Source organism: Anser anser, assembly GCF_964211835.1.
Source record: "Anser anser genome assembly, chromosome: Z".
Lineage (NCBI taxonomy): Eukaryota > Metazoa > Chordata > Aves > Anseriformes > Anatidae > Anser > Anser anser.
Genome location: NC_139723.1, coordinates 29,584,157 through 29,725,725, shown reverse-complemented (window position 1 = coordinate 29,725,725; position 141,569 = coordinate 29,584,157). Strand labels below are relative to the sequence as shown.

The window sequence follows — 141,569 nt, the reverse complement described above, 5'->3', positions numbered from 1 at the left end:
GGCAACTGAAGGCCATGTATTGTCTGTGAAGCATCGGATAGGTTGTGAACCTGGTTTACCCAGTCAGTGGGGAAACAGGAGGGTCCCAGTCATCGAGTAATGAAGTATATAAACCTTACTGTGTGACTAGTAGGTGCTCTCTGCTTGTGGGCGCCCGCCATTACAATCGCGAATAAGATTACTACTTCACTGAGATCCTCGCCTGAGCCTAAGTTATTGGCCTACGGAGTGTTTCTCACAGGGCAGATGAGGGTGATAACTCTGAGGGTGAACTCTGGCCCATTCAGGCCAGAGTTGATACTTTCCAAGTCTGAATCAGGACCCAATTTACCGGGTGATGGTGGTGAATGCGGAATTCCAAAGGTGGGGTTTGAGCTAAAAACCCACGGGTCCTGAGAGATGACAAAGAAGAGGACACCCCAGAATACAGTTCTTAAGAAAACTCTCTTGTTCCGAATTGTGATATCTCATCCCTTCTGCCTAGATAGGGCAATCCGAACAGCATCTCATATGGTGAAATTCCTATATCCTTTCTTGGTGCTGTTTGAACCTGTAGGAGTAAGCATTTTACCCAAGGAAGTTGAGTTTCTAACACTAATTTAGTTAATTGCTTCTTTAATGTCTGGTTCATTCGCTTTACCTTCCCAGAAGAGGAGGGGTGCCAGGGGGTTTAAAAATCCCACTCAATCTCTAAGACCTGCATTAACACTTGAAGTACTTGTGAAGTGAAATGACTTCCTTGATCTGAATCAATGTTTTCAGCTATCCCATATCTAGGGACTATTTGCTCCAGTGATACCTTAGCCACTGTGTTCGCAGTGGCAGATACGGAGGGGAAAGCTTACACCCATCCAGTCACGTGGTCAATTAGGACAAACAAGTACTTAAGTCTCCCTGCTCTAGGTAACTTAGTAAAGTCTACCTGTATACTTTGGAAAGGTCGAATCCCTGGCTCCCGTCCCCCTCTAGGTGAGTTACGAATGACCTTTTTATTTGCCTTTTGACATATGGTACATCCTCTGCATATTTGCTTCACTAAAGTGTATATTCCTACACAGACATACTTTTTTTTAGCACAACATCACACATTGCTTGCACCTCCCAGTGACCCTCTTGAAGAGAAACATCATATTTGCCTCACTGGCGCTTTATTCAGCATTTCTCTCCCATCAGGGAGTATCCATTTTCCCTCAGACTTCGTGGTTCCTGATTCCTTAAAAAAAAAAATCTTTCTCTTAAAACCTTTTAGTTCTTTCTTAGTTTTCAACAATTCCCTGAATCCTCTCTGGATTTATTCTCCGTTTTCCCTCAGACATTAGGTGCCTTAAATACCTGATTTCTCTTTCTACATACTGTAATTTATTTTTCAATACGCCCAAGCTCTGCTTTCCGAGAAAGTTGAATAGCTTGTTAGTAGCTTCCTTCACAACTGTTTTCTCCTGTCCTGACAATAAATGATCATCCACATATTTGTAACAGTAATACCTCCTCGGGAGGTTGTAATTGGTCCAAAATCTGTTCTAGAACTTGCCCAAATAAATTGGTGGCCCTGTAAACCCCTGAGGTAAAACTGTCCATCTGTATTTTTGCTTCCGCCCCCATTTCAGGGTCTTTCCAGTCAGAGGTGAATATATCTTTGCTTTCAGGGCCTGAGAGCACTCCATTAATAACACTGTTATTCCAGTCTAACAATTTACTATTTGAATGCCCAATTTCATCATCAAATCCCTTCCCAACAAGTTAGTCCCTGCCTTAGGTACATACAATAATTGCCCAGAGATCATTTTATCCCCTAGTCTCAGCTTGGTATCCCCCAAAGGTGGCACTGTTATCCCAGCCCCTTCTACCCCCACCACTTTTTAGGGTTTCCTTAGTTAATTTAATCCCTGATAGTTTACAAGCCAGTGATGACCTAGCTGTCCCAGTGTATTGTGTTCGATGGCAAGGTTCGGGGGGGGGGGGGGGATCCAGAAGCCTCCCCATGTCAGATAAGGGACAATTTCATCCCACCCCAAAAGAGCCCACCGCTGCCCAGAGCCAAGCCATGAGCAACACAGTCTGTGCCTCTGTGAGAGCACATCCAAGAAAACAAACAAACAAACAAAAACCTGCTGCTCAACAGCAGGTGGGAGAGCGAGGAGCGAGAAACCTCCCCGCAGACACCAAAGTCAGCACAGAAGGAGGGGGAGGAGGTGCTCTAGGCGAGGGAGCTGAAGTCCCCTGCGGCCTGTGGAGAAGCCCCTGGTGGAGAAGGCTGCCCCCCCCTCCCCCCCCTCCTTCTCGGTACTTGGGAAACTGACCAAACACCACAGCAAATATACCAAAACTTCTAGATGGTTACTTAGATAATGCCTACATCCTCTTTCCCTGCTCATTCAACTTTCCCAACTCATTCAAAAAATAGCTCTGTCAAACATTACATACCACACCTTTAACACCTTCAATAACCCTTTTTAACACTTCTTGCTGTCTTTCTCCAGCCTGTACTTTCCCATTTTCCTTCTCTCCTCCTATTCTTTCCTTGTCTGCCATTTCTTAATCTCTCTTCCTCTTCTTTCCATCCTGGCCCTGACTCCTTCTGAAAATTTTCTTCCTCTTTCTCCAACCCTCTGCCTGACTACCTGCTACGCTGTCAATACCATTAGTTTCACTCTCTGCTTTTCCTTCTCATCTCCCCTACTGACACACACCTTCAGGGCCTCCCGCAGGAGGGCCCCACAGTGACTGTTCACTACATCCCCCCACCTTCTGGAGCTTTTTCTGTGTATCTTGCGAGTCTTTAATCACAAAATGAACTTTCAAGAGCTCTTGGGATACCGGGTCCTCGGGATTCATCCACGAGTACTTTCTCATTCTGACCCCAAGTCTCTTGTATGATTTCTGTGTTGCACACTATTATTATTCCAGCCAGGACTGGCAAGTGGGCACCCCTGCCCTGCCGGTATTACCCCCGGTCCTGGAGGATGAGCTCTTTCCCATTTTTGTATAGCAACTCTCCTCCTGATCATTCCCATTTCTTTCCCTGTAAACAACATATTTTTATACATAATTCCTCCCCCAAGAGTATAAGTTAGGTCCTAGGAACTGGTCTAATAGTTCAGCTAGCCTGTTGGGGTCCTCAATTAAAAACTTCATCTCCTGAAAACGCGTAACCTCTCTGCTGGTAAGGAAGGGGGGAAGTTCACTTAAGAGGAGACACAGTTAGTGTGAGTACTGTTAGTATCAGGGAAGGCAAAATTCTCAGTACCTCTTCTACCTTGTTCTAATTCTTGCAAGAGCCTAGAGTACGCTCTTCTCTAGGGACAGTGTTAATTGCAGTCCCTGTCTCCCCTCCTGGAGCGACTGCTGCTGCCACCGGTGCAATATTAGGATTATAGGGAGCATAACTTGGCTCCTCCTCCGAAAAAAAAGGAATCTTATTTTTTACACATAAATTTAAAGCCTGAATTTTCATCAGGCCCGTATTTTAGCCAAAATACTGCTGTTTCCTTAATTGGTTCTTTTGTCCAGACTAATACACAATATTTAACCTTTTCTTTTTTTTTTTCTTTTATCATCTCCTCTAATTCTGAGATTATTTTTCCAATTTCTTATAATTCTTCACGAAGAACTTTTGGTAGGCACTCCCCCCAGGGATATTTCCCTGTCCCCTGGAACTCATATTTCCCATTTTTCCTAGCCCTTGTCAGTGTGCTGCTACAGAAATTTCCCTCCTGCAGGGTACCACACACTAACGTTCCAATTCTGGAAAGTGGGGGTGTGCTGCCAAGCACTTCACTGTGCAAGAGGTACTGCACACCTATGAGTTTACCAGATTCCCTGGTGTACTTCCAAGGACTTCCCCGTGCAAGGGCTACCGTACACCAAATTTCCCTGGCGTATTCCCAAGCACTTCCCTGTGCAAGGGCTTACCGTACACCAAATTTCCCGAGACTCTTCTTTTCTCTCCCTTATCTCACGCTTCGTCCGTCTCCGGCCGTGCCCCTCGCGGAGCTACGGAACCGTGGATCAGGACTCCACACTCGCTTCGTACAAAAGTATGTCTCAATCACACGTCACACAGAGTCTCACCCGACCCCCAAGGCAATACTTAATATTTCTTACCTTGGTCTGTGCACAGAGTTACTGGATCAGTTCTCAAACCCGGAGTGCCTACCTTCTTCCCTTCCCCACTACTTCACGGATCCTGCCTCTTTAATCAGTCTCGAGCCCTCTGTCAGCTCTCTGCAGCACCGCCACTGTCGATGCACAGGACCGCTGAAATCGGCGGGACATGCCTTCCTGCTGCTACGGTCGTGGGGCTCCCCGGTAGGTGACTGGATCTCGGACGAGCCCCCAGATTGTGAGAAACACTCCGTAGCCAATAACTTAGGCTCAGGCGAGGATCTCAGTGAAGTAGTAATTTACTCGCAACTGCAATGGCAGGTGCCATACAAGCAGGAGCGCACCCTACTGGTTCCAAAACACAGTTTATATACTTTTTGGTGACGAGACCCTCCCGTTTCCCCACTGAGTGGCTAATCCAGGTTCACAATCTATTTGATGCTTAACAGACAATGCCTGGCCTTCAGTTGCTGACCTGTTAAATTTCAAATTTCTTTTGACTCTTTTACTGTTTGAAGTGGTAATGTTTCTTCACTTATCTGACTTAACACCATGATTTTCACCTAATTGTTCTAAGGAGTCTGGTTGTCTGCATTTTACAAGGTCACCTGCTAAGTTTTCTTATAACTGCAAGCATATCTCAATACCCCATTCCTTACCTTTAAACAATGTAACTCTGCAAAAACAACATTTTTATTTCCACAATGATGAGTCCTCTCTCCTTCCAAATTGCCCCATGTGCATGTACCACACCAAAGGCATATTTCTAATCTGTCCAAATGTTAATTCTTTTGCCTTTTGCCAGCTCAAGAGTTCTTACCAAGGCGATGATTTCAGCCTTTTGGGCTGATAACCATCCGCATATCCTGGGAGGTGAAGTCCTTGGCGGACGAAGGTGCTGCCATCTATATACCAATCCTCTGCATCTTCTAGGGGTGGTCGGCTTGTGGGAATAGAAATGTTGTTTTTGCAGTGTTACATTGTTTAGAAGGAAGGAATGTGGTATTGAGATATGCTTACAGTGATAAGAAAGCTCAGCAGGTGACCTCGTAAAATGCAGACAACCAGACTCCTTAGAGCAATCAGGTGAAAATCACTATGTTAAGTCAAGCCAGATAAGGGGAGACATTACCATCTCAAAAACAGACCGGCAACTGAAGGCCATGTATTGTCTATGAAGCATCAGATAGATTGTGAACCCGGACTACCCACTCGAGTGGGGAAACAGGGGAGGTTTCTGTCATCAAAAAGTATATAAACCATGTTTTGGAACTAGTAGGGGCGCTCTCCTGCTTGTGGGGCGCCCGCCATTGCAATCGCGAATAAATTACTACTTCACTGAGATCCTCGCCTGAGCCTAAGTTATTGGCTACGGAGTGTTTCTCACAGGGGCAGATGAGGGTGGTTGCACTTACGGTTCCTCCAGCTACTAGTGTAAGTTGGACATTTCTTCACCTTTATCACGCACATTTCCAAACTCATCAAAAAAGAAAAACATTCTTAGAGGAAAAACCTGTGAGAAAACATAATTCAGTCACCACTAAAGATACTAAAACAAAACTAAATTCTTCAAACCAAAGCAAGATAGTTGACAAACAAAAATTCTTATAAGTAGTGGAAGATGTGACTAATTGCCAAGTCAAACCCTCACCATTTCCTTAGTTTGACTAAGAAAGTGTCTTGAGTTTCCATTCCAGTCTTACTAACTCTGTACAAGCCTTCTGTTTAAACAGTCTAGTTAAATCAATACAGACGTATGACTAATTCCTCACTTACTCCCTAATCCCCACTTCAAACTCCATCGACTTCCTTACACAAAGCAGGAAGAACAAAGTTTAATAAAATGAAATTACTAATTCCTCTACTTCATGATAGTACACAGAAGTATATTAAATTGTGGTTTTTAGGTTAAAACAATCATCTGTCTATGGACAAAGGATAATCTTGTAGAAGTTACACTCCTGCAGCAGATCTTAGAGGGAAGGTTGTGGTGCTAAATCCATGATTATTCAGAAACAGTGTTTTATGTAAACTGCAAGTTTAGCAAGCATGTAATCAGAGTGAACATCAGTCTGGTATTTCCAGAGAGATTCTACATCCAGTGTGATGGAATGAAGCAGTACTTAAGGAATACCCACCTGGAGAATACTAAGGGAGTCCCTTGGCTGTGCAACCACCTACTTTGTGAAGAATAGATTTCTTCCTAGCACATAAACCAGTAAGATGTTTCTGAGCAAGTAAACAAACAAACAACAAACCTCTATTGACTATTGTGGTGGTTTTACCCAGCTGGGCAGCTGAACTCCACCACAACTGCTCTCTCACTAACCATCCTAAGAAGAGGGGGAGGAGAAAGTATGCTGGAAAGAAAAAGAAAAACCTCATAGGTTGAGATAAGGATAATTTAATTCCTTTAATTAAATGTTCCTTTGGACAGGAAGAGGGGGAAAAAAAAAGGCTGCATGGAAGCACAGAGAGCAGAAAAGAAATTACTCTCTACTTCCCATCAAGGAGCGATGTTTGGCCATATCCCAGGAAGCAGGGCCTCCACGAGTGTAATGGTTGTTTGGGAGGATGAATGTCTTCCTAACAAGAGCTCACCACCCTCCCCACCCCCACCCCCCCGCTACTTCCCTACCTTTTATTGCTAGGTGTGACACCACATGGCATGGAATTTCCCTTTGGTCAGTTTAGGTCAGCTGCTATGGCCATGTCCCCTCCCCATCTCTTGCCCACCCCCAGCCTGCTGGCTCTTGGGGGTGTTGGAGGGAGTCCTGATGTGGCACCAGCGCTGCTCAGCAGCAGACACAACACTGGTGTGATACCACTGCTGTTCTAGCTACGAGTGCAGAGCACAGCACTGTATGGGTTGCTGCAGGGAAAGGTGACTCACCCCCCCAGCCAGACCCAGCACAAATACACAATCCCATGACACAGTCAAGTAAAAGCAATTGAAGATGAACTTCGTTGAATTTAGCATCTTTTGGAAGGATACGTGGTTGATGTGTTTGGTGAGGCAAATGGAATTCCACAAAACAAATAAAAATGCTTTATATACCTTCTATTTTTATTATTGCATCTTTGCAGGATGATGTAACATCATAGAATCACAGAATCAGAGCATGGTTTGGGTTGGAAGGGACCTTAAAGACCAGTTCCAACCCCCCTGCCATGGGCAGGGACACTTCCCACCAGGCCAGGTTGCCCAAAGTCCCATCCAGCCTGGCCTTGAACACCTCCAGGGATGGGGCATCCATGGCTTCTCTGGGAAACCCGTTCCACTGCCTCATCACCTTCAGAGTAAAGAATTTCTTCCTTATATCTAATCTAAGCCTACCCTTGTTTAGTTTAAAGCCATTTCCCCTTTCCTTCCTGACAAAGAGTCCCTCCCCAGCTTTTCTGTAGGCCCTCTTTAGGTGCTGGAAGACTGCAATGAGGCCTCCCCAGAGCCCTAAGTACATTAAATGCAGTTCGGCCAGAGCAAACTGAACTCAAAAGGAAAGAGAAACCAATTTTTATTTCTAAATTAGATATCTAATCCTGATAGATTCACTCCCTTCCAAATATAGCTCAACAAAGTAAAAACAGTAAAAATTCACATATTTCTTTTATAACAAGATTTCATTGCACAATAGTTCTTTGCCTAACCCTGCAGTTACCCCATAGGCATTGCAATTGCTTACTTGGTCTTCTCCTTAACTTGTTTTTAGTGTTTACTTTTCTAACCTATCCTTAATGTTCCAACCTTGGATTTATTTACCTCCTTAGATATCAAGAGAATAAGGTATTTGCTTCGTAGGACAGTACTTTGATGCTTTCCAGGGCTAATGGCCAAAGTTCTCAAAGCACTTTTCATCAGTGATTTCTATATTTCTCAATCTTTCCATCTTCATTTAGAACTCTTAGCTTAATTTAGGTATTAGGTGAAAAAGAAGCCCAAAACCAGCTGAAGCCACCATATCAGACATAGTAAGGACATGCTTCTGTTAGGAAGTAATTCAGAGTGATCCCATGGTGTACTTTAGGCAGATTTACTCTGTTCCTCTGGACTAAGCATCCCCAAGGGCTATTTCAAAGCTCTCTGAATGATCTGTCATTATCTCTTACACTGTAGTCTCCATTAGGAAAGGGTAAATATTCATTGCCCATGTGGAAAGGAACTGCTCAGTTAGTTGTTTCTAACCAAAATCTCTTGATTGTGTTCTCTTTACAGAAACCACTTGGATAGCCAAGCCAAGTTTCATTGAAAATGGAAGTAGTGGAACTACTTCAAAACCGTGCTTCTACTTCTAAGCAGAACTGCACTGTAGGTGGGGACATAGCAAGAGGACATGGCCAAGGCAGGGTGGAATTGAAAACCAACTGTCCGAGCTACAGAAAGAAGTCGGCGATTCCCAGTTTGAGACTGTTCTTTGACTAGTAAGACAGCAGCCGGAACGCTTATGATTACTGCTGATGGATTCCCATGAATCAGCTAGTGATACAAGCTACGAGAACAACTGAAGCAATTTGAAGTTACGCTTCTCCCTGTTCTGCATTCAAATTTATGAAAGAAAGGAGAAGACAGGAGAGAAGAGAGCAGAGAGGAGGAGAAGACGGGAGGGAAGGGAAGGGAAGGGAAGGGAAGGGAAGGGAAGGGAAGGGAAGGGAAGGGAAGGGAAGGGAAGGGAAGGGAAGGGAAGGGAAGGGAAGGGAAGGGAAGGGAAGGGAAGGGAAGGGAAGGGAAGGGAAGGGAAGGGAAGGGAAGGGAAGGGAAGGGAAGGGAAGGGAAGGGAAGGGAAGGGAAGGGAAGGGAAGGGAAGGGAAGGGAAGGGAAGGGAAGGGAAGGGAAGGGAAGGGAAGGGAAGGGAAGGGAAGGGAAGGGAAGGGAAGGGAAGGGAAGGGAAGGGAAGGGAAGGGAAGGGAAGGGAAGGGAAGGGAAGGGAAGGGAAGGGAAGGGAAGGGAAGGGAAGGGAAGGGAAGGGAAGGGAAGGGAAGGGAAGGGAAGGGAAGGGAAGGGAAGGGAAGGGAAGGGAAGGGAAGGGAAGGGAAGGGAAGGGAAGGGAAGGGAGGGTTGGGTAGGGTACTGAAGGGACATGTAGGGGAGTGTAGGGGAGGAGAGTGTAGGGGAGGGGAGCGTAGGGGAGGGGATCATAGGGCAAGGGAGTGGAGGGGAGGGAGGGAATGGGAGGGGAGTGCTACCATAAATAAAATGGTCAAATAAATGACATTTTGGATCTGGAGCCAAATATTTATGTTGCCATTCATTCCACAACCTGATTTATCACTGCAATGTGCGTATTGCACAGTGCCATTAAAGGTTTGGCATGCACAGAGGGGGCTGAGTATTTTCAGAAATAACTTTCCTTAATAACTGAATCAAGACTTCTGCTGTAATGCAAAAGATCAGGTAATTGATTAACATAGGGATGGCAGCTGAGCAGGGGAAACAGCTTCAAAACTTCCAAACATTTCCTTTAAACAGAACTACAACTCCTTCTCTGCTCTCCAGTTATGAAAGTTTCTCTCACCTGCTTAGTAAGCAGAAGCAGTAAAATGGGATTTAGAGGATCCAGCTAGAGCAGAAGTGCCACTTAGAGGAAGCAATCAATTTATAGGTAGTGCAGTGTTTGAAGAGAGTTTAAGCGGCTTTCCAAGGAACATATACTAGTGCAAAGCAACCGATTTATCTGACTCTCCAATGAAAGAAAAGGAAGTGCAAAGCAGCAAATGCTTGAGAGAGGGAAAGAGAGATGCATCTCAACTGTCTGGGGGGAAGAAGGCAGTCAGCTCTTAACACATTATTTGCCATCTAATTTGTTTCTCAAAGATGTAACATTTAGTTAAGACAGTAGCAGTTTACTACCTGTGGTGCTGACAGAGGTTAAATAAAAGACACAAGGGCAGCAAAATCCCTCACTTGCTTCTCACACAAGGACAAAACTGTTATGGGAGAGAAATGCAGGTTACTTTCTCAAATCTCACAGCACTTTTTGACACCATTGGCTACGGGTTACCTCTTAAGTATTTGAAGATTTCAGTAGGGCTGACTGATTTAGATGTGGATAGGTTTAAATCACACTTGTCAATGTGCTATTAATGTTGAACCACAGCCATTTTTTCCCTAGACCTCTTAATATGCTAGGCAGTCCCAGGAAGCGTAAAACTTTGACCCGTGCTCTCCAGCATTTGCGTACTGCACTTTCTGTAGGTTCCTTATTCTCTAATCAGAATTCTGACAATCTCCTCAACAGCATACAGATAGAAAATCCACAGACCCAGATAAAACAGGCTCCCATCCGCTTGTATGATTGTCAGACATGCATTCTTTTATATTAACTGCTCTTGTCTTACTCCCTTCAGATGAAACATAAATAACTTCAGCTGACTTCTAAACTCTACAGACAGCTCTGGTGTTGCTGTGTGATGGAATATGATTTTTCCTTACAAGCCACCAATTATTTCCATGTCTTTTCTGGATCTTGGGATCTCTTTTGGGAGCTACATTACTCAGAGAAATACAAGAAGGCTGAGATCACCACTGCCTCAACATAATGCAAAGTTTAAGGCCTTTATGACAGCCAGTTTGCAAATGAATGCAGCCCCATCTTCTCAGCATTTTGAGACAGATGACTACCCAACACTGAACTGTCTCAAGTTTCCAGACTGCGACAGCTTTGTAGAAATAATAGAAAAATTTCATTACAATTGGCCTAACATGAAATTTTTTTTTAAAAAGTGTGGTAGAATATACTTGTAGGCTTCAAAACCAGTACATCATCATTTGAACACTCCTTCATCTACATGATATTCTCCAGAAATACCAAACTTTTAGTCCTGGTAGTTAGAGCTAATCAGTCATATTAGCTAATCAAATTCCCTGATCAGTCGCTTGAAGTCTGTTCTGAGCTCTACAGTATTGGTCAGCTACTGACTTGTGGCAGTCAGACTCTACCTGTAACCTCAGAATGGTTATAAAGCAGGTATGTTTATTCGGCGTGCGCACACACGCTGGCCGCAAGGGGGATAGCTCCACCTAACTTGCGCACCAACAGTTGCTGGCAGTGTGCTTCTGTTAGTGGCACAAATCCATCTTCTTTTCATTTCCCCGTAAGTCTCTTGCATAGTCATCAGGTCTCTGAAGAATCAGTCAGGTAGGTTCCCGTCTCTACTCGTATGGGTACTGGAGTCCTTGGGTAGTCGTTAACCAAGAGGTTGTTTTGTTGCATAATTCTCGAAAACCCCGTGAGGTGTCATCTTGAGCTACCTTATGTAGGTAGTCTTCAATATACGTATATAGGTCTTCTCAAATTCGTATATATATATATACAGAGAGAGATCATTCTCAATTCGTCCTGCCTCATTTACATACATACAGCAACTAATATTTATTCAAGTGCATACTTCTCCTTGGGAGGCAAATCAAAGGTCTAGTGCCTAAAACGTTCTTATTGATTTGTTCTAGTTGCTTGCCCAGAACTATAATATGTTGTTACAAATATTGGTTTCCTACTTGTGTTAGAGCTTCTTTGTACAGCATTTGGTAAGGCCTGCCATCCAATATCTCAAAAGGGGCTTAGTTTTACCAATACATATTGCTTTCTTGACAGATTTTACCAATCTGTTTTTTTATCAAATGGTTCGTGGTTTTTTCACTTGGCCACTTGCCTGTGGCCTGTACAGAGTGTGTTGTTGCCAATCGATCCCCAGCACTTTGCTGACTTGTTGGGTCAGTTTTGCAGTCAAGTGTGGTCCCCTGTCAGATGACATTACTGAGGGTACGCCAAAGCTCGGTATAATTGCATTCAACAATACTTTGGACACTTCTCTGGCTTTGTTAGTTCTGCATGGGAATGCTCCTGGCCATCTGGAAAAAGTGTCTGGTAGTACCAAGAGGCATCTAAACCCCGCTTTTCCTGAGAGTTCGAAAAAATTGATTTGCCACTGTTTCTCAGGAACATTTCCCTTCCCTATTGTTCCTGTCTGGGATTTGATTCCTGTCTGTGGTTTACTTTTATGCCTGTCAAACAATGGAATACAAACTAGGTCCTATCCATTTTCATACTTAAAAACTGTTATAATATTTCAGCTCCCCAGCATGCTTTCTTATGTTCTCCAATTACCATCCAATATCATACGGTATCACAATTCTCCCATCAGTTATTCGTGTTAAACCTGTAGGTAACACTTTCCGTTTACATCTTCAATTAATTGCTTATCAATCTTAGAATATTCTGCTTCATTTTCTAAGACTTTTGTTAATGCCTGCTTTTCTGTTCCTGCTACTAGTACTGAAATTTGACTCTCAGATGCCCGTTCTGCTTCCCCTTTGGCTTCCGCACCAATCTATTTCCTCTTTCAATATCAGCATCCCCTGTTTGATGTCCTTTACAGTGCAAAACGGCAACTGTAGCTCTTCTGCATGTTTAACTGAGGATGATAAGAGCCCTCTCTCCTTCCAAATTGCCCCATGTGCATGCACCACACCAAAGGCATATTTCTAATCTGTCCAAATGTTAATTCTTTTCCCTTTTGCCAGCTCAAGATCTCTTACCAAGGCGATGATTTCAGCCTTTTGGGCTGATGGTTGTTACCGCATATCCTGGGAGGTACCGCATATCCCTGGCGGACGAGGTGCTGCCATCTACGTACCAATCCTCTGCATCTTCTAGGGGTGGTCAGCTGCAGTATATCGTGTCCATGGTCTTGATGCAGTAAACTCTGTTCCTAAGGAAAGAGGCTGCGTTCACAGAATTAATGCCAAAAAAATTTAGGAAACTAATAGCCCATTCTACACATTCCTTTTCTTCTTGAGGAGCTATCAACAGGTCAATTACGTATTGCAAGTGTCCCCTTTCCCTGAAGGGCTTTTCCAAGCTTCAAGATTCCAGGCTAGTTGGTTTCTCAATATGGTGGGGCTATTCTTGAACCCCTGTGCTAACACAGTGCAAGTAAGCTGAGTTTTTCGTCCTCTATTAGGATTTTCTCATCCAAAGGCAAAGAGTTTCTGGTTTTCAGGTGCCACTGGCAGGCACAAAAAGGCATCCTTTAAATCTAGTACCGTGGACCAAACTTGACTCTTTTCTAATTTTGCCAAAAGGCTGTAGGGGTTGGCTACTACAGGGTATAAATCTTTTGTGATCCTATTGATGGTCCTTAAATTCTGAACTATACGGTAGGTTCCATCTGCCTTTCTAACCGGGCCTATATGGAGTATTATATTCTGACTCACATTCTACTAATAGTCCATACTTAAGCAAGTTATTGATTATTCCTTCCATTCCCCTTCTGTCTTTCACCTTTAGTGTGTATTGCTTTTAGCATACCTTCGGAGCATTTTCCTTTAAATCAACTTTTTTACAGGTACTACATTCTTTGCTCCCCCAGCTAGTCCTGTAGCCCAAACTCCCAGATACACTTGCTTCATAATTACACCCATCCAGGGAGTCCTATCTGGAGCTTTCTCTGGACTCGCCACGGATAGATAGACTTCAGAGCTTAAGATGTTACTTTGATTTCCATTTTCCCTTGTTCCAAAGAAACTTTTGCATCCAATTTTTCCAGCACGTCCCTTCCTAAGAAGGGCCTAAGCAAATTGGGTAAGTAGAAAAACGGATGGATTCCCATCATTTTTCCCCAAGTCCAATCTTAAGCACTGCAAAAAAAAAAAAAGGCCTTTTCCTTTTGGCCAGTTGCTCCTACTGCATTGACAGACCTAGCGCTTTTCCAGAATCAACTTTTGGATTAACACAAAGAAAGAAGCTCCCATATCCAACCTAAAAATCCATGCCTCTCTCTTCATTCCCTAGCTTTCTTTCAACCAGTGGATCTGCTAGGCTACATGCCCCAGGTCCCCAGCATTCCTGCTCTGACCGTTGCAAGTTTATCCTGCAACCTAAGACAATTTCTTTCTGATATCAGGGGACGACTGTCCTAGAAAGAGGCTAGCCAATTGCCTCTGTTTGTGTTCGAATACAGCTCTGTCAAATACTACATGCCACACCTTTAGCACCTTCAATAACCCTTCCAACACTTTTTTTTTTTAATCTTTCTCCAGCCTGTACTTTCACCAAAGGCTCAGTCAGGGGCCAACTTAATTCCATACCTTCTTCCCTCCAGGATGGTGAAACAACATAGCAGTATACAACATTTCATCCCATTCTCCTTCTCTCCTCAAAAACAGCACTAATTGCAAGATAGCATTATAGTCGATTCATCCATAAAGTGGCCATTTAGCTCCATCCTCAAGCTTGTATAGTGGCCACCCTTGACTGCAATATTTGATGAGAGTCCTCTTGCTTTTTGCGCCCCCACATCCGACAATATCCTTCCAATGTGCCAGTATGCACCCAAGGGGGCTTTTCTTTAAAACGGCTTTGTTCTGGGTATTGCCCATTTCCTTGATTTCCTATCCCGCCTTTTTTATCATTTCTATTCCTTATTAGTTACTGTCCCTTGTTTCAGTTTCCACCCAAACCTTTTATTGCACGTTTTTACCGCCTTCTCCCAATCTTCTTCCCAAACGTCCCACTTATTTCTGTTAAACCTGTAGGTAACACTTTCCATTTACATCTTCAATTAATTGCTTATCGATCTCAGAATCTTCTACTTCAGTTTCTAAGACACAATTGGGCTAGCTAAGACCTACGAATCACCATCCTTTACTTTGTTCCCCATCTCCCTGCAGAGCTCACTCTAACCTCCCTGTTGGAAGGAGAACGCTTTCTTACCTGAGAGGACTACTGTGTATGGCTGTCCTGTGTCTCCATTGATCAGACTCACAGGAAAGTAAACCAAATGACGATGAAGCAGATTTACCTCTGGACGTATCATAGTATGTATTGAAATGGGACCTGTAAGAACAAAGTGCATTCTCAAGCGAGTCCTTTCCCATTAATTTCCTTAGTCACTGGGAAACTCTTACAGAAAATTCAGGCAAACAATTTCCCTGCATGGAAACCTCATTTCATCTGTAAAACGAAGCATTTATCCCGGGATATTCGGTTTTTCCACATGGTATAAGCCTTCCTGCTCTCACTGCCCTCGGTTTTTCTTTTCTTCCTAAAGTTCATTTCTCTGGCAAAGCAATGCAATCCTTGAATTAAGACACCTGTGAAAAACTTAAGAAACCTCCTGGTCAATAACTTTCTTCAGGCAGCGTCAATGATATCACAGCAACCCAGACTTATTTAACTTTTTCTTTAAAATATCTACCACCGATTGTGTATCATTTTCATGCAGACCAATCCCCAGCTTGATCATCTAAATTGAATTTGTTGCATATTAAACAGATTTTTTTATTATTTTTATTACAGCAGATGAAAAAACGCTCACTCTAAATCTTGCTGGCTTTCCGTCACATCAGATTGACCAAGACACCCTGATTCCTTGTCTTTGTTTTCTGCAGAATTCTCCTGTCTCTTTTGGTTCAAGTTCAACTGGTAAAAAGCTTTTCACTGGTTAGTACACTTAGCTGGTATACATTTTTGTTGCTTAAGATAACTGTTTTCATATTTTTCAATAGAATGTTGCCGTGATCTATTTTGTAAAGTCTAGAAAACAGACCCCACTCCAAAAAAAAAAAAAAAAAAAAAAAAAAGAGAAAGAAAGATGCTTAGTCTTTTAAAATAAAATACTCATTCGTTTGGCTGGATGGAGGAAGTTATATTCTATCCATATAGACTGTACTCAGTAAAAGTTTATGTAAAGTTCTGCTGACAAATGGCAGAATCCAGCTTGACTGCTCTAGGAGAAACCCAGTTTATTTAGCTGCAGCTCTTCTTAGAACACTAAAGGCTGCATCTCTATTAGATGCTGGGATGGAGCAAGAATGTAGTTTTGCAATAAAACTCCAGTAATCACATTTACTCCATCCAGTTGCAGTTTCACAGAGGATTAGTGGTACTTGAATGAATGTTCTCTCTAAAGAAACAGAAATTAAAGATCTGTTTCAGGTGCAAGATCAATGTATTGCAACCCCGAAAGGGGATATAAAAACCCAAACTAATCACCTGTTCTTCCGATAGAGTTGAATCAAAGTTTGCAGGCATTTTTGTCCAATGGCTCCAAATGAATCTAGTCCAAAGCTCCTAGATGCTGGAACTACATGATGAATATGTAAGGCCTTTAGCCTTAGCTGCTTTGATCTACTGATCTTCTCCAATTGGACTATATTGCTTGTTGCTATACCTCCAAGGGAACACAACACAGTTTGGATAAATTCACAGTCTAGAAAGAGCTCCAGCAGGAACATGGGTCTCCCTTGCTACCATCATCACAGAAGGTGTGGCAGCCACAGGGCCACTTCATTCATTCACTCACAGAGCACCAATAACAAATACTCCTTGCTGTAATATTCGTTTGTTGCAAAACTACATTATTGCTCCATCTCCACATCTAATATAGATGCAGCCTTTGATGAATAGACTTTCTTTAGTGTTCCAGTAAAAGTCATTGCTTATTAAGTTTAACTGCCTTTGAAAAAATAATACTAGGAGGTCTGTACAATTGGCAGCACAGGGGTTGACCCATATATCATCCAGGGTCTGTCTGGAACAGTACGAGCTGGTAATAGTTTTGTTTCAGATGTGTTTCAGCTATGCCCATTGCCTAGCACAGAAGCAGGAGAAAATGCCTATTTACTGTTCTAGATGTCCAACACTCAATTTTAATTCTTCTTAAAGCTACGGGTCCCAGCAATCCAAACCAGATGCCCAGCCTCCCAATCTAATGCATGAGCAGAGGGGCTCTCTGAAACACCAGTATAGACTAGGTGAGAAATACCTTGAAAGCAGCTCTGTGGAGAAGGACTTGGGGGTACTGGTTGATGAGAAGCTCAACATGAGCCAGCAATATGCGCTTGCAACCCAGGAATCCAGCTGTATCCTGGGCTGCATCAAAAGCAGGGCAATGTGAAGAAAAAAAAGGAAAAAAAAAGGAAAAGGAAAAGGCCTTAACACTGTGCAAGGCCTTCTCAGCAATAACTAAAACATTGGTGTGAAGCCAGGATCGCTCTGATAGCATTCTTCATGATCCAGCACAACAGACTGCTCTCGCAAGATCAGGTTCATTTCTTCTGAACCAGTCCGTATTTTGGAGGCTCCCGTTTCCTCAAAAATCTCCAAATTCTAACAAAATACATCATTCATGCTTCTGTCAAGTACACAGGGATTTCTTCTGTTTTATCATGGACAGCGAGCTTAGGGAGACTGAAATCTATACCTCAGTAATGGTCTTTACAGCCACAAGGGAAGGTGGAGCTCAGAGACACTCAGCTGAGGAAACAGTTTTATCACTCGTGCAAGAATCAGTTGTATATTACCCGTATGTAAAAAAATAAAGAAGATGATATACGTATGCTGTTAAGACTTTTTTATTTTTAAACTTGCTAAAATGTAATTCAGGTGTAATGCAGTGTTGATTTTCTGTTATTCTATTCGAATGACGGTTTTTCCACCCTCAAAAATGAGATCAGAAATAGAGTGGCCAGCAGGACTAGGGAAGTGATTGTCCCTCTGTGCTCGGCTCTAGTGAGGGCCGCACCTTGAGTACTGTGTTCATCGAAGACATCGAGGTGCTGGAGCGTGTCCAGAGAAGGGCTCTGAAGCTTGTTAGGGGTTTAGAGAACAAGTCTTGTGAGGAGCGGCTGAGGGAGCTGGGGTTGGTTAGCCTGGAGAAAAGGAGGTTCAGCAGAGACTTTATTGTGCTCTACGGTAACCTTAAAGGAGGCTCCAGAGAGGTGGGGATCATTGCCTTCTCCCAAGCCCCAAGTGATAAGAGCAAAAAGCCTTAAGTTGCGCCAGGGGAGGTTTAGGATGGTTATTAGGAAAAATTTCTTCACCGAAAGGGTTGCTCTGGTGGGTTTACGTGGCAAGGTTTTGGTAGCAGGGGGCCATAGGGGTGGCTTCTGTAAGAAGAATCTAGAAGCTGCCCCACGTTAGATAAGGGCCAGCTGCTGACCAGAGCTGAGCCAATAAGCTATGTTGTTTGCACCTCTGTGAGAGCACATTTAAGAAAGGGGAAAAAAAATAACAAAAAAGACTGCTTCACAACAGCTGGGAGAGAGAGAGGAGTGAGAAACAGCCTTGCAGGCGCCAGGGTCAGTGAAGAAGAAGGGGGGAGAGGTGCTCCGGGCGCCGGAGCAGAAGTCCCCTGCAGCTTGTGGTGAGGACCATGGTGAACCAGGCTGTCCCCCTGCAGCCCATGGGTCCCACATGGAGCAGATCTCCACACTGCAACCCGTGGAGGAGCCCCCGGTGGAGCAGGTGGATGTGGCCTGGAGGAGGCTGCAGCCTGTGGAGGACCCCCGCAGGAGCAGGCCCCGGGCCGGAGCTGCAGCCCGTGGACAGGAGCCCACGCAGGAGCAGGGGGTCTGGCGGGAGCTGCCGCCCACCCTGGGGGGACCCGTGCTGGAGCAGTTTGCTCCTGGGGGACGGATGGACCCCGTGGTACTGAGCCATGTGGGAGCAGTTCTTGAAGAGCTGCTGCCTGTGGGCAGTGCCCTCAGGATCAGTTCGGGAAGGATGGCATCCCGTGGGAGGGACAAAATACTGGAAAATTTTTCAGAGAAACAAGGTGTTTAACAAGGAAGTATGTAGTTTCCTTTTAAGGCTTCCTGGGTAACTGTGGTTATTTCATATTCCCAACTCGGAGGAAGAGAATTGTTGATTTCACCTTCTTTTTTCTTACAGGGAAATAAAAGGTCAACAGCTCTAAAAGTAAGAGGAATGTATCAGAATCAAGCTCTTTTTGTCTGGAATCCTTTCTTAAGGAAAAGATTTATCACACGCCTTCCACAGACGTATGGTAGTAGAGAATAATTTTTGAACTAATCTAATTAAAGTGAATTGGGGGATAGCGGTACTTCTCTAATTGTTTCTGAGACATACACATCAGCAACAGAGAGTGTTTGGTTGTCATTGCAAGGGGCCTACGGTAACGACTTCCGAAACAGAACTGAATCATGTCACAGTGGCGCTTTGGAACAGCTGCCTCATTCGTGGCCACACAGCCCGTCCCAGCGCACGTCGCCCTCCCGCTACGCCATGGAGCTCCCCCGCCGCCTCAGCAGCCCCGCAGCGGATGCCCCATGGCAGAGCCGCGGCAGCCGACCCGCCCCCGAAGAGCACGGGCCCGCAGCCCTCTGCCCGCACCGCATCGGCGGGGGAGCGGCGCCGCCAACGCCAACAGCCGCCACCGCCACGGGGGCTTCCGGTGTGAGCGTGAAGTTGTGGCAAGAGGGATTTCCTACTCCTAATGTGACCCGGTGGACACCAACTTTCCTAGTAAATTGCTGATGTTGCTGAGGAGGCAGCAGTATCAAAGCCCTGTTGATGAAGATATAACAAGTCTGGGGAGGCTTTGGCATTTCTGTACAATGCTGCTCCCTGATTGTGACCCGACTCAGATTCTGAACGAGGCAAAGCAAGCTAGAGGAAAACTGTATGTCCTGGTATTTTTTTTTTTTATTTTTTTCTTCTTCACTTGTAAGAAAATCTAAATCTTTAAACCATTTGTTTGAAAACACGGTTCTATGGAAATGATTTTGGGTGTGCTCCTTAACCTTGTCTGGAACCTGTTTAACCTCGCTACTGTTATAGGAGACCTATGCTCAAATTTATGCTTACCATGATAAAGCGGTATTCTTTTGGTATTCTTTCCTTTGATGATCGCAGGTGAGGTTGAAAAGAGTTTTCAGTATGATTCTTCTTTTCCTTTGCAGCATCCAAAACTCCATATTATAGCTGATCTTCATCTCTGATCTGAAAAGCTTCACAGGCCAGAAGAGAATTGAGATGAGGAAGGAAATAGAGAATGCTGATGAATATTTCCAATTACCACCCGTAAGTTTTGTGAAAGGAGCAGGTGCATTTCTGTAGTGGTAGAAAGTTTAGTTGGAAACACTTCATAAGTCCGTCAAATACAATTCATTTTTCTCAGTTAGAGCAATCACGTTGTTTAGACTACTGATAAGGTATCTGTCTGTAGGCAGCTGCCAACCTGTACAGCTAATCAAATTAAGCTCTGAAAAAAAAAAAATAAAGTAAACATGCAGTTTATTGAGTCCAACTGTCTCATTTCAAATCTCATGGGTTTAAACAAGTTTTGGGTGACTCCAGGGCTGGGTTCCCAGGGAGACTTTCTTTAATTCCTGGCAGATCAGCCATAAGGACAATACAAGGCCCTGGTTAAAGACAATCTTTAGGCTGCTTCCAGATCAACAGTTTATTTGCTTATTCCACAACCTCATCTCCACTTGCTTAGAAGTTGTGAAAATTGCAAGTACGCTTAGTGTTTTTCATTCACGCTGTGTAAAATTATAAGAATTTTCACTGGCTATAAAAACAGAAATGACAAACAGACCCTCCTCTGGGTCTTCAGAATGCTCCTAAGATCACCCAGACTGGATAAGTAGAGATGCTCTAGTATAGATTGAATATAGATGCAGTATAGATGGTGGTAGAGATGCTCTAGCATATACGTGACACACTTTGACAGCATCTTTTCTCTGACAGCAACTTATGTCTTGGCTCTTCGCATCAAGCCAGAGCAGTTTCTTTGCCTCCGGAACCTGCAGACTGACCTCTCGTGTGTATCTGTGGTGGACTGAGGGTAATGTTTGTAACACACACTGATGCTGTATTGACTGTAACTTTCAGAAAAGAGAGCAAGAAGCTAACCTGCATAGCAGTTTCTTAGGTTTCTGTATGTATATATATATATGCATATATATTTAATTATTTATTTACTTATTTAAAGATATCTTTTGTTCTCCAAAATGAATCCTCTGACTGTTACTAATGTATGGGACATACCTTGACACTATAATGGTGTATAAATACTTTTCATCTCATCCTTGCTATTGTTACTGTATTTAAAAAATAATTGTGAATATAATTACGTGCTTTTATTCTTTTTTTAAAAAATATATATATATATATACACGTATTCTATTATAAAATCCTATAAAAAGGAGTGCCAACCAGAAGGGATAAACGTTCATTCTCCTTGACTTTCCATGTTCCATCTGGGACATAGAATGGTTTTTCGTCACTTAAGACAACTCACTGTCTTTTTGTGAACTTTTCGTGAACTTGTCTTTGTATTATTTCAACGAAGTGAATCAACAGGTATAACTCAAAGGTTATAATGCAATAGATGAAGAGAGCATTTGTATCAAGCCTTTTTTCTTTAGGAAAAGATGTCTCTGAAAAGCTATACTAAGACATAAAATAACACATATGACATAAAGTCGAGTTTGCAACAGGAAGAAGCTAAATACATTAAAGAACAGCTACACCTGCAGCTGCTGACAGAGAATGAAACGAGATCCACTGGGTCTCTCATGCTCTCAGTGCATCACACAAGAACATCCCAGCTGCAGCTGCTGCCCCAAAAGGCAGTGCTAGCTAAAAGGCTCCAATCGTTAAACATGCACAACGAACAGGATGTACACACACGTCTTTTTAAGAACAGCTGTTTTCCCCAAACCTGTTTGTGAAATTTATTTCATGACTGAAGGTAGAAAACTATATACGCTCATACACTGGTGTCATCTTCCAATTAAAACATATTTCAAACTAAGCTTTGGAAACTCACTTTTTTTATGTTAGGAACTGAGTAACAGTGGTTGTGCTTCTGTGACAGCAGCTACGTGCAACCTTTCACGCAGCTGAAAGAACAAAGCATCTATCTCAAAACAGCACTGAATTTTCATTTTTTTAGTCACCTCTTTGCTGTTTGTCTGTGTCTCCAGAGCTGCTCATTGGCTACCTCAGTGTTCCCCACCTAGCGCTGTCACGGTTGTAAGGACTGCTAGAAGGGTTTGGAGCTCACACGTCCGCTTCAAATGTTTCACCTCTGCCTAGGTGCCTTCCCCTAGAAGTAAAGGAAAATAACGAGGATATACTTTCAAAAATCTTGACTAGTGGAGAAACGCCAGCCCTATATCCAGATTCCTCGCATCTTGGACGTAAATTCTCACCGAGCGATGTGTATCCTTGTTAACGCTGCCACCTACTGGAAACCACACGTCTTAGCGTCCTCTCGGCAACTACTGCAGCAAATTCTTACGGAAGACAGTAAAAGCAAGACAGTTGAAATAAAAAGATCTCCAGATACCTTTAAAAAAAATAAATCAATTATCGGCCAGTTTTTCCCTGAAAAGGTGGTTTTCTATTAATAGCACTGAGACCAACATTTCCAGTATTTTTCTGGATTTTACAGCACCCTTGCCTCTACTTCCAGTCCCATGGGACTCTTCCAGTTTTTTCTATTCCCAGCAACTGAGGAGAGGGAAGAAAGGTTTTGAAGAGAAGGGAAGCCCTGCAGAGGAATTTGACTTTCTATCTTGGCCTGTTTGTTTTTATCCTCTAAGTAACTCTACTTGTTAAAAATTAAGAAATCCACAAATGGAAGACTGGTTTGTGTGCTTAACTCTGCCAGTAAAGGGGGAGTTGTGCTGCACTGTCCAATGTCTCAAATGAGACAAAAGAGCCAGCATTGCTCACAGAGTACCAAGTTAAAAGCCAAACAGAAAATGAAAAAGCAAAATGTAGACCAAAAGAAGCAGAACTCCCCTCAGCTCACAGATGAGGGGAGAAGCAGGCAGAGGTTGTGAGAATTAGGTTTTGAATCCCTAATGGTACTAATCAGCTGATTTCCTAGTAGTGCATAATTTGCTTAAAATAAGCCAGCCTTACCCAAAATACCCAGAGCTTTTTTCATTTATTAAATCAGTTTTATATATCTGAGGTTAATAGTAGTCTTTGGAGAAATTGATCTCAGCTTGTTTGTACAATCCTTTAATTTTCACAGAGCTCTCACTTTAAATATTTCAGAAAAGTTACTCAGTGATCAGGAAAAGCCAGGAATAACTTGAGGCCCCAAATCAGTGAGCAGTTACTGTCTTCCATACAACTGTATATTGCATTCTTGCTTCTCTCACTTGCTATTTCTACTTCACAGAGCAGTAGTGACTAAGTAACCTCTGACCTCGTCCAGTTGTTCCCTGTAACAAACCTTTTGCTTGCTCCCAGCAATGTCCATGCTGCTGTCTCTGCCACACAGCACTCCATCAGCTCAGACAGCAACACCCTTCAGCTGACATCTCAGCATTTACATGTTCAAGGTCGGCTAATCCAAAGGTAGCTTGTGCAAACTGTTTTGTCAGCAGAAAAAAAAGTATCTGCTCCTACAGAGCCATACCCAATTACAGCCTTAGAGCACAGGATTTCCTCTGCAAAGTCATTTTGCAGAGGCAGCCTCTGTTCCTCCCACAGCCATGGGGCTCAGGCTGGGGAACTCATCATGGCAGCCTCAGGATTTGGTGCAGCTGCTGTGAGAGTAAGTATGCATCCTATGTGCAGCACTGCCATACAAGAGCCACACTTAAAAAGCCTCACAGAAAGGAAATAAAGCAGACTTTGAACCACTCACAGGCAGGGGACTCCAAGTCCTTTGCTGTGGGTACCAACCAGCATCAGCTTCAAGGGTCACTGGTAAATTACTGTCCACTTGAAAAAAAGTGGTTGGGTGGAACAAGGAGTAAGAGTATAAAACCCAGAACACAAGCATGAGTAACTTGAGCAAAGATACCATCAAGTAAGAACTTAACAACTTTCATTACTTTAGACTCACGGTCATTAAATGTTTAGATGAATTTTGAATGCTGCTTATCTTTAAAACAGGGAAAAAAGGGATGCCGGAGAACATACCTGACAGACAGATGAAACAAACCCGAAAAGAGAATACTGCTACATGAAAAAATTATCAGACTACTCAGATAACTTGTTTCTAGTACTCATCTGCGTAAACATTCAACTGACTCTGTTTTCATACAGTAAGTATTAGAAAAGCTCACGAGGAATTTTTTTTAAACTCGCAACAGGTAGCACTGTTTCCTTTTCAGTCTTGTTATATTAAGTATCCCTCATTCGGCTTGTACAGTACATATTTAAAATGCTTCTAAGGCTCCTTGCTACTGACAGCTGTTCGGATCAATTAATCTTCTCCAGATAAATTCCTGTTCCCATCCATGCACTACATATATATATATTTGGAGTATGTATTTTTTACATTACCAGATATTGCAAGGCTCAGACATCTGAAATAGTATTTGACAGGTAGAAAGTAAATCTAGAAAGTGCATTTCATAAACTCTCAAATAACAACCAAAAATAGGATAATACAGTATTTCATATCTATAAAAAGACAAAAAAAAGAGCAAGCTAATTTTTGTGTTCAGTTTTCAGTCATCATAAACAGAATAATAAACACTACAATATGTCATTGACTTATTTAAACGGGTTGTTGAAGGAAGTTAACACTTTTGACAAAAGTAACTATACAAAGTTTTCAAAATTCATGTGCCACCTTTATTAGTATACTGACAATTGTGAAAGATGATTAGCAAGGAAGTTTACAAAGTCATAATGTCACTGACGTACATTTTGTAGCTGGTGATACAGACCTTCCAGAAACAAGACTAGCAAAAATAAATGGTTAACCAGGCTGAAAAAACATTTGCCTATCTAGTCTGCATAAGATTTTACATTTTTTTTTAAAAAAAGCTGCATATTTCTTTTGGAAAAAATATTTCCCCCCTCCACATGACTTGCTTATGTTGCTCCACTTTTAAAACTGGAAGCTAGCTTCAGACTCGCAGGTTGTGTGTGAAGATAGATTCATGGTTACAGATGCAAAGCAGGTACATGCATTCCACTTCCAAAATAAGCCAGCAGTTCAATTTGGCTTGACCTGTTTCTTTCTTTCCTGTATCTTTCACTTCAAAGTTGCAGTAGGGTAACGTGTACATCCATGTCTGTCATAACCACAACTATATGATGTTACAATTACTCCAGATGTGGGATCATTTCTTTTTCTTCCCTTTACCTTTCTTGCCTCCCTCTCCTTGCTGAAGACTTTGATCGCTACCTCCCATCTTCTGGGTTCTTGTTTTCAGTTTGGGAATGGTTTCTGCTGCATATAGCATCACTGATTTACCTAAAAATACAGAGAGAGATCACTGCATACACCTGCTGTGTTAACAGCATCCACATCATCTTCAGACAGAAACTTCAACCCCATTTCAGATTTCTATTAAACGCATTTCAGATTCAGATTTCTGTTAAACTCGATATAAAGCCTAGGAGTTCAGTTTCCTTCCATCTGTAGCTGGAAGTTTTGAAGGAACGTCTTTTTTTTTAATTTTATTTTTTATTTTTTAAGCACAGGAATCAGTCATGTCAGAAATTGGTATTACAGCAGACCAGAACTGGCACATCACCTGACAATACCCAAAGTATCCACATCCTTCCTGTTTCTCTCTCCCCTCAATTCTTAATGGCCTGAAATACTTGGTACAAAACGACTAGCAAACAGCTACAAGTATTTTTACAAAGACACTACCATTTTCCTACTGTAACATGGTTTGAATTTTTTTCCTTCTGATTAACAGTACTCTTCAGCTGCTCTCATTTTAGTATTCTTCTTGCTCTTTCCTTAAGATACATGCTTCTTCAGATACATATTTGCTTGCCTTTTACAACTTGATTCCTGGTCAAGAAAAATGCACAAGTCCAATTAACAAGAATAGCTCTTCAAGAATGACACGTAATTTACAGGGAGCTGCTTCATGACCTGCCCTTCATTGTTAGTTTTTGAAAACAGCCAGTAGAAAACTGAACTGTGCACTCAGTGTTGTGTTTTACCTATCTGGCACCTGTAATGACGCCTAATTGATGTACATAGCATAAGAAAAAGGGGTGGAATTGAGCCATTTTAATACCAAATCTTCTGTTTTGACTGTCAAGAAAAGGGTAAGCCAAAACTGGAAGGGTGATTAATTCACTATAGTTATCACACAACACTCCACAAACTTCTTTTTGATTCAAGCACTGAAGAAAGAGCACTATCAAAGACAACAGCATCTTTAAAAACTCCTCTCACTGTTCATACATGGACTTGATTTTGTTGATTTTCAGAGGTGAAGAGATTTAATATAACATTCTAAAATTTGTTAACAGTAGAACTAATTAAACAAGCTGATAACAAAACAAAGTCTTTCTATTCTAGTAACAGGTAAAGCGTCTAACCCAGATACTCTACTCACGTGTTGGAAACTGAGGTAAACATGGGTTGCCATCATCTTGTTTGAGCTGAATTCGTACTCTACCCCTGTACTGCACATCACGGTTCCACTCTCTGGGATACATCTTATTTTTCTGTCACAAAGGAGGAGAAACTTGCTTAGGTATGAAGTACTGGAGTCATTTTCTACAAAAATTGTCAGGCATCTGATCTGTCACAGCATACTGGAATTCTGAGCGGATCCATCCCAGACCTGTAGCTCTCCAGCCATGTCATCCCCCAAGTATTTTGCCAACAGTATTTTAAATTGATAAATTAATAATCACTTCAGAAAATGAAATGTGAAAAGTTACCTCACTACAAATGCAGACTCATTCCACTAGGAGAAAATAACCAACCAATTAAATACCAAGCAGGTATTGCAGTTAATAGCTTAAATGCTATTTGCACCACTAGCTATAATGTAACTCCAAAGGACCCTGAAAATTTTAAGTGGCAGCAGAATCCTATTCCTATCAGACACTCATTCCAACAGATAATGAACTCTCATTGCAAATTAAACTTTAAAAAGCATGTTTTTAGAGTTACACCTTGCAAAATTTCCTTCTACTCTTACTCTACAAAGAACTTTTAAGAAACTAAGATAATCTTTCCAGAATAGGTAACTAAGAATGATCTTTTTATAAGCTTAAAAAGTGACATTAACTCAGAGATTCAAGTTATTCTTGCCTTGCACACAGTTTTCAAACATTTCCTTCATTATTACTCAAAACCAATCAAATATCTTTATGGCTACTAACAAAAACTTCTCAGTTGCAACTTATCCTGCCTGCAACAAAAAACAAAATGATAGGAGACACACACCAAGGTAGCTTTTTTTGATTGGTTTGTTTTTTGTTTGGGGGAGGTTTGTTTGTTTGTTTCACATTACCTCTAATAGCACGTTGAATCCAACTGCTGCACACACATCTTGGATTTCTGTGGATGTGGGATTTTCAACAGCCTGTTGAAACAACATACTACTGTTACACATTTTTCAGTGATGAACTAACTACCTATACAGAAATAGTTAGTGGTTTCCCACTCTATACCTTTATAGCTAGAAAAAGCAGATGGGCAAAGAAATGACACTTCAAATAGTGACTAATCTACTGCCCTCCTACAGATTAGAAAACATCAAAAAGAACACATAAGGTATCAGTAAAACAAAGCAGATGAGACACAATTGTTTAGGACTTAGGAGAAGGTAATAGAATTGCCTGTGAAAAATAACTGAAACAACATTAATTATATTTATACAGAACCAAAAAAATATAAATTAATAAAGGCAAAATTACAGCAAGGATTGCAGGTAAACTTTTTTTTTCCTCTTTTAAGGCAAACTTTTTAGGCCTGGGGCAGCAGATTCATCCCATAAATAGATCTTTGGCAATGTATATGCTCAAGAATTATTTTCACTTTTTTAATTTTCACTTTTTTTTTTTAAACTATTATCAGGAGAAAGAAAAACAAAACACCACCAAAACTTCCTAAGCAGTGAGAAAAGCCATTAAAATTCCCAGCATTGCTTGTTAAAAATGCTATAAAGAGGGACATGATGAAAACTATTTCCATACAGATTGAAAGAGCAACTAACAAATCTACATGCCACAGCATGGCCTAAGCTCATAGATAAGCTCTGATCTTTGACAGACAGCAGCAAAGAGGGCAGAGCACAGAATATGGGCATGTTTTGACAAACCAGTCACCAAGCACGCAATCACTAACTAAGTATTATTTTCTGCATCACTCTCTTATTTGGCAAATCAATTTTGTAATAGATTGAGCGCGTTTGGTTTTCATTACTTCACCTTTTTGCCAAGGTTGCTGCTCACATGAAAATTGATGCATTAACCCTGCACTCCTCTACCAAATTAACACATTCACATTAGATTATTGTCAAACATACTGTAATTTCTAGTTATCAAGCTACTTGCCATGGGGGATAGGAAAGATCAGTAACTTTGAAATTTAGTTTCATTTTCTAGTTCTTTGCACACCACTACACAGCAAAACAAAACATCATATTTCCCTGCCACCCACAAAATTACTTTGTCTATAGGTATCCTTCTTCCTTCTGCTATTGTCTTTTTGTTGTTTAAATATGCTGGATAAATGCAGATAAATCTAGAAAAAAAAAGAGAGAAAACAGCAAGTTTTAATTAAGTAACATCAACTCCTAACACCGTTTATGCATTATTTTCCTAGTTAAAAAAAAAATGTTACTGCTAAAACATATGAAGTTTCCACAGCAATTTTAAACAACCACTTATTTTCCCTCACTTATTTTTAAGATGTTGCAAAACCCCATTTCAGTTACTCAGTACGCTGCCTGACCATTTGGCAGAAACCCCATTTGTGTGACACCACTTTTGGGGGCAGAGAGCGCACGCAGGGTGGGGATATTTGCTCTGAGAAGAAAAGGAGACTGAAAAAAAATGTTTTAACCCATTTCTTAAAACCCAGAAAGCTATGAGAAGAAAATATATCAGATATATTCCCTTTCACTGAGAATTAATGAAAGTTCCCTCAAAGGGTTGTAGTACCCTTGTTGATGATTATGTTATTGATAAAAGTGAGAATCACTTTTTTCTTACGTATTAGCAATTTGCCTATTCACGCAGCAATGCTAGCCAGGTTTAGGTAACTTATATTGATAAATTATGTAAGTGAAAAAACACATGCTTAAAGACTCGATTACGTTAAACTGAGATTTTTTGAGACATCCCATCATGTCAAGCACAGGGACAACACTGACAAAGCCCCAGTTACGCTCCCATCCGGCACAAAAAACCGCGGCTGAGGCCCACAAGGAGAGGCCGAAGAACGACCATGACGGGACGAGACCACAGAGGAGCGTGTCCCCGGACCACAGCACGCCATTTTTAACGGACGCGCTATAACGCCCCTCACGCTGCCCCACCGCAGGCCCCGGCCTCGCTCTGCCGCAGTCCCCCCACCCCCGTAGGGCTCTGGCCACGACGCGAGGGGCGGCGGCGGGGCGCAGGGTGCCAACCCACCCGCATTACCTCTCCTTGTCCGACAGCGACGCGGCGGCTGCGGCCATACTAACGGCCTGCTCTGCGCCGCTGCCCGCCCGGCACCGCCTCCTCACGCCGAGAAGTCCCGCCCCCACACGCCATCTCTGGAATGCGATTGGGCGCTGGTGCTGTCTCTTCAAGCGCGTTGTCCAATTAGAAGGCGAGACGTATACCCAACCCCAGGCGCTGAGGGCTCTGCGGTGGGAGGAGCCATCTCGGGGGATCCGGCCCAGAAAATGGCGGCCGCGCCTCGGGGCGGGGCGGGGCGGGGCGGGAGTGGGTGTGGCAGCAGCCGAGTAAAAATGGTGTAGGTGGAGCAGCACCTCTCCGATGAGGGTCTGAGAGAGCTGTTCCACAAATAACTGAACATTTATCCCTAGCTGTATTTTTCTGCTTTAACAGAACATACAGGTCTCCTAGATGAAGAGGAGGGTGCTGAGATATAGAATCACAGAATCATCTAGGTTGGAATAGACCTCCAAGATCACCTAGTCCAACCTCTGACCTAACGCTATCAAGTCCTCCACTAAACCGTATGACTAAGCTCAACATCTAAAAGTCTTTTAAAGACCTCCACAGGGATGGTGACTCAACCACTTCCCTGGGCAGCCCATTCCAATGCCTAACAACCCTTTCGGTAAAGAAGTTCTTCCTAATATCCAACCTAAACCTCCCCTGGCACAACTTTAGCCCATTCCCCATCATCCTGTCACCAGGCACGTGGGAGAATAGACCAACCCCATCTCGCTACAGCCTCCTTTAAGGTACCTGTAGAGTGTGATAAGGTCGCCCCCGAGCCTCCTCTTCTCCAGGCTGAACAATCCCAGCTCCCTCAGCCGCTCCTCGTAAGACTTGTTCTCCAGACCCCTCACCAGCTTCATTGCCCTTCTGGACACAATGCAAGACAGGTGTGTTTGCAGGGAAGATCTATTAATGATACTGTTCATAATACAGTTCATGAAAACTTGGAAGAGTTAAGAGTTACAAGGAAGCTGTAACATAATCGGGATGGCATTTGGCACCCATCAATGAGTTACTTGGTCTGTTCAGTCTTTTGGATGATGGACAGTTTTGTTGTCTTCTGTCTTTGCTCTCATTACGTCAGAAGTGAATAAGCTGTACAAAGTACTGCAGGAAAGAAATATGAGCAATGCAACTGTGTGGTCTCTGCAGTAGCAGCTTTCAAAAATCAGACTGCAGCTGTCCAGAAGAGAGGCAGCTCTTCACAAACATGACACAACAAGCTCAGCAGCTAAAAAAAAAAAAAAAAAAAGTTACGCAGAGTTGTGAAGGAACTTGTTGATCTAACATGCTAAAATTTAGCAAAGTGCTAAAGACAGATTTTCGGAGGGTGATCTCCTGGTTACAACTAACCTGGATAACACAGAGTTAAGTGTACCTCTCCAAGAGGTCATCTATTGAACGTAATTATCATCTTGTTAGCACTAGCTTGATAATGGATTCCCTGTGTTCTTGCTTTGTGTAGGGTTTTAAGTCTTTGTTGCCCACACACACACGTCTATTACATGGTTTTCCACTGAGATTTCCACCACCTATAAAGTGTGAGAGCTGCTGTTTCCTTCATAGTTGCTGCCCAGGTTGTCAGTGCTTAGTCTGTGTGTCGGGCAAGGTGGCAGAAGTTTCTGCCAGCAGTTGCCACCTGCCTTCAGCCAGAGTCAAGCTACAAGGGGGGGAAGGAGGTGGGAAGGCAGGTCAACAGCTTTTGCAGCCTTTGTCTACCCATGCTTCACCAGTGCATGCCCATCGCACCCCATGGCAGTGGGATAGTGATTCCTAAATACTATCCTGAGATCCATGTCCCTGTGACTGGGGAGAAGGAGATCCTATAGCTGAACAAGGCTCCAACAGCCACTTAACCCTCTGTTGCTGTATACAGAATGCAAAGTGTGAACAGACTAGATTTCATTATATTAATTGTGTCTCCATGCAGGCGTGCAGTATTAATTGCACGACCATGACACATGGTCATCACTAAAACATGTTACCAGTCAGGCTTACTGCAGCTTGTTTTTCTCAAATAATGATAGCCATAATCTTCCCTTTCTTGGACACAAGTTGGAACCTGACAAAAGGGTGTAAAGCTGGATCTGTCTCTGAAGGACAATGCTCTAGCAGAGTTAAAATAATGATCTAATGCTTGTAGGGAAAAAAAATGCTAAGAGTCGTTTATACAATGTTACAATAGCTTCATAAACAAAAATTAGGCTAAAACATAATGAGCAAACATTGAAAGTTATCTCTTCACCCTGTATTTGTTGTTGTTATTGCTAAATTTCCCAATGTTTGCAATTTCACAGTTACTTTCTAAAGCAAGTTCTGGTGCATAACAGACTACCATTGGACATCAGCTTGAGAAACACTGCTGTGACTTTACATTGAAGAAGGCATCAAACATGGCTGGTTTGTGAATGGCACAGTATCATCATTGCATATTAGGTTTGCTCTCAGTCAACCCACTTAGTTCAGGACAGTGAGAAAGCTTTTGTGCGTTTATTTTTAATGTTGTTATAATTGACAATTGCAGGCTATTTTTTTCCCTTCACTTGAATTCATGCAGCTATTTAATACCAACCTATTAGGGGTAATGGCTTAACTTCTAAACCAGTATTTAAACTTACTATATCAGAGCAAAAGCTACATTGCCTATATCAGTATTTGTGGTAATGATAAAAACAATTGTTTCTTTTTCAGATGAAAAAATCATAAAAAATTGCTGGGAGTTTTTTGGGCTAGACTGAATCATGTGGCATACGTGACTGATTATGAGGGAAGTATGTCTTCTTTTCTGCAGATCCTATTATTACATACCTATCTTACTTATTGGTACTAGTATTCATAGTGTTAGTGAAACTAACATGCCTAAAATGAACCATTAGGTACAAACATGTCAATTTAATCTCCATCATCGTTATAGAATGACCTCATTGACTATATGGCATCCAGTCACTACATTTATTCTAGTGTCATAAGAAATACATTTCAAACTTGAGTTCTGCTTAATTCTAGCCTGAAGAATTGGGGGACAGAAGTAGGTCACAGAGCACACTAGCTCAGGCACGTTATGGCTGCATGCACTTTCCAAATATGTGCTATCCCTGACATCAGAAATTTAATAATGAAGCAATCAAAACCTGACAGGCTTTAAATATTTTAAAGCAAGCTGAAGATAAGATGTAATTGCTAGTGAGCATAGGACTCATGTATGTCTGTAGCAAAATGTCAAGACTGCAAATATTGCCTTTGCTTAATACCAGGGCTCCTGGTCTCTGAAAGCTGTGTATAACTTCTCCAAGTTATTCCATTTGTCATAACTGCTGTAGAAGGGGAAGTGACAAGGCATGAACACTGCACTGCCTGCATTTCAGAGAATTGCCTCGCTGCACACACTGTCGGCAGCAAGTTGTGTGCCTAGTCAGACCCTACTTTATTACTGTTAAGCATGTCTGCAGGAGAAAAATATCCCCTCCCCCCAAAATAAATAAATAAAAAATCAAGGTCCCTATAAAATCATGAAATAGAAGTTCAAATTGGTTTTACTAGGGAGTGGTACATTTCACCTGTGATAAGTCCAAGTACCCAGAACAGAAGTGGCACACCAAGTGCAGATAAATGGTTTGAGCTGCATCAGTACTGCTGTGTTTCACTGAAAGTGTCACATACAGATGTCAGTTTATTCAGATCTAGCTTACGTGTTCAGTTTTCTCTAACAGTGTTACACTGCAGTCAGTCATGCTAGAAATGCCTGTACAATAGGTGGACTAGTGAAGTCATTCAGAAGGTGTATTTTTAGCTAGATGGGTGCAGGAGATCTGTAGTGGACTGCAGATAAAATGTGTAACAAAAAGGGAATGCAAAGTGAGATATTAATAGGTCCAATAAACATTGAAAGGAAGAGGGCAAGCTAAGAAGGATTTTCTCTGCAATCTTTATAAACTAGGATTCAAAAAATATATTTTAAACTTAAATATGGGGTCTAGAAAAAAAGTGTTCAAAATGGAAATGTACTTCATGCTCGAGACTGGTGTAAACTAGGTCTCTCAAACAGAGACCTTTCATCAGCATAGAGGGAGAAGAATGCTGTCCTTCATTCAGATCTGTAAAAACTAGTATTTACTTACCGTGAAATTTCAGTTTTCAGAGTGAGCCATTCCATTCTTCGTGTACTCCACTTCGCAGTATTTGTACTGCTTTCCCCAGAGGAGCGCTTATTTTAAATATAGAGTCTACTCCTTTTCTTTCTACCTCATGCCTGTCCTGCAGAGACAGCAGCTACACAACTATCATTATTAATCAGCAGAAGCATTGGTTCGGTTCATCTTAATGATGGAAGCCCATAATCAATCTTAATAGCCTGTATATCCTTAAGATGCAAAAAACACCCCCAAGATTTCTAAGGCCACAGTAGGTGAATGTGTTTCATCTGTGTAAGTGCTGCACAAGAGCAGCTGACAGTCAGAAGTGCCTTGAAATAGTCCCTGACTTGTACTCTGTTCAGAGCTGAAAGTCTTTTGGATTACTTCACCTAGACCCATCTCTTGACTTACACGGAGTAAGTAAGAACACAGAACAGAGTCTGTATACAGTATTTCACAGAGGTACCGGGGAAACTGTCAGGCACCACATTCCCAATCGACTCTATCCAAATCCCTGTTTAGCTGGCAACAGTGGAATTGGAAAAACTGAAATAGAAAAATGTGGATTTCTACAGATCTCTCATTCCTTAGTAATTGTAAAGACTATGTTGCTGACTTACGGATCTTGGTTTTACACCCAGTCATCCTCTGGCCTTGTTCTTGCCCTGTAGAACAGCTGACAGCTGTGTAAAGTCACAGCTGTGTAAACTCAGTTTTTAGGATAAAAAGGAACCATCAATCATCCAGATGTATATGACACAATAACATAGTATTTGCAATGAACTCATAACTTCCACTTAAGCTAGAGGATTTCTGTTGGTAAGACTTCCAAATAACCTAAAAAAGTGTCAAATAATCTGTCATTTTCATTCAACTGCTCAATTATAGTAGGAACAGAAAGATGCCAACCCCCTTTCATCATGCAATGGAATTAAAAAAGAGGCTTATAGCCATTTATATTACGACTCAGTTTTTTATCTACCTTCCTGCTATTCCATATTACACGTCTGCCATCATAGACCTTAGTAACAACCTAGGTAAGATGCACAAAGTCTGAATTCTGTTTATTGTATACCCAAGATGCCTTTCCCCCTCACCCCAAGCAGTATGTTATTTTGCACAGAGAATTGTTAGCAGGGATGGAATTAGGCATAAACTACCTTCATTTGTATTAAATGTAAATCACTCAAAATCCTGTAGTTTTCACAATCCCTACTGACTTTTTGAATTGCTAGCAAGGAATTTTCTTTCTGTATAAGAATCAAGACCATGAAGTGTATTTTTCTTTAGACACTTGTAAAATAAGGGACCAGCTGATCAGTCCTGAAATTAGACTTTTTTTTTTAATTTTAGTTAAGTGCTTCTAACTATGTCAAAGTCTAGGATGAATAGAAGAGAGCAAGCCAAGCATATGTGTTTAAGTACGTTTGTGTACATGTTGGCAATCAACTAATATAAGTTCCTTAATAAGTCTCCAATCAGGAACAAAATGCATTAGTTAAGAAAAAGCTGGAATTAAATGAGTCTGTCATGCTTAAAAGTCATGATGAAATAAGCTTCCTTGTGAACTTACTGTAAGTATCAGAGATTATGGAATTACACTGTGTCAGAACTAGATTTTGTGCAATTCATTTTAAAATGAGACATGGAAGAGAACAGTTATACTGGTGACCTGTGTATCTCCCTCAGCTTTTTCCACTTGGTGTTTATCTGAAACATGATTACTACCAAAGTGAAACTACATGGTTTCTCAGACCATTAGTTCTGATATGCTTTATCATTGCATAAGTGTCTCAAGAGCAACTTTCTCGTTAAATTAAATCATATTTCTAGTACAGCAAACAGACACCTAACTTTTAGTAATAAATAATCAAGAAAAGAATTCCACTCTGACAAGGTGCAATCAGGAGGAAATTTTATATAACACTGTAAGTAATAAGTTATGCATAGCAAGACTAAATTCAGAATTAGTATACTGCGAAGCAAAATACATTAGAATAGTTGAAGAAAGAATTACAGAGTTAGGATAAAAACAGTAACACATCTCAGGCAGAAGCAAGCAACAAAACTGAAGGAAAGAATTGTGGGCTGAGTTTGTTAGAGAAACAACATTCATAGGTGGGAAAACGTATCTGATCTCAGAGGATGACAACTTACTTGCAGAGAACCAGCACAAGCTTTATGCATCTTAAATCCCACTAGGAAGTAGGGCACAGGAGATAGTCAATTTGTATGCATCTCTTGAGCTTACAACTCTGGTAGCACGTTTTAGTGAATGAACAAGCTCCCCCTACACCTTCATGAAATCCTAATTGCAATTCCATGTCCACTCAAGAAAAGAGTACTTTCACCAACATCAAAATTAGAAGAATCTCAAATATTGGAAATGGCAGAAATTAATATATATCTAATCCAGTAGCTATGAGGAAATTTCCAAGGAGTAGATTACTTGCAAAACTATGCTAAGGAGGCATTACCCAGTCTTAAGAGTAAATAAAGAGCACATCTGGAAAACTGAAAACTGACAGCAGAAAACCTAGGTATTAAAGACATACTTGATAATCATCTGGGCATCACAAATTCATTGACACCTACGTTACTGTTGTGAACTCTTAAGCTCTTCAGCACCACACCAAATTCCCCTTGCACTTCCAATATGTAACCAAATACAACACATAAGCATCTACCTTACCATTCAGACTAAAAACTCAACCTTAACTACATTAATATTCTCTAAGATACGCTTACCATCTGTTATTCTGCATAAACTATGAAGCAGGAATGCCATTTCTATATGTGATTTGAAAATAAAGAACTGGGGACATCTCTTCTGGTTATGCTTAAAAGTGCAAAGGAGATGGCTGTGGTAGCAGAGAGTGAACACATTTGGGTGGTATGGTATTAAGAAAGTCCTCAGAGCTTTAAGCATGTGGAGGAAGTCATGCTTCACATTAACTGACACTTCACTTTCGATTCACAGCTTCATCCAAATCACACATCTCGTCGAGAACAAAGCTGTCAGACAGGTGGATGAGACTTTGCAAGGCATTACAGTATTGTTAAGTTATATTTAGGTGGAAGTCTAGGTAGGATTGTTAGCAACATTTAGGCTGTTCTTACTATTTAATGGGAGGTCTGAAAAGACTTTTGGGAGGCATCTAGTAACAAAATGCAAGAGCTTGTCCACCTAAACTTTTTCCAGATCATGCCTACAAGTAGTACTGTCTTCATCAAGGAAGGGATATGTTCTCTCGCCCTTGAAGCCTCTTCCAGAAACCAACTAATTGCAGTAAATCATTTTAATTTTGAAGGACTTAATGCATTTAACATTGCAAATTAAAAAATTGTTGCATATAACTTCACATGTGGTAGATTTTTTTTTATTATTTTGAAGAACAACAATTTCTTTTCTAGAAACACAAACTATAGACTAATGTAATACCTCTTGTTAGTTGTTAGAATTTCCAGGATGATGGACTTACCTGGCACACAACATATGTAAATGCAAAGTGCTAGAAGGCCATTAGGCAGAAGTTCAGAGTGAACAAGTTAGGGGTCCAAAACTTCAATTTGCTTTTGCTGTCTCAAAAAGGGTGAAGAACAGTTCTGGAACTTGGCATATTGGCTTAAAAGTGCAAGTAATGGCTTGATCCAACCTCTTTCCACCAGCACTAGCTGCTTTTCTCTTCTGCTGGCTTAGGCAGCGCTTACCTGACCCCGCATGGAGCAAATTCAGCATACTAAAGCAGCACAAATCCTACTACTTCCCTCAACCAGTTCTACCAAATACGAGCTGAACCGGTCCACTGAAGGGTCAGATGAGTGCTGCTGCTTGCAGTCTCAAGTTTGAAGCCAAGTCCTGCTTCAAACAATATTCCAATCTTGCCAGGAAATCCTGGCAAGGCTGTTGACTTTCAATTTTCAAGCTGTCAACTCTGACAAGGAGTTTTAAGAATTATCTTTAAGGTTTCAAGGGAAAATATTCTGATGGAGAACTGCACATGAAAAATATAACTAGATTAGTTCCCTTTTAAAGTTTGCAATATTTAGTCAGAAGAGCTTTCACAGAAATTTAGCAATAACCTTAACTGTGGCACACTGCAAGGAGCTAGAATGAACATAGGTATTAAATAGTAAAAATATGCAGGGAGGTCATGTTTCCACAACTCACATAAAGAGAACAAAACATTGTTTAGTAAACTAATGCAAAGACAACTGCAGATATGCATACAAATCACAAAAGTTCTATGAAAATCTGTAGAAAGGCAGGCAGTGTATCCCCAAAGAACAGGAAAAGGAGCCTTGGCTTCCTCAGCTCCTTACTTTCCCTTGTTTTGCCTCAGCATAAATAAGGTCCTGTTGCCTGCTGCAGCAACTTCATTTAAGTAAAACCAAGGAACAAATCTTTGGCAGCACAAACCAGATCTGGCAACCATTAATCTAGACATCACTAAGAAAATCCAAGATCAAATATACTTATTATTACTATTTCCCATTTTTCTGTTTTTATATTTCTGTGATCTGTTTTTATAGTTAAACTTGGAATCCAGCTTTGCATCCTAATCACTAACACGAATCAAACATCCTGGATGTCCTTAAATATTCTAAAAGGCTCTTAACAGTTATTAAGCATTTTAGATAAAGAATTAGAGACATGTAGGTCTGGCACAGATTTCAAAGGATCACCTAAGCCCATCTCTGCACACAGGCAATATGAAATATACTAAAGTCCATCCCTATGAGATGTTTCCTAAACCTCTTCTTAGAACTTCTATAATGGAAATTTAACAACTCCCATGGGAAGCATATTTCAGTGTTTCACTACCCTTATAGTTGGAAAGTTTATCTCATGTGTCTTTGCTACAAATATAAGCTTGTTTATGACGGTATTAAGAGAAACTTCCCAATTATAATGATCATGAAGTATCTCCAAGACTATCTAAAGAAGCCACTACAATTTTCAAAGACATTCTGGTGTTTGATATGCATACTGTTATTTATAGTTTCACCTCATGTTCTTTTGATTACTTCAGTTATAAAGCTGAAATCAATATTTCTATATAGGGATTGAGTTTACCTTTAAATTCTTAGACCAAGAGGATGTAGGTGTAAAGCTGGTGCTAACAGACTATCCTGGATTACATGGTATACCTTCTCATTAGTGGTTAAAAGCCCAGCACAAAGAAGTATTACATTGTTTATGGTCTTCCATTTTAAATACAAGGATGGAGTTCTGCATCCTACTCCAACAGCAAATCCCGACTTCAAAAAAACCACATAATCTTTGTCTCTATTTCGTCTTTAAAGAACAGTAATACTAACATGAAAAGTCTCATGAAGATACTATATGCAAAATATTACAAATGCTAATAGGAGAAGCACTGTTTGTTAACAGATTCACCACGTGGTGTAGAAATATAGTATGTCTTTAAGCAAATTTGTCAAGAGGCAAAGAACAAAATATCAAATAAGATGCCACTTATTCCAAAAAGGTACTTTTGGTATTGGCTTTAAATTTAACCATATTTGACTGCTGTCTGCTGATAGTATCTCAACTCTGTTCATAAACAATGCAAGTCTTATGATGAATTTTAAACAAAACTGATTCATTTCAATATCAGGTAAGTACAAAGCCACAGATATGATGTACTCTGCAACTGTGTTAAAGCTACCATATAAAGATAAAGGTAAACTTCTCTATTTCAGGGCTTCCTGAAATCAGGGCATCTTGAATCCTGAATTATTTAGAATGCTAACTTTAGAATAGTCCAGCTGAGATACCACAAAACTGACATACCATTTCATGGTTTGTTCAGTCATGCGCAGAATGGTTAATGTTTTGTTATCTTGTGTTCCTACTTTAAACCAATTCTTATCTAAATTCAAACTATATATATATATATTTAAAGCACAAATCTGTCTTTTCAGCATTGTTCTAGCACAAACCGTATTTGCATCAAAAAGGCTTGAGGCAGCAAATGTCCTGGTTTGTGTTCAGAATTGTTTTTTCCCTACAAAAGCAAATTTCTTGTCATGGGATTCTTGCTTTGTTTCCCTTTATAATTTTAAAAACAAATAAAAATGGATGAAGATTTCAAACAGAATTAAAATTTCATCTTATAGTCACTATTTCACATTCTACATTATATCCCCAAATTTTTAAAAAATTGCTTTATAAATATTATTCTTATACATACAATATTATTTCAGGCTCGCAGTGATGAAAACAATTATCCTGTTTGGCTTCTGGAAATACCCTGCCTTTAGCCTTGTTATGCACCTGAGATAGGTGAAACTGTCTCAACTATAATTATATTACAGAAGACCTAGGGCCTGATCTTGCAACTGTTAAGCATCCTGCAACAGCTATTTGTCAGTGATAAAGAAGAACAAGTAACACCGGAGGTACAAGGTTTTGCTGGATCAGGCCACAAATGTGAGTGCATTATACAACATATTATAATGTGACATCTCAAAATAAAGTCCTGTATTTTTATGTAATGCAGAAGTAACACACACAATTTACATATAGTAATAATTTATTCTGAAATGTTCATTTTAGTCTCTGTTGAAACATCCCCTTATTCTCATTAATAAAAGAGCAGCCATCTCACCTCAAATACCAGAATATACAACAAGTTACAGCATAGCAAAAAAATTCTACCTACTTTAAGATAAAATCTAGATCAGGTAAAATAATTTTGTTCAAGGTTTTACAGTTACACAGTTTTCTTTTTTTTATTTTTATTTTTTTTTCAGAGCACAAAGGAAGTGTAAATTGTTACACCATAACTATCTATGCACGTTATGTGACCACAGAAATGTTATCATTACTTCAGAAAATAAACATCAGTTCCATTCATGCAGAAAAGCAGGCTGGGAATGCTTGTTCAGCAGAAACCATATTACTGTGAATTTCACAGCCACATGATTAATTATTGGTTTAGATGGACTCACAAGTACTAAAACTGAGTATACTTTTTTGCATAAATAATACCAATTCTTCCCTGATGTAGTTTAGTCAGTCTGCAATCTAGAAATGATTGGTAAAGCAGTACACTGTATCATTTCTACCTGCAATGTTCCATGATTTCAAGACAAGCCATATTTAAAGATTATGGGATGGGAAGCTAATTAAATACATGTTAAACATACTGTACAAATATACTTGCATTAGCAATTTTATTTCAAACTGTCAATCAGATATTCCTCCAAAATATTACCAGTGAAGACAAAGTATACTATCAAATATGGCTTCCAGAACAAGGACTCTCTAACAAGAATCAAACCTATTTACAAAAAATAAAAACAACAAAAAAAGCAATCCCCATTTTTCTTAAGTTTCATTCGAAACAAAAGTTCTAAGTAGCTGCTATATGTAATACATCAGTTTTATTTTTTGATGTATTTAAACAGAAGTCACCAGGTAAGAGCCAGAGTGACGCTTAGGACTCTGAGTTCCACCAGAGTCTGTATTTTCAGATTTTGAGTCACGTTTCTTTGTGCTGTTGTTTACTGGTGTCGGTATCTGTGATGGCCGAGCAGAACTATTGTCCACACTACTCTTCCTACGGCTCGGATTGTAGTTGAAAGGAGTAACTCTTGCGGCAACAGCACCGATGGGGGAGCTGTGTTTGCTTGAACTACTGGAACTGAATGGTGTACGCTCGCTCACAGTACTTTCATTATTTTCTGGTGCAGGAGCAGGATTAGTCTGCAGAGGTTTTGTTTCAGTGCCTTTCTTGTCTGGACTGTCTATCTGAAAGAAAGAGTTCAGACGGTTTTCTAAACCAATGGTACGAACAGGAACACTTCCATTCCCTGGATTTTGTTTTTCTTGAATCTCTTTAAAATCTTTGCCATTTACGCCCCCTTTCTCTGAAACACTGTCAATAACAGGGGGAGTATTTCCAGTTGGGGACCTTCCAGATCGAGGATTGTTAATTGGGCAGTCCTCAATCCTCACCCACACATCCTCTGTCTTAGAGACAGCTGGTGCCATCTGATAGATCAGGGTTTTGGAATCAGAGCTATTTGTGGCACCCGAGGAAGAATGCTGAGGATCATTCATTATCTGGGGAATTTCATTTTCTTTTATTTTTCTCCAAGTACCTTTTGCTGGTGCTTGGCTTTCTTTACTTTGCTTGTGTCCAGAAAAAGAACTTCCGTGCTGCTTTTCATCTTCACTTTTTGCCTTCTCACTGGATTCTGAAGAAGCTGACAGAATTGAGGAAGAACTTCCAGTTCTTCGCCAAGTGCTTACACGAGGAAGCGACGACGAATGCTTACTATGTTCACGTTTCCATGTTCCTGATCTATTGACTGGCAATCTAGATGGACTTTCAGAGTGAGAACGAGCTATATCATGACGTTTTGCTGGTCTCCCATCATATTCTACAGAAGGGCTCAGATTAGGGGGTAATTTTCGCCAACCACTGGTCTGGGCAGTTGAATGAGAGGACAAAGACATATCAGGAAGAGAAGGACTTAGAACTGGGGTCTGTAGTTGGGACCTTGTGGGAGAATCTGGCCTGGAAGGAGACAGAGATTCAAATGAAGCAGACTCTTCCAATTTGCGTCTTAGAGTTGGACTTGGAGCTTCTTTAATAAAAGTTGACTGGCGAACAAGGACAGGTCTCTCAGATCTGTCAGATTCACTTCCGCTAGATTTTGTGGATGACATTCTGGATAGGTCAGTCTTTTTGTTTGATCCACCACTACTGAGAATTTGGTTTAACCCTTTTGAAGCAGACTCACTTCTTGGAATGCTACTGGTACTCTTCGGTAAGGCAGTTTGCTTTGTAAGGTTTTGCTGGCTCATCTGCCTTCCTGGTGACGTGTATGACATCCTACCTGAACTTGATGATTTAGTTGAAGCTGTGCTAGGAGATGATGTCCTTGGCAACTGAGACAGTTTATTTGGAGGACTTATACCATTTCTTCCAGGGGAAATTGAGTTTCGGCCTGGAGATTGCAGAGGCCGACTTAATGGCTGCTGTTGAGGTCTAGAAGGAGTAGAGTCTCTAGATCCTGATCTAGAAGGTCCTTTACTTGATCCACCCTGGTTCATCCCTGAAAGTTGCCTAGTTACAGGAGCTGGCTCAGGTTTTCCCGATGACTTTACGCCTCTTGGAGAACTAGCTGAACTTTGGCCTTCACTGGGACTCTTGGAATTTGTGTTTTTGAGTGGGGCACCTTTTTTGGAAACAGGACTAGTACTTGAAGAACTATTTCGAACTCCTGGAATATGAATCATTGTCCTACCACGTGAAATTGAAGGCACGCTTGTTTGTTGGGGTTGCTTTAACTGGCTTGAAACTTCTGAATTGGAGCGAGCTTTTCCTGTAATCATGCTTTTATATACTTTTTTCCCTCCTTTGATTCCCTTATTTTCAGCTTCTGCTTTTTTAGACTCCAGTGTACTTTTCTCTCCTGGCTTAAGAATTCGTGGACCTTTATTACTAGTAAAAGGTTTTTCTTCTTGGTCTGGAGTAAGATGAAATGGTGACCCAAGGGAAATACCAGATTTTAATGAAAGGATAGAATCAGAGTCTGATGAAGCTTGTCTAGACAGTGATGCAGCAGCTGCAGCTTGATGCAAACTACTAACTATAGAGTTTGCACCTTCCTGTATTGCTTTCCAGTCAAAGTTCTCTGAATCAGGTGAGAAACCATGTTCTGAATCTGGCCTCTGTATCTCTCTCAAATCCAGTGTCAAATCTTCTGCCAATATACCACCTACATTTCTGGAATTATTTTTTTCACTTTCACTCTTTATTCTTGATGGTTTTTTCTTTTTAGGCATGGCAGAACTAATGCATTCCTGCAAAAGATCATCTTCTGAGTCAATACTAAGAGAACTCAGAGAGCTGTTTCTAGAGAAACATACAGGTGTATCTTCAACATGAAACGATTTGGGTGCATAACCAGAAGTCTGTGGTCTGTTTGATTCCATCTGTGAATCAGGAGCCTCAGTTCGCTTTGCAGGTTCTCCTTCTTTGTTGTTGTTGTTTTCTTGATCAATATCACTAAGGGAACTAAGAGATGAATTGCGAGAAAAACAAACAGGTGTGTTTTCGATAGCAAAATTCTGCATTTTCTCATCTGTAGCTGCCCCTCTGTCTGGAATATCTTTAGTTGACTGACAGAAAGTTTTAGGCTGGCTTCTGCTTGTTGGGTGTTTTTGACAAACTTGTGTCCTGTTAGTTGGTTGCTGATTTGAAGACTGTTCTGTATTAGTGCAGTCTTTAGCTTCTATTTCTTTTGCTTCTTTTCCTTTTCTTAATTCTGCCTTTTCCCTTGAAAGATCAACATCATCATCATCAAAGTCTAAAGAACTTAGGGAATCATTCCTTGAAAAACAATATGGAGTTCCCTCAATAGGCGTGTAATGATGAGGTGAATCAAATGCAAAGTTTCCTCTTACACGCTCTTCATTATTTGGAAGTTTGTCATTAAAATCTCTTGAATTATTTTTAATATTCTGTTTCTTTAGGTCTCTGTTCTCTGAATAGCTTCTTTCATTATTAATATTGTTTTTAGGCTCTGTGTTTTTTCTTACACGTGCTCTGTATTCATTGTTTTGGGGAACAGGCTTTACAGGTGATGTTGACTTCTTCTTTTCACCTTCTGATTGGTTTTTGTTACTTAAAGATGCAGATGCTTGTTGAATTTGATCCATTATTTTCTTCACTCTAAAAGGTTTGTGACTTTTTCCTTTTGGCATAGCTGAGTTAATGCACTCAGCCAGGATATCACCCTCTTCTGTTTTGTCATCATCCAGTCCTGGGGCAGTCACAGTTTTTGCTCTCTGAGAGTCATCTGTACTCCTACCTTCTGTAGGAATGGTGTCTCTCTTTTCAAATTCCCCTGACTCTGCCCCTGTACCCACGCTGTCTACATTGGCCAACTCATTTGGTGGTGATTCTATTGTAAGATCACTTAAAGATGTAGCTGTTGAAAAATTTATTGGTGTACCCTCAACGCAATATACCCGCGGCATATCATCACCTGGTGTAAAACTAACATGCTTTTGGGATTGCAGTCTGCTCTGTGAAGGCATAAGTTTGTAAACTGGCAGCTGGCTGGGCTTTCTGGCTACAGGAGGAGGTATTTTTGGAGCAGATGCTTGAGAAGGCTTTTTGGCTTTACGTGAAGACTTCGTTGGCATTGCAGAAATAATGCATTCTTCCAGTATTTCAATATCATCATCATCAGAATCATCCAGAATGTCTTTTTCTGCTTCAGAAGGTTTCTCTGCTTTCTTCTCTTGGTTATCCTTTGTATTATCTGACTCTTCAGGTTCTGCTTCATTTCCATGTTCATTTTCATGTACGGGAGGCATTATTCTTAACTCGACATCTTTCTGTATAAATGGCTCATCAAGACTCAGAGCACTGAGGCTAGAAGAGCAAGAAAACCCATCTGGTGTACTTTCTGTGGCAAAATGTAATAGTGTATCAGCATCTGGCAGCACCTGAACTCTCTGAACAGCTGCATTTACAGCTGCCTGTCTAGGACCAGGCTCTCTCTTTTCTGCACTAGGTACTTTACCTTTAGCTACATCTCTTTTTACCTGAACGCCTTGAGAAGGAGGTGGAGTTTTACTTCTGCTTGGAGGCATTGTTTGTCCTGGGCTGTCCGGAAGATCACTCGGACTTATAATGCCACTTACCATTCCACTGCAAGGCTCACTTTGAACTGAACTAGCAATTGAACGGCTTTCAAAACTATCCAGGGAACTTACAGAAGTACATCTGCTGAACATGAGAGGAGTTTCCTGCACATAATGTTCTGGTGGGCTTTTAGGGGTTTGTGCACCACTCTTTGAGGGAGATTTGGCACCTGAAGAAAATTCAACAGCTTTATGTCTAGAGGAATCAGAAGGAGATAAACTAGAAGTTGGCAGTCTACTGGATTTTGTTCTGATATGTTGTGATGTTGATGTGATTTCACTTACTGAGGCTTCTGCAGATAGAGCCCCACTGTTTTCCTTCAATTCTGCTATCTGTAGTGTATTATTAGCATCTGTCACACGTGTGGATTGATCACGTCCTATTTCATCTTCAGCTGATGACAAAGATGACAGAGAGCTACACCTTGAAAAACATATTGGTGTATCTTCCACACAATAAGTTTGTATAGTTTCCTGATTAATAGAGGGAGTCTTACAGGAGGCAGTCTTTTGAGCCTGACCTCTGCTCTGTGCAGAACTTGGGTGGAGCTGATTCTGTCTCTTTGAAACAGCTGAGGGGGCTGACGCGTTCCCAGTGCTTGAGGAAATACGGTCAGTTTTAGTGCTTTGCACTGAAGAAGTCTTTGAAAAAGTAAAAGATGGCTTCTGAGAAGAGGGAGGAACTTCTGTTGAGTATTTTAGACTATAATCGATCGGCTGATCGACATGATGTTCCTCTTCACTGTACTTTATACTATAATTGGTTGGTCTGTCTTCCTCTTCATGTTGTTCCTCCTCAGAGTAACGTTCACTGTAGTTGGTTGGCTTATCATCATCATAATCATCAACCTGGCGCAAGGACTGGTTTACTTTCTGATTCATTCCAAGAGTCGAGCCTACTCTGTTCTGATCTGAACCATTAGATGCTCTTGATCTAAATGAAGAAACACAATCTTGCTGTCCAAAAGGTGACTGATATTTCATATGTTTATCATCTCCACTCTCAGTGTACACTGGGTAGGCTGCACTTTGGCTCCTTGACTGCCTTTGTTCATTCTGTTTCATTTCATCATCTATTATATGCTTAGGCCTTGCCCATCTTTCATTCTGAGAGGGGCTCTGCCTCCCAGAATTTAACTGTTCGTCTGAATACTTAAGACTATAGTTAATAGGAGTGTCTAGCTCTCCATCATTGTCATCCATGTGATTTGCACTATGTATCTTATGTGCCAAGTCAGCTGGATATTGACCATAACTACAAAATTTACTTTCATCATCTTCAGAGTAAGATTCAATGGAAGGTTTCATTTGGCCTCTTTTACCATAGCCATCACTGCTGCTTACACTATTTAAGCTATCATTTGAAGCTCTCTTGTATTCCATTTTTGTGTAAGGCACAGGACATGTCCTGCTTGAATTCTCAGATTTAGGGAAGTATGTACTTGAGTGAGTAAGGGCACTGGCTGCTCTCCTCGGGGCATTTCTGTCTTCTGTCAAACAGTGCATTTCAGAAGTGGAACTAGAACTTCTGTCTTCTTGTGGAATATGCATGCTTGTCACTTCTTCCATAACTTTGGCAATTTGAGCTGCAGCAGTAGAAATTTGCATTCCTATTCTCTTAGAGGAGTTCCCAGTGTTCTCTGTACCCGGATGGTAGGTATTTAAACCTACTACTCGATCCCTGTCAAGACTTCTGTCTTTCTCAGATCGACAATTTTCTATGTTTCCTCTACTGGAAGAAGAGGAGCCAGGCAATACTGTAGTATTTAAATATGGTGAAAGTACAGTCATATTACCAGTATTAAAACTCTCTGATCTGCAAATCGCATCATCATGACGACTAGAATCCAAAACATACTCGCTGTATATGTTCTGCTTATGTCTCTGCTTATTACGGTGAGATGCCTTTGGGCTTAAATTATCAATATTGTCAAAAGTCTCTGATAAATGCTGAGCATCTAATTCTGCTTCCAGTGCCTTTTGTTTTCTAACATGAAGAGATGGTAAGCTTGATCCTGGAGACATAATATTAGCATCCTTATACTTTGCTGGCCTGTTTGCCATGAGGTTTCTTAGAGCTGCAGCGCTGCCCATTGCTATCATCTTGTGTTTTGAGTGAATGAGATTTTTGAGCATGCTGACTGCTCCCATGTCCCACAGTGCCTCCTGATCCTTTGCATTTCGTGCAGAAAGATTCCACAGGGTCCCACATGCATTACTGACTATTGTCAAACTGTGTGACTTCAAGTGTTGTAACAAGGTTTGTAAGCAGCTGTTCTCTCTTAAGATTTGCCTGGTGTTGAATAATTGAAAACAAAAAATCAGTAAGTGGCATTTCAAATGAATCAGAAACAAAACAAAAACCTACTATGCTACAGGTGAGTTTAGTCCTTTGAAATGATGAAGTATCTAGTGCAAATTTGTCTTATTTTTCCTCTATTCATATGGAATCCATCCAAATCCAACTGATCAAATACTAATACAGATATGAATCACTTGTTCCCACCCTACAATCCCTTTATTAAATATTTTTCCATTCCAGGTGGTTTCCTTTATAACTTAGCAATTTTCTCTTTCCTGGAAAAGTTTCTAGTACCATTCATTATTTACAAGCAACAGATATTGATATTACTGCATATTCCTGTTATCTGAGTGGAATACTTGCCTTATCAAATTCATTACAAATTATTGTATTTGATTACTGTACTTCATACATGCATTCCTATTAAGACTCAACATACAAACATGCTTTTGGTACCATTATACTGTAAATTGTCTGAAAATGTATACCTACCTGTGGTCCTCATTAGTTGCAATTAAGCTAGAAACATTTCTTAATATCCCTCCTCCACTTTCTATGATGGCTAGAGTGTTTGTTTGGCTCCGGTATGTGAGTGTGCCAACTAGAAATGCAAGAGCACCATCGACAGCACATATATCAGCTTTGTTCTCAGTACAATGTGCTGACAAATTCCATAAGGCACTCAAAACGCTTTTTAGGGTTGATTCCTAGGAAAATAAAGTGATAGAATTAGAAAAGTTTCCAACTATTGAACACAATCCCTCAGAAATACTTAAGTTAGCTTCCAGAAGTCTGTCACAAATCTGTTTTTCCAGTTCCCACCGATGCAACGATGAACCAAGAATAAACTGAAATAGTAATTCCTGTTGAACCTGCACAGTCTGAAAATACAGCCCAGAGATAAAAACTGCCTCACTGATTCTAACCTACATTTGCAAAGAAACAAAATTCACTGATCATGGGGTATTTTTTTCCCAGTTAACTGCAGAATTTGATTTTTGCTTGGATGAAATCTCAAGTGTTGTATGGTAAACACCCAGTATTTTGTTTTTTGTTTTCCTACACATGCCTCCCTATTCCTCTAGTTTTCCTCGAAACACTCATAATTTGTGATTTAATTATGTTCCAATTTCTGATTTCTGAGCTGGTAAGCTAGAGGCATATAGCACTGCACACACCAATAATTTTCTTTGCTTCTCTCTTTCCATCAGCTATGGATTTGCTATTGCTTGCCAGAAAATTTTGGAATTATGAACCACAATATTTGTTAGTTGCCATAATGGTAAAAATGGTTTGAAGATTAGCTGGCAGAGGACTCTGGGATGGAATATAGTTCTGTATGATGACAGGAATTATACAAAGAATATATCCAGAAAACAGCAGAAGTGGAAGTTACCTATTCACTAAATCAGAAGAGGTTCCACTGAATTGCAAAATTATAAACAGTGCCTGTTAGAACAGCACAGCTCATGAAACTGAAGAGCAAAAGCTGTCAACCCTCATAAATAAAATTATATACCATTAGTTTTGAGGTGACATTGATACGTTGTGATCTGCTACCCCATTAACTCAAAGCAATTCTGTTTAGCAATTCCAATTGCTTTAAGTAACTTTAATTCTGAAGTTACCTAAAACACCCCCAGTATTTGACCTACTACTTATATCAAGAAGGACCATACTTTTATTTTGTATAAAATAAACAGAACACCTCAGAAATTTATCTTTTAGTTATTTATACATTATACCTTCTTAACTTCTAAAGCACATTCCATCAGTGCTTTCACACTCCCAACTTCACGTAGTGTCTTTTTACTGTTTACATCTGCTCGCCAGGACAAGTTCCTCAACACACTTGCAATGACCTGCAAACCAAGAAAGAAAAAGAATATACGTATATGCATATAAACAGGTGTAGTTTATATATGTACGTATAAGCAAGCATATATAACAGTCTCATTTGTGCTAGGGGAGGTTTAGATTGTACATAAGGAAGAATTTCTTCACAAAGAGGGCAGTCACGCACTGGACAGGGCTGCCCAGGAAGTGGTGGACTTCCCATCCCTGGAGGTATTTAAGGTATGTGTGGAGGTGGCACTAAGGGACAGTTTAGCGATGGGACCCAGTAAATCAGGTTGATGATTGGACTTGATGATCTCAAAGGTCTCTTCCAACCTATGATTACATAAGGAATATATATTATTGCTTACGATATTAAACAAAAATAATTTCATATTTAGTAATTTTAAACAAGTTCCCAAACAATGAAGAACAGTTCTACGTTCTCAGCTCTGAGGATCACCCTGCACACTTCATAAATACTGTTTATTTTCAAGATATTTTCCTCTACAGCGCAGGATCAATTGGAAGAGACACTCAAGTGTCACACCAAACACTTTGCTCATGCTTTGGCAGTTTCTCCAGGAGGTGCTGCTGTGGAGAGCAGGTATGTACGTACTAAAAGTACAACCTTGTCAAGTCAGATGCAGATTTTTTTTTTGAAGCAGAGCTTCCTCTACTACTGTTCCCCTATTATTAACTTTCTGTTACTGTAGAGGAGCCACAATAATGCATTAACCCCCAGTCTGCTAACGGTATCGTTAAGTAAGCTAAATTGGAGAATTTAGGATCGCTCAAACTTTTCTTGAAAATTGTATTTCCACCAACAGACGAGGGTCATAAAAGGAGCTTTACAGCCCATGTATTTTATGTGTTTTGGTGAGAAAACAGTATGATCCACAGCTTACCACTTTTACTACAAGAAAGTTGTACTTCACGATTCACAGAATTAATATAGGTACTAACTTTGCATCAAAGTTAATGAGATAACACAAGAAAAGAACAACAATTACAAAACAAAAGTCAGGCTGGGATAAATGCAGCACATTTCAAAGACACAGTAACTGAAAAAATAGAGAAGGCAGCACCCTAGGAACTTAATGCAAAGACAGAATTCAAGTATAAAAATACCTGATGTCAAGAGCAAATCAGTAGAAGGGAAGTAAATATTAAGAAAGGAGAGCAGAAATACAGTATCTTCACATAATACAATAAAATTGAAGCAAAGCAAAATAATGGAAACGGCCAAGAAATATTTCACCTAGTAAGGACATTACCTGCTGTAAGTCTTCACTTTCAGACTTCAATTGGGCTACAAGAGCTCTCATGCAGCCCTTCATAGAACACAATGTAGCCTGATAAAAATCAGAAGAAAATAGAAAAGAAATAGTTCTAAATCACAGATTAGGTGGCTTGCTTGTGCACAGTACTTCGATATTTTAAGCTGATCATTTGTGAAGTTCAAAAAAAAGCTTTGTAATACATGTTTCCAACAACAAATGTTTGGTCCACAACGATTAAAAACTTAAGCCTAACAGTTTCTGTACTGGGAAATCCATAAGTGGTAAAATTGTGCTAAATTTTACTTTTATTTTTTCAACAGGTCTAGGACCAGATCTGGAACAGTACTAGTTGAGAAGCCTTCTTTAACATATGCTGGGTAATATACTGGACAATTATCTGTAAGCTGGCAATGTGTTTTTACCTGCTGTCTATAGAGTCTCACAATTACACTTTTCATTTCAAACATACAAAATACTAAAAAAGATGAGTATTTAAAACTAAAACGAACTAATTCTTGTAATTCTTTGAAGTAGTGCCCATAATGAGCTAGATATTCAATAAATGTTTAAGATCGAGCTCCAGCTTGAGGAGGTTTGCAAAATCCTTTTGGACAGTAATAGTATTAAGTGACAACTAAACAAAATTTGGCTCAATTAACAGTTTTAGTTCAACATTCTCAGAAAAATCAGTCACTGTCCATAACTGTTGGTCCATAATCATTATGTGTTATACATTACCAAAAGATCATATGTATTGCTTAAAAAAAAAATTAAAGTCAATTGGTAAAATCCCTACTTACAGTGACAAATTAGAAGTGACTTGATTTAATGTGACAGTCGATACTATAATTGTCTGATATAACATTCCCGTCTGTGGTACCCTCAGTGAGGAACAGGATGGAATGGCATTTTGTTTTACTCTCCTGAGCCCAAATTGAATATCCTATCCTCAAGATTTCATCACCTGTCTGAGTGTTACAATTCAAACATAGCTATCAACTGAAATTACAATATGTTTGAAATTCTATTCTTACCTTGTTTGCCACATCCCCAAAAGTCAAGTTTGTCAGAGCCATTCCAGCATATCTCCTTAATGTAACACTATAGTGGTCATTTGTAAGTCCATACATTTCACAATCCACTTGCAACAGTTCAGCAATGGCCTGCAAACCTCCTTTAAAAACAAATAATAGAAATAGTAACAAATTTCAATCCTAATATCAAGAATACAGCTTATATATACACCAAGGAACAAACTGCATTTCTACATATATAACAAATCTCAAACATCTAAAAAACCAGAAGGTTCTGAAAGTAAAACAAGCCATTACATAATGACTGTAGATCTCAAATTCTATGCTTAGCACTGGCTGAAACGCTGTGTTATCATATTGAGATTTTGGAGGAAATGGAGTGAAGTGGGAAGAGAAACATTTATGCAGAAGTAAGAAAAACACTCATTTTAATTCTACCCAGCCAAAATCATGACCAATGAAATCATAACAGTTACATAAAAGGCTATTTATTAAATCTGACAAGTATTGATTTATTAATTATTATTACTGAATATTATTTTCTGAGGAAAAAGTACTTAACGTATTTTTACACAGAAGCAGCAAAGAAAACCTGCCTGCACAGAACTGAGTATGGACAAAGAAGTTCAGGCTGCTGAACAGCAGCCTACTCACAACAAAAAAAACTCTGGAAAGCAGCCTTCACTGCAAGTCCGATGCTTCTGAAAATCACAAATACTTCTATGATTATATACTCTTCCACAATTTAGAGTTCATGCCAAATAAAAGAGTAACTTTCATAATAACCTGTCCGATGGGAAATGGTATAGTTAATTTAAACTGCATTAATCACTTAGAGATCAACATCTGACACAAATGAACTGATGATCTGTTTAATCCAGTGGTAAAACAATGCCACATATCCTTCGAGGTATACAAATACAGAATGTCAGCGTTTCCAGGAAGTGTTTCAGAGGAAGTCAGAGGAATACATTTGGTCTTACCGAGCTCATTCATTGCATGCCTATGTTCTTCATCAAATGAAAGTTTCATCAAAACACACACAGCAGGACAGATCTGATGATCAACTGGAGCAGGCACTGATCCAGATATAGGTAACAATTAGTATTTCCTAGGTGTATAGCTTTGTATAAAGATTTTCAAAGAGAAACTAAATTTAAGATAAATCAATAGCAATTTTGTTCAGGGTTCTTATCTTCCTATTTATCCAAGAATAGACAGTTACTTCAGAATATTACTACTACATCTGTATACACAGATGCCTGAATAAATCTACATAAAACCAAGATGACATACAAGTACTAGAAATATACTTGATGCTGAAAAAGAAACTAAGGAGAATCATTAATGTATGTATTAAATTAGAAATATAACTTCTGGTACCAATTATCTTATTACTCTTGAAAAATAAAAATCTCTGAAAGAAATCAGTAACAATAAATATTATAGTGGCATTAGATAATACAACACCTAAAGTGAAGCTGTTTCTTTGGGTGTTAAGTCCTTAAGAATGTTTAATTAAACCCCTTTGCTTCGTAGTTTTAAAATTCATAATTTCATGAGCTAGATACTAGCTAACACATAAATTGTATTGGTACATGTTGTTCAGAGCCCAACTTTTGTGAAATGGTTGTAGCAGTAAACTCCAAAACCTATGATTCAGCCCACTGATTTCAGTGGTACTTCCATGAGACACCTACAACCTGTATTTACAAAATGCCATCAATTCAAAAAAGCAGTTAAATTATGCAGATTAAATCTTTTTTGTAACTGCCCCCCAAGAAAATTCCTATTTCATTTACATTGCTACATCTCTGGTATTTTAATATTGAAATATTTCTCATGTACATTATAGTTTATATTATATTGGCTAGATTGAGATTATTTAATTTGTGGTCTGTACCTCTCTCCTACATGAAGTGTGTATCTTGCGATAGAACGATTTGGGATTATTTAAGTATCCTTCATTATTCATCAAAATGTAAAACAGGAATGAGTTGAAATTTACTTTTAATTTACAGATCATATATATAAAACACTATAGAGTTTTTATCTGGAAAGCATACAGAAGCCTTATGATTTGAAAGAACAGGTTTATAAATAGGGCATCATATTTGTAATAGGTACTACTTCCTAACACTACCTTAACTCAAAAAGTGTATTTGTACATACACCCTCATGCATTTATTTGCAGCTACCCATATATATATACAAGAAATCTTACATACATTCAACATGATTTCAGATTATATTGTATTTTTTGTTAATTCATTGGTTTTCAAAATTTATACAGCTTGAAGAACCTACTTGGGTTTTTGTCTTGGTCCATGCCTTGTTCATGTGCTTCCTGCCATTCCCAACATGTTTCACAGTAAGCACGAATCTGCTCCAAAAGATGGAGCACGCGGATTTCCCGTCTGCCTCGCTTATCATCAGGCTGGGAGTGAATGATGTTATGTAGTGCTGCGCTGGCTCTGGCACGGGCCTCTTTACTACCACGAGAGTTCCCTAACAAGACAGAGTCTTTATCGTTGCCATGTAAAAGCTGGATGAGGAGAGGAAGACATCCAGATTGACGCATGGCTATGCAGCTGTCTTGGGAGCTAGACATTGCTAGCAATGTTCTTGACATGTCATCTTTATCATGAGTACCAAGCATTGATAACAATGAGTACACCATTTCCACCTGCAGATCAAATGATTTTAAAAAATAGTTATATTTAAAAACTACATATTAAAATAAATTATAATGAAATCTGAATGGTACACGAGCAAAAAAACCCAAACAATTGATTTAATGCTGCAATAATTTGTGCTACTTAGAAATAATTAAATATTATCACTACTTCACCATTTATAACCTTAATAAATCTCACTTAGTGATTAAATAGCTAGAATAAGTGGGTGGTAACTGTAAGCAGCTCTATTAATCTAAAAGTCAAATGGTGAAGACTTCTAACTTTCCATTGTACAAAGAGATTAATGAAACATAGTAATGAAAATATTTTAGTTTGAGACAGTTAAAATATCTTTAAAAGTAATTCTATCTCAAAAAATTATGTATGAATCACATTTTCATGTATGGATGCTCTTCAGTGAGAAATTATTTTCTATATGGCATTAAATACAATTATTTGAGGCAGGATAAGAGTGATTACATGAATTTTTAATTTACATTGTACTAAAACAATGTTGCATCTACATAAAGTTTTCATGTAAAATTTTCAAATTAACTAACCATTTTTTGTCACAAGGAGTGACTTGCATACAGACCAGATTACTTACAGCAAAAGTAAAACTTAAGAGTTAAAGGAACTCTTTACAGGGACAAAACCAGAAAAGAAAACAAATGCTCTTTTACTACACATCATGTAAGTACCGAGCATTCGTAAAACTAAATAGAGCCATATAAACCTAGCATTACACATTTAACTTGGAGCAACAAAAATTCACAGCAAAAAACAGATTCTTGAGGGTTCCCCTGGACTATCAGTGGTCAATGCACTATTTGGCTTGTCTATCCCATCCTGTTTTCTTCACTAGTAGCCTTATAATGAGGAATGCATTTGGTTCTTGCAGTCAACTATTAGTAGAACAACATGATGTAGAAGGTGATTTAGATACTATCTGAAACTCCTGAACTCTATCCAAACTCCTAAAGCCAAGATAAACAGCAACATTCAAAATGACAGCACAACATAAATAAACTATTAAAGGGAACTGTGAAATAGCAGAGGGAATTTCTTTAAAATACGCTAAGAAATAGCACTTTGGACTGCTAAACAAAGTTTTCTACTACTAATTAGATTTTTGCACTAGTTACTAGACCAATGAATGCTTTTATCTGGTTTCTTCACAAACAATTCTAATGTGTCTGAAGGTAAGTACAAATACCTAGTTACATAAAAATTGAATGGCAGTGAGTAGACTAAGCAGAGAGTCTGGTAACATGTATTTCCCTAAATACCATAGGATTGCTGGAACAAGGGAAATCTTCAAATTTACGAAACTGTATGATTCCATGCAAAATCCACTAAAATAGTCCTGTAGCCAGTTTTATGACAGTCTAGCATCCCGGTTTGGAGATTCTTGGTCTGGGAAAATTCATATGTAGTATTAAAACAAACTGCTTGGATTCGTAAAAGAGAGTGAATTTAATCTGCTTTATGTGTGCCTTTTGACAGATGTTTCAAGTTGCAGTTTTAATCCACAGTTATTTTGATTTGGAAGGCAAAGTTTCTGTCAGAGAATAAAGCCGAAGCCATCAAAATCTGGCCTCCAAGTTGTGGCAAACACAGTATAGGAAAAACCGTAAAGTGTATTTCCCTCTCTCCCTCTCTCTGTATGCACACACTGCAGAGACATCTCTTTCTGTATCTGTAAATGCATAACTGTAATTAGAATCCCTGCAACTTTCCTCTCTTCTCATGCATTACTACTAAACTTTTCTTACCCACAGCAAAGGAAGTTCAGCGTATTTCTTTGCCTGTAACCTTCCACACTCAGCATCTTTCCCTGCATTCAGGGCTATTCTCTTGTCTGTAACTTCTAGGAATTCTATGATTTGCTCTGAAAACTTGTAAACAAACTACCTGATGTCACATTCATTTGCTACACGCATACAATGCCGGGCAGCAAATCTATCATAACAACCTATTTAAAGCCCAAAGTAGTTAATACTATGCCAAGCTAATAATAGCCCCTGCTTCCCAGAAGACTGGGCTTAGCACCCCATCTACACTACTGCTGATTCCAGAGGCAATATAAACTCCAGTGGTCCATGAACTTAATTGTGTTACAGATTTACACATTTTTCCCCTCTCTTTTTATGCTATACATACACTTTTGAGTGCACTCTATTGTAAACAGACATTACTGTGAAGGGCTTACATGACTTTTTAAAAAAATTCTGGTCTATTTAATTTCTTAGCAATCACATCTGTTTTGTGAATTTGGTCTCTGGAAAAGTTTTTAAAAGGGTTAGTTTTCATCATGGAATATAAATCAACATCACAGAGTTTTAAAATACTGTAGTAATTTCTAGCAATTGCTTTTTCCTTACTGTAGTAACTCTATTACTGATCATCAATAAGTTAAGAATAAGAGGGTTTCTGTGGATATATTTTAAAGGTTGAAAAATATTAAGTTTTATCTCCATAAAATTACTATAGGTGGATAGATTATTCAACTAATATTAGTACTACTGGCAGAAACAATGAGATTATTGTATTAGTAAAATGTAGCATTAGCGACCTGTGGTTTGTAATCTTCGGTTACCTTGGTACCCAGATGACTTGTCAGTCTGCGAGGAACAGAATAGTTATTACTAGAGCTCATAACACTGGCTGTCTCATGGTCCATTCGAGCAGCAGAACCCTACAAATTTAAAAAACAATTCAGTATAACACGAAGTCTAACTGAAAAAACAACTACTGGTTAATTCAATTTCAGCACTGAATCACGAAATATTTACAGTGGTGAACTGTCAACGTATTTTGGATAAGTTAGGTTATCCCTGCCCTTACACTACTTAGATGTCACTGTTAAGTGGGCTTTATTAACCACTTCTCCCAAAATTCAGTCTCAATGGATTTCTATCTTCAATTGAATTCTTTTATAATTACTATTTTCATCGAGAAAAGGGAGAACTGGACTTTGCAGCAAGCTGAATTATGATTTTTATGGAGAGAAAAAAGCAGCTTTTACTTTTAAGTCAGATTACACACTGCCTAAGAATATGCATACACCTTCAGAATACAATCAGATAAGCAAGAACTGACAAGTTAAGAGATTCATCTGGACAAGGAGTAACCATACTTGAATTTGTCCACGTCGAAACTAAATTACAAATGGATGAATCAGTTTTATTTTTAATGAAAAGTTGCAGAACAATGCTGACACTATTAGCTGCAATTTTCTTAGAAATTATTGTGAATGTCCCTACCTATTGTAGCAAGAACTATTAGAATATTTGCCATCTTTCAATCTATTTTGTGTATTTTTCTTTTTCCACCTTTGCTATCCACTTTTTTTTTTGTCTTTGTTGATCATTTTCTCTGCTTACTGTCTGTGAAGTTGCCTTTACTATGTCTCTCCCTCCCCATTCAGTTTAGGGAACTTAAAAATACATTTGAATAGTGAACACTTTAAGAGAACATCGCTCTATTTATTTCATTTCTGCATTGGTGAACTTCATCTTGTCTTGCAAATGAGGTGAGTGCCTTACAAGATTTACATCTCCCCAGTGCTCTGTTGACCTCAACCCAGATCTCTGTTGTCTTTTTTTTTTATTATTATTTTTCTTTCTCCCTGTATCAGCTCTAACAGCAGCTGATAGCAGAAGGAAGACAACTTCCTAAAAGTTCTGGATCTGTTATACATAGCTAGGTAAATACGTTACCCACCACGATCATAAGATGGTGATATGATACATATTTATCTGGAATCATGTTTGTTCTCTCAACATCACAGCCCAAACAAAAAATAAACTCCAGAAGCTGAAAAATTACTTCATATTCTAACTGTTTTTAAACACTAACTGTGAGGGAATCACAGAAGCCACATAATTCCTACGAAAAATCAAATATTAATGGACTGTATCAGTGACATTTAAAATGTTACGGACAAAATAACGTTATTTTAAAGGCAGTTCTTTTAATCTAATGACTTGTAATATCCTGATTTAAAATTAGATTCAATTATAAAATTAAAAGTAGCTAGCAGCATACTGACTATGCAATCAGGGCAAAAATTTCAAAGGGGGTGTCTGCACACCTAGTTGAGAATACCTGAATACCTCAGTGGAAATCAGCAATAGAAACTGTAACTGCTCACTCACTTTTAGTATCAAAACACTGCTTTACTGAGGTAATCAACAATCCTGTGCTGATCCTGCCGAAAAGCTAAAATGTGTTCATGAAATTATTAGCTTAATTAACAAAATAATATTGTCAAGCTATCTGGACCAGTGGTATCATTTTTTTTCCCAATGAAAACATAGAACACTGAAGAAAACTGTTTGAAAGACACTTTGAAATAATTTGTTGTTTTTCAAGGTGCACCATTAAGAAAGGAGACAAGTATTCCTCTCAGAGTATTTGCTATTCACACAGTTCAATATTTTAAATTTGAAATTGAAAGTGAGTATAAATAAAAGTTGGAAATAGCTCCATGTAGAGTTTGTTTAAACAGAAAAAAAAACCTAGTTGTATTGGAACATTTAAAAACATTATTATACTCATTTCACTCTCCATTTGAATCCAGAACATTCATACATATTCCAGAATAAGTGCTAGCACAGGATGCTAAAAAGTTGTAACTAGAATGATTTAAAGTCATATTAATTTATTCCAATATATATTTCCAGTGTAAATAAGCCCCTATGTTCTCTATTGAATATGAGGAAAATTCAAAATCTTTAAGCTTAACATTAAAACTATATTGTACTTTTTGAATTGCTCACTTCAATAATCTGTGGTGCTGTGAATACGGGAAAGGACCCCAATATTTTTACACTGACCAATCCCTTCATATCATTTTGACCTCAGACTACATTCAGAGGATTACAGATTCAACATAATGTACATGCAAAAATTCTCCACTGCTAAATTCACTACAATCATCTTATCCAATACAGTAAAAAAGATGAAAGTTTGGAGTACTACATGTTAAAGTTCACCACAGTACAGACAGAAATATTGCACTTTTCCTATTGTTTCTCCCAAACTGTACTTATTTTTGTTCCCATAACTATTTCATTCGGAGCCATCACGTGGCCTTGCTACTTGCAGGATGCCAGGAGGCCCAAAAGAAATGTAACAACCTTTTCTTTAGTGACTCCTAAAGACTGATTTGAAAGAATTAGCCTAAGAAATGTGTAGCCATTCATCTGAGAAAGTGAAAAAATGACAAATATTACTTGGACCATTCTTGTGTAGGACTTTCTCATTTTAAACCGTCTCCTATTTGTCTACTTCATCTTGTTTTCTCTTGTTATAGCTCACTGTTATTCACTCATTGTTTGTTTTACTATGCTTGTTACCTTCCCTGTCAGTCAGGTCATTTTCCCTATTTTGTGTCAGATTTTCTTAATGAAGTAGACAACCTAACTGAATTCCTTTACAAATCTTGCAAAACAAAGGAATGCAAAAACTTCTCTTCAGTGCCAGGACAGTGAGCATAATGGAAGAGAACATAGCTGAAAGATGAAAAGGACAAAACTGAATCCTGAAAAATCTCAGCTTCAACTGGCAGCATTTCAATTAACATTCATTAATGTTAGTAGATGGGGCTACAAAAACAATTAGACCCAGATTATTTCATTAAAACTTCTTGCACTCCACTTAATAGTGACTGCTAAAAGAAACAAAGTGTATTCAGCTGGTTTGTCACAAATAAATGTTATGCCCAATCCATTAAGCTTTTTCTCATTGGACTTGCACTGCAAGTAAATAATCCCCAGATGTCTCTAGAACACAGATTCAGAGCCCTGGATCTATCAGCCTACAGGAGGAAATAATATGCACATTTTAAAGATTTTTATGAGGCAAAATTCAAATCGCTAAAATCCCAAACATAAGACCTCAAATGAAGAAAGAATGAATCCTCCACTTGAGTAAGTCTGCCAGGACACAACAATCCCTTCTTTCTTCCTTCCCTGTAAAATATCTGTTCTCCAAAATAACTCCTGATGCATACAATGAAGACAGATGATACAGCTACAATACATCAATTATTCAAACACTTTATGCTTTCAGCCTCAAAGCAGTGCTGAACTATTTTTTTCCCACACAATAAAGCTGTCATAAGAATTAGAGTCAAAGCCTCATGCAATTGCTCAGATATGGCTGATAGAACTTAATTCTAAATGGTGATCAAATATATTTCAAAAGCAAAATCATGAGCTGTGCTTAATGTTTAATCAAATGAAATATTCTAAACAAACCACAATTTATATTCTTTCTGATAAATCTTCTTGTCCATGATACTTTCAAGAGGATTAAAATAATTCTATTTCCCCAAAGTAGCAGAAATATTTTGCGTATGAATTCAACTATTAGATTTGTAGTGTGAACTTCAGGAATACACATTACTAATGGGAATGTCTCAGCTACAGTTGGAGATCATGAAGTGATTGAACATTAGGGCACGGTAAATAAATCAAAATATTTTTAGCCATTGAAGGTTTGATAAGTATTTTTTAAAAAGACAAAGAATTTAATGTAACACTCAAAATGTAAACCCACTAATGTATTTCACTAATATAAGGAACAACAACAACCAACTGTTTAGAAGCATTTAAAAAAATATTTAGCACACTTCCAGATTATCTCATTGATAATGCTGTTTCAAAGCTTTATCTGATATCATATTAAAGAAACACTAATGATAAACCTGCCATTTGAATCTTCTCTTTAAAATCACTGACATTTCACTGATAATTTGTAAAGTAAAATTTTGAGCCATTTCTCTTAACTAAATCATGCTGCTAATATTACAGTTCACCTATGATAAAACAGTATTTTCTCTAGTCATTTTTGTTATATCCATCTTAGTATCAAGGTCATTAATTATTTAAACAAAAGAAAACCACTCCCTGCATTATAGAATGCTTATACTTCATCTTATAAAAAGATTTCCTTCTAACGAATACAAGTTATTAGTGATTTCTAGATGGAATGAAGAAAACCAAATCTTTTTAAAATGAGCAGGCACACAAACACTGTAAGGTATATATCAATAAATAAGCACTATACATTTCCACTACTACTACATCCACATTATTTACGTATAACATCACCAAATGAAAAAATATATAACATCAAACAAAAATAATCAATTTACCTGACCAGTACTGCTAGTTGGCATACTGATTTCTGCTGCTCCTTGACCTTCACTCTGCCTCTCAGTATCATGGGAACCTGCATCATGCTTGCTTTGAGGTGCTCTCTGTTAATATAAGAGTTTATGAAATTATATTCAGAAATGAAGTATGCAACCATTCAAAGCTCTCTAGACTGTGAATATATCAATGCTGCATCTTCACAAAGCCGTTGAACAGTACTTTGTATTTCGCAACACTTAGTCTCAATAATAAACAGCTAAGTGTCTTAGGAAAACTGCAGGATGAAAGTGAAGCATGTCCTCTGAGGATTATAGCCCTGCAAGACAAAGGATTTGCTGTGAGACACTGGAACACCATTTTCCACCAGCTGTGCTCACGTCGCTATCAGAAATGTAACAGAATTGGAGCAAACAACTGTCTTCCCTGCACTATCACGTGATCCGTGCATTTGCTGGGGACTAGGGCTAGCACAGTTAAATTAAGCTTCACAATCACAGACAAACAAATTCTAGGTGAAAAGAAAGCCACCTATATAGTAAGGATCGTTCTGAATTTTAAAGACAAACAGCATAGGAATAACTGGTTTGATGCAAATAAAATTGCTATATCCTTGATGCTATATCAACCTGATCATATACAACCAAAATAAATTAAACCAATACAGCAACCTGACATAGATGCTTGTTTCAGTTTCTTAAGGAGACACATTTTTCTGCACACGTACATGGAAATTAAACCAGTGTCCCCACCACTGAGAGAGATCAGGAGATCAACACCAAAATCAGGCCTTTAAATACAGTTCCTTAAAAAAGCAAACAGAATAACCGAGCAGTTATGAAGTACGTGAATATCCAGCATCATCCACTATTATGCTTAAAATGTTCCAGCCTTTCAGAACAATACAAAAACCCGCCCTTGGAAATGGTTTGAAGTCTGGAGTTGAAAAGGTATTGTCCTACCTCAAAAGCACGATTATTCTTACAGAGTCACAGAATGACAGAATATCCTGAGTTGGAAGGGACACACAAGGATCACTGAATTCAGCTCCTGGCAAATTACTTTTGATGGCAAGCCTCATTTTTTAGACCTAGAGGCTACTACCATACACTTATATTCTTTTCATTTGTTAAATTATTTGTTAACAGCTGCTATATTCAATTCAGTTTCCATGGGGCCCTACGATGTTTCTGAGCAGTACAGCTTATGATAGCACAGTCTACCCCATCTAGCTTTATGGAAATTTCTCTTTTATTCTCTTTTACTTTCAGGAGAAACATACTCTTCTTCAATGTGCACATACTGAAACTTTTTCGGTCACCTGAAAAAAGTTACCTTCTTTAGGTATATGGTGATGAAACTCATACATTATCCCCATTATACACTTTTATTTTGTTCATATAAAGACATTAGAGCCTCAAACCCAGAAAATGTTTAGTGTTGAACAGTTTCAAAAAACACTAACTACATGTTTGGCAATAATTTTGGGATAGACATTAAAAATAAATCATATATATATAGGCTAATGGAAGAAAATATGTCAAAGAACATTAGCATTACACAAATAACAAAAAATGCGACATTAATGATTGGTAACATTTTTCTTAACATGATATGCTCAGTTATAGAAAATGAGCATCACATTTGCCTTTTAACTCACAAGGCAAAACTCAGAAAACGTTTCTGGAGACAGCGTTACTGTTCTTTTAAAACTGAATTGTAATTTAAAAACTCACCATCTCTGTCTGTGTATGAGATTCTATTGCTATGGATGCTCATATCATGACTGAAGACATTTTGGTTCCCAGTACAAGAGTGGGGACTCAATCAAGATCAGTATGAATACAGTATAATGACTCTCCCTCTCTCACAGTATTTTCAGTCTTGAATAAAGTCTAATGATGAATTTGACATAAAATCTAGATCTAAGCATCCACTGTAACTAAGAACAGAATTTTCCAGCCATCAGATAACAATTTTCAATCTCATGAAGAAATTAGTATTTAATGTGCCTAAAGGTGAAAAGCGGAACGGTTCTTCAGCAAGGCTCATGAATTACTAGGGGATAATGTTATCCATCAAAAAATAGTTCTGGATTTGGGGCACATTTTTTAGGAATGATGATGGTGGCATATTTATTAAATAGTGTTCATGTAACTAACGCACAAACAGGGAGATACTTCATTCCCTGACGCCAAAAGCAGAACTCTCCTCAGCATTCTCTGTTCCTCTCTTCCCATTCATTATCAATTTTATTTTCCACATGCTATTTATGAAAGAGATGGCTTCCATTTCCCCCAAAAAGCTCTCTGCCACTACAAAAAGAAGTCAACATTACATCCAAATTCATTCACAATTATAAGGCCATTCTTAACAGTTACTAAAGCAACCTTTTAAACAGTTAAAAAAGCAACAGTTATTTTAAACATTAGTGTGCACTCACAACATACATGAATAAACACACGTTATATTGTCTCATCAGTCATCCATAGGGCTTGAAGGTCTGTCACTTCTGAATTCTGGCATCACACTACAAAAGTAACTCTAAAATTTGAAGTTACCAAGTATGCTTGTTTGCTTTTGTAGCAAAATACTGAAAGACTGCATGTACTGCATGTGCCTGTGAGAGAAAGACAGAGGTGCTCCATCTTGTCACTATGCTCTAAATGCTTCTAAGTCAACAACTATCACTTGACAAGTAATTTTGCCATATTTACTAATAGAAAAGTACATTTACATTTTTGCTAAGACAACAAACTACAAATAATTGTACTTAATATCTTGTAAACATGAATTGTTGAAAAAGTCTCTTGTGTATTTATTAGGACTAAATAATTTTCCATACAGATTTTTTTTTCACTATATTCAACTACCCTCTTATTTTCTGTACCTTTACACTCTCATTTTCTAGAGAGCATAACGTATGCCATAGCTTCATAGGAAGTACAACGATTATATGCATAGAGGTGTAAGTAAGAATGTAAGACAGAGAACAACGCAAGAAACAAAAACAAGCCAGAAGACTGAAACAGTTTTGCTTCCATTGAGTCATAAGGAAAAAAAATTCAGTGAGTTAAATCTTTCAGAGGATGCCTACCTATCACAGTTTAAACAGTTTAAAGTTCGCAAAGCATTAATCTCTGTATGTAATAAACCCTTTACATTTTATCTACAGCAACATTGCACAATGGAATATTCACATTTCAAATTACAGATAGGCCTGTGCCACTGTAACAAATCGAAAACCCCATATTAAGTACTTGACAAGAAATTGCCTTTTTCTTTTAAATGCAATTTCAAATTTGTATCTGACAGCAAAACATTCTATCTCCAAAGGGGTCTAACTCTATAGAGGATTTCAAACTTCGCTATGAAGGTTTTTAAAAATATTTTATTGATACATGAGAATTCTTACGAAACTGGGAGGTACTTACAAGTAAATTACTTCAACTCTCTCTAACAGCATTTACAAGAGCTAGCAATTTGCAAAGCCTTACAAATGAGCTAAAATGTGAGCTAAAGATTTCTCTGCTGATTTATTTCATAAAACTACTCTTTATGGTATATTATTATATTTGGTTGTTTTCTACAGCATATATTGCTCTTAGATTCCATAATGATTGGTATAACCACACCAGCCAACCATATCAGCAGATAAATCTATGGCATTTATTATTAACAATATATCTTTATAAACATAAGGAGCACATTCAAGTTGGGTATCATATCAGGCACAATATAAATATAATAAATGCCTCATGTTTACACTTTTCAGTTACACGGACTTTGAAATTTCACTGATAATATCCTCCTTCTTGCCACCAGGCAATTTCAGATAGATTCAGATGCTGTTCAGTAGGACTGGCCATCTGTCAAATGACTAAAAACACACTGAAGTAATAATACCTGTGTAGTGACTGCCTCCTTTACCACCAGCATCCAGGTAACTCTCCCCTAAAACATGCAATAGTACAACCAGCCAACCAGATACTTTAGGGGTAAGACACCATAACAAAATTTTGAAAAAGCGGAAGAATTAATATGTATTCAGCAGCCAAGTAATTTGAAAAACGGAGCGGAAAGAAAACTAAGACAAAAAACTTCTCTAATTAGGTAGTTCCATCTCGTTGCTGTTTGAGTGCTTGACCTCCGGTGAGGCTAAAATACTGTGCCTTTTTTTGTTAAACCAGAGTAAGAGAGAAATGTTCTGGGGACATACTCCATCTGATCAAATGAGGCAGAAGTACCACAGGCTGGCCAATCTGCCAGACAGAGCTTTAAACCAGAAACAACAAGGGATGGAGTGATCCCTCAAAGAACAAGTAAGGAAGCTGCAGACAGGGTAGGCAAGCCAAGGGGCCCTGACTGATGAGAACACAAGGGCAGCCCACAGGATAAAGGAAGTGGAATCCCTTTGTGGACAGGCATACAGAACAACCATAGGGGGAAAGCTCTTAAGCCCGTACAGGGGGAGTTGGCACACTTGGGCACCTCTCTGAAATGCCTCTACACTCATGCATGCTGCGTGGGAAACAAAGAGCAGGAGTTAAAAGGTCTGCGTGCTATTGTAGGGCTATGGCCTCCTTGGATTCATGGAGATGTAGTGGGAGAGCTGACATGACTGGATGGCTGTGACTTGGGGGTAAAGACCTTGTAGGAAGCACAGGCTGGGATGGTGAGGAGAACAGCTGCAGTGCTTGGAGTTGTGCCTCCATGGGTAGCGGTCAGTCAAGAGCTTATGGGTGAAGATTAGCTGGAGATCAACATGGGTGCTGCTGTAGTGGTTATCTGATATAGACCTCTTTAACCAGGAAGAAGAAATAGATGTGATCTTTTCCAAACAACTGGAGGAAGCATCGTGTGTACAGGGCCTGGCTTTCACAGGGGACTTTAACCACCCTGACATCTGCTGGAAGGGCTGTACATCAGGATCTAACAATGTGATGACAGCTTCCTGACACAGGCAAACAAAGAGCAAACAGGAAAGCTGCCCTGCTGGACCTAATATTCAAGGAATAAACAAGGAAGAATTTCTGAAGACATGAAAGTCAAAGGCAGCCTTGGCTGCAGTCACCATGAGACAGTGGAATTCACAATCCCAAGAGGAGGAAGAAGGTAAAAAAACAGAACAGAAACTGTCCTGCACTGCAGGAAAGTACAGTTAAACCTCTTCAGATATCTGCTTGGAATAATCACATGAGATACAGCTCTGGAGAAGAAAAGGCTTGGGGGGGTATCTCATCAATGTGCATAAGCACCTGGATTGGCTAAGGTATAAAAAGACCAGGTAGTTTTAATTATACACACTTCTGTCAGCTTCACTTGTAATACCAGATTTTCCCCCGGATCCTGAAATTATGAAAACATTATTTTTAGAAATGGAAAAATATACATCCGTTAAGAATTCAAATGTTGTTCTGCACTCTCACTGGAGTTATTTTGAGTGAAGATAAAACCTAAAATATTCACATCTAAGATAAAATTTATAGTTAATTCACCAGTAAAAGAAATTGAGTTGAACTTTTAAGCGAATTTCCACTGTGAAAGCTGTTTTTGCTAATGGTAATTACTACTATGGACTTTGTCATTTACAGGAAATATTATTTTGTACTTCTTAATATAGAATCCAATACTTATATGCTAAAAATATGCCTTTTAAGAAGTCCGACTGAGGCTGTATTCATCAGTTTTTTTCTTCTGTCTCTCATGGGATAAGCAAACCATGAAGCTGCTTATTAGAAATTTTATTTGGTAAGGCATGTACAACTGATTGTTATTTGCTGAAACCAAGACACAGCCTTCATAATACATTGCACTTTTACCTTTTAACCGAACTTGCTGGTTGAACTTTTAACTGACTTATCATTAGTGACTTAAGTTCAATAATAACAAAGAGTAATTCAAGTATTTTCACCATCAGTTAACTGGTAAGAGAACAAGTAAAAGCCTACGTATATCGACTAGTTCATTAACTGTGACATCACTAGTTGATGCAAATAATCCTGCCTACGAGCTTACTGAAATTATTTGACTTTTTAATTAGATATATACCACAATCAAAAAAAGCAAGTAAACGCTCACTAACCTCTGCTTCAGCTGCTTGGGATTGCAGGAGCTGTCGAATACGAAGAATATCCTTCTCTATTTGTTGAATTCTTGCCACCCTCACCTGAAATGAGTACATTTTCACGCTTGTTTTTGTTCAAAAACTCCTTTTATTTATTGCATATAATGACAATATGAAGAGTTCATTTCAAATACATGTGACTATTACAACAGCTTCTACTAACAGAACTACTTAATTCATATTTAATTCAAATGTTCTTCACAATAAAACACAGGCATGACTGCAAACATCGAAAACAGTGGGGAGTTGGGTTTCTAATAAATCTGACAATAACTTGGATATAATAACAGGTTGTCACACAGTGCACAGTCAGGCATAGAAAAAAGTCTCAGTATACTCTAACAATTTTCCCATTTCTGAAATTAACATTCTGTCCAGATTTTTAGCAAATTATTTCTCTTACGTGTCCAATGTTAGAACTCTACTTGCCATACAGAAATATGAGAGAGAGATGTATATTGACTGAGTGTGTTAGAAGTATAAAGTCCTGAATGACTTCCATCATATTCAGTTTTTACGATGATTTGTGACTTTTGCCTATGCACAGCCTCTGGGTATTTTCTGCTTCTACAAATCTCTAAGAGTTTACAAGACAAGAATAAAGAAAGCTACGTACTACTACTTTGGTTCGTCTGGGATTCTATACACATTTCTGAATCAATGCGAGTCTTTTATAAAGATATCACTATTCATTTCCCACTGCAATCATTCTGTGCTTTGTAAATTGAATACTGAGAAAAACTTTACAGGATAAATATACTTCAAATAAGCTGTACTGTGAAGCATAGGATGCACTGTGATTCTATACAGAAACAGTAAATTAATAAAGTAGAAGATCCCTGTGTGAGCTTGATAATAACTAAGGCTTGATTTGACTTTAAAAGTGGGCAGGGAATAAATAGCCCAGTAACATCAGGATATGAACAGAAAACTGAATTATTATTATTATTTTTTGTATTATAGATAAATACAATCCTCATGTTTTTACCTGAATAACATCTTCAATGTTATACTAAAAAAGAAAAGGCTTTGTTCATTTAGTGGACAAGGATCAGCATTATAACCAACCTTATTTAACATCTTTATAGCCTAGAAAACGGAAATAAGGTGAACTTTAAAAAAAGGCATTTTTACCAAAATATACACATGGAATAGACACATGATGTAATCTAGAAATCTTAGAAATACAGAATATAATGGCAAATCGGAATGAATTCATGGAACATGCATCATAAGCTGTGGGAAGAATATCATGTGTATCAACATTTAGTAGAGATTCAAAGCTATAAACAGCAAACTAAAAACTTGATTTGAATTGTGCAAAGTGTCAGAAATAAGACCAATAAATTCGAAAGCAGCACACACAAGCTTTAGTAGAACATGAGACAAATATAATTCACTCCCCTTCGCTCCCTCACAGTGAATTCTTAGTACTATAAAGATAATAAAAATGTATTACTATAAATAGCTGTACATTAGTGAAGTGATATATGACTAACAGAACATGTCCATTCTCTAAGAATGACTTGAATTTCCCCCAAATTGAATTTCTGTGTATAAAGCAATTTATTCTATAAAGGGCATCAAGAGAATCTGAATATGCGTACATACCCATCTAAACATGGGGAAATATTTTTCTGCAGATGAAAAAAACCTTAAAGATCACATGATTTGTCTAACATCACTGGGATAAGAATTGAATCTTTATCTCCCAAATTTTAGTCAAGAGATTTAAACATCAGACCTTTCTTCTTTCTGTTGATTGATTATCTGCATTACGGGGGACGTGAGGAGCTCCATCAACCATGGGTGTGCTTTATACCAAACACTGTACAAGCCCCCCCAGAAAGCAACCACATTTCTTGGCACATAGGGTTTACAATCTAAAGATCAACACGCAAAAACAGAAGTACATGGTCAAAGAACTAGAAGCAACCAAACTGATTTCTTCAACAATGAATCTGAAATGAGCCTGAAGTCTGTATTATATCACAGAATGAGGACAAATTACACTTTTTTCTTATGTCAGCATAAAATAAAGTATCTGAGGATATTTATCGGTACTTCAGTGAAGACGATAAGCAGAAGGCAAAACATTTCAAGAGAATGTTCATATTACTGCGTATCTTACTAGACATTCATAGTAAGAAGTCAAACATGAGTCAATATTATAAAAGAAAAAGGGGTCTAAGCTCCATATATTGTCTCAGTACTTTGTGTTGATATTGCTTTGTCATAATACTGCTTTTATTTTGATAAACCATGCCATTTGATTACTGCTGCTTCTGTATGTCTAGGAACGAATTTCAGAAAATACTGACTGATGTTTTACCAGACTGATTATTTAACATCTGTGGAAATAAACGGTAATAAATATTTCAAATTGTCACTCCACTACTGTGGGAGAATAGTTTTTATAATTAGTGAGCAACTGATTATTCTGTTTACAGGTTCCATACGATTACATTCAGAGTTATACTTCCAAATGTGTGTAACATGATGTGCATACAGAATTGTACATGTATTCATCATGAATGCAAAACAACCCTTGGTCAGAGCAAACAACTTACAGGCATACATGTGAATTGCATTTTACTTATACATCACATGCTCATTTTAGGTTTCTGGTTAAGGAAACTTACCAAATCCTAGATGGATTTTATTCTAACCTTAAAAAACACAAAAATCACAGCACTATAGAAGCAAAACAAAGTAGCTGAATAACATGCTTGTGTGAAGCTAAAATAATAAATTAAAAGCAAATCATCATAATTTTTTTTCTGAAGAAAATATAAGTCTACTTCTGTCTAACTCACAAGTCTTCTTCCAAACAGGCAGAAGAGGGTGTTGCTTGTTGAGTAGCTATTTTTTAAGTTCTGGTTCCTATTTTTGTATTTAAAAGGCTAACTAAATACAGTGTGGTATCACTTTGTTCACACACATTTTAAAGACACAACTACCAATAATTTAATAAAATCACAGGAAAACTTCTTTCATTCTCTCATAAAGAAAGAACTATACCTGTGCTCGTTTCTCCATGTCCTGACAAGTTCCCAGTTGTTCTTCCATTGCAGCTCTGATTTGTCTTGCCTCATACTCCAGCTGCCTTCTGGTCATGTCTGTTTGCAAGGAGAACTGAAATTGAAGGAGAGAAAAGACATTTTAATACATCAAACATCATTTACATCATATACCTCACTTACGTATATGTAGTATTTCATTGAAAAAATAGAACAATTACTTTTGACAGCAAAATTCATAAACAAAAACCAAAATAATAGATCCCTAAAATATGACTATGTTATTAAAAACAAGAGCACGCAGTATATTTCAACTAACAGGCTACCTGCAAGTTTTGCCAAATGACTAAATACAATATAGAAACACTAAGACATTATCATTCATTACAAGCCTGGAATATTTGGCTACTAATGTACTTCAGCGTACCAACAAAATGTTACGCGTACCATTTGAATCAGTATTTTCAAAAATATTTAGAGGTATCAAACAGCTGCAAACAAGTGATGGTATTCATGCTTCTGCTATCTACCCTATTTTTAATTATCCTGTGAAAAAGGCAGATGTTCAATTCATAACAACACAGGCACTCCAATTATATGTTTTTCAAGGCACAAGCAAAACCAATTTATGATTTTAAAGTAGATTTAAAACAAGTCTGTAAAACTAATAGAAAAAAATAGCAGGAAAGTCAATTAAGTGCTAGTCCCTCAGGCTTTATTTTAAAAGATGACAAACACAGAAAAGGATGGCAGGGACTTCTGGAGATTACCTGGTCAGCAAGGTCTTAGATTAAGGTATCCAGGCCTAAGTCAAGCCAAGTTTTGGGTATTTCCATCAGGGCGAATTTCACCACTTCTCTAGGAAACCAATTCTAACGTTCAATGGTCCTCACAACAAACATTTTCTTTGTTACCTACACACACAATTTTCCCTGAAATAACTTGTGCCCTCTTGTTGTGTCACGACACATCCTTGTGAGGAGTACATCTCTCTTCTCCATAGCTACCTTTTAAGTATTAGAAGACATAATTAGATCCCTCCTAGGCGTCATCTTCTCTAGGCCTAACAATGCGATTATTTCAGCTAAAAGTTTAACTATTTTTCACATGCACACAGGTCATATATTCATTCATGCATGTGGAAAATGGAAACAGGTTCAGTAAACATGTTTGCTCAAAAACTGAATTAGTACCATCTTTCAATGCATATCATCACATTCCTATCTCGCTGTTCTTATCAGATGAATGTAAGTTTATTGAGCTTCTTGTCAGGTCAGTAGTTTAAATACGGGAGCTATAGCTATAGCTATATGGGAGTGGCAAGTAAAATGAAAAAATGGTATAGAAGATTAGAAGTGCTTTCATTTAAAGATCAGTGACAACTACCTTTGTGAATAGTACAGCATAAACTCTTTCAAAAGCAGAGAGGTCACGAGCAAGTATTGCATCTGTACTTCATTTGTGAAGACTTACCTCTGTTTTGCAACAGAAAAGTAGTAGCAAAATAGAGGACAAATCAAAGTAATGACTGTATGGATGTGAAAAACAAACTAGAAGGCATTTTTACATAGCCATTGCACCATGGTATTGATAATCATCAAGAGAAGACAGAAATGACTTTTGCATCTTTGCTCTAATGGTGTGGAAAAAGGAACAAATCAAAGCCCGTACAGTCTAGTAGCTTTGTTTCACCAGTAATATGCAAAAATCTTATCAAGGCAGAATTCATAAACCCTTTCTGTTCTGGGAAATGATCTTAAAAGAATGTCAGAAGGAAGCCTTCAGCTACTGACATATGGAAAGAAATGTAAAGATAGACACAGACCTAGAGCCAGTTCTACTACTGCATAGAAGTAGTAGAACTGGCTGCACAGCTGCACAGAATTCAGCTGCACAGAAATGAGAAGGCTGTGCTTTTCAGTGTGTAAGACAAAGACGTGGGCTACACTTAGGCAGAAATCTGAGAACATGAGGAAAGTTTTCTGAAGTTTAAAACTTTAGTTATTCTTAGAAAATTCAAGTAGGACTGATGTATCTTTTCCTAGGAGGCTACACTACACTTTTTAGCCAATCATTCAGCTCGCAAACAGGTTAGTGTCCAAGGGCAGCTCTCACAGAAGGTTTCAACAAGGTTCATTAAGAGAGTCAACACCAGACAGAATCATCTACAAATACGTAAAATGTTACTAAAAAGAACGGGGTCTTCCATTCCACTGTGGATGCAATTAGTAGTACTAAATTATCACAGAAGGGTTTTAGTGTAGATATTAGGTAAGGTATTATAATAAGAAAAACTAAGTTAATTGATTATCTGTGAAACTGAGGAGACATAAATCTTAAAACCTACAATACATTTAGAGTGAGACAGACACAGCTGACAGGGCCTTTGCAAAAGGACTGCAGTACCTCAAGACCTATTTCAGACTTTCTCCTCTTGCTTCCAATTTTCTGATCAGCTTGGCTATGACTCACTGTTAGATATGCTGAAGTCCAGCTGCTTCACCCCAATCAATGAAGTGTTTCCACATTCTGTTTCCATTTCCAGGACATGGACTAATGCCTAAGCAGGTTTGATTGTAAAGATGGGCAAGCAGATCTTCCCAAAACTGTATGTACAAAGGAATGTACTGCAAATACATCCAAGCTACTGAGGTCTGACAACAGAAAAACCTGTATTATTCTTGGAGACCAGAGATCTTCATTATCCTAGGTAATGGTGACTTGACTGTGAACAGCTGGGAGATATAAAAGTAAAAGCTTGGAGCAACTGTACAGTATAGCATCACTTCACTCACTGTTTTGAAAGAAGAACTCTTATGTAAATTGTCTCTTAGACTCATACTGCTCTCAAAACTGAAAGAATCCATTAAATAACAGAAACAAAAAGAAAAAGACCTTTGGGGGATATAGGTAAAGAAGGAGCTTACTGACACGTAATTTATTTGTCATAATAACTTCTCAGTGTTCCTTTCCAGCGCTGGCATTCCTACTGATAGGTATGAATCTTAACGTATAAAATCATATATGAAAAATGTATCACTGAGACTAAGTTAGCTTTACACAGTGAATAAAAATGTTTTAAGTTAAAATAATGGTAGAGGAAGTCACCAAATTTGTAAGACATACACAGCATCTAAACAGAGATTGTAGCACCAGATACATGAAAAAGCATGGAAAAGTTACTTACATTTTCAGTAAGGGGGAGACTATCAATCCTTTTAGTAAGGTTCTGAAGCTGGGCGTAATACCAGTCCTTTTCTTTCTCTTCCTTCTCCAGTTCCGCAAGCAAAAGAGATCTGTTGAAAACAGAAGCAGGAAATGTCTCACTATTAAGACCTCATCTCCAAATATGAGTACAGAAATGAGCATTGATACCAATATAAAAGATCTATTTAGAAACAAGGTTGAGGAAGATGGCACTAACAAGACGACTGATAACATGGGTTCTGTTCCCTTGCCTCAGCTGAACAAACTATCTACTATGCTATCTTAAGTGAGTCACTCTAACTTCTTGTGTATCAGACCCACATCTATAAAAGAAAAGATACCTAAATTTCTCTATAAAACCAGTACGAAATCTACAGTTGAGAAGCATTTAGTGATAACTAAAGCACAGTTATTAGTCATATGCTAACTTTCATCCTGCTTCTGTGGCCCCCTACAGACAGACAGCAACTGCCTCACATTCATGAGCCCTGATCCTCATGGGGGACTTCAACCACCCCAGTATCTGTTGGAGGGACAGCACAGCGGGCCACAGGCAATCCAGGAGGTTCCTGGAATGCACCGATGATGACTTCCTTCTCCAAGTGAGAGAGGAGACAACAAGCAGAGATGCGGTGCTGCACCTCGTTCTCACTAACAAAGAGCAATAGTCCATGGGACCTGATGAGATGCATCTGCAGGTCCTGAGGGAACTAGCAGATGAAGTTGCTAAGCCACTGTCCACCACGTTTGAGAAGTAATGGCTGAATATGGGAGGAGGGGAAACATAACTCACATTTTTAAAAAGGAAAAAAAAGGAAGCCCCAAGGAACTACAGGCCAGTCACTCTCACCTCTGTGCCTGGCAAGATCATGGAGCAGATTCTCCTAGAAACTGTGCTAAGGCACACAGAAAATAAGGAAGTGACTGGTGATGGCCAACATGGCTTCACTAAGGGTAGCTTGTGCCTGACAAGATTTGGAGGCCTTCTCTGATGGGGTTACAGCATTGGTGGATAGGGGAAAGGCAACTGACATCATCTACCTGGACATGTCCAAAGCATTTGATGCTGTCTCCCATGATACCCTTGTCTCTAAATTGGAGAAACATGGATGTGATCAATGGGCCACTCGGTGGGTAAGGAATTGGCTGGATGGTTGCACTCAAAGAGCTGCAATCAATGGCTCAATGTCCAGGTGGAGATCAGTAACAAGCTGTGCTCCTCAGGAATCAGTATTGGGACTGGCACTGTTTAACATCTTTGTCAGTGACATGGACAGCGGGATTGAGTGCAAGTTTGCTGATAATACCAAGTTGTGTGGTACGGTCAACATGCTGGAGGTGATGTCATTCAGAGGGACCTGGACAAGCTGAGAGGTGGGCCCATGCAAACCTCATGAGGTTCAACAAGGCCAAGTGCAAGGTCCTGCACCTGGACCAGGGCAATCCCAACCAAATACCTAGAGAAAAGAAGTTGTGGATGCCCTATCCCAGGATCCCATCCCAGGAGGTGTTCATGACAGGGGAGTTGGAACTAGATCTTCCACCCCAAGCTGTTCAATGATACTGTAGTTCTGTGATTCTGCAGGTAAAGGCTGGGGGACAAATGGATTGAGAGCAGCCCTCAAGTAAAGAAGTTGGGGGTACTGGTCGATGAAAAACTGAACGAGCTGGCAATGTGAATTTGCAGCCCGGAAAGCCAACAATAACCTAGGCTACATGAAAAGTGTGACCAACAGGTCAAAGGCGATTCTCCCCCTTTGCTCTGCTCTTGTGAGACCCGACCTAGAGCACTGTGTTCAGCTCTGGGGCCCCCAGCATAAGAAGGGAAGGGACCTTTTAGAGTGAGTCCAGAGGAGAAGTCCAGAGGAGAGCCAAGAAGATGATTAGAGGACTGGTGTACCTCTTTTATGAAGACAGGATGAGAGAGTTGGGTTTGTTCAGCCTGGAGAAGAGAAAGCTCCAGGGAGACCTTACAGAGGCCATACAGCGCCTAAAGGGAGCCTACAGGAAAGCTGGGGAGGGACTCTTTGTCAGGGGGTGTAGTGATAGTACAAGGGGGAATGGTTTTAAACTAAAAGAGGGGAGATTTAGATTAGATGTTAGAAAGAAATTCTTCACTCTGAGGGTGGTGAGGCACTGGCACAGGTTGCCCACAGAAAAGCTGTGGATGCCCCATCCCTGAAAGTGTTCAAGGCCAGGCTGGATGGGGCTTTCAACAACCTGATCTAGTGGGTGGCATCCCCGTGCAGGGCAGGGGGATTGGAACTGGGTGATCTTTAAGGTCCCTTCCAACCTGAAACATCCTATGATTCTTTCAGACGGTAAGTTTTGTATGACACACTGAACTACCGTTGCTACTTATGAAAAGGCCTGGAAATTACAGAATTGTATATGTCTCAGAATCTTGTTTTGAAATTCATTTATCTTTTCTCCTTTTGTAGCGTCTCCTCATTAAACTGTCACCCATACAAAAACAAGACAAAGCATACAAAATCAAGTTACTTGTATGATTACTAAAAATACTTGAAGAGAGTATTTACCATCAAATGTGATAAACCACTGCAGATGTATCCTGTCTATAACATTTTAAATGGGTATCAAACCTACTGTAGATCTGAATATTCTCATATAGAGAACGGTATGAATTTGACTACATTCAGACTACCAAAAAAACTATTAAACATTGTAACTACTATTTTATGAATCCTTCATAAACTACATTTATGTAGTTGCAAAATTTATCAGTATGGTTACATATTTTTTATTTTCATCACATTTTTCAAAATTAAGGTTTTCAGATAAAATCTGAATAGTACAAGTATACAGGCAAGCTACATTTTTTTCAAAAAGTGTATTAGTTTCTTATAAATGCTTTCTGCAAGTGTTCTTCCTTCCAGCATTTTAATATTGCTCATTAACATTTAAAGAAATGCAAAAAATTTTATCAGATTACAGATGAGGTAAACATAGAAATCACAGAATATTTTTAAAAATGAAACGTGCATAGTATTCATAAAAAAAGATGGACAGATAAAGCTGAAGACTGAACTCAAACACTAAGCCAGAGGACAGAAAGAAGCAAAGGAAATTGCCCAGTACTACTTCCTATCCCTTGACTTTTGCATCTGTCTGTCTCTAATCTCAGGTTGTGGTTTTCCCAAGCAACAGCCACATGAATCTTTGTGTTACAAAATACAAGAAACCGTTACAGATAATTACTCTAAGTTTTTAAGGAACAATAACAGCATACAATAAAGTTTTCCCCTGACTACTTTGTTAATGCATCCCAGTCACAACCTGTGTTCAAGTTCCACATGAAAGAACTTCAAGTAGAAGAAATTAAAACCACGTATTTTGAAGGACTTGATGACTTAGTTCCTTCAATAAAACATTTCAAACTATTTTTGATTACTTTAATACTCCATACCCAAAGCAAGGATGTACCTGGGCTGGAATTCCCTAAGACAGACAGAATGAAATGTGAATACACTGTGCTCTAGAAAAGCCTGTGACAGAAAGTCATTCTGTTGGCCTCCCAACTATCCTCTAACACATAACCTGCCTGCCTGATCTCTGTGCATGCCTGCATTCTTCATGGCTTCCCGTCTTTCCACCCTGGTGAAAATGCACTGTTAGGTGTCCAAGCACTGGTTGCGTCCAATTTGTGAAATCAATTTTGCAAAAGTATAATTAATGCAATTCTCATAAAAAGTATTTTTACTTCTAAATGTGTTTTCTAACAGTACTAATCATATTATTCTCATCTACTGCTGGTTAAAACCATACAAAGACTGCAAATATGACAGGACCGACTAATTCTCCCTCTGGGTGTCAAGGAATTGGTAGTAGAAATAGGAGGGATTACTTTCAGCTAAGTGAACATGCAATTAGGTTTCTCTTGCAAAATGTAGGGTATTCACCTCGTGAATGAGATACTGTGTCATTCAATCTGTTTTGACATGCCTAACAGATGCTAGAAGCAAGAAAAGAACTTAGGAACCATCAGTGCTCCACAAACAACATAATGCATATCCTGGGGGTGTCCCCCTTAATTTGATAGTGTCATTTTTGCTTCTGTGCAATGCTCTATTTGGGCTTACTACTTTGGTATTACTGCTCCAGTAGAATTCAGATTTTACCAATGTCTTTAAGGTCTGTCAGTCCAAAGCCTGAAGGGAGTTCGTACAATCATGGTAGGTTGCTCTTCAATTTCCTTGAAAATAAGCAGCAAGTCATTGTAGATGTGTATGATAAGCTGCTCCCCACACTTACATTACTATCAGATAATAAATACACCAACCAGAATAAAGCTGCTTTTGCAGCCTTTTGGAACTTCCTAGGTTAGAAGAGTGTTTAAGGTGGAAGAACTGTTACTGATCATGGAAAAAAAATTGACGGAAAATCCCAGCACGGTTATTCCATCTTTGTACACCCCAAAATTGCTTATATCAGCACTTCCACAGTAACAGAGAATATTCTGTCCTCTGTCATACACCATCAACTTCAGTGAGAATGCAGCAAAGGCAAATGTAAGCTTTTGGAACATGACAGTGTTTTTAATGAGTTAACAGAAAGTTTCCAATGTGAACAGCTTTTCTAATGAGGAAGTATTTAGAAAAACTTTTGTGATGCGTTTTTTTCTGAAGTTCTGAGCAACAAATGAAACAATGAATGCACGATTGCAGAAAAGCAGTTCCCTCTTTAGGAAATCTTTTCTGGATAATCATGTCACTATTGAAAGGCTAAAACAGCAAAGGGTAACAAAATATTATGCTATTCTACTTGCATTACGTAACTATAAATAATACTTTTACTTCCACTGGCAGGCAATAAAACAACAAAATCTTGAAAACCAAACACTAACTTGAAGATATTGTGAAGACATATGTAAGTCATACAGTCAGCCACGAGGAGGTAAGAGATACAGGGAGACAGAAGCCATGAGACAAGAGAAAATGCTTAATATCAACATTAGAAGTAAAAAAAGACTGGAATAAACCAGAAAGAACAAACAAGGAATATATGTATTTTCATACAAAATTCAACACAGGACTACCTGCTCTAGTGATAAGTCACAGAGCTTACAAGAGTGAGAATATTTAAATTGTAAAAGGCAAATCAAATAAGAAAGTAACCTGAAGTTTATAAAACGTAACCTGCAGTATACTCTGGAAAGTTTTGTTGAGACAGTTTCTTACCAAATACACCTGAAAACAGTGAGAGCGAAAGCAGGAGATATTTATTAAGTAGTGTATTCTGAACTGGTAAACTAAAAATAAATATATTACCTACTTTTTTCTTTTTGACTTTAAAACTAGAAGAGAACTCAGCAAATGAGAAACACAGAAACAATTTAATCTTACCAACTGGTTAATTTTCTCCCTCTCAGATGATCATTTTTGGCCAAGCTAAATAAAATTTTCAATACAAAAATTTTAGCAATTTTTTATTGTTTCTTACTTGTTTATATTTATAAACATCTAGTGATTTTCTTTTTAATTAATAAACATCCCATGATTTTGCCAAGTTCACACTCAGTTAATACTTAAGTTGGTCCTTGCCCAAACGCAGTATGTATTTTTCCAGTGTATTAAAATACTGAGTGGAAATGTTGTGTTGCAGGTTTCCAAAAAATCTTAGGTTTCTTTTTAAATTGTCTTAGTATTTTAAGGTTTGTCAAGTTCCATGAGTTCTTCAAAGGCCTGTTTAAATGCAAAAGAAGTTCTACTAGCAAATAATCTATGCAGAAACATATGTTTAGAAACACAGAAACTTAGTAAGTATACCAAACAAATTCTGACACAAAGCATAGAAAAACTAGTTAATTTCATTTCAGAATTTGTAGTGATTCACGATGTATAGTCTTGTGTCCTTTACCCCAAGTTCTGATTCTTCTGGCTACCTAGGGCCCATGCCAATGCCCTAAGCATTCCTACATGTCCCTTGGAACAGCCAAAAGAATAGGACAGTTTTGGTTATCCACCATTTCATTAATAATGAAGCCAGATGTTATCTGGTCATGCCACAGATCATCTTCTCAGCAGCACTAATCTTCACCCCCTTAGCTATGAGGGTAACACTGTCTGAAGTCATATGAAATTAAAATAACCCTCTCCATTTTTTCCAGCATTATTTTAAAAATAGACCAGTTCACTGCCTCAGCTCTCTTTATTGATGAGCAAAACATCCAAATTATCACCTCAGAATTCACAACAGTGGGAAAGGATCACAGATCATAAACCAGATGCACTAACCAAACTGAAGAAATCCAGTTACTCTAAATTAACCATTCTCGTTCTGAGTGACATGAAGTTCACTTGAATTATAATGGAAAGCCTCAGCTACACTTAATGATTTCAGTACCGCATGGTAAAAACCAACATTGGTAAGAATAAAAGCAGGTACAGTATTTTGTTAGGATGGACATCAAAGACTACTGCTAGGTTCTTATTCTGGGTAAGAGTAAGGTGCCCTGTCCCTGTCAAATACTACACGTGGAGGGCTCTTTTATCAATACTCTATGCATGAGAATGGAAGATCATTTCAACAGAAAAATGGAAGCGGGAACAGCCCCAAGTTCAAATGGCAGACATTCGATCCTTTAAGAGTGGGAAGAGATTCCGAAATATTCCTATCCAGCTCTTCAAGAATCTATATTTTTGAGAGGAAAGGAGGTTCGGGTTGGAAATCAGGAGAAATTTATTCTCAGAAAGAGCAGTCAGGCACTGGAACAGGTTGCCCAGGGAGGTGGTGGAGTCACCATCTCTGGGGGTATTCAAGGAAAGGTTGGATATTAAAAGGGACATGGTTTAGTGGGTGATATTGTTGGTGGGGGGATGGTTGAACCAGATGATCTTGGAGGTTTTTTTCAACCTTACTGATTCCATGATCAGTGATCCTGAGTAACTGGAAAAAAATGAAAAAAGACAGGGGCCGCTACAGAGGCTCAGTATGGATCCATGGGAAGTTACTTTCATTTTACTAATAGGACCAACAGAGAGGGCCTTCAAAATAGTACCTTATAGGGAAAGTATACTTCTTTCAGCTCTTGATTGCAAAAGTTTTACTCAACACCAGGAAAGGCCGCTAAGAGTTGTTAGGATGCTGCCCCACAAACCACTTATTACCCACCAAACTTTTATATTATGGTTCCAAATGGTGTTCTTTGGCTTGTTAAAATTACTAGGCATAAATATAGTGTTGCTGTTTATTTTGTTTTGCAGCGCCACAGCCTGACATCCTATCCATTAAGTCTCTTTCAATGACTAAATCTTTAGAAAACCCTGTCTTATAATCACATACTACAACTCTGCATTATGCTCAGGACCTTCTTCAAATTAAGTGGGTAATACGGCCTTCCAAGAAAAGAGACTCCATGGTTTTGCTAACATGCAAAACATCACACAGGAATTACATCCTGAAGATTAAGTATTTTCGTTTAGCTGATAATTTTTAAGTTATAAGAATCAGTAGGCAAATATCTACTAATAGTAAGTAACTGATCAACCAGCTCAGTAGCTGGTAGCTATAACCATTTACAAAAAAAATAGAAAGATTGCACCATCACCTTGTTACAGCTTCAACACTTATCAGTAATGTTTAAGAGATACAGAGGTGTTTGGGATGCCCTGCTCTCTCTCTCAAAATATTTAAAGTGCTGACAATCTGCTGATCAAAACACAATAACCTCCAACAAACAGTAACAATGAAATGCAAATATGAAGAAGCAGTAGAAAGTGTACTAGGTGTTTTAAGATATTTTTTGTTGTGTGTATTTAAATATAATGCAGAGTCCTGGCATCCTTACCTGTTAAGGTAAATATACCTTAACAGCAAAAATCATACTCATGACAGCTAAATATTAAGCGTGCCAGTAAACTTTCAAAGTAAAATCAGAAGTCGTCAATGTACACTGGATAAATAAATGAAGAAATTTACCTCTCTTTTTCCAGCTCTTCTAAATAACCAGTGCTTTCCCTGCTTCCATTCATAAATCCTCTTCTTGGAAATGATCCCATGGGAACAGGACTGCACTCTCCTGAACGGCTTGACACAGACCCTTCCCGGCTCCCATATGAACGCGCGGACACCTTTGGCCTTAACTTTACTCCAGGGAAGCTGGTACTTTCCAAGTTCAATTCTGGAAAATAAAGAGCAAACGGTTTCAGAGCTGAAGTTCATCAGCACATTAAGGAGATTATTCAATCTTGATTTCGTATCTCATGAACAAATGTGTGTTTTTTGATGGAAACAGTTTAAACATTTTGCATTGGCATTCACAAAATAACATAATGTGAACCAACCCCGATCTTGATAGAGAATACTTAGAGAATACTTGTCCACTGAGCAGATGGCAAAACTACTGCAGTCCTGCTCATCAGAACAGTGTCCCCACACTAGTTTGCCTGCCTCCTTCCCAGAAGACTTAAGAAATGGGCCAAGTTTTGCATAAATGCCGTTGGAATTGCTCATGGCACACTTACAGCCTCTTCCTTGGCTATCTTGTACATGCTTCACTGTCATGTAGATGATGACATGTCACCACCAGGCCCTTAAATGTAGACACCCTCTACAATATTTCTGGTTCAGTAGTAAAGATAATGGATATATATTGAAAGTTACTGATTTGTACTTGCTCTGCAAGAATTATATGGGATGGTGCACATTCCACCACATGGTCTAGGGAAGGAGTTATCAGTTTTCAGCATGGCAGATACAATTCCAGTAATGTGACACAGAGAGGGTAGGGCATGCAAGCAGATTTGGAAAAATCATGGAACTAATCCATCATTAATTTTAAAAATTACATCTACTTTTTCTGAAATACTGTATGAAGTGGAAGTTGCATCAAATGCAATTCATATGAAGTCCTACAGTAACAGTAGCAAAAGCACAAAAGCAACTTAGAAACATGCTCCCTTTTGAAAATGTGTCTTTAAAATGCTTAGCCAAAACAAAAACAACTGTGCACTGAGAGTATGCCTAACTGCTAAAGTCAGCAGCGGAAAGAAGGTGCATTTGGGTTTGAAAATTTTACCCCAAAGAAAAAGCAATTAAGAAGCAAATGACCCTATTTAAAACATAATTGTAGATTTACCTTTAAGTCGTTCTAGTAAGTCAATTTGTCCAGAAGATGCCATTGCCTCATCTTCAATACTTCCTTGTAGCTGTTTCAGCACCTCCTGTAAGAAATTAAGCTTCATTAAGAAATCCTTACAATAATAAACCACAAGGTGAATACACATCAACTGTCCTTAAGTTCACACTTATGTAACACCTACTGAGACACTCATGTAAACTTTACTTCATGTGACCAGTGATCAAGTGTCACAACTTTTATTTCTGTCAAATAAATTCTATAGCATGTCCCCAAACACTGTCACAATGTAAAGTATATCCTGAATAACAGACTCTCTGGTAATGCAAGCTATTATCTTATTTAGAAGTCCTTCTCAAAGTGAATATACATTTTATCTCTGATTTAGAGATGCAGAAGTGGAAGCACAAAGAAATTAGTCAAATTTCTTCATCTGTGTACCTAAAATTAGTCTTGTAAAAATAAAATTTGGGTACATGACTAAAAGTTACTACAGTATTTTGAATATCACATTAAACCTTAAAGGTATCAGCAGAAGTTAGCAACACTGTAAACCAGCAAGGAGAGTCATAATTATTCTTACTAATACTGCTACTACCACCACCAACTCTGTCACCATCACACCTATGAGAAAAAGACACGATTCCTTCACGGCATCATCTTATCAGGCTTACTCTTTAGGATTCCTTCATGCAGCTGATGCTTCAACGCCAGTAACATACCTGCACGCTACGGAAACTAAATGAACTATACAGCAGAAGGAACATAATTCTAATGCACAAAAAGCTTCATAATAAATGATTACTGTACTAAAGAAAGGGTCCTGTAAGCCCCCAAGTCCCTAATGCTCAGTGGCCTAAATTCAGGAAGAAAATTAAATGCAAGTTACTGAATGCCTTTTCGATATCATAATGATGGATACATCAATAGTAAAAATTAATTGAAAAGACTGGACATAAATCAAAAAGCCCTTACTAGAATTTAAAATATGATTTTTCATACTATGGCATAGAAAATATGTTAAGAAGCACCAAAGGTCAGGAAACAAAAACTCTGAATAATGAATGGTACTCCATACTTTTCACACACACAGTCTACATCTAGAATTGTACTCCTTCTGTTCAAACGCAAAAACTATTCAATTTTAGATGACTTTAAAAATCTCTGTATCCCTGTTTTGCTCTTTTCTGAATTCAGTATGCCTTATCATCTACATTAATGATCCCTGCAGCTTCTACAGAAGGTTCCTTTTAAGGAACCTGTTTAAAAGAAATTAAAGGCATCTACAAGAAGACAAGGTATTATTGACTTTAAAGAGATATGCTACTGAGGTTTTCTGTACTCAAACTGTTCTTCCTCATACAAAAAATAAAGTGAAAGGATTTTGAGTATTTTACTCATTTTACTGTGTGTGGTCCTAGGAATATAATCTCCAAGCACTGCACCGAGAACAAATGCAGCAAACTCACTCTGCAATCACCCACTATTTAACTACATGCCAGTACTGTAAGCAGAGTAATTCTGCTTGATTCTAGATGTATGAACTACATCTACTCTGTTTTTTGAAAATAATTCTGGTAGTGAGTTGAGGCCAAATTTCCCAGTTTACATATTGCCTGACTTGCAAAGTCAAGGCGTGTGCCCACACCAGTGCACTTGTTTGGATCGCTGTGAAGCCCGACTCCCAGCTGCCCCCACTGGCTGCACTTTGATTCACAAAGTAGAATGATCTCAAGAGTGTAAACTGATTTTCTTTCACACCCAAACTAAGCCAGCAGTTACTCTCAATACTGCTAACAGACATTCAACCCATGGGACCAGGCTGTAACTAGTCCAAAACCAAAATCCCATGACATGTATATACGTATCAGGGGGACATAAATATACTATGCACACTGGGTCCTCAATGTAATTCACCTACAGATCTGCGCTTACCGTGCTCCCTGTTAATGCAGGCATAGCCTTCAGGATAATGTCTGGTGTGATGAAATCACTGCTCTTGGAAAGAAATCTCCACTGTGCTTGTGCTTTTAAGTGTGTTCAAGGGCATCCTCATTAGCCATGTGGCACAGCCATTTCTATACATAACATCTGCCCTGTCAGCAAAGTCAGACAAACGAATAATCTGGTGTTTTTCAATGACGGACTCCTACATTATCTGACACAAAGGCAGGTAACATTTGCAGACAGCAGTCTTAGCTTAAAAGCCTAAAAGGGCAATGTGGGTATGTGCAGTGGTCTTGGGAGTTTTTCAGGCTTCTGAAAGACCTGTCAACTCAGATAAATTTAGAAAAAACTGATGAACCTTCCTCCTCTGTGAACAGCACCTTGCTGCAGGAAAACAAGTAAACAAAAAAAACCACAAACCTCCAACCCTTCCTCCTGCTCTCTTAGAAGCCTCTTTCTCACCTCTCTGCATACTGGTATTATAGTCCTGCAATTTCAGAGATGGCTCAGGATACTTTCCTACACAATGAGTCTTCTTGCTTCAACGGTCAGCGTGAACAGCTAAGTGGAAATATTATCACCTTTTCCTATGCCACCAAACTACATGCCTGCATGGTGTCTGGGTAGCCAAGGACTGCTCTCTCTCCTTGAACATCCAGTATTGACAACAGATAAAAATCAAAGTGAATCACCCTTCCCAATTTTCTCTGCTGCAATTCATTAGTTTAGGTTGCACCTCTAAATTTTACTTTTTTTTTTTACCCCATTTTTCTTCCCTTAACAGCACATGCATTTTTTCTATTTAGCAGGTAAAGCGTTTCACCATCTGTTTTCTTTACCACTTTTGCTAAGTAACAGTGCCATTACAAGACTATTGTGTCTATTTCAAGCTTGGTCACAGCACACTTCACAATCTAAACTGACAAGACAGAAATGTTATAGAGGGAGATGCAGACCCCCAGTACCAGTGAAAAATGAAGGAGTGTGCTAAAATGACACATTGGGGAATTTGAGCTTTTATTTGAATAAAGAAAGGGAGAAGTTGTCCACAATAACTGATTTGGAGGAAACATGGCAATTAACTGTGATAACGCACATTTTTTTTTTTATACTTACTATAACTCCAGGATTCAGCACATTCCTTTCACCTGCAGTTCTCCTATTTTTTTTCTAAGATTAATACAGCATTTTGAAATAGTGCTTTTCTATGAACAATAATCTTTCATGTCTTCTGATATCATGCCTGTTAAATAGTACAAAATTGTCTATTTAAACTTGGACAACTTTAACTAAATTAATATTTCTATTTAATTATGCAAGCTTGAATACATACACTAGTATGAGTTTATACCATTATTTTAAGCAAATTCTTTACTTGATCGTGACTTCCTAACAAAATAGTTACACAAATCTAAGTATATCTATAAAATCTATAAAAAAAGCTGCAGTTTTTTTTTCCTCTTCTTTTAATTAATTGAAAATTAAATCATTATAATGGTCTCTTAAATATAACCTAATGGTCTCTTAAATATAACCTAGTCAGACAGGAGAAGTACATGAATGCTTTTGGAAATAAATGGCAATGTCCCTATGACTCACCATCATTTAAAAACATTTCTGCCTTCACAGTCTCTGGACTGTGAAGGAAACAATGTCTTTATGTGTGTTCTGTCAATATAGTCCCAAACTTACAACTAATTCATGGCTAATTAAATAAAAAAGATCAGACCCATCAGCAAGTAACTGGAAAACAACTGAGGAGTACCTTGACAGTAAATGCACCCAACTAAGTAGTGAACTTGTAAATAAAATTGCTTAAGTGTTGTAAATTTACTCAAACTGCTAATAATAAAGGAACCACAGAGACGCAATGCTAATAATGCCAAATTTCAAATCCCAGTGAGTTAAGATTTAAAAGTATATTTAATTTTGGAGGATTGGAAGTGTATTAAATATCTGTATCCGAAAATATTTAAAAAGATGGTAGCTGTGCAAACACATTCTGGTTTACGTATATACTTCTTTGGCAGAAGACAGAACATTTACAAGAGTCTGGTCATATCAGGTAGGCTTAGTCTTCTGTAAACAATACTTGCTTTTTCCCCTCACTTTTAAATAGAGTAAGCTTTACTATTTTTATGCACTTTTCTAAAGGTTTTATATATTCAGAGAGTGCCCAAATGTATGGGAATAACAAAAATTAAATACATGAAAACACTGGCAGCAGTATTCCAGACACAGATCAGTTTCAGTTTGATAGTTAGCAAACAAGTTGTTTTAAAATTTATTGGCTCTTTTAAAGGTAAGCATGAGCCTGCACTGAAAAAGATTTCTACCAAAAGCTATTCTGTCAATGACTTTTTATTAAGAAACTCTTTTCAGCCAGTAACTATACGTGGTCCTGAATGAAGACGTTCCTGTCATCTATACACTAGATTTCACTGTGTGTATTTTTCAGTGTTTGTAGACGAAACCTGAGTCATCTTTCAGTTCATATTTCAGGTTATGTTTACCCTGATTAGCACTATATTTCTAACACTTGAGTACAAAACCAGGCCTAATTGCACAAATACAGGCAGTGTTTATAATTTCAGACAGTAATTGAACATCTGTCTTAGTACTGTACAGGATGGGAATAGTACATCGTGAATGACTCAAAAATATTTTGCATTGTTTTTAAGTGAGAATATTTCTGTCAGCAACTGTGCTTATGTTTTTAAATGCAATATGCTGAAAACTTACAATACAGCTCAACTCTAATTTTAAAGTGATTTTTACATTTCAACCCAGTGTTGCACATTGTTTCAATTATTGGTTTAAAAGGGCAGAAAGAGAGACAACATACTAAAAGCACATCCATCACTCAAATTCAACAAAAGCATTAGGTGCCAAAACAGCTGGGGAAAAATCAGAATGCTGTTTGCTATTTGTTTATAGAGAGCAGAACCTGAAGTTCAACGTCTAGCATGACCCTTCATAGCTGTATCAACTCAACAGTGCCTTAATACTCTCATACATGGTAGCTGTGACACTCATGGGGTCAAGTGAGCATTATGGAACGGCCCTTCACTCCTGTACATTCTGGCAAATTACAATGCTACTTAATCAAGCTTGGTGGGAGCCCTTTAACTGGCTGAAGTGTCAGGCAATTGCTCTGGTTCCTCAACCCTATAACCAAGCCCAAGTGATCACAGCGATGGTGACAGTACTGCTGACTGAGGTCAAACACAGGAACAGCTCAACTTTTAACCCTGTAGAAAGAATAAAGCGTTTGTTATGTGAAATGATGTTGTTCATTTTAATTTCAAACAACGTCACTTTTTAAAGGAAAATTACTTGCATGATGCCACCATGCTCATGAGCTGTCACTTGCTGTAACCGCACACTGAAACACATTAAGATTTTAGTGCAAGTCCACTGTCAGATCAACTAAAGCACCTTATTTTATGCTCAGAAAGAACACTGTCTAAAATAACATCAGTAACTATAAATATCACCAGCTCATTTTCACCCAAATTATAGAAAAACCTTTTATTCAATCTTCCAACCAATTTGGATTCTGGAAGAATCTTTTCAATTGCAAACACTGTGCTAAAAATATTAGTTATTGTGAAATCAGAACAGCAAACTGAAAGACACAAATCAATGTCAATACAATGCCACTGTTCCTTCTTTACTGACAGAATTCACTATTTCACATCTCTGCATTTCATAAAAAAACTATGTAACTCCCACAACGAGAATATGGTGCAATTTTTAGTTCACCTGAACTTAAGTTATTTGCAAATGTCTAAATGCATTACACGTGGAGTCACTCAAGAAAAATATTTTCCAGATTTATCATTTGATTCAATTTGTAAAAATCTGTTCAGCTTAAGGGATTTTCTTCCACTGACATTTCCAAATGTTCAATCCACATGAATTAAAATCTTCCAGTTTACTGTTAACATTCTTTTTAAGAGGATGTCTCTACACATTTCACTATCCCTTGCATATCTACTGTACAGTCAGTATAGTATTTTTCCTCCATGTTATAATTCTGATGTGACAGGCTTTTATGTGCTTTACAACTGACATTAACTCTTCCCTCCTAAGAAAAGCATGGGTGTGTGGTGCATAGGGTACAACAGAAACATCCAGAATGTGGAAAATACATCTTAGAATAAGGCAAGATTAAGGAAGATGAAAGCTCACAGAAGGGGAAAAAAAAGAAGCATGCTTCCTATGCTAATTATGAACAATCTCCCTTAAACATTTGAAAAATTCAGCCGCTTACAAGTTTGGAAGGGAAATACTGAAATAAAATGGAAACCAATCATATGTTGTAAAGAACATAATGAATAAATTAATACAGCATGTGGTACAGAAGCTCAGAATTTAGCACCTACTCCACAAATATTTGTTCAGGGTAGGAATGTTACTGCTGAATCCATGGCTTCGCTCCCTTCTTGTTCATCAAACAAAGCACTACCAGTTACAGTAGTGTCTCTATCAGATGAAATTAAAATCTTCAGAAATTTATCCTCAGACTAGATCAGTGAATTATTATAATGTACAGTAACACTGATCATACAGGCAGTTAAACAATGCAAATATGAAGGCTTGAGGGGAACAAGTGGAAAGCTAGTATCATCACTCAGAACAAAAACAAGGTGTCATCATTACGTTCTGCCTGTTTTTACAACGCCTGCTGTGCAGAATGGGATTAAGTATAAAGCTAAAGAAGGTTTTCACTAAGAGCAATGGTATATGCACACCCTCTGACCAAATACCCACTGGGCCAAACATTTGAAGAGGACTTGACTTTTAAGGTGTCAGATCCCATGCTACTATTATATTTTCCAATCTCCCCCTTATTAAATAGATATGAAGTTAAATACACACACAACTACAAAGACAGCTAACTTGCAGTTGAGTTTTAAAATGCTGTATTATTCTAGAATACAAAATATAATCCAGTTATACTGAAAGCAAACAGTCATTATTATTGAATCAAAATATTTTGGTTGGCTGTACTGAATGTAATTGAGTTTTGAGCTCTGTCTAGGATGACATGGTGCCACGTGAGATCTGCAACTCTGAACTTGCATTGAATTCTCTCCTACTTTCTGCTCAATGTTCTGGACATGGTATTTCTGACTGTGACTGAAGTCAAACAATTTCCATGATGTAGGCTACCCAGTCATATAGAGACCATAGCTTATGAAAGAGACACTATCAGGCTAAGAAATCCAGCTGACAGAAGAGGATGCAGTTCTCGTGTTTTTAACATGGTAAGCCAATTTTTTTCTGTCAAAATATAACTTTCAAGAGAAATTCCTGACTCTACACATCATTATATGCATGAAAATCTGCACTTCGAAACTTCAATTGCAGATGTAAATTAGAAAATAACACATTATACAATGGTGTATTTTCATCCTTATTGTAAGCACTGAGTATGCTAACTTCAGAAGATTTTTTTTGTACATATGTAAAATTGTATCACCCACCCATGGTAGAGGGGTTAGACTTAGATGGCCTTGAAGGTGCCTTCCAACCCAAACTATGTTATGATTCTACAATCATAGTGTATACAGACCAGCTACAAAATCTATCATCATCTATCTTAAAGCTCATGTTTCCTTAATGGTTAAGTGTGCAAACCCAAATGAGATGCCTTTTTTTTTTGGTGGTGTTTTCTTTTTCTGTTTAAAGAGAGAAAAAAGTAAAAAACCTCTGTTGTGTCAATAACCATGCTTTCATAGTTTGTTTCAAAGCTCGTTTGTGTTACAAGTGAAGAACAGACCTGGGAGTCATAATTTGTACCATCCCCACCACTGGAAATGGATACAAAGATGAATTTCACAGAAATGTCTTTATACTTCTGATTCATTAATTCCCTCACAAAAATTCCTTTTCAAAGGATAGCTTACTACTCAAACTCCTCTTGTTCACTACTGCACCGTAAGCTGTTCTTCAAAAAACTTTTAGCTCCTTCTACATTTCCCTTCATTGTCTGCCGTAATTTATGTTTCTGCTTAAAGCCTGCCTAAAGCTCGGCCACAACAAAATTCAGTGAACTATCGAAGAAATCAAAACAAAGCTTCTACTGTGTGCTAGATGGAACATATATCAAAACAGGCTTTTAAAAATGGAAGTTAGGAGAAGAAAAACAACCTCAGTTAAGTCAGAGGACACAGAACCATACAAATAACTCCTAAGAGCCTAACTTTTTGTAAAAAGTACAAAAAAACCTTTTAACTTTGGCCACATTTACCGAAATGTTGAAGAATCAGTCAGACACAATGAAGCTGATTTATTAAAGTTGGCTGGAAAATGCATGGAAACAATGCCAGGACAAAGACAGATTCAATGTAGGCACCACTTCTTGAAGTACACTACTTGCATGGCAATGAGCAAATGTCGAGCATGCTAGAAGGTTCTCATTAGCTGGTGACACACAAGCTAATTAAGGAAGGAAAATTTATGTTTAACTGCTCTAAGTGGCAAGCAAAAGTTTCTTTCACTCCCATCTGTATCAATGTAAACAGGATCCTTCTCTAAAAAGTTGTAAGACAAACATATACAGTCAGAACCAGGATGATGGGAAGAAAAATAAAACACTGGAAGCAAAGGATACAGTAAGAAATGGCAACATTTCAACAGTCTCACAGAAACATAGTCATTGACCTCACAGTATGATCACAATCTTTTGCAACTGCTTCATAAACTATAACAAAGCAACTGGATTGTATTGGCAACTCTACTCAAATACTCCCATCCTTCTAAAATAATCTAATAACTCAAGTTTCCTAAAAACAACCACAAAGAAGCAGATGACCCACAAACAAACAAAAACCCCATCACTTTCTATCATGTTATCTCAGAGCCACCTTATACAGAATTTTCAAAGTTAACTTTTCAAACATTTTTGTCCCAATTAGTATGTTAGAGTACAAATTTTCACCAAAACAAGGAAAAAACAAAAAACATTCCTGAAATTATTTGCAAAAGTACTTTTCCATGAACTAACGTACTGAGGATTGTGCTACTCTTAGGACCAGAGCTATGCAGTGGATCTGCTTAGACCTTCTCATTAAGGCTTTCTATTGAATTCCCAAAGACAACTGAAAAGGTTTTAAACAGAACAAAAAGCTAAGCTATAAACCAGGATAATTAGTGAACCTTTTAATAAAAAATAACAACAATCTGAATGACTTGAAAAAACACTTCTGCTGTAATTACTGAGACTCCATACAACTCTTCCCTCCCTACTGCACCCCTTGCAGGGCAGATGTGAATTGCAGCACATGCTGTAGATCGCTACCTGCTCAGAGAAAGGGCTCTTTCCATCACCAGCCAGGCAGACTGCTCCATTTCCTACTCTCTACTGCAGTCTCTTAGGATCTCTTCATCAGTTACGGGCTCCCCAGCATGTTGTTGTCACCTTCCCTCCCCTCTCCCCCTCCCACCATCCCTTCCCACACCTGGCCTCTGAAGGCCCTCTCCTTCATAATGCTAAGGAGTTCTAGAAGGAAAATTCCTCCTCCTCTTCCTGGGGCTATGCTCCAACCAGTCTTAAGAGATTGTGACCCTACTGGGAAAACAAGAATGGAGGCAAAAGCAGGCACTATCCTCACACTGAGTCAGACCAAATGCCAATCCGTGCCAACATCCTACCTTAGCAGAAACCCAGAGCATATACATGAACAAAAAATACATTGTTCATTTCACTTGTGTATCCCTCCTCACAGCTTCCAGCAGTGCTTAACTTGCAGACTTCCTGAATCTGCATCTCTGGTGGTACTAACCCGACTGATTTTTGGCATCCAAATGCACTTAATTTTATCTGGCACTTATTTCCTCAGTCACTCAATGCCACAAAATCCTGCAGCTTTTCACACTCAGTGCGCTCATTTTTACAACATTTTTACATCTTTTTATTTTTATTTTTTTCCTCCAAATAAGTTATGAATACGTTGAAAAAAATCAAGTCATAGCAGAAATCCCACTAGGTCACTACTGACTACACTAAAAAAAGACCTTTTACTCTATTGTTTATTCTATTATTTATTTTCTACCTTTAACTCACATAGCAATCAAAGAACTTTCCCAAATCTTCAAGAATCTTTGAGGGAGATCAGCAGTTTTTCCCTAGGATGTTTTCTTGAAAAGTGGCATCACACCTGCCACCTTCCATAACACTCACACTGAGGGCATTTTAAACACATAATAGAGATCGTGATCATTGTCTGACAAGCACCAGTGGTTATTATAACCAGAAGGACTTAAGTAAGCAGAGGATCTTGCAGAAAAACTATATACACAAATTTGATAAGCAGTGCAGATGTCTGTTTGGTGGAAGAGTCAAATTAAAAAAAAAAAGATTACCTTCAGTTTGAGTCCTATAGATTGACAGTGTGTGATTATTTGCTATCTGTTAAACGTAAGGGTAAAGGAAGATACATAAGGAACAAAGTGAAAACATGCTGGGTAAGAAGCCCGGGAGACAGGGGTCCAAATCTAAAGCAATAAAGTTGATGCAGTTTAAATTATATAGGAAAGCAGCTTTGACTAAGAAGCTATACGTGATGAATTGCTGTGAGGAAGGAGCCTACCACACAGAAATTCTGCAATCCATGAACAAACAAGAAATGACTGGCTGACAAGCCAAGGAACACTGTGGAAATGTTTCGTTAACTACAGTTTTAAGCACCTGTATCTCGAGACCACTCTGGGAAATGATTTTTCCTCTTTCCTAGGCTGTAATCCACTTTCTGAAAGCCAGGGGGGTTATACCTCAATCTTCCAGTTGCTGACAACCAGAGGGTGGCACAAGTTACACCTTACTTTTGACAGTTCAGTAATTTCATACAGTGAAATGTCAGAAATATTTGATATTCACTCAAGTGTTTTGAAGCAATTCGTGTATCTGTTTTAGACCTTCATGCTAACTTTTTCTATTATTGATAATAAATTTTCAGGCAGAACCCCTGAGATGCCCTCTGTATGTCAAGGAAATATCTCTAAGCTCTGTATGTGCAATTACTGTGGAAATATTACTACACTGCTTTTAGTTATCAAACAATTACAACCCACTCTATTATACTTGTCCCAATCCCTTTGTGAAAGTATCAGATACCTCGTAACACTTGGAAATCAGATTTCCAGTGACTGCTCTGGAAATAATGCTAGTATTCCAGTCTGTGACAGAAAGCACAAAGACATACCTACCATACTAAAATTTAAGATTCAAATACAAGCATTTCACAGTTACACTGCAGTTTGCTTACTACCCTTGCTTACTACCCTATTCACTAATAGGAATTCCAGATCAAATACATCTATTCTAATGTGTTTCTCTTCTGTGTACCGAATATTTTACTTTCATATTTTAACGTCATTCAGGTTTTTTTTATTGCTGTATGCCTTGCTGAAATACTCTACTCTGTGATGTCAGCTATAAATCTTTTTTCCAAAGATAAAAGAAAAAGGGAAAAAAGCAAGTTGAAGCAACAAACACTCTCCTTTTGGAAAGTGATGGGAAAGACCTGTTTATCTGACACAGTAGTAAAATATACAATTTCAGGTATTTTATAGTAAAAACCGCTGATAGGTTACTGAAGATGGGATTACAAATATGGGTATCCATTAATCGTATGTATCCACCGTTTACCTGACTAAACTTATGTCTAGGAAGATACACACCATGTATGCATACAACATGTGACAAAATTTGTAAGCAGTATGTTTCAGGGATTTCTGTCAGGCTTCAAATACGACAGGCTTCAAATTCTGATTTGCGAACACATGGATTATCATGATACATTGAAATGGATTCCTGTGCCAGAAACAGAAAAACTTCTTGGCATCTTCTGTGCTTTACAATGAGGATCATTAACACTGATGATCAGAGAGACAACTGATCAGAATAAAGCAGGTTCTCATGGTTAAGTATCAAGAAATAGTGGCTAAGCAGGAGATAGTCTGACCAGTAAATGAGGAAGGCAAGTTAAAAAAATATGCAATCACCCGTTTAGATAATCAGGAAAGCATTAGATAAAAGCCTCTTTCAAAATATGTAACTGCTTTCTCTTGGCAGACGCTTTGAACCAAACCTTAAAATGTGCATATGAGGAATAAAGGGTGCCAATAACATCTGAATTTTTATGTTTCTGCAAGAGTAAACTTTTCTAAAAAAGGATGTGATTCAATCACTGGTATTCTTGGTGTAAAAAAATCAGCATTATTTGTTGTTGCTGTTGTTTAAACTCTTAAGGCAAAAGCCCGCTTCCACACCTTGACAAAGAGTTCCTAAGCAAAAAGTGTAACAATGACAAAACACCGCCAGTGAGTCTGCCCCTGAAACATTCTGAACATCCATCTCCTGTTTTTATAAACAGACTCCAAGCTGGAAGCAGTGCATTTTTAAGATTCCAGCTTTTTCATGAAACAACCAAGCTATTGTTACTGTTCTCTTATGTTGCCATCTTGCTAGTGACTCTGCTATTCTTGCTAAGGATCTGTATGTTCATCTCTTTAAATAGTCACAGAAAGAATGATAGGAAGTTATATTTGCAGAGAAAATAAAAGGCAAGTTTTTTTTTTTTATATATAAAAATCACACTCAGCTCTTTTAAGAAATAAGCTTTCCCATATTCTCACAAGTCCAGCATGACCACTACACATGGAACAGGCACCATGGCATCTTGTATAGCACACCACTGACCTTTAATTCAGCTAATTTAAAGTATTAATTAATCAACTGCACAAAGCATACACAAACCTAAAATAAATCTGGTAATATTATATTGTCTTGAAGCATCTTTTGCAGCTACTTTCAATTATCTAAACCTTGTACAAACATATTCAAAATCAAAATTCTCAAAATTTCAGCACTATTTTTTTTTGTTTAGTCAAAATCTGTTCCAATCCACCAATAAAAAGCATCGTAAGGTTTACTACCCTGCTAATTTACAGAAAAAAACACAAATACTTTCCATGTCAAAAATAAACCACTCTTTGGACCCACACTGAACATCACAGTAACTAGCTCTCTAGGAGTTCGTCTTTTAAATCTGAATTCTGTAAACAAACAATGAAAAATAAAAACAACAAAAACAACAAAAAACACAGAAAATTATTACAACTAAAATATTTATATGAAGGTAATGATCTGCCAAAAAAACTCCAAAAAATAAATGTAAAAATTTTAAAAATATGAAAAGTGTGTTTTATGTACATGAAAAGAAAAAAAGATTCCATAGAACAGAAGTTTAACCATTGCTTTGTTTCTTTACCATGTAGATTCAGCTACTTAGAACACTTCTCAAAAAAATCATGATATCTGAATCTATTTTGTATTGATACATGTAGACAAAGTATAGAGGACATTAAGTGAGCTGGAAAATAATACGGAAAACAATTTTAAATTTGCTATATAAACACAAAAGGGAAGACATTTTGCTCACAGAGCAGTGCACGTAATAAAGCTGGCATCTTTCTTACACAAGACAACACAAAATTATTATTTTAGAATGAAATCCAACCAGAGACAGAGCAAGCATGGAAATCAAACATAACGGAAGTTATTCTTTTGCAAGCTTTTACGTATCTGAGATTAAATTAAAAGTAACCACTTTCACACAGAACTTATATGGGGAAAAATATTAATATGAATTCAGTATTATATGAAAAAATGTACCATCCTTAACAGCTGTTCTTCACATAAACCAGGTAGGACAGTCTTCACTCGCAATTTATGCCTTAAAAATTGAGGTCTTTTTCTGACAGAGTTGTACATTTACAGGCGAGTAGTAGTAGAGCTTAGACTATAACTCTGTGTACATGCTGGACTGCTTTTTGTCTCTTCAAGAATATTACAGGTTTTGAGCTCAAATTTGCTAGTCCATTTTTTCCTAAATTTGTCCACAGTCTGTGTTTTATGTGGTTATGCTTACTATCTACACCTACACACTTAAACATAAAAGAACAGTTTATGGTCCAACATCATTAATTCATTGACCATCAAACAGCATTATTTGTTTATTTAGAGAGAACATTTTATCACACAGAACTGCTGTATTTCATCTGACAGTAAGCGAACAGTAACGACAGAATTTCCCAAGTTAGTCATAATACTCTGAGGGATTTCTTTTGTTTGAACAGTTAATCTCTAAGACAACACAAAATAAAGAACAAAGTATACACTGTTTTATAAATCATTTTGGCACCCAGATAGCATTCATCTTTTTGTTTACCCCTCAAGTTCTTTTTTGGTCAGCAAAGAACAGTTTTCCCTTATAATTATGAAATTTAGCTTTAAAAATGAAGCATTCAGATGCAGACGTTGTTCTAATACAGGACAGATGCATTTATTGTAAACTACTGCTGAAAGATGAGCTCATGTTAAGCTTTTAATTCCAGTATGATTATCTTACATTTCTGAAATGGAGAGATTATAAAAATGAGGTATACTTGCACAACATTTTAACACTACTACTTTCAAAATCAATTTCTTTAAAGATATTGAATGTTGTCTTTAAAATGCTCCTCCCAATGATTGCCTTCCATGACTGATTAAAGAATATAAGGCAGAATAGGCAAACATACTAGCACAGTCTGAAGAAATACTACAAAATATTTCTACAGATCAAAATGAATGGTGTAACAACGACAACACTGCTGCACATAATGTCATGGAACCACAACTCATCTGCCCCACTACCACTCCCTTTATCCCTTTCATGTTTGGGACTGCACTTCGCAGGAGGAGTGGCTACAGCTCTACAGTGCTTATGTGCCATCCCAAAGGACTAGAGTTTGAAAGTATTTGGAGTTTAACTACTTATATGGTAGCCCAGAGGCTTTCTATCTACACTTCCCTGTTTCTTCTAATTACTTTTCTTGCAATTATCCCTAATCATGGCACTGGAACCATATAAACCATGAATAAAGCAGCTTCTTTCAGTGGTACAAAGCCACTATGTACTTTCTCTGAAAACGTACAATACTAAAATTGTCTCCCGACTGAACAGAATCCTGCAGGATCCCCATCAAACTTTTTCACCCACACGCTCCAGTACCTAAGATGATTCCCATAATATCCTTTACATTCAACATAAGGAAGACAAAGCAAGGTTTCAATCCTTTTCAAATATGTCTGAAACAAACAAGAGAAAGAAATGGCATCTTGCTTCGGGTCCAGAAGCAAACACTCATGAGGACCAGATATGCCCGGGATCTTCTGATAGAATATGGGGAAAAAAAAGTCAGATTAGTCTAAACAACCTCCTTCCTCCAAAATGAAAAGAAACCCTGAGCTTGACACTTGAGTTGGAGGTGTTTTAGGATAAATTCCTCATATCCAGTTTGTCATTTAAGGAGAGAAAATATGAGGTACCTACTTGGAATACAAGCATAAACACTTTTCTGTAGAGTGTGATAGAACCGCTTTCAGTTTGGTGATCCACGAGATTTTAAGTAAGGGAATAAGGCTGTCCCACATCCCGAATTAATGCCCTAGAGGCATTAATGCCTGTCTCTATGTCACTGGAAATTTATCTACACACACACACAAAAAGAGCTGTATGGGAACAAGCAAGGGAAAAAAGGTATTTTTGTTTTTGCCTTTTCAAAACTGTGAAGATCATTTATCCCATTCTTCACTCCCTGCAGTAAAGGAAATTTTAGACAGCAGTGACAGAGAGAGATGGGAAGTTACTGATAGCTTTGTTATAATATTATCTTAAGAAAAACAGTGTAAGTAACAGATCTAGCTTTCAGATAGAGAATTAAGCAAGCAAACAGTTCTTTTTCACAGTTGCTAATACCAAATACAGTTTCAGGTAGCCGGTGTGTTACAGACTATTACTTCATCTCAGTTTAGGTAGAAGAGAGATTTGCATTTTACCCTGCAACGTAAGGTTTAAATATAACCGAAAAAATTGTAGTTCTTTTTAAGTGTTGTAATTTCTAATGACAATGATTCAGAATTTAAAAAAATCCTTCTGACAGAGAATATAGGTCATTCCACATGCTGGAGGAAAGGAAAGTTCAATTAAAAGTATTTTTTTTTTAATTGCTATAGTAATCAGATTACAGTATTAAAAAATAAAGATCAGCTAAAGGTAACAGTAAGTCAATGATACGAAGATGGGAATGCAAGGAGATAGACACTACTGTCCACAAATGTTGTTTAATATTTAGAGCTAGCCTATGCTATGCAGTAGCATTTGCAGAGATAACAGTATTAACTTTGGTACCAAAAGTGCTCTGGTTCTGCTGGCTGTTAGCAAAAAGAAGCAAGATTTGTCAGCTCAAGAAGGGCACCCTATTAATGCTGCTAGAATGTTTCTGAAGTTCTGCCTTCTTCAGGGTCATTGTCACACAGATGCAGCTGTTATATATCTTCCAGTTTATCAAAATCAGTCTAAAATCCATTTTCGCCTAGTGTTTTGTCCTGGATAGGTCACTCTGAAAGCCTACACCTAGACATAAGAAATTATTAGATAGATAGATGTGGATGAAATTATTGTATGAATTATTTGGATGAAATTATTGTATGAATTTAGGCCTTGGGAGAGGCTTCTGGTCTTATTTTAAAATGAACTTTTTTTGGGGGGATGCTATATATTGTAACTCTAATAAACCCCAAAATTATTAAACTTACCTTAAAACACTGATAGTCTCCAGCCTCTCCCATGACTTTCTGCTGGCAAGTACGGCAGTGGTAAAATGGTAATACTTAATTATGATACACCATGAAAAAAGCTAGAACGCTTGAAGGAGCTTCTAAAAACAGTTTTGAAATATTTTGATTTCCAAATTAAAAAAAAAACACAACAAAAAACAGTACATTTTATTAAGTAAATTTGATTAATTAAGTAAATTTGATTCCCTTACACGGCCTGTAAATGAAGTCTTATAGGAATCTTGAAGCACACTGAAATTGTTGAACTACCACCAGTCCATTGAAACACACACAATCAAACACAAAAGGCATCAACAGAAACAATAATTCACAAAGGATAGATAGCACTTGCAATACCTTCATGTTAGATGCCTCAGTTTCCAGTTTTGTTAGGTGATTTGAGTTGTCCTCTAGCTCCTGTCGAAGGTTGGAGTTCTCCATTTTTAATGCCTCAACTTGTTTTAACAACTGATCATAGGAAGCTGCTGCCATCCTGGGCTACCCTCAGCCCTAAAAAATAAGAGAAGATACTAAACACGAGCATTTTAACAAAGCAAACAAAAAACCCAGATTTATCTAACTGTAAAATTTTCTCGGTCCCACTTACCACTGAACTTTCTAAACATTTAATTTAAACCCATTAAACAAAACTGTCCGTGCCTAAAACGAATGCCAGTTCAAAGGCTTTTTCCAACGGGCTTCCCTTTGATACACATGATTAAGCTTATGAAGGTAGTTCACTAATGACTGCATTAGGTATAAGGGAAACCCAGAACACATGAAGGAAAATCACAGCATCATGTAATAACATTCCTTTTATTGGCACTTCAATTCTAGCAATAAAAAACTATAGAGATAATAGACCATATTTAATCATTTATATATAACCAACTAGCACTGCCAAACATATCTAGAAGATGCCGCCTACCTACAGGTTTTATGAAACAAAAGGTGGTCAGTCCAGTGGCTCAAGATTCCTTAGAACAGACCAGATTAATGGAGATGTTGTGTGAAAAGAGAACTGTAAATACTGACAAATTTTAACAGAATAAAAGCATAAATGTGCTAGTAATGGAGTGTTTTGTTAAAAAAAAAGAAAAAACAACTCCAAGCAATGAAGATTAAAGGAAATATTCATGCAATATAAACCCAAGAAGTGGTCATATTGCACAGCAGAAAAGTTACGGCAAGAGGTTAGGAAAGTTACGGCACAAACCATGCTGTTTTTACAGTGATTGTGCTAATAGGTCATACATGCCTTTTCAAAAGGCGTTATTCTGGTTAGTATCGTAACAGAGTCTTAAGTCAAAATTACTCAGCTGTTACAAAGGAGAAAAAACTAAATGATAAAAATTCAAATTGTTTCCCACTTTTCAAATACCAAAAAAGTGAAGTTCTTCCCCTAACAAACAATATAACTAAACATGGCTAACCATGATCAAAGCTCTTTACAGCTAAAATGATCAATTTCTTATTCATCAGAATAACAAGAAGCCCACCACTTCATGTAAGTACAAGTTACCCTTCTAACATCATAGTGAGAATTTCCTAGGTACAGGATGTTAAACCCAAAAGAGAAAAACATAACTTCACAGGACAGGATTCCTTTTCATTGTTACTTCAATACTTTGGAAAACATGAAACAACTAAAACCTCCTATTCAGCAGTTTTTCTAAACTTCTGGAACATATTGCAAATACAGCTTGCAAGCTATCCTGAAAACTACACTAGCAAGCGAGCATTTTCTGTGTATACTCTCGTTAAGCCTTTGACATTCCTGCTTGTGTAACTCCTTATATAATCAAGTTTGCTCTTCCAGATAAATCTTAATTGAATTATCAAGTCAACTAAAAGGTAAGTAAAATTACCGTAAGAGGTTTCATTTAGTTCCCCAATATAAAATTTGAAAATTAATTTTTCTGAATTTAAACTGAATGAAATATAAGGAAGAATGTATACCATTGAAAACAGGAAAAATAACAAAAGCTGTAGTGTATTTGATATGACTAGCTTCTTTCTTTTTCAAGAAACAGATCTTCGTGTCCTAAACATCTGTCATCATTACAGAAAGGCCAAGGAAGAAGCCTACCATTTATGGAATTGTGATTTCCATGACACTATAAATAAGCTGAAGAAATTTTTTTTTTTTTTTTTTTTTTTTTACACAATTTGGTCATGCTTTAAGGGAGACCTGACTTCGAGAGAATTATTTCATGAATTCTGTGCTTTTACCACCAGTTTCACCTAAAAGGTGGAAAGCTGTTAAAGAGAGTTTTAATGAAAAAACAATGCCAGACTGCTTCTGTTCCACTTCATGGATGTATTTATTTAGTAACTACTATTTTTGCATTCTTATTAGTAAAACTAAAAGCTATAATTTATATTTCTTTTCAGAGCATAAAATGCAAGGACAATTCTGCACAAACCCGGGGAAAGGTAGATAGCTTGTAGATGTTTCCAATTCTAGTAGTTATAAAAATTAGCATTGTATTGTAACTGGGAGCCAGAGAACAGCAAGAAGCTCACTGCTGCTGGCTGGTAAGGCGCTGCAGGCCGCTGGCACAAATGTGAAATGCAGCAATGCCTGGCAGCTGCTCTGCACTACAGCGGCATTCACGTAACATTGCATGGTACTACAGGAATTTTAAAGAGAACCTCCCCTCCCCAAAAACAAAACAAAATCAAAAAAATCAACACAACATATGTTTTGGTAACATGACAAGGTTTTGGTCACAGAACAAGGCTTGGGGGAATACAGGGCTGAAGCCTGAATCCACTACCTGCATATCCCTGTGTTATTACTTGAAGCATTAGAGGAGAGGCGAAGGGCAGTACCTGGTGCTGGCACAGACACCACCACACAAGGGAAAGGCAGAGTTTCCACCTTGGTTCTGCAATCCCAGTGCCACACCACTCCAGCACTTGCTGCAGGGGTCCCTGCTACAAAAAACACCCTCCCTACACCACCCAAAAGGCTGCAACAGCATGGAAAGCTGGACCGAAAAACAGACTGCGGGCCATGTAGGCACTGCTTACAGTGACTCTTGACACTCCACTGGCTAAGGCACCTGGGCTTCCTTGGGGCACGCAGACATTTACTCACCTGTCCTGGTTCCAGTTAGGACAGAGTTAATTTTTCCTCATAGTAGCTGGTAGGGTGCTATGTTTTGGATTAGGATGAGAAGAGCGCTGATAACATGCTGATGTTTTAATTGTTGCAGAGCAGTGTTTACACCAGGCCAAGGACTTTTCGGCTTCTCGCTCTGTCCTGCCAGCGAGCAGGCTAGGGGTGCAGCAGGAGCTGGGAGGGGACAGACCCAGGACAGCTGACCCAAACTGGCCAAAGGGGTATTCCATACCATCTGATGTCATGCTAAACAATATACAGGGGTGGCTGGCCGGGGTGGGGGGCCGGCTGCTCGGGGATAGGCTGGGCATCGGTCAGCGGGTGGTGAGCAATTGCATTGTGCATCACTTGTTTTCTTACACATTATTATTATTAATACTATTATCATTATCACTATTATTATTATTGTTATTATTATATTCCTGTCTTAATAAACTGTCTTTATCTCAACTCACCGGCTTCACTTTCCCGTTTCTCTCCCCCATCCCAGAGAGGGAGGGGGGAGGGTGAGCGAACTGCTGTGTGGTGTTTAGCTGCCAGCCGGGTTAAACCACAACATCACCTCCCCACCCCTCCAAGGTATTTTTTTTTCCTGCCTGTAAAGGGCAGACTACCAAAATGTTTGAGGGGAACAGCAAACTACTTTTTAGAAGTAATACATCTGGCCTACTCTGACTGCACCAAAGCATTTGACACGGTGCCACATGTAAAATCAGATGACGTTATGAGCAGAAAGATTGTATGCAGATAAGGAATAAGTCAAAGACAAGATGATACTGGGCAGCGCTCAAAGCCAAGCTGATGGGCTGGAGCCAGGTCACCAGTGAATTTCCACCAAAAGCAGTCTGTGACGGGTACTTGTAGATGTTTGGCTTTTAAACCTAGGCACCAGGAATGGCTGGGTGGCAGCAAACTTGCTGCCATGAATTCCAGAATCTTCATGAGGTCAGAGGGCTACATATAATACATAAAGAATGTGAGGACCTGTGCAGTATGAAGGGGGTGAAATTGTGAGCTGGAATCCTGTCACTTGGAAGCAAGCAGTGAGTGGGGAGCAGTCACGTGAACCTCGCAGCAGTCAGGTTACTGTATGCCAGAGCACTACCAACATGACCCTGACACCTGGAAAGCAATCATGACCCCTGGAGTTATCAGGCCATTTTACAAGGTACAGGTAAGAAAAGTGAATTCAACTGGGTGCAGAGAAAGATGCTAAATGATCAGGGGACTGCAGAGTCTCTCATGAGAAGAGACTTGATGGGCAAACCTTTCTTCTTCAGCAAGTACAGCTGTAATCACATGGCTACGCTTTATTATCAGGGAGGGGAAAACGCTCAAGGAGGAGAAAAATATTTATGTTAAACAATACTGACACAGAAGAAACAGCTATAAATTGGTCATTAATCAACGTAGACCGTGAGCTACCATTAGAAGTTGTAAATTCAGCAACATCTTTGCCTAGCTCACTGCACAGGAAGGAATGGTACTCAGCAATTCAGAAATCCAGTCTTGTATTCCTAAACTTTATCACAAAACACTATACTTTTATTCATCTCTCCTACGTACTGTACTTTTTTTTCCCTGTATCTTCAATCCATCTGTATCTTTTTCTCCTACATTCATTCTTTCAGCACCTTTTGAAATAATGAAATGTGAAGACATTTCACCAAGGACTTCATTATTTCATTTTAAAATGGAGGAAACTGACAGGTAATGCATGACCACAAACACCCAGGCTTTCTGATGCTGAACACCAGACTTCTCTCAGGCAGACTGAAATCACAAGGCTCAGTGAGACACAAGCTGTCCCATGGACATTCAGTTAACACCCCAAAACTGAAGCCATTTAACAGTCATTCTGAACATTCACTTACACTGCCTCCTAAGAACATGGTATAAAGAAGGACACACCCCAAGATCTGCCTGTCTTCCAGAAATAGCTGTCTCCCACAGCCTCAAACTAGATGCATCACATCAGAGTTCAGCTGCAGATACCAATTCTTGGATTTATGCTCCAAATAAATTGAGTACAAAAAAAAATTTAAAACACAAAATTGGTGGCAGCAGTAGAAATGAGCAGTATCACTTTACTCCATCCTAGTAATTTCTTAGTAATTGAAACACTTGCCATGAGGGAAGAACGAGAGCCCTCTGCAGAGAGGACTCACAGTCACATACGCTGTTTTTCATGGTAGAGACCACATTACCAGCACATGGTAAAGCATGAATGGTAAAGCTTGGCCCATCATCCTGAAGTTTGTCCATTGCACACATACACAGAAACACATTCAAGGCTCTTGGGGCCAGGATCAGAAGAACCAAGACTAAATGACTCTCTGCTCCACATACAAAGCCACCACCCTGTGAAGGGGAAGGGAGTGGGAAGAATTCTGCGCTCCAATGCCAGTTCCACACTTACTTTATTCATCCTAAAGGAAAATGCATGACACCTGGAGCACGACCCACCCTTGGGAAGTTCACTATTACGCTTCGGAGTCAAAGTCCCTTTTGCACTCTGTCTTCTTTGCAGAGGGGTCATGACTTGAATGGAATCATGGAGACACCCCTTTTTCTAGATTTACTCCAGGAAACAACCCTCCTGGGATACAGGAACTTTGATATTAACTCCCTTGATATAAGAAGCACCTAAAATCTAGGTCTCCTAGGCGCCTTACCCATATTCTCAGCTTCAAGAGGTTTCTTCTCCATCCCTTATCAAAGTAAGGTGAAATTATGACAACAAATTTCATGCTGTACTGAATCAGCAGTTCGCGTGAATATACACAAAGAAGAATTTCAAGCTAGATATAACTCTTTCACACTCTATAACCAAAATTAATGAGAAGCCTACATTTATGCAAATGTACTGTTAAGATTTAGATATGCATTTTCCCACATTAATAAAAACTGCACAAGTAACAGCTGCCCAGGAACTGGGAGTTTAGATATGCTCTTTTTAGTCTCAAATCCCAGGCAGGCAAAAAAAAACAAAAACAAAACAATAACAACAGTATCTTCTCAGCACTTACAATTTCTTATTGATCAGAGCATTTCTTTTTTTCTTTGAAATTGATGAGCACATGTACTCAAGAGCCCTGAAGTTCTACTTAAGAACCCCAAGCTCAATAATTTGTGATACAATAATCAAATATTCTTACGAAAATATTTCAGACTCCCATTACTGTTTTTTAATCCATAAAAAAATGTAATTATTAGCATATCATAGTTTTTTATAAAACAACTTCTGTACAACAAATTTGTCTTAAGTCTTTTCAGAAGAGGCTAAAGAATAATCTGAAACATAAAACCCTACCATGAACATTTTCAACAACAGAGAACTTTTATTGCCTGTACGTAAGGCTAGGTAATATTTTTCCCTACAACCTATTTATTTCGATTAAAAATTTTTCAATAGAATTATTATTCTGGGACCTACGTGAGCTGCCTGAGGGTGATATATAGATACATATATACTTATATATAACTATTATTAACAGTTAAGTTGTGCAGCTACAAAAATCAGTGGCAAAAAACTAAACTATTTTCTTCAAAAAGGTCAATCAAACAACACTAATGTCAACCATGGCTCCAGGTAATTTGATTACAGATTACAAACTTTGTTGAAAGTAGCAAAAGAGATGTTTGTTCAACTCTCTAAAAAGCAAACAAAATTTAACGTTTTATTACCATCACTAATGTTTTATTACCACTGGTAAGCAGATGTGCTTCTGTACACTGTAATTGGAGATTTTTCAGAATGTAGTTTATCTTAAGGTAACAATTTGTAATCATTGCAACTAAAATTGATAAATATCTAGATTATAATTTAGTACAGTTGGAAAAGACTATCAACTTCGATCTCTTTCTATACCCACAAGCGTTACCCAGTTGTCCCGTGCTGAGCTCTGTATCTTGTCCTTACCATTCTTTACCATTCTGTCATTTTTCAGTCATTCATTCACAGCTGGCTACAGGTGGAATTGTTTCTTCGTGGGCTTATCACACCGAATTCAGGAAAAAAATTACAGTCATTTCTGCATATCTGAGATTTTTCCAATTAGTTTAGCTTAAACACACTTCAAAACACATTTTGCAAAGTGCCAAGTCTAAGGGTTCTGACTTGGAGGAGACTAGGGCTAACACTGGCATGGCTGTAAGGGTGCCAGCCCCAGCTGTCTGCCCTTCCCATCTCCACAAGGTTCCCACCCAAGGATGAGAGAAGGGCTCAGCTGCTCATGCAGCAGCTGCTAAACCACTGCAGATTACTGCCTGACTACCAAGGTAGTCTGAAATAGGTGTCGGTTTAATTTAATATGCTGGGCCATTAACCACAATGGTTCAGCAGCTGTTACACAACTCTTCCCGAAAGACTGGCAAGGCTGACAGACAGAAACAAAAATCCAGCACAGCTGTTCTAAGGTAAACCAGCCACCCTTACTAATCTCAGCCTTAGGTTTACCATTTTTATACAACTACATTTTTTAATATAAGCAAGTGAATAAAGCAATTTTTTGGCCATTCTTACTATGAACATATCAAGCCATGCTGATTTGCATTAATTCAATTTTTCTGTTGACTAAACCCTTCATTACGTTTTCCATTATTCTGTCTGAAGCTGGTCTTCAGGAAAATGGTTTATACGTAGTTATCTTTCTGCTAGTCCTTCTTTAACTCTGGCAAAGTACCAGCACTCTAGGTGCTGTGCTTAAGAATTTAATCAAAAATGACTATCACTAGGCCACAGATTGTCTTACCCAGTCCAGCTGGGGGCAAGTCTTCCAGACCTGGTAATTTAAAATGCTTATCTTTCATAGGTATTAACATTGTTCTTTTGTACTCACTGAAAAATACTGCATCGGCCTCAGGTCATAAGAGTCTTTTACCCTGATTCTTTCACACGCACAGAAATCAAACTTCTGCCTTCTCCAGCACCACGCTGATCAACTATACTATTTTTACCTTGTGGCAGACCTATGCTTTATTAAAATGCTCTTTTGGCCAGCACATTTCACTGTTTCTACCCCTACCTGCAGCAAAGAACAAACCCTAAATAAATCTTCCAGTCAGCAGCAGCCTGACAGGAGGGTATTGTGTTTGCTCTTTTATCATCTGCTCTAAGCGGGCAGGCAAACATAATGAGGAGACTGAAAAGACTCGATGGCTTTGGGTGTGGTTGAACAGAATTAAGAAAATACTCGGCAGAAAGTAAGAATTGCCATGAATGGAACAGCAGGTCTTGCACCTTCTGTTTTCATTCGTTCTGCATTTGCATGCTCAGGTCAGAGACATGCAGCAAAGAGTAGAAAAGAGTAGAAACTGTTCTTCACTTGTTCTTGAGCTTGCTTCGGCAGCAAGGACTTGGATATGAGAAAGTGGCTGCAAATAACGTAACTCTTTTTAACAAATTTCAAATAACTGAAATTGAGAACCAACAACAAATTATACCAAATGATAATCTCTAGAGTAGGTACTCTGAGTTCCTGTGTTTTTTTCTGGCCGTTGTAGAAGAAACAAGATCCAGATGAAAAGCGATTCTCAGTTATCCTAACACAATGTGTGAAATCCCTTGGAAAGTAAGCCATGCTCAACTTTCTCTTCCTAACCTCACCTGCACCAAGACGATTTTCTTCTTAGTTCTTCTATCTACATCTGCACACAGATTATCTTTGTGGGCAGTAGAACAAAACACTTAAGTGTTAGTATACCTGACCTTCTTAAATCCTTCTGACTGCGGGATAGGGTGAAGGTTTTTTTTGTTGTTGCTGTTGTTGTTTTTATTCTTCCCCAAATTAATATGCAATTTGGCAAGACGTATTGATCCACTGTCATATTTTCTGGACAATGTTCCTTAAGATCAATAACACAGGTAAGTATGCTACAAAATCTGTACTGCACCGCATCTTCAAATATAGCAGGAGCTTTATCATGCACAAAAGTCAACCTGCTACACCTTCAAATGCAGGTAGTACAGAATGCTGTACGTTTTGCCCTAGCAATGACAGTCTTCATAGCTCACGCTCTCAGCCTGTACTCACAAATGATCATAAGCAGATGCATCATCTGTTCTTCCTAATCAAAACAAAAACATAGCTTGGCTGATGAAGGTGCCAAAATAAGAAGTGATCCATGCTCTCTGCATTCTTCAAAAGACCATGAGGAAGGAGAGAAGGAAGATGGTGGTTTGATTGGAAACCATGATCTGCCTTCCTTGTTACAGGTCTAGTTTAATGGCAGTTGTGTGTGTGTTAAATAGAGATGACTTCACCTTTAGGATTTTACTAAAAAACACTAATAAAAAAATCATATTAGTACAACCAGAGGGAAATCCAGAAATCATATGTTTCAGGCTATAGACAGTCATGTTCAGCTTTCATTACATTCTCAAGACAAAAACCTCACTTATTCCTTTAGAATTCTGTGTTGGGAAGTTCCTTAGCTGGTTAGTCATGCTGCATTCAGAATACGACTGTGAAAATACAAAACATGATTTGCATTTAAATACTATATTGAACACAAAGCAGTCCAGACATCACTTGAATCATAACTTATATTGGACCAGGGATGATTCATGATCCTGAACACTCATTCTTCGGCATGATCATTTTTGCTGTTCATGGTGAATTGCGTATGCTCTCACTGCATATGACTTGCTGCTGCTTAGTTTTCATTTCTCATCATCTTTTAAGGATCCAATTCCAGAAAGTTTAAGCCATCAGAAAGCCTGAGGCAGGTCCTTGTTCTTTTTAATTTGTATTTTCAGTTAAAATAAATCAATAGTATGAAATAAATCAGCCTCAATTAAGAAAAAACAAAGATAATGAAAAAATATTATTTTAAATAGGTTATCAATCAGGGTCATCTTCAGGGTTCATTTTCAGCACTTTTTGAGAACAGAAGACTTTTTGTCTCACAGAAAATACATCAGCATGTGTCCACATGTCCTGTACGAATTTTGGAAAACAATCAGTGGAGACGTGCAGTGGTCTTCACCAAAAATAACTCAGTTACTGTGTATCACTAGCAGTATAGCCTGTTTTAAATAAGATTTCGTTATATTGATGCAAAAGTAATTAATAACATCTCATCAGCAAAAGCGTTTTACTAAGTTATGATAATACAGAAATCCAACATAAGAACTTGTAGACCAAAGGTAACCCAGTTTAGATATAAGCATTTCCAACATATGCTGCATACTATGGCAACATGCATCAGAACATGTATCATAACCCAGTATTTTGCACAAAAGTTTTGGCAAATATCATGATATGATCTGAAGGATGAACCTTATGAAAGTCTGCAGTCATGAATCATTTAAAATATACTTAAAAGTGATCTTTTATTCAAGCTGCCATTTTAAAGAGCATGACTACTCACAGGAAATACTGCACTTGTTATGCAAAACAACACAAAGACCATCTCTTCTGATGGTTCTTCTGAAGAAGTAAAGGAACAAACATCACCATAATAATTATCACAACTATTATTTTGCTTTTATCACCTTCCTTCTTTTCAGAAAAGAAAGTGGTCAAAGCACCTCTGCACCTATGGCATCTTCTAATATTTTAGCTATTGGAATGAACATTCAAAATATATAGGAGAAAAATCTAGAATCACCAACAGTAGCCAACTGCTAAGTCCTCACCTGATGTCCTAAAGTTTAACATAATCCATACCTCGCTGACAGATGGCAAACCTGTGATTCTAAAATTAGATCCAGGTCCAGGTACACAATGTTTTGAGGGGGTGTTTTAGTTAAAAAAAAAAAAAAGATTTAGCTTCATCAAACCTTTTTTGCACATCATTTAACAGGACTAAGAAAGTGGCAAAAATATTTTACCCGTTACTTGGAGCCTCCTCAAAAATACATAAGAGTCTGGTTCCAGGGAATGACTTCCAGTGCACACGCCTACGTGTTATTTTCAAGGAACTGTTATACTGACAACTATTTGGGAATCCTTAAACTCCACTGAAGGTAAAAGAAAAAAAAAGGGTGCATAATAGAGGCATAAGCACTAAGGACCAATTTGAACAGAATGAGTGTCACATGGAGAAAGGTATGTAGAAAATGAGATGAATCCATGTCGTATTATGTATATATGAGGAGCAACCTACTGCAAACGCTGCCCTACAAACCAAGCAGCCGCCCGTTCCCTGCTACACCTTTGCGAAGCATCCTTCAGGCAGGACCGCCCACAGCGAGCCGGCCTTCGCCAGTCCCTCGGAGGGAATTCCGCCCGACGACGGGCGCTCCCCGCAGCCGGGCACGCCGCACGCAGCCGCAGGGTGGGTTTAAGCCCCCGCTCGGCCGGCGGCCGGGCCCGGACAACGTGCCGGCAGAGGCGCCCCGCGGCCGCAGCCGCCGTGGCTGCGCGGAGGGCGCGTGGTGCGGCGGTGACCCAGTTCCCGGCGGCGCTCTACGCGGGGTGCCCGCACACCGCCTCCCTCCCTCCTCCTCTCCCTCCCTGCCCGCTGCGGCAGCGCAACCAACAAAGCGGTGCCGTGCCGGCTGCTCGCTGCCGCCCGCCACAAAGCCGCTTTCTTCTCGCCGCCCGCCGCCGCCCTGTCACGGCCCGGCCCGGCCCGGGCCCCGGCCCGCCCGCCGCGCACTCACCCCATGGCCGCGGTCCCTCCATGCCGCCGCCGCCGCCAGGCCCGGCCCGGCCCGGCCGCTCCGCCCGCGCACCCCGCCCGCCGCTGACACGGCCGCGGCGCCGCCGGCACAGCCCGGCCCCGGCGCTGGCCCCGCCCCGCCGGTCACGTGCGGCCCGGCGCGGCCGCGCAGCCAATGGGCGCGGAGGCCCCGCCCCCCGCCGGGAGCCGCGCAGGGTGGGGCGTCCCCGCGCCACGCCGCGCCCCCGCGCCGGGAGCGGCCCCGTCCCCGCATGCGCTGCGGCACAGCCCGGGCGAGGCGGGGCGGCGGGCAGCTGCGCTGGGCACTGCCGACGGCATTCCCCCTCACCTTGTCAGTATCCGACTGAGCAAAGCGTCGCTCTCCGTCTTTTTATAAGCCCCCTTCAAGTACTGGAAGGCCGCAATGAGGTCACCCCGGAGCCTTCTCTCCTCCAGGCTGAACAGCCCCAGCTCTCTCAGCCTTTCTTCACAGGAGAGGCGCTCCAGCCCCTTGGTCATCCTTGTGGCCCTCCTCTGGACCCGCTCCAACAGCCCCACATCCTCCTTGTGCTGGGGGCCCCAGACCTGGACGCAGCACTCCTGGTGGGGCCTCGCAAAGTCAGAGCAGAGGGGCACAATCACCTCCCTCCACCTGCTGGCCACTCCTCTGTTGGTGCAGCCCAGGATGCAGTTGGCCTTCTGGGCTGCATCCCTAGAAGACCACACTCCACCCTCAGGAAAGATGCTCTTTACCAAGTAACTTTTCATCAAATGTCTTCAGGATTAAGGAGACTGTGTGACATTATGTGCAACCTTCAACAGGGTATCACAAAAAACCTCTAGGACCTCAACAGTATGCCTAGTTATAAGTGTTCCCACACTTGAGTTTGTGATAAAGCATTTTAAACAAAGTTAACTGGAACAGTACACAAAGATGTTTCGGGCCACATTTTTGGGGTAATTAATAGAAGCTTTGTAACAACAGCAACATCAACGTCAACAATTGACATCCTTCTGGTCTTTATCTTTGATCAGTTTCTTCTTGAACCTAGACATACGGAGACTGAGCTAACAATCCCTCAGGCTGTAACAAATTATCGTATTACTCTTAACAGGTTTAAAAAGTTATACTCTAGGCAGGCATTAGATCTAAAAGTCAACTTACTTTGATATATGCCACCATTCTTACTCAGAAAAGCAAAACAAAATGCTCCCAGTTATTGTGCACCTCTCTCCATCCTAAAATCATTTAGCTTAGATTAAGTGTATACTCAAATGTACACAGGGCCAAACGTGCACTCACCAGTTGACAAGCTGTTGCAACATGAGTTGCAGCTTATAAAACCAGGTTTATCAACTAATGGTTTTAAATCATGTTCATAACTTATGGGTGCAATGCAGTTAGAACTAATTTAAGCATGTAGAGACAATACCAGAGAACTGATGCCAGAGAAAATGCCCAAGAAACTAAAATCCTCAATACTTTCAAAGCTAAAATGCACACTGCTAAACTAAAAACTGACCTTGAGAAGTAGGCTTAATTTTCACTAGCTCTTCATAGAACCCAAATTAGGAATATCTAAGGCTACAGGATGTATTCCATTATTTTCTGTACCTCTGAAAAACTAGCTACAGTCCTCAGTCTGTGAAAAGATTCTTGTTAGTTCTGGTACTGGTTAGTCCTCTGAGAGCCTGGTACTCACAAGTTGCCCAAGTCTGATTAAATTCAGTACCGATGAGAGATTTATGTTCACTGTTCAACAGCCTGAAGTTCTGCTATTACTGATGGAAGAAGCAGAGCATAAGCAGCAGCACAAATTCTCTATAATATATTCTGCCAACGTGACAGCTGAGTGGGAGACAGAAAGCCTTCCCTTCTTCATAGTAATGTCCACTTTGCCATGATTTTTATAAAAATGGCATCTCGTATTGTGTCACGTGCACTTGCTTCTGAAGCAAAATCCAACATTAAGTGGAATTTGGTTTAGTATACAGCATGTTATTAGCAGTAAGTTTATTTCTCATACTGTATACTTCAGTGGTGTTGAAACAATGGTATGAAACTGAACAGGTAAATGGTATTGTGGTACATATTTGCTCTCTTTCAAAACTGTTTTCTATGTGCAGGACTGGCATCTAATAGACCTGATAGCAATAAAATAGCATTTGATTTAAAAAAAAGTCAGGCTCTCAGAAAAAAACAAAAAACAAAAAACAACACTGAAAGGAATTGTACAGAGAAAAGTCTTGTATAGACTTGGAAAGTACCTAACCCAAAATAAAATATTGAGCAGAAAGAACAAGATGTCTTTTTCATCCTTTAAAAGACACCATTGCCAAAACCCAAGACAGATCTAGCAATACCTACTATGTATTACATGAACTTTGAAGCTGATTAAAAGAACAAAATCTCTGCATGTAAGCTATCAAATCCCAGGGACACAATTTGTCATCAAAAACCAGTTTCATCAGCTCAAAATGCAATTATTTGTATTACTTTGTACCAAATCCCTGCATTGTACCTAGCACAGCATTCTCAAACAGACAAGTAGGAATTGTGCTTCAGAAAACAAATAAACAATCTTTGCATAAAATATTCTATGCAATCTGTGCACTATTTCCCAACTTAACACATTTACGTAAATCCAGTCAGAGACCAAATAAAGTTTAGCCGTATTTTTTAATTTCTGAACTTGTCAACCAGATCTACTAAGCGGTGCTAAATAGAAGCTCTGAGCACATTAAGATTCACATGTTTTTAAAAACAAAAGACATTCTCACAAACATTTATTTGCTTCTTGAAAAAATCAAGAATATGACAAAAGAAAATGCTAGAGATTTTCTGGTTTTAGACAATTTGACAGTAAATGGAACAGTTCCTCACCCTCTGCAGCAGTACCGTTTTCCCCACTCCCTGAAAGCCTTCCCAGAAGCTATTCACTATTTCATATATTTGAAGTGATTGATATTTCATTATTAGTCATTGCGCATGCACAGTACTAACTATTCCAGAGACTCTGGGCATGGTGAGTGGGTTGGATAATGAGTTAAATTCTCCCTCTCCCTGTTGCCAGGCACTGTGGTTGGTATTATTCACAAATGTGATATGTAGTGTCACCAACTTAAGAGATCTTATCTTCAGAACTTCACTACAAGTTTTACACATTGATTTACACAGAGATGCATCTTTTATAAAGATGGCATAAACAGATTTTATTAACATAAAACAGTGAAAACATTTCACAACTGTTTAACAATGTAAATTTCATCTTAATACAGGACTTGATGAAATATTTAGCAGCTGCTATAACCAAAGACTGCCTCCTTTCTTTTAACTTTATTTTAAAAATCACTGAAGCAGAACGTGCTCTCTGCTTGTCATTGCCTTGGAAATTGTGAAGTAAAGTTGCTTTCACCTCTCACTACCACACACAGACTGAGCATTGTTCCCTCCGAGCCTTGTCCTTACCATGTGACTAGGACCAGCCACAGTTCACATATTCACACCATTCTAATAACTCACAACCCGCTCTCAGAGTTTTCTTTTTTTTAACCTATGTAGTAATATATTCCTGTTTGGTCCACCAAGACTCTTATAGAAACACTGTGCATTATTTCCCTATACAAATGATATCTAGCTATCATCAGGAAAAAAAAAAGTTTCCCGAGGAACAAGAAACTAACATACCACCTTTCTCTTGCAGATACAGAAAAGAACAGTAAAAAAACCTCTGTTCCTTATGCATCGTCCAGAAGACCTGCACTCAACTCCTTCTCCTACAGAAGCAAGCACAAAACTTCTGACCTTAGGATAGAGAATCAGAAAGCAAGTTGTTCCTGTAAAATTTTCTATTACGCTAATGTACTAAAATTCCACTTCTAATTTGCAGAAGGCCGTGCTATAAGTTCCTGAGCTTGAGAAGATTTTTCCACAAAAAACATCTTGGGGCCATTTAACAGGGCCATTTAACTACCAGAAAGTCATGTAACATAAGCGGAATGAGATAAGCAGAAAAATGTATTCTGTTTAATTATTTCATAAATAAATCAGATTTACAGAAAGCTATCACCTGCTCTTTACATCCTTTGCTATGTAATGCTCTATTGTTTGCCAGTTCCTCATTTTTGTCTGGAAATACTGTACTCTGAGGCATTTCCCACTCATGCTTTCTTCTATCTCGCTAAAGCTTTCCAACTGCATGCAGGTTTCTTGTTGCAGCTTAAAGAAACGAAGTTTCAAGTAGATCTATACACAGACCAATCTGCAATATTAGTCACATATATTCTAAAAACAGTACAACAACAATTCCAGTACAACAATGGAAGTGGGTTTGCCCAGCAAACCATTCATGCAGCCGGCTTCACCATTCATTTACCCGTTCTTCTATCTCATGTTCATGAGGAACCACATCTGACACTGACTATGTGCTACATTAGCTACCATTTCCTCATCCTCTAATTAAGAATGTCACAGTAGTCCTGTATTGCATTTCCTCTGCTGCTGCTCTCAGGCATGTTAAGTAGCTTACTGTATCTGTGCTGTAATTATCACTTCTTATTCCAGTCATGCCTTGAGTTTTTCTTCTTCTCCTAACCAGACACATTACTTTTCCAGCCTTCCCTTCAGTTATGTTTTTTTCACCTCTTAATGCTATAGCAATGCGCAACACTTGTTAGGCCTCATTTCTAATGGACTTTGGAGTACAAGCCTTTATCAGAAATATTTCTGTTCAAATATCAACAAACTGTTTGTCACTTATTCTGGGCCTCACCTCTAAGGCAGCAAGTCAGATCACTGCTGTGCAGTACCTCGGATGAAAGGCAACAGAGATGTTCAATACATACCTACATCTGCTCATGCCATCTCCAACTTACTGCAGATGTCTTCATCTTATCCAATACTAACATTCTGCCCTAATTTTCACAAAGATTTTTTTTTTAAATGAAAAACAATCCTTTACAAAGAGCTCTGCTGCAACAACATAAAAGAAGATAAAGCTAAAGATGCAGAAAAAACAGAAATTGATGGTGCTCAGTCCACTACGAAGGTAGACTTTCACAAAAATTTGGAAAGCTTTTTTTTCCCCCAGATTCAAGCTATAAAACTCATTTGTAACATGTTCAGAAAGCGAGCTCTGATTAACCGGATAAATTACAGTTGACTTTCAAGTTTACTTTATTCTACCTCCCTGATTCATGCAGGCACCCACCCACTCATTGTAGACCTCCACCAAGCTGAAGGTTTATTCATCATTTTTTGGAAACCTGTAACTGCATCTTTAATTCAGTTTCAGTAATCTGTTAACTGTACCTGAGGCTGAACGTCTTCCACAGAAGAGCCCACGTCTAGTCTACCCCTGGGCTTCTCTGGGAAAGGTGTTTCATAGTAAAAAGCTCTTCATAGAGGACTTTGTTCATTTCTCGTCTCTTCCCCATCTGGGCTCTACAGCAGAAAAAGATCAAGTATCTACAGGAAGATCAAGAATTTTATATTTTCCAATCTTTCTCAGGGAGTGCCAGGCTCTGGATCTGTCCAGTCTTCACTAGAATAATCTTTTGTAAGGGAAGCATTTCATCTTAGCATATTTTGTCCTTAGCTGCAGCGCAGCTCATAGCTGATTTATGTTTTTGCCCTGTGCTGCACACCTACCAGCTGCTCAGAGACTGATTCCAAGCAAGACCCAGTAGAAGAAACACAGCATATACCTAGAACATCACAGTGGCCTGAATTACGTGACAAAGCAATGTTTTTCTTATTTTTGATACGTCGCATCAGCCGTAAGTTAGTCTTCAAATGTGTACATAACAAATGGATGAATGCACGTGCAAATGGATGATCAGATTAAGTTCCTTGGTATATTGAGGTTGAGAAGAGGTCACTGCTAAAAGACATAATGCTATGTGATTATTTGAGCTCTATAGGGAACCTATGAGCATCCCAGAACTCCACACCACTCTGACAAATGGAAGCTCTATCACTGTTAGAACATATACCTTTTTCTTTGCAATCTTCTTTTCAGTCTTCCCTTCGTTTGGTTTGAACCAGATGTTCTTAATGCAAGAGTTGATTCCTTGTAAGCATTCTGACATTTTAGTAGTAATAAATCAGTTAAAAATCTATTTAGCTGAAAGCCATCAACATGTGCTTTGCCCAGGATATTGAAAAAGAGAAAAGGTCAATTTCTGTGGAACCCTGTAAGCAAAGACCTTTACAACACGGTATGTTAACTATCACCATTCTCCATGTCTGCCAAGAGAAAAGAGTTCCAGCTATCACCTCTTACTAAGACCAATTATAGGAAATTCTTTAATACCCACTGCATTAAGAAAATGCTGTGACAAAGTCTAGGAACACCACAACGATCTTGCTCAGTCATAGCTGTGAGTTCTCTCAATTAGAGTCTTTAAACCCTTAAATTAGGGCCTGAACCTCAGAGGCTCTTAGAAGATGACAACCATGTTAAAATCAATATAAAATCTGTCCTTTACATAATAACTTGTTCACAAGGAATCCAAGGATACATATTTTCCTTTAAAAGATCAAGAAATGCACATTTCCGTACATAAAGTACCAAAGAGCTCAAAGAAGGAACACAAAATGGCTCACTTTGCTAAGATCTATGCTGTATCGTTAAATGGGTGCAAGTTAATTATAGCAAAAAGTAGACTGTTTTTTATTACTATATATTGAAAATATTTCTAAGTTCTTTACAAGTGTAAAGAGATCCAGCAGCTGGAAATTAGACAAACTGGAACTGAATTTCCTAATCTCTCTCTGGTTAATCAAATCATGAAGCTCAGCAGGAGCTGAGCCCACAAGGTGAGACAGTATATTTAAGAAATACCATTTTTAAATGTTCTGCAGCTTCTATATAGGGGGGTCACACCAGACAGCACAGGGATCCATTTGGGCTTAAACACATGGAAGTTCACAATTTATTTGATCCTTCAAGAATGTAATTCCTTGCAAGGTTTATACCCTCAATGTGTTGCAACAATGACAATCAATTCTCACCCTATAAAGATTTAGCTTCTTACTTGTTAAAGTCAGGAAAGAAAGCCCTTTTTTTCCTCAGGACCAATGCAGACCGTGCTTCATCATTAGCTGACTTCTGTTAATGTGGAGACTCTGCAGGAGGCGGCACTCCTGCAGAAGGGACTGGTGCCTCCAGGTAACACTAAGCACCACAAGACTCCCAGCCAGCACACAGTTCTCCTGCTCACGGACATACTAATCATCAAGTGCAATGATTCACATCATGTTTTTGGGTTAGCTTTTGTTTTGGAAGTGTTCTTGCTCCCTTCAGCTTATTTACTCCATAAAAATGCTTCCTTGTATAATGTGGGTTCCACTCCCTTTGGGAACTGGCTGTAAAAGAAACCTTCAAGCATACTGGTGGCATACTAATTTTTTTTTTTTTTTATTCTCTTGGCACATAGTTCAGTGATTTTTTTAAAGTTAAAATCCACAGACATTTCAACATATGGGGCTTTATGGTGTTGGTGTGTATGGAAGGGGATACTAGGAGTTCTGTTTTTCTTTTAGAATTCTTCAAAACATTCCTTCTGTAACAGTAGTGAGGCTGAAAAACAGACTTCTCACTTCTTTTTTTTTTGGGGGGGGGGGGAGAGGGAGTTGTTTTAGTAAAATGAGGAGTCTGTAATATTTTAGACATTTTCTCCTGATAAAAAAAAGGTCAGCTTGCTGAACAGTCAGTAAGGAACAAAAATTCAAGTTGGGATGGGCAACTTGGTCTGCCCAAGGTCTGCCAATTCAGACACTGACTAATCTGCCCAGTATCCACTGTGGTTATTTTCTTCAATTAATCTACCTGTTAACTTGACAAAAATGCAGAACAAGTATTTGTTACATCAGAAGGCAAGCTGCTTCCAGCAGCAAGATTTATACACGTAGCAATAGTGCTCAGTGACCTGCACAGTTAGGACTTGGGCAAAGCTAGCTTTTCTTTGGCCCATTCTTCATCTTGGAAACGAATGTGCAACTTCAAAGTAACAGAAACAGCATTTGAGACAGTCACTACTAAACATTTACCACTAACAAAGTTGTTTCAGAAAAGTACTGGGAGAAAGCAACTGAAGAAGAAAAGGGCTGACAACCATGTCCAGGACAAAGCATCAGTGGAATAATACAGAAGAAAATGCCCTTTTAAGCCTGTCAAACCAGGAAACCTAGAGTGCTTTTAAATTCCTTGATCTAGATTGAATGCACGTTTGAATGCCAGTGCTCCCCTTCTCCAGCTTGGATCCAAGGCTACCAGCTACTCAACTGAAAAACCTAAGATGCATGTGTTAAATATTAGAACCCCATGATACCATTGGGCATTTAAGGTGTATAATATTGCAACTCTCTCAAAAACCTCAGGCTAAAGGAAAACCATCCTACTGACTACAGCTACATTTTCTATTTCCTATTCCAAGTCCTCAGGGACACGGGAAGAGAAAATTTTAAACCATCACAACCATCTTTAGAAAAGCTTTCTGTATTGGTAAGTGTACACATTCCTTTTTATTTTTCCTCCAGCCCTCCCCTACCATATATCTCTAATACTTCAATCTTCACTGAAGAAATGAAGTATTTTCAAAGATCCCTGAGGCAAGTCAGCTAGAACACCAAACCAAACTAGCTGAGATTCAGAGAAAAACCCATTCGATACTCACGACTTGCTCCTCAGGATAGATTTGCTTTTTGTTGATCCATTACTCTTTAATAGCTGTTCTAAATATTTGATCTAAGACTGAATCCCTTACTAGAAATAATTCATATTGCTTTAATGTTACAAGTTGAATCATTTAAGTTTAAATTCACCTGGTACTGAGTAATCCTACATGAACTCTGGCAAACAGAAGACACTGTTTCTACACAAACATTCCAAATAAAGTAGTTCTGCAGGAAAACTTAGTGCCTCCCAATCAAGTTAAATTGAGATCCCAAGTATTTTAAGCATTTCCCACAAAGTAGGGAGTTCCCACAATGTGGGGTTCATTTCACAAGTTAATTACCACAGGTGGTAAAGCAAAGAAATCTTCACAGTAGGTATTATTTGTTCTGACAAGGATGAAACCATAGGAGAGATCCCATGTCATTGGCAAAATCCCTTCTGTCACATGAACACAAAACCAAAGTCCTTCTCCAGTAACTGAACTGGAAGAAGTGGAAATGTCCTTATCTAAGACTATGTATGAAATGCTCCTCAGTTTTACTTCCTACTTTTTCTGCTTTCCTGAGTTTGCCTTATCTCGTGATCAAACACATCATATAACAAAAGTTCAATGCAGTGTTCGTTCTGTGGTACTCATGCATCACATGAGCAAACAGGTATGTGATTAGAGTCATCTGGATGAGCGACCTGGCGGGAACTGTTGCTGTGCCCAGGCACGCACCCTCTACATGGAAGGTTACACCTAGGCTTCCATCACGCAACAGAGCACGATCAGATCCATCAAGTTCAAGCACTTTGATGAAAGGCTGTGTAGTATGGCTTCACTAAAAGGCAACTGCGCTACCAGTGCATCAGCCTTGTAAGTCTACACCTGGCAGATACTCTCCTGATGTTTTTATTTACCATTTCTTGCCTTTCATCTCTCAAAGAGTAAATGTTAGCAAATGCTAGTAGCGAGCTTCATGAAAACCTTATTTCCCAGATTACATGCACGGTAACACTCCACATCAAAGGCTGGGAGCAGCATTGCTGCTTCAGAAAGGAGTCCTGTCTTTATGGATGTGATGTCTGCCCATCACACAGCAACTCTGATGTTTAAAGGGCTTCTAGAGATTCCTGCAAGATAATTACATAATAACTTGAGAAACGGAGTGCAGAGGCAAGAATGATAGCACCATCCATCCATGTTTGAACTTATTACACCATTAGTAAAGAATGTGAGTTGAATGAACTAAGACAATTCTCCCTCAAAAAGTAGAGTTGTAGGCAAACTGACTAGTTGGACAATTCCTTGCCTTTGCAAAGGTCTCCAACACTTGCAAGTCCTAAGTCAGAAAGTTTTCAAGGAAGAGAATCCTCACTGAGCAGAACACAAACTTGCATGTTCCTATGCTATCTATGCTCGGAGCAGTTGACTTTAAAGGTAAGAATTAATATATTGGCAGAAAGCAAATGCAAAGCTTAGCTTTGGTGACCAGCATGTTGAAGGCAGATGCTCTTATATTATTACCTAAAGAAGTTAGATACAGCATTCTAAAATATCCGAATAATCTTAAAAATCATTATAGTTAATTACAACCAGGCTTTGCTGTTACAGCTGGTTTCAGGTCTTCTTTGCTGCATGCATACTACGCTGTCACACGGACTCTTCACTACCTTTTTATCATTGAAGGCACAATTTCACTTGTGAAGAAAAGATCTGGACATCTTGCTTACAAGTAAAATTGAGAGAGAGACTTGGAACAGTACAAAGACAGTCATGTACAGAAAACTACTTTTTCATGCAAATAAAGCAATACACAAATCCACTAGTTTTAGAGGAAGACAAGGTCTCTTTTTCAATTCAATTCATTCTTTTCAGCTTCTAGCACTTGAAACATTTTTTGGAAAAAGCTTTATGAATCAAGTCTAGTTCTCAAGGTCTTAACAAAGACATTTAGACATTTAATTAGCAAGCCATCACTTGGACTGGCATCTAAACCTTTTGTCAGGGACCTAATTCCATGCCAGTTCAAACATCCTATTAGTCTTGTATTAACTAACAAGAACTCTCATAATATTCTGGCTACTGGATTGCACTTACATACATTAACACAACAGTGGACTGAGTCTAACTGAAAGCAAGGACACAGATTTACAGTGTACATGTTAAACTTTGAAGGATACTTTAAGCAAGACAGAAATATATTAACTGCATCCATGTAAGAGCTAGTACTCAGGCATATTCTGTGTTTCCTGGTGGCCTGGATGCAATTATAATAAGAATGACATTCAAGTGAGAAAAAAGATGTAATGAATTAGAATTGTTTCACTGATTTCAAGCTGAATCCAGATTTTGAAAGTTTCTGGAGCTCATTCTGAACATTTAGAGACTTAAACATATGAATTCAGTACATTTACCTATTTTGGCACTTCTACCCTCAGTCATGTGCAGTATATGGAACTTAAAGTCATGAACATACATAACAATAAACAAACTATATTCAGAACCAAAGCAGAAAAATATCACAATAGCCAATAACATAAGCTTGTATTTCTAAGTTAAATCTGTGGTTTCCTCACAAATAACAATAGCAAAATCCAAAATGTAGAAAAATGTTAGAGTAAAGGGCAGAAACCATGTTTTTTTTCTTGCACTTGTGAAAATAGTAATTTCATGTAAGTTTGAGTTACGACTCTACTACATTGGGCTAGAATTGGAGTCTTAAAAAATGAAGAGCTTGTAGTTGAATGATTTGGATACTAGGAAACAAAATCCCAACAATAATTCTGCTGAAAGTGGGGGAATGATGAAGACTGCTAACAAGTGTTTTTTTTTTCTTTTTTTTTTTTTAAATTCTATATGAGAACTGAAAGTATTCAGAGTTGTGCTTGACTCCAGTGTTGATTTCAAACTGTGTAAACAAACTTTGTTATATTGTGTAATGAAAAAAAATCCATTTAGCTTCATGTTAAAAAGCAACAACTCGGGAGGAACGCAGCCAAGTAGTAGATCCTGCTAGCCTTGGACTGTCGTGAATCTCAGCACTGCCTACTGACACTGTCTTTTCAGCAGTGGCAGGTGCCAGTTACACTGTCAAGGTTACAGGCACAGAGAATTTTTACTCCAGAACTGCTGACAAGGAAGCTACTAATGCCAATTTTAAATAAATAACTTCCAACATCATCAGCATTCTTTTTCCTGCTGTTATTGGTGGTCTGGATTCTCATATACAGCACCTGCTGACAGCCAACCATTTAACTAAACTCATTCCTCATCCAAGCCTCTAATGACTAATACAGACTAATCAAGAAGACTTCACACGAGCCCTTCATTTGTGAATTCTGTGGGAAACAGAAAGAGCAGAGATCTTGAATACAGATCTTTCTGAGCAGAAAATAAGAAGCTGCAAACAAACTCAGTGAGACAAGGCAGGCATTTAACTCCAGAAATCCTGTTATTCAAGGCATGCACAGTGTTTCCGTTGTGGAGTGTCTAATTCAAATACCTAAACCTGTCCCATCCATCCCCCTTCCCCCCTGAAGTAAAAAACAAAGCTGAATTCTGAAAATAAAAAAGAACGTCAAAAAGCTCTGGTTCAAAACAACTACAATAGGAGAAGATCACACCTACTTCGCCCGTTATGATTTATATGCTTCGCACATCATAAATGGGAATTTTCTGCTTGAACTTCTGAACACGAGGTAGAGAGAATTCCTTCCTAGGCAAACATTAAACTGGAAAAGGACTACAGCAGAACTGATAAGACTATGAACTTCTTTCAGAATGGATGTTGATTTCTCTTTCTTATGAAAATGAAGTACCTTCCTATGCAGTTGAAGTTTTCACTGAATAGCAAAAAAAGATAAAATCACCAGCACTTTCAAAAAAAATAGATTGCAACAAGATACTACGAAGTCCACACCAGATGCTAGATCATCTACAGGAAAGACTTTTTTTTAAAACTAAGTAGGCAAGGATGTTGTGAAGGTCATCCACTTCCTTAGGCCTCTGCAATGCAATAAGTAGACTTCTGACAATGCTTCAAAGCTTTGTGAACCAGAATTCAGCATTTAATTGCACAAAAACTTCACAAATGAAAGCCTGCTAAACTGTTGGTCTTCAGAACAAGATTCTGTAATTCTACAATTTAACTAAGCTGCATTTATTTAATCTTTACTGAATGGTAAACACCAATATAAGTACCAGAAGACTTCACAACTAGAAAAAGTGTTTTCAACTATATTTTCCAAATGCATCTGATATTAGCATGGTCTTTTGAAAACAACTAACTGAAAAAAATATATTTAATCTGATTAGCACAAACCAAGACAAATAGACACGAAGATGTCAGCAACTTGAGGCAAAGTCGAAGTTCTCTGCAAGACTCACATCTGAACTTAAATTTATGACAACACTACCATCACCAAGAACAGCTGAGCTCAGTATTTTCATTCATATACTATAGACACATAAAACAACTTAGCAAGTATATGAACTTGTTTGATCAAACTATTTTGCTCCACCTTCAAAAGCTAAGTCATGTTCCACAGTCTACTGAGCCTTACACTATCCCAAAGTACATGCACAAAGTAATGGAGGCAACTGTTGGCAGAAGAAGGTCGAAGTAACTCTTCTGGAGGTTAAACGAAGCTGTTCTTCTTTCTAACAACCTCTTCACAGATGGCTCAAGCCAATGAGGAACAAATTGCATTATTAAATGAAAGAAATTGGGCATTTTTGACTCCAGAATTTTTTAAATACAGAAACACTTTTAATGTTTAAATTATTGATAAGTGAATTTTTCAATGTTCCCATTATCATTCAAATAAAACAGAAGCTGTCATTACATCTCACTATTAGAAACCTTGATCATTAAAGTATCTGTTACGATACCAAGTAACACGACTGGTTCTTACACAACTAAATTCCAATGCCACTAAGCAGGTACCAACATGGTAAATTTATTTCCCAAGACACGCCTCACACGCCCTCTGACATACCCAGAGAAAGGTACATGAATGTTAGCTGTACACTAGGTATTCCAATGAAAAAAGGCTATCCTATTCCCTAACACAAAACCCAAGCACTGAAAATAGCCATTTTGTTATGTAGTCCTCTTACAAGGAGCAGTAGTATTTGCTGTTAAACTGTGCCATTTGGTCTGCAGAGAAGCCGTAACTAAACCAAACAAAAGCCCTGAAACACAGGTACAGCTGTACACCCACCTCAGTTTTTCAGTGTGACTTGCTCTGCCAACACACTCCTCCAATTCTCTCAGCTACAACATATAACTACTTTTACCAGCCACAGCTCGTTATATTTTACTCCACACACATGCACAACTGGCATAAGTAACATTACTCACATCAAACTGCACAAGCTTGGCAAATCTGTTCTGAGGACAGAGATCAGCTGCAAGACACTAAGCAAGAACTGTACACCCACAGTGCTGTAACAGCTACCTACAACGAACAGGACAACTGTCATTACAATTGCTGAATTACAGAGAAGAGAACTCAATCAGCTATTCTAATAGAGAAGGCCACAAGTTTATTACAAAGACTGCTTACAGAAAACTGTTAGTTGTAAAAACCCCAAATGAGAAACACTTCACAACAACAAAAGTCTCTGCTCACTACGTGCTGTATGTATTTCCTTGTTTTCATTAATACTCCTCTACTTCTAGGAAATAATTACAATGCAAAACCATGCTGCGTATGTCTACTTGGATTGGGCAGCCTCCTAGTAATAATTCTGAAGCAGTAACATTTTTTTGTCCTGTCATGCTGAAGATTACCCATTTACTGCAGGAATAATATCTGTTCCTATACTCTGAAGATTACTCTATTTATCCAAGGATAGTAAAAGCACCAACATGGATTCAGATCTCTTCTGCTGTATTTACCCAAGTATAAAGACTGTGACCAGAGGTTCACTATACTTTTGTCAAACAAAATGTAAATCAAAGACAAACCTGATGGGTAACTTTCGCTAAAGCTATATGGACACATTTAATATTAGAGCACATCTCATTTTCACCACCATATTTGAACCTCATTTCTTGTTTACTTATCCAGACGGATATCCACATCATATTTTTATTTATACTGTAATTTCCTTTTCCACATTCCCTGGTATCAATTAGGAAAAATACTCCTCTATAACATGAAATCACATGTCTTGAGGCAAGCAAAACATGGAGAAGGAATCCATTTCAGTCTATGCAGTGACAGCTGTAAGTCCCATCCTGACATGCTTTCTGTCTAATAAAATTATTTAAATGCCTGAGAAGTCATTCCAGTACTGAAACAGGAAGTTTGCAATTCAAATGCAAATTCCAGCAGAACCTGTAACAAAACAAGCCAGAGAGGCTGAATGGCAATGTTTCTCATTGATCAATGAATTTCAGCTTATAATATATCAAGAAAGTTTAAAATCTTACTCCAAAAAATAGCTGCAAAGCATGACCAAGTCATAAAAACAAAGTATGACTCATTCAGCTTAGAGTGAGAGAACAGTAAGTGAGAGAAGGCACACGTAGATAAAGTAACTGAATTTCTGTGTTACATATGTGAACCTGGAATTTTTAGATGTACTCACATACCTTAAATAATAACGTTGTATGTATATATATATATATGTATATATATGTGTGTGTGTGAAGAACATTGCATACCTCTGAACTGATTTTTAGCTGAAGCCCCTTTAAGAGGAAGAACAGCAGCAATACAGGATCTCCATGGCAAGGGTTTTAGAGAAGAGAAAACGCTCATGTGATCCTGAGAACCTTTTTCCATTAATAAAGGGAGAGCCAACTCTCACAAATTATGCTTTCATGATTTCTTTGCACTCGTCAGATAACAATGAGAAGTCCTAGTTTCCTTCCAGTTCTCCCCACATGCCAGTTACCACAAAAAGGCCAATCCATTAACAGCCAAATTCAGTTTCGTGATACTCAGCACCTTGCAGAATCTATTTAAAACAATCAACACTGACAGCATTAACCGTGACAATTTATATAAGAAAAAGCTTTCTATTGATATCCAATTTCCAGAAAAAGTGTGCAACTTTCACACAAACAATCTCATAGAACTAAGCCTCAAATGATGCTTTGCATCAGAGTTCTAATAGCAGTTAAGAGTAAAAAGTTCCCACCTTCAAAAAAAACAACAGTATAAAGAAAGATGTTATCGCACTATTTCACACAAGCCTAAGTTCTTTTTATTCTGAATTACAAAGTCTACCCAAGTAAGGTGTTTTCTCTGAGATTAACATTACATTTATTTGTGATTTAAAATGCGTACCTGAGGAGTAACACTACACTTAATACGCCTCAAAATGTTATCCATGCTCAAATTTTAATTATTTAGTTTACCATTTCCATAAAGAAGTCAAACAACTTGTGCTAGTAAAATTGTAAAAACTAATTCAAAAAAAAAAATCTTGTTTATTGAATTTTACTTCTTGCCATCTGAAACTCCACAAGGTAAAGTTAAAATAGATCCCCTCCAGTCTCAAAGGGTTCACATCTGCACCAGTGATAACTAATATTAAAACAATAAAAAGACACAAAGGAACTTGCCCATGGAACCCTATTAATCTCTGACAGCAAATTCAGATTACCCCTCCCATAAGCTTCATTGAAAAATAGAATCCCCTGAATATAGACCTCTGGTATTTTCAGTGAGTTCTCCAGCTATATCTAATAGTAAAAAATGCAAACTTTCACTGAGTAATCATCACCTAACATGCAACATTTCAAAAGAGCACAATATAAGTTACTTATGAAATCAATATCACAAGTCCTTTTAATGCTTTCTTAGCAAACTCATAACTGTAGTTGTAAATCAAGCTAATTAGGATCAAAACCCCAGAAGTATTAAATATCAGATCATTAGAAGGTGGGTATGTGAATCAGGGGTCAAAGCTAAGAGTATATATAAAGCCTTTACTTTGCTAAGACTGGAAGTAAGTGGATGATGAAAATAATACCAATCTGAACAGCAAATGACTAAAAGATCCATTAAAAAATCATTTAAAACTACGAGAGTACATTTCCCAGCAGAGTCCTTGAACATTCATCCAGTCACACTGCATTTTTAAACTCAAACCTGAGACTTCACTGAAAGTTAAGCTCATAAAGTAATCCTATGATACTTTTTCCTTTTAACATTCGTAATATTGGCAGTCTCATAAAAACATGAAAGGTTAGTAATGTACGTTTTGCTCACCAAGCCGTTTAGCTACCTCACTTCAGTCAACTTATCCACTGCTTATTCAGTCACTGTCATACAAGTTACTAAAATAATATTGTAAAAACACGGTAATTTGATACAGAGAAAGGATACTCTGTTTTCTACTGTCCAAGTTACCAATGCAGTGGAGAATGTTTCAGAACTTGCAACCATACAAAATTTCAAAAAGCAAATATAACGCCTATGTGAATGATTCTATTTATTGTTACTGAGCTGCTTGAAACGAGAAAAGTTAACTGCTACAGCACAGTCCAAACTAGTTTGCTTTTACTTAAAGTAAGAATTTTCAGAGTCCACGCAAAATAAAGTTTGTTAAATCAAAAATCTTCTCTCGATCACTGTAGGATTAAGTTTTTTTATTATTCTGTTCAGTTTTCAATGTGGTAATAGGATGTAACTCCCTTACCAACAACAGCATCTAGATATAAGAAAGTTCTACAAATCTAGAAGTCTCCATTGAGAGTAAATATATATACACACAAATGCATACATATTTTTGAAAGCATTCACAATGTACTGTAAATGCAAAATGAAATGTTTGTTGAGGCCAATAATTATTGATTTCACTTTAATACTGATCTAAATGAAGAACCTGAAACTTTGTGCACCCAGTAGCACAGCACATTGTCGATGGCATTACAGTTTGATACTGTAAGTAAACTGGAATTGTGATGTTGGTTACCTGACAAACATTTTGCCTAACAGATGCCTGGGTATCCAAACTTCATGTACTTGATCATGCATTTCATTGCATTTCCTAATACATACTCATACGCTCAATAGTGTTTGGTATTGTAATATTTAGAAGTAAAAAAAAACATCAAGTATATCACCACTTGGATTACCACAGTTTTGGGTTGTTTCTTTCATTATACCATTTAGTATAGAAGCCTTTTAGCAAATTATCCATTTATATTTGTTTTGGAACTTAATGCATCCAAGGAGAGCAACTACTTGCTACTGCAAGGTCTTTTTTCAGGGCAGAGCTACCCTATAAATAGTCTTCAGCATAACCAGAGGAAAAGAAACATACTGAGGAAGTTGAAACTGAAGCACAACAATGATCTCATGGCATTCACTTTAAGAAGACTAATTTTTCTTCTGTGCTAAAGATTAGACGAAACCATTTAGCATACATTTTTTCAAACACAGTTTAAAAATAAAAGACTACAGCACCTGAATAGGAAAAAAGCTATTTTGTCTTTCAATTAGTGACCTAATCTTACTTGACTCTTGCAATAGTCTTCTTAAGAAAACTTTAGTTGTATCAATTCAGTTTTAACCTCCTGAAGCAAAGCTTTCAAACCTCTGCTTCTCCACCAGTGCATAGAAATACATTCTCTTGTTCATTTAGTAACTGGTAGAAGTACATACATGAAATCAGCTTCCAGAAATTTTTAGTTTTTGGAAAGTTAAGTTTTTACAACAACTTTACCAAAATGTTCATCTTCCCAGTTTTACAGGACACTACTATCACACCGCTCACGATTATTACAGGGGGTGAGGCAACAGCACACAAGTCAGTTACACTGTTCAGTACACATGCATCTTCACCTCTCCATTGCTTCGTGGTGACACAAGGAGACTGACATTTACACAAATCTGAACTATTTCACTTCATATTCAATTGCTTCTGCAGCTACGAAGGGCAGTCAAAGCTGGCATGACTTCAGAAAAGTCAGGTTTAGTCAGACACACCTGTACAGACCCACCCCTTGCTGCACAAAGTCCTTAACTTCTTGTGAAGACAGGAGGCACAACAGGAGAAACAGCCCGGACAAATGTGGAGTTTTGAAGCCAAAGATCAATGTAACAGGCAAAGGATGGTTTCTGCAGTCAAGGACTTGATCTTTTCAAGGAAGAGCACAGGTGAGCTCTTCCCAGGAACCAGTATGGGGGCCTTGCCAGCACTGCCTTCACGCTCCAGCAGCACGTTAGTTATCAAACACCTGAACGCTCCGGTGCATTTCGGAAGCCCAGAACCACACGCCTCAAGCTACCACGGCTAGAAAGCGACCGACTAGCTCCTGATTACCCGAGACCAGGCTCGCACCGGGTGAGCGCCAGCACCGTGGCAGGGGCAGCACAGCCGGGCGGCAGGGGCGGGCTCCCCAGGGCTCGCCCTCCCGTGCCGGGCTGATACGGGGCTCCCCCCCGTGAGGGAGCCCCGCCGGGGGCCGCCCACCCGCACACCCCACCCCACCGCCCCGCGGCTCACTCACCTGTGCCCGCCTCGCTCTCCCCGCCCGGCTGCAGCTCCGCCGACGACTGCCCCGCCGCTGCCGCACACGGCGCGGACCCACACGGGGCTGGAGGGCGGCGCAAAGCGACGACGGCCGCGCATACGGGGCGCGGGGCTGGGCGGCCACTGCCCTCCTCGGCGGCGGGGGCTCCCGGCCGCCCGCCTCACTCGGCTCCCCGCCCGAACCTCCCAGCCGCCATCTTGTCTGGGGGGAGAAGGCAGCGCGCAGCCGCCGACGAGGAGGCGGTGGCGGCCGCGCGCATGCGCCGAGGTGGTGGTGGTGGGCGTGTTCCCGTCGTGCGGCCAGCACATGCCGCGGGTTGCAGATGGTAGGGGTTTCTCGGTGTGGCGCGGGTATGCTCTCATAGAATCATTAATGTTGGAAAAGACCTTCAATGTCATCTGGTCCAACCATCCCCCTACCACCAATGTCACCCGCTAAACCATGTCCCTAAGCACCACGTCCAGCCTGTCCTTGAACATCCCCAGGGACGGTGACTCCACCACCTCCCTGGGCAACCCGTTCCAATGCCTGACTGCTCTTTCTGAGGAGAAATGTCTCCTACTTGTTTTAATTGTTGCAGAGCAGTGCTTACAGCAAGCCAAGGACTTTTCAGCTTCTCGCTCTGTCCTGCCCATGGGCAGGCTGGGGGTGCAGCAGGAGCTGGGAGGGGAAAGAAGCAGGACAGCTGACCCCAACGGGCCAAAGGGCTGTACCATCTGGCGTCATGCTGGACAAGTAATGTGGGGTGGCAGGCAGGGGACTGCAGGGGTACCGGCTGCTTGGGGATAGGCTGGGCATCAGTCAGCAGGTGGTGAGCAGTCGCATTGGGCTAAGCCCCAGCACGTTGCAGTGATTTGTGTCTCTCTGGAATTGCCAGGGTGATGACACACCTTTTTCAATCATTCTGCCATTTTTTTAGGATTTTGCAGCTGTTCAGGGGCGAATTTCCAAAGCACTGGAGGTGTCCACTACTCTAGATGCCCGCCCATATCCTCCGACACTGCCTGCCACTCATAACTATCTTGCCTCAGAACAGATCTCTGAATGGCATTCCTAAGTAGTTGGTTAACCTTGGACAATACCTGAAGCGCACTCAGGAGACATAACAATAAGAACATGCTGGTCTGAACATCCCAAGGATATTCAAAGACCTGAAGAGCTATTGTAACTAGCCTGAAGGAGAAGAGGCGGGTGAAGGAGAGAGGGAGAGTGGATAAGTGGGAAAAAACATCTCCCCCTGTCCCCTGCATAGATTAGCTCCCTGAAGAAAAAAGGTCCTTGAAATATCCTCTCCTGAGATAGCCTATGCCAAGGATGCACAGAGCATCTGGGCCAGTCACATTAGGGTGCTTTTGCCACTCATTCCCAGTTAGGCTCACTCTGGTATAGGCCTTGGTTAGTTCTTGATGCCCTTAAGGTATCTTCCTGTTCATCTTCCTGTTCCTCTGATGGGCCAGCCACTTTAGAGTAGCCTATCTCATCTTCTTCTCCCTCCCCAGTCTGAGTAGGAGTTCCTCTGCTTTCTAAACGACCTGACTTTCTCATTCCTTTTTAAAAAGGGGAGTGATGTTTCCCTTTTTCCACTCACCAGGGACATTGCCTGACTGCCAGGACTTTTCAGCTATGATGGAGAGAGGCTTGGCCACTACATCAGCCAGTTCCCTCAGGACCCTGGGTCATCAGATCCTATAGACCTGTCCCTGTTGTTTAGATTCATCAGGTGGTCTCAAAGCTGCTCTTCACTTAGAGTGGGTGGGACTTTGCTCCCCCAGCCTCCATCTATGGGTTGAGGGAAATGAAAGACTTGGGGAGCCCGTCTACCAGTGCAGAGGGAGGCAAAGAAGTTGTTGAGTACCTCAGCCTTCTCCACGTTTGTTGTTCCCAATTACTCAGCTATAGACACTCACTCCTAGTATAAGAAATTAGCCACCTATCATTGCTTACACACTACTATTTTCACCCCTCAGTCTATTTCCACAAATGTTAAAGGTGCATGGTGGCCCTCAGGGACTCCTCCTGTCACCCCAGCGCAGCAGCCCGAAGGAAGCTGGGTCCTCTCTTGTGCTCTTCCTCGAGGCTCTGTGCAGAAGGGATGCCACCTCTTGCACAACGGCTGGCGGATGGGAAAGAAGCACTCACACAACCCCTGAGAATCGTCAACAGAGTTGTTTATTGCTGGGACATCTAGCAGGCAAGCCTGCGGCATGTCCATGGTGTTTGGTGGCTCCAAGCTAATACTTAGGATGGAGTCTGCGCGATGACGAGTAGGGAGCCGGCTGGGCACTCCTGCAACAGTGTTGGTGCTCTCTGATGGCAGAGAGCAAAGACATGCTGCGGGAGTCCCAGCTCTGTTCTGGCAGAGGTGGATCCACTTCCATCGGTTCCTCCACATCTTCTGGTGGATCCAGCTCCATGGGCTCCACGGTGTTCAGCACAAGGCTAAGCCAGGCCTTGCCCGGGACTGCCCAAACGGGATGCCTTCCGTCCGGCATGTTTTCAGGCCAGGGTGCCGCACCAGGGGGCCGTCCTGTTGCACGCCTTGGTCCCATGCCACTGTTGGGTTGATTTTCATGCATGGGTCTGACGCTGTCATCTGGTTTACAGCCGTGGCTGGGTCACGCATTGTGTTGCGGACTATAGGCATGCCTCTGCTCCCCACAGCTGTCTTCATGAGACTCATGCCTTTGCCTCACACTGCTGTTGCGACTACGGTAAGGCCCAGGCCCCCTGTCGCTGTGTGTTTGAGGGGCCGGCCTGTTCCCCACATCACTGCGGTGCCGATGGTACCGCTTATATGTGTCTGGGCTTGCTCGATTTGCATGCCTCTGCTCCATGTGGCTGTCTGGACGATGCTCCTGCCTTTGCCCCATGCCATCGTTGTGACAATTGTAAGGCCCATGCCGCGAGTCGCTGTGTGGTTTACGGGAAGGACTGCGCACGGCTTGGAGTTGCCGATGATCGCACCGGTCCCTGCTGGGGACTGGCCTCACAGTATGCCTTTGGTCAGGAGACTTTTCTGGCCGGGATGCCGAACCACGGGGTCGTTCCCTTCCACACCTAGGTCCCATGCCGTTGTGTGGTTGATTTCTGTTCGTGGGTCCGACGCTGCCATGCGGTTTACGGCCATGCTTAGGTCCCACACTGTGTTGTGGGTTATGGGCATGCCTCTGCTCCATGCAGCTCTCTGGACGATGCTCCTGACTTTGCCCCACGTGACCGTTGCGCGAACTGTAAGGCCCATGCTGCGAGTCACTGTCTGGTTTAGGGGAAGGACTGGGCACTGCTTGGAGTTGCCAATGATCAAGCCGGTCCCTGCCGGGGCCTGGCCACATGGGATGTCTTTGGTCCGGAAACTTTTCCGGCTGGGGTGCCGAACCATGGAGTCGTCCACTTTCCCGCCTATGTCCTGTGCTGCAGTGCGGTTGATTTCCATTTGTGGGTCCAACGCCACCATCTGGTTTCTGGCCATGCCTGGGTCCCACACTGTGCTGCATGCTATGGGCACGCCTCTGCCCCATGCGGCTGTGTGGCTGATGGTCCTGCCTTCGCCTCACGCTGCCATTTCGGCTAGGAGAAAGCCCAGGCCCCCTGTCACTGTGTGGTTGAGGGGCTGGCCTGTTCCCCGCATTGTTGCAGTGCCAATGGTACTGCTTATATGTATCTGTGGGCTGCGTGCCAGAGGTCCTGTAGGCACTGGTGTCTTTTGTGCCGCAGGCGCTATCTCTCCGCCCATGACACGTCTCCTTCTCGTTAGGTGCATTCCTGCTCGGTGCTTCCTTGGACTGCATTGCTGTCCTCTCACACCGAGGAGGCCTGCCGCTCACCTTCCCGCTCCTGGACTTCTTCCCACCACACAATCTGGCTGTCAGAGTGCCTAGAAGCTCAGTGAATGGTGGGCCACCTGCAGGGGCCCTTTTTTATAGGGCCCGTGGCAAAGGTGGGTCAGTGGTGGCTACTGTGACCCCAGCGAGCCTCTGCGATGGAATGGCTGATGCGTGGCCAAATTTGGGCGGGTGTGTTGGGAGTGGCCTGCCTGGAAGATGCCCTCACGCGGAAGAAGGAGGAGGGTTGGGGGGGCTGATGGCCTCTTTTCTCAGGCTGGCTCCCCTGGGCCATTTGCCTTGCCAGAGAGAAAGGCTGCCCCTTGGCCACAGGGACTGCCCTGCACCTCCCATCCTGTGCCCTGGGTTTATTTTTAACACTGTTTTTTAGGTAATTTCATTCTGTTCTTTACGGATAAGAACAGAAGCAAGGTGCATCTTCAGCCCTAATTCCCATGTGCGCTTTGGGCTGCGAGTGAATAATTTCTTCCTCACGTCACATCTGATTTAAATCTCTCCTCCATTTGTTCAAAGCCATTATTCCTGGTTCCATGGCTACATTCCCTGATAGAGTCCCTCTCCATCTTTATTTTAGGCCATTTTTATGGGTTAGGTTAGGTGGCAAAAATGCAGGATCTAGCAGATTGCAGCCTTATCTACCTTGTTCCACATGTTCCACATGACATTTTTCAGCTCAGTCTCTAGCCTCTGATCAGTGCAACATAGAATCATAGAAACATGAAGGTTGGAAAAGACCTCCAAGATTATCTGGTCCAACCATCCCCCTACTATCAATGTCACCCACTAAACCATGTCCCTATGCACCAGGTCCAACCTTTCCTTGAACACTCCCAGGGATGGTGACTCCACCACCTCCCTGGGCAACCTGTTCCAATGCCTGACCACTCTTTCTGAGAAGAAATGTCTCCTACTTTCCAACGTGAAATGAAGCAGGTGTGGGCTTGGTGTTCCCCTACCTGGTACAGACAGCTCTTTGAGATTCTCTGTGCCAGTATTGCCATCTCTGAACCACCCTTTTATACTTTTGTCATTAGGCAGTCTCACCAGGTTCATTACCACTTTTGATGTGTATAATGACCTTTTTCCTGAGGTCTGAGCATCCTTTGCAAGGCACTCTTCAAATTCTTTTTTATCCCTCTTCATTTCTTTTTCAGATTTGATCTGGAATATTTTATAGCTTTCTTTTCTCATTTGGGCCTGGACAAGCTCTGCCCCTTCTTTAGGATCAGAGGAACTGCCTTGCCAAGCCCCTTCACATTCCTCTTGCACAGAGTCTGTCACAACCCAATATCAAACTGGAAGTGTCTTTGAGCATCAACCAGATACTTAGGAAATCTAGTATGTATTGATAAATAACTGAATATTTTATGTTTTAATGTTATTTGTATTGCTTATTCTAGTAATGAATTTTTCCTGTCATTTGAATATAATTTTTAGTTTTACCCATTTCTGTCATTGCTGTGACCTGATTATCCCTGTTCTGTTTCAGGGGCCATAGAACTGTGTCCTACAAACCATGATTGTGAATAGCTAAATATAAGCTGATATGACCTTGATCAATATAATGAAAATCAGATAAGTAAACTAATATTAGTAGTTCTAAATGGTATATTTTACATAATCATATGATGTATCACGCTGCTCATGGCTTTTTGAAAGACAGTAGTTCTTGGTAAATTTTTCTATAAATTCAGCCCCTTTTACTTTCCCTAACATATTGCCAAGAACCTAAAGGATGAGAATCACCATACGTTAGTATTTTAAGGAGTTCAGGATAAATCAAAGGATGTTCAGCTATGTGGCAGTTTGAATAAAAACATTGTTAAATGTCTCTTCTTTATATATGGAGATAGACTTTTGAAATTTCTTGAATCCAGTTTATGACAGTCTGTCTTCAAATAAATTTAATTTGTGTGTTAGGTGGAGAGTTGTAACAATGAAAGCAACTAATGCTGAAATCAAATTGATCTTACACTCCATCTCGCTCAAGAATACTGAAAACAGAAGATATGAGGTAGCAATTCTTTTTAATTTCTTATTATTTCCAAAAATGTCTCTGTTGAAGAAATTGTAAAGAAGAAAAAATCTTAAACTAGCTAAACAAAAGCACGTTTAAGAAAATGAAGCAACAGCAGTAGTCATATACCGTTTGCAATTCCTTGGTTCCTTAAGGCCCTGCAGGTAAATATGTTGCACATATTTCATTTGTTTGTTTGACTATGAGCTAGCTGCACTGTGTGATTATTGTGGAGAAGTGCTGCAATCAGGACTATCTCCTGGTTTTCCTGTTCTCCAGGAAAAAAGTAAGGAGAGTATCTGTCCTGGCAGCGTGAACCTGACCAGCTTGGAGGTATGCTGAGGGCATTTTGAGTAGCAGCTGCAGTGCTTTTGCAGCTATAGCTCCTCCCTGGCCCCTGTGGCTGAACACCTGCTGTACTGCTTGTGAAGAAGTAAACTTTGCCTTACACACCATCTGCCTTCATGAAGGGGAGAGCAAGTCACTGTATGAAACTGCGGAGATAACCTGCCGCACACAGGATAAAGAAATATGAAGAGTTGGAAAAATATTAACTAGTGGTGATTCTCAAGAGATCTGTCTGTAGCTGCTCTAAATTGTGCCGTAAGGAAGCATATGCTACTAGGAATCAGCAAGAATTTGCCCTAGCTATGACCTCTCCTCTCCCTCCCATTCCTCCCTGCGCTGCTACATCTACCATTTCCAGAAGCAAACACAGGATTTGCCTTTGTGCCTGCTAGGGAGTCCATTGAAAAATGGTCACTCATATACTGCAGTAACTTAAGAGTAATGAACTACATCATGTTTCTTAACACAGCTTTTGAAATAATCTGCTTTCTCGTCTTTTCAGACTGCTGGCCAGTCACCCTTCTGAAGGCTGTTACTATTTATAGTTTTGTTTTTCAGAGCACTTTCCTGTGATGATCATTCTAGTATTCCATTGCATTGTTTCACACATAAGCAGGTCACTTTCAGCAAACATAAGATGACATCCCAGAAAGATCTAAAAACCTAATGGGAGACAGAAAAGTACAGTGGTACTGATTAAGTAGGTTGACAAATGAACAAGATGATCATACTGGAAATAACATTCTGAAAAGTTACAGCCTGTTCTAAGGTAAATTTACACACCAAGAAAAGTCCTCTATCTGTTGCTCCATATCTTCAGATGTTTATTATAAGAAGGAATGTTATCAGAAGTGCTTTACCAAGGTTGTTTCTACAGATTGCTGTGAACAGCCTTCCTACTGGCATGCCTGAAGTAAATGCATGAAAAATAAATCATTTATCATTTATGTTAACTATATTACTAAACAGAATGACATTCTCACCACTCTGAAGAGAAGATAATTTCTCACAATTGGTAGTGTGCAGCATTGTGGATTCAAACTGCATCTTGATGCAATATTTATCTTTCAGAATGAAGTCCAAACCTGAGGACCTTCAATAAGTAAAACTTTAGGGAGAACCATTTAGACAGTGGTTTTACAGATCCTTGTTTATTCAAGGATTGCCATTGCAAAGTCAAATGAACTTTAACAAGGAGAACTTCCCTTTTTTTATGTTTTGTTTGAGTAATTAATAGTCCGGTATTAAGATGTCACTCATAATGTACTTAGTCTTCTGCTATACAGCAGTGGCTAGAGGTAGCTGCAGTCAACAAAAAGAAATGTGAAAGCAAGAACCCATAGTACTATATGCCTAGCATTCCAAAGTGTAACAAAGGGGGAGAAAAGGATGATTTTCAGGAGAAATAGTACAAAACTTGGATATTCTGTAAGCCCAGAATCCTAAAGGTGTGTGTAAAGCCTTTTTTTGGTTATAATTTTTCATTTGGTTAAATATTGATCCATCAGCTAATTAGATCAGAGAACCTGGAGCAATGAAGCACGTTAAGAATTGATGGTGGTTTGTCTGGTTCACATTAAGGTTTACACTTTTAAGGGAAATCAAAGGGAACAAAAAAACTCTAGACACTAGTGCCAGAAATGAAATCCCATCTCAGGGTTACAGGATTAAAAATAGAGACATCCTGCCACTGAACCAATAGAGATGTCCTACCTCTTAAAGCTACATAATTTTTAGTATCATAGCATTTTATCCTGTCAATCTGAAGGAAAGTGATAGCTGCATGGAATATATCCAAGTTTCCTGTGCTAGAAGTGAGGCGGGAAAGAATATGAAAGATGAGGGTCTTGAATATTTATGAAAAATGGCTTTGAGTTTAGTCCAGAGAATGAGTCACTTTGAGTCATGCTCAAGTCCAGACATCAGAAGAGGTCTGGACTTGCACCCTAAATCTTCAGCTTTCTAAAAGAGGAGGCTTTTTTTTTTTTTTTTTTTTGGTTAAAGTCAGATGTCTGCATACTTAACACTGTTATTAGCCTTGAGAGATAGAAAGGGCAGAGAGATCCTAAAGTCCAAATTCAGTTCTTGTGCCTGACGTACTGAAGTTTGTAAGCCTTGAAGATTTCAAAATAGCACTTGCTTTACAGTAAGAGGAGGCAACTATAATAGGCAAGGAGACAAGAGTTAGAATGCAAGCATCAGAAACTTCCCTCTTGGGTTGCTCAAAAGACCTGAAAAGAGCAAAGAAGCTAGTATCTTAACAGGTGGGCAAAGGAAGCTTGTTAGGAGAGTTTTAGTTAAAACTAAACTAACATAGCTACCAAAAATTGGGACACAAGTGACAGAATTTTGAGGGAAATTAGAATCTTTACATCTAAAACATTGCCCATGATCAAGAGAAGAATTACACATTGTACCCCAAGGTATTATAAGCATATTAACAAAAATTGTGTTTTGAATTAAGACTGGCAGCTGTCAGCTTGCTGATATTTCAGCACAGAACAAATAGTAAACTGTTTGCAAAGATACTAAAACTCGAACTCATAAAACAGAGACATATGAATTTGCTGAAGTGCTGATTTCCAAAACTAGAAAAGATATAGTCAGCTTAAAATCTGTCACTACTGTTCTGAGTACAGGAGTAACTTATTACCACAAGCAGCAAAAATAGAATGGATTAAAAATGAGCCCTAAGCCCAATGGAAATAATGTTGTTAAAAACCAGATTTTTATGGATTTTTCCTAATGAGTGGAATTTATATTGTCTTCCCCAAGTTTTTCTCATGATCAGATATGACTTGAGAAAATTCTTTATCAGGAAAGCAACTTTACTCATACTTTTCTTCTCAAATGGTTGTTATCTGGAATAAATAAACAAACAGTGATGATACCTGCAACATTTGCTAGGAGTAAAAATGCTAGAAATTGTAGGAATTGTAGAAGGGGAGTGGAGCTGTATATTTCAGTATTTTTCAGAATATGACATTATATATGAAAGTCTTCATATTTCATTTCAGCATGCTTGTACTCCAGTACATACAATAATAGCTAATTCCATATTAAGCTTAATTTCTGTGAAATTTGAGTAAATATAGCAGAAAAATATAGTGTGCTTTTTGGATAGGACATGATTTTGGACACTGTAAGATCCATCTCAGGCTTCTGAAGTTGCACTGAAGATACTGCTTGAGGCAATTCACAGAATCACACAGTCATAGAAACATCTAGGTTGGAAAAGACCATTAAGATCAAATCCAAACATCAACCTGACCTACTGAATCTCATCACTAAACCATGTCCCTTGGTGCCACATCCACATGTTTCTTGAATACTTCCCAGAGATGGGGATGCCACCACTTCCTGAGCAGCCCCTTCCAAAGCTTGACCACATTCTGCATGAAGAAATTCTTCCTGATGACCAATAAAAACCTTGCCTGGCGCAACTGGAGGCTGTTTCCTCGTGTCCTATCACTTGTCACCTGAGAAAGGCACCCTCCTCTCTAACTCCAGCTGACTTATTTTAGATACTTAAGATAACTTACCCTTTAGAGTTAACTGTTTTTCCCCACTGAGTATAAATGGAGTCTAGAGGTATTGACTTAGACTAAATGTCTAGCTTTTACATTCTTAAATGAAAACATACAAATCTTGTCTCATGTATCGGTACATAATACAATATAATACAATAAAGCAAATAATGCAAAAACAAGTTTTTTTTTTTTTGACAAACAAACAAATTTTAGGAAGGTAGTTGATTTCATGTAAAGGATGTAAATTTTGAAATTCTGACATTTCATTGTTTCCCTGAAACAACAACAAACAAACAAAGAAGCAAACAAACAAAAAAACAACACAGGGAAAGTCAGGCATAACTCTGTTTAAACTAGTGTGTTGGTAGCAGCAAGATGAAATAGCTACAATCATTATCTTCTCTACTCTAAGTTTTCTTTCTTCCTAAAAGTCTGTCATCATAGTTCATTGGTGGTAGCAATATTTGAACGCTCAGTGCAAATTTCAAGACAACATGGTTTTCTATCCACACAGTATTCTGGAAGAATCTTTGAAAATGGCCTAAATTAAAACCCCATGAGTGTAGCCACATGACTGATATAAGTGGCAATTTTTGAGAAAAATACAGAAAATCGAGATGCTTCTGGAAAGCTTGGTTCTGTGTAGCAACAAAAGTTCCTTCATTTATATGATTCATTTACTTAGTATAATAATCAGTAAATTATAGTGAACATTTATCATGGAGGAGTGTATTAGGAATCAGTCTATCTGTTTTATCTTTGATTTGATCACAGCGCTTTTTGAAACTCAAAGAAAAACATCAACCTAGAGCATTTCGCACAGGCTTTGCAATGCCTGGTGCAGTCAGGGTGCTGTGAGGGTGGGCTGCAATGTGGGGGCCGATGGAGACCCTGGGGCCAGCTGGGGACTGTCCCAGGCAGGGAGCAGGGGGGCCGCAGGGTGGCCAGGGGCAGCCCCTGGTCTGGGGCATCAAGCGCCAGTGTGGGGACTGGGGTGGGTGAAGGCCAGGCTGGGATGTTAGCCTACAGATACCCACTCGCCTGCAGGTGTGGTGGATCCTAGCACTGGGTCAGGATCAGGCCTGGTGAGGGGAACCAGTGTTGGACACAGCCCCAGGACCACTGAGCAGGTTCATTGTGACAAGGCAGCGCCAGGGTTAGTCCCAGCATCACCCCGTGGGTCAGGGCCCTGCCGCAGATAATGGGGCGCGTGGCCGGGCGCAGGCAGGGCTGTGAGGGGTTTGAGCAGTCAGGCCTCACTGCAAGAGACTCCCATGGATGGGGTTCAGCCTTGGCTGAGGCCTCCCCACAGCCCTGCCCTTGTCAGGCATGGTGCTGAGCCCCGGCCAGGAGAGGGCTGCTGTCAGGACCCTTACAGATATGTTAAAAATAGAGAAATGGTAGGAATTGAGGAAAAGTTAGGGAAAAAAAAACCACAGTTTTACATTAGGGCATGCCCAAATAATCATGCCAGCACCTATG

At 39.2% G+C, this 141,569-nt stretch overlaps 2 protein-coding genes across 5 annotated transcripts; both read right to left on the bottom strand.

Annotated features, from left to right (window-relative positions):
* Window positions 1–24,435: 24,435 nt before the first annotated feature.
* On the bottom strand, window positions 24,436–29,367 carry SRP19 (signal recognition particle 19). The gene is made up of 5 exons (XM_083817290.1): window positions 29,241–29,367; window positions 28,263–28,338; window positions 27,104–27,175; window positions 26,195–26,306; window positions 24,436–25,086 (listed from the first exon to the last, which is right to left on the bottom strand). Exons 1-5 carry the CDS (start codon window positions 29,276–29,278, stop codon window positions 24,953–24,955), a joined length of 432 nt encoding a protein of 143 aa, XP_083673416.1. The 5' UTR covers window positions 29,279–29,367; the 3' UTR covers window positions 24,436–24,952.
* A 10,560-nt stretch (window positions 29,368–39,927) lies between these two features.
* On the bottom strand, window positions 39,928–130,553 carry APC (APC regulator of WNT signaling pathway). Of its 4 annotated transcripts, none has more exons than XM_083818929.1 (16): window positions 130,327–130,553; window positions 99,806–99,958; window positions 82,828–82,912; window positions 81,669–81,870; window positions 73,711–73,819; window positions 70,525–70,638; window positions 67,462–67,545; window positions 61,379–61,483; window positions 56,813–56,911; window positions 53,843–54,221; window positions 52,519–52,614; window positions 51,536–51,675; window positions 50,496–50,573; window positions 49,128–49,244; window positions 47,875–48,089; window positions 39,928–47,373 (listed from the first exon to the last, which is right to left on the bottom strand). In XM_083818929.1, exons 2-16 carry the CDS (start codon window positions 99,938–99,940, stop codon window positions 40,815–40,817), a joined length of 8,517 nt encoding a protein of 2,838 aa, XP_083675055.1. In that variant the 5' UTR covers window positions 99,941–99,958; window positions 130,327–130,553; the 3' UTR covers window positions 39,928–40,814. The 4 variants fall into 4 exon arrangements, with proteins under 4 accessions (XP_083675055.1, XP_083675053.1, XP_083675054.1 ...); XM_083818927.1 differs by having other exon boundaries at window positions 56,789–56,911; window positions 130,327–130,546; XM_083818928.1 differs by lacking the exon at window positions 130,327–130,553 and adding an exon at window positions 111,187–111,322 and having other exon boundaries at window positions 56,789–56,911.
* Window positions 130,554–141,569: the final 11,016 nt, after the last annotated feature.

Coding starts and splice junctions, on each gene's coding strand:
- APC (XM_083818927.1), bottom strand. CDS start 99,940: ATGGCAGCAGCTTCCTATGATCAGTTGTTAAAACAAGTTGAGGCATTA. Junction 67,546..70,524: donor ACATGGAGAAACGAGCACAG/GTATAGTTCTTT, acceptor TACTCATTTCAG/GTGAGGGTGGCAAGAATTCA. Junction 51,676..52,518: donor GCATGCAATGAATGAGCTCG/GTAAGACCAAAT, acceptor TTGTTTTTAAAG/GAGGTTTGCAGGCCATTGCT.
- SRP19 (XM_083817290.1), bottom strand. CDS start 29,278: ATGGCCGCAGCCGCCGCGTCGCTGTCGGACAAGGAGAG. Junction 27,176..28,262: donor GAAGGATACCTATAGACAAA/GTAATTTTGTGG, acceptor TTGTTTCAACAG/GCTGTTGAAAATCCCACATC. Junction 25,087..26,194: donor TTTACCTCAGTTTCCAACAC/GTGAGTAGAGTA, acceptor CTGTATTTTTAG/GTAAATCAGTGATGCTATAT.